We start from the raw sequence: 144,179 nt of genomic DNA on the forward strand, positions 1-144,179 counted from the left end.
GCCAGTCTAGAATAGACCTGTAACTGGCTTATTAGCTAAAAATTACAAACTTTGAGCTAAAGAATGCCCTTAAATGGTGTGATGAATTAGAAACAAAGTACTTTCTTTTACATGTTACACTGAACACAAAGAAAAATACCAATTTCCTTTTATGCCACTTGCCACATTCTCTTACTTAACACTTAATTATCCCAGCAATGTTTATTAATTGAGGGAATTATACCCTTTCACTTACGTCTATGTCCCATTTTTTCATTCAGTTCAGAGCATGTAATTTTTCTTTTCCATTTGGATAAAAAAGCATGTGAAGGATCAGAGTTAGAAGGACCAATTTAATTTGATATATTCATGCATCCATATCCAAACTTTAGTATACTCCAATGGGACAAAATTTGATATGAAATCAATAGTGAAATTACCATCTCCTCTTTCCAATACAGTTCCAACTTTTGTTGCCAATTAGGCCTGGTTTTCTTGCCTCTGCTTCTCATTCAAGTCTGACACTGTCTGTTGGAGCTGGAGGCTCTCAGCTCTCTGTTCCCACATGCAGGTCTGGAGCATCTTCTGCCTTGAGCAGGCTCAGAAGTTGCTGAAGTAAGAAACAACCTCCCATCCCTCTTCCCAGATTTCTTAAAAGAGCATTGACTCTTTTTTTTGAGTCATTGACTAGCTGATGAGATAATTGACTCATTGACAAAGAAATGGCGTTTATCACGTTTTTTAACATGTAAACCGAGAGGAAATGGTACATTTTGATAAGATATGATTCTGACAGTTTACTTTAATATGTTCTAAAAAGAAATACTTCCATCTGCTCATAATATAGCCCACGACAGACATAACACATTATAAAACATGAAGACAGAAATTTGAAGTAAAATGTACATAGAAGAACCCAGATCTAAGTAATTATTCAAGAATGATGGGCAGTTAAAAACACATCATACAGTTATTTCAATAAAGCAGTGCAAGTAATGCAATTATTTTAATAGTATATTCAAATGAGTCATTTATTCAAGCTGCTTACACTGAACAAGGCCATCAATGACAGAAAAGTGTAGAAGTTCACTTAAGCTTTCACTTATCTTTGCATCTGAATCAAGATGACTATATTATCCCTTGTTTTGTTGTTTGTTTTTATTGAAAGATGTTTCAACTGTTTTATGAAAGGCAAAAACTGTCAAAAAAATAGTTATTACATTTGTGAAATATTTAATTCTCAAGCAATTAATTGCAGCAGTGTTACTGCTTTGTGGTATCTCAGGAAAATTATACATGGAAGGAAGGAATATGAAAAAGAGAAAGACGAAGACTTTGAAATGAAGAGGTTAATATAATATTTGAAACTTACTCATCACTAAAAGGGAAAATAAATCTGAATAACATCAAACTAAAAGCAGGTTTTTTGAATCAATTACCTGTTCATATTCTCACCTTTCTCTACAGCTATAGTAAGTCTCCTTAAATCCTGACACATATTGCATTATTTGCATTATTTGCAGAATATTCATGAAATATATCCTTGAAGTTTTTACCACACAATCTTTAAATGTAAATAAAAAAAACCAGACTCCTTGAAAGTGTTTGAAATTTGCCACTACAAAGCCCACATAGTAATTGTTCACATAAGCTACATCTTACTTTGATGAACCACCAACAATGGGAGCTATTTTACATACATTCTCTCAAACACAGTGCCTGTGATTCCATCCTTCACTATTTATATTTAATGGTAACTCTGCTCTACCACTGACAAATGAGAAAGTTGACAAGGAAAAGGGCTGGAAGAGCAATGGTGGAATCTTGGATTCTGCTGGCAGGATTTTGAACCGCAAATGATGTTTGTCTTTTGTCCTGTACTTAGACCCCTCTGAGCTTACAGGATTTTAGCACACTAACCTAATACATATTTTGTCACAGTTTTCTGTTAGACAAAATTTGCACTGAACATGGTGTAAATGTACCTGACCAATCCGGTTAGTGTTTTGTTTGTGGCTCTGGAGACTGATTTTAATGGTCTACTGTGGTTTTGTCCTATTTAACCTTCCTTATCTTTCTTTAGCCTTCTGGTGGTGACATTATTTTTGATGTTGCTAGAGTTCTTTTCCCACTGTTACCCAAGTAATGTGTATTATTTCACAACTTAAATGAATTAATTCAAAGATATAAGGGGAGTTCTATCGGTCTTCACTAAGCCTCTAGTATCTTGTGGGATCTTTTGGGAGCAATACATTACTTTTCACTGACTGAGATCTTATTTTTCTCTGCTCACTCTCTATGGGAACTGAAATAACAGTCAACTGTGCTGTGTTTTCTGCTCTAATTAGATTGCAATTTACATTTTATTATTTTTTCTCCAAGATCTATAAAGACAAAAAATCAATGCTGTGGTTATTGTTATGACTCTCATGGCAATAAAGCATGCTTCCTGTTGGCTGTAGAGTCAGCCTCATAGCAATATTCTTCACTAGTCTGTTGGGTTGCCTTCCTGCTAGTGCATATAGATTACAATAAAAATGACTGTCCCTTTTTTCAGAAAAGCTTTATGCCTTGAAGCTTAAGTTTAAATAGTTAGTATATTCACTTTATTTCTGGCTTTTCTGACTTTCTATTTATCCAAGGAGTGTTATTGTGGCTGAGAAAGAAAGATCAGGTTGTAAATAATAGTTCATCACTAAAGAACTACATTTAAGGACATAGATAAAGCATTCAGATTCCCAAATGAATGAATAAAATTAATAAATACTATGAATATTCTAAGAAATAGAGATGCCATAAACACCATACTTGTGTTTTAAGATCTGTTGGAAATTTTTCTTCAAGGAAAGAAAAGCAATACGTTGCATACTGCTTTTTGCTCCTTTTTAATAGCTTTTTGCTGATGGTGTTCAATATCCCAATTGTCACCAGCACCTTGAGGCCTGACACAGTCAGCTCAAACACCCACACACCCATTCTGCTCTCTTATACCTCTTTTCTGGTACCAAGTGCCATCATCTCATCCAGCATTCCATTCCTCTTATGAGCTGTAGTTGAGACTTTTGATTTCAGTTCTGGAGGAAACCTGAGTAACGTGACTGAATTGCACAGATACACCAAACAGGGAAAAGAAGAAATGTAATTCTAGGCCAAGAGTTCTGGGTAGATTCCAGCTAAAGAGCAATCATTCATCTGATATAACTCTTCCCTAAGAGCTCACTTGAATTAATGCTCCAATAGGTGATTAAATTCTTTTGCTGCTTCCTTCTACAAAAAACATCCTCTACTCAGCAGAGAGCATTACAAAACCAAGAACATCAGAGCTTTTTCTTACAAAACTCAACGTAGTCCCAAATACAAATAGATCTGTGTTTACATGTCATACCAGGGCTTACAAATTGGGTAAGCTGTGACACTACAGCAGTACAGGACATGTGATGTGTTTTTAATAGGGCTTTAAAATAAAGCTTGTATCAGCCAAGAAAGACAATAAAGCTGAATATCCACTGTTATTCCAATTAAACATTCTTCATTTATCAGCACCGCACTTAATTGTGCCTTTAAATCAAGGCACAATTAAGTACATATTTCATGTGTGGGGTTAAAAAAAAAAAATCACTTTTATGGGAAAGTCAGCAGAAAGAAAATTTACAATTTTGGGGTACTTTTTACTGTTTACTGCTAAAAATAAGAAATGGTTTTAACCAGGAAAACCTTTAGGAGTTGTTTTTACTCTGTGTAAATGGAAAAGTTGTAAAATTTCTAAAATAAAATAACTCACAAAACTGCTGTTTAGGCAAAAATTGCATTAAATTTGGCAGTTACACACAGGTCAATCTGCTGTCTTAAAACATTCATTCCTATATTCAGTATCCATGTAAGAGTGGACAAGTTTTAGAGTAGCAGAAAAATTAAACTCATTGCTTACAAGTTTCACTGATCTGATAAGAATATCAGGCTAAAATGAAGGCTAGTATTGACATTTGTTTAAAAAATAGCAAAATCCTTTCATTTATAAATTTTGCATAAAGAAAACTGTGTCAACACATTCAATTCCTTGTCACCCTCATGAACTGTGTGTCTTTTTGACCTGGCTGGGAAACAATTACCAAGTTTGGAAATTCTTTTTGGTCTCAGTGGATGTGAAGAATACATTTGAAGTCAAACAGGTACCATGGATTTGACATTTCTTCATTATTTAAAGCCTGCAACACACAAATTTACCATCAGATTATCACTTTAGAACTTGCTGACCATCTCGTCCTTATACATGTTCCTTTGGTGATTTGGCTGCTGTATATTTTCAGTAATGCCTTCAGTGACATAATTCATCTGCAAATGAGATGCCCTTTTCAATTACATTTCTGGGAAAAAGTGTTTCTAGACAGCTTTTTGACAGTAATTGGGGAGGAGTAGAAAGAATAAATCCTTGAAAAAGTCAAAGTTTTTTTAAGGAGGGTTTTTGGTTTATTTTTCTTCCTGCTGGTTCATTTAATTTTGATTTGCTAGGTTAATACTCTTCCCTCTATACTGTGTTCCTTCAGTAACAACTCCTTGAGTGATTTTGTAATTAACTACCACACTGCTTATAGCTATATAGGTAAAATTTACTGTGATTAAATCCAAATTAATTATTTCCACAAAAATACTAGTGAGTGGAATTTGCTTGGGGGTAAAAAAAAATCCCTCACATTCCTTCAGCTTTCTCAAATAGAAAACTCTTAACCCCTCCCAGAGAAAGGGTTTTACAAAGGCAGACCAAAATACAAAGAATTAAACTAACGGAAATCCTCGTGGGTTAATCAGAATTTTGAGTGATGTATGACACGTTAATTCTGATTAATTTGGCAACTCTAGAAAATGAGCCAAGGGAGATTTCAAAGTCTCTGAAACACCTCGTCCACAAATGCACAGTGGTCACGATGGACACCCCTCTCAAATTGTGTAACGGTCAGATGGCAGAAAAAACATAAGTACCCAACTTCAGCCAGAGAGAAGCAGCAGGGATTCTAATTCCTTTTCTCCTGGGGCAGGGACCACACCACTCATCCCCAGGGTAATGCACCTTTCTGCTTTGGTAGTGTGGTAGAGGAGGTAGAGAGCAGTCATGGGTTACTTTTGCATTTATATCACATATTGCAAAGATATTTCTGACTTCTAAGGAAAGAATTAATCTGAATCACTGGCTATCACAATTTCACAGTGGATGTTTCAACTGCCAGAAGCTGCCATCGGCAAAACTGCAAAAAAAATCCGTGACCAGGAAGCGGATTGTGGTGTCCAGCCTGGGTTCCGGCTGGAAGGCAACCACCATGGTGTACTTCAAAGATTTGCAAAGAACAGCCTTGCAATATATTGGTTTTGCAAAAGGAGTCAAAGGAATTCCTTTGTAATTTGTGCTTGGTAAGAAGCACTTTTGCCACGAGCTTTCCGAGTGCCTGCATAGGTAAGCGCAGAGCGTTAATTTTGCAATAAGGGTTGTTACAATACAATCTGGGTTTCACATTCTTAAGGCAAGTGTTAGAGGATTTAAAAGTAGAAGTAGACCAGCTGAACTTTCTAAATAAATGGATGATGTAAAAGCAATTATTGCTTTTTACAGGTACTGCCCAGTGTAACACACACTTTTTTTTTCATTTTATAGTGTAGATGTTTATGTTTACAATGGCACTTTTCTCTGGGGAAGTGACAGTTATGACAACTGAGGACAATATCTAGAATGCACTTCACAATTACTGTGCTACAATGGTGAAAAAAAGAAAAATCAATGAAACCAATAATATTTAAACAAGCTTTATCCTGTAGATTGATCATACTGCTTTAACTGCAGTGCCTCAGCCCAAAAATAGCTTTCCCTGTGTATCCAAGCTTTCTTCTTTGAATCTACAGTCAAGACTCCAGTATTCCAGCATCAAAACAAAACAAGTGACGGTGGTACTGTTTATACCACTGACAGGAATAATCCTGTTCGCTGAAAGCTGCTGTCCTTAATCTATTATTGATGTAGTTGGTAAAAGAGTTTGTTGGAAATCCCATTTGGCTGATTTGAAAACATTATTCTGAGAGTAAATATTTTCAATATACTACCAGAGCAATTGACAAAATATGAATAAATATAAACCAGAGTCACAAAGTTCTTTCCTTCCTGTGAAGCTTTACTAGTGTGGATATAACTGGAAGGAATACAGGGAAGTATTTCCCTGAAAGGATAAGGTGGGTCCATACTTGCCATTCATTTCTTATTTAAAGAAGTATGTTGATTATTATGCAAGAAGTGTTCTTTCTACTAGCTAGGACAATTTTTATGCAAAGCAAAAAAACCAAACCAAATCAAAAAATTATCTTATGCAGGTTAGGAAGCCATATTCTGCAAACAGAAAGAATACAGCTCAACAAAATCAGTCTTAAGGTCACAACAAGTCAGGTTTGTTCTGTATTACGTCCTTACTGAAGGATTTGATCCATGACATTTTCAGAACGACGACTGAAAAAGACGTCAGAAATGTAAGGCACAGGGAAGTGCTGAAAAGATTGCATGCTAACTGCACATATAAATACACTTCTTTGCTGTTTAGCAAAATAATAGACATTTTCTAGTCAGTGTTCCAGCAAGAGGCATGGTGAATAATTAGGAAACCTTTTGCCCTCTTGAGCCTTGAGTTAAACTCAGTGTTGTCGTCAAATAAAACAAGTTCAGCATATTTTTTGTGGATCCAAGGGAAAGTCATTCATATCATACAGAATGAAAGTGTGTGGCATCTGTTCAAGAGTGGAATGGATTACAGCACAGGCTAGGAAACTCAGAGTGGGAAATTTGCTTGTCTAAAAACAGATTTTCAGAGAGATGTAAAACAGAGTGAAGTATGCGGACATGTAAATATGTCATATTTCTGAAGCCTGTTTCAGAGAGCATTTTGGATCTTCCAATACTTTGGATTCTCCAGTTTACAAGTTTCCAAAACCTCAAAACTGAGTTGTGAGAAAGGGTAAAAAGCTCCTGACATGAAGAGGTGGGAGCAAAATACGGAATCTAATGTAACAATGGGGTAAAAAAAAATTTTACGTGGATAAAAAAAGTGTTATTAGCTGCCCTTACCACAATTGTTTCTCATTCTCTGAAATCCAGTTTCTACATCAATTAATTAAGTCAGAAACAGAAAAATATAATTTTACTAAGTACCTATTTTACTAATTCTTCAGAAGTAAATTATACTAGTATTTTATGTAGGAAGAAAAGGAAAAAGGGAGCAATAAAATTATAGAATGAAACAGAGTTTCAAGTTTTGTGATGTCTTCTGGGGCTCAAACACATGACAAATTTTGAATGGCATTACTTTGTGTACAAGTACACAAAAGCAGATGAGAAGTGACACACGTGAACCTGATTTGTCCTACAATAAGAGACAATGACAAAAAACAGTTGGTGACAGTGCAATACTACTACTGTGAAACATTATTAATGTTAATTTTTTGCTACTTCTGAAAGAGTCCTTTTCTGCAGTCACATCCTATTCATGGTCATTTTGCCTGTCCCAATTCACTTGCTGCTGATAACCTCTGAAAGCAGGAAGCCATCCAAGACTTCACAGACTTCTCTCTCATCCTCTCCTCAGTCATCTGTGGAGAGGTCTTTCCGTCTACTCCAAGCTATGGACACATATGGTATTGATAATATGAATGGACCATGGCTGTAGAAGTGGCATAATTAACTTCTCTGTTTTCTTCACTGCGTTTCCTGAAAAATTCTAAAATTCATTCTACCTTGTTTGACTCCTGAGTATTGAGTCAGGGCTTCATAAATCGACTAAACTCACAGTAAAAATACTAGCACTGAGTTGAAGGCCAACAAATTCTTAGCTGATCCACTAATACCTCTCTCAACCAGCTCTCATGAGACAAATCCAGCCAGCAAACAATCAAACATTTCCCTGAATACACAGCAAGATTTTATCTAAAGTATGCTAAATACATCATCATTACAAATTGAATCTTTGTCCTCTTGATCAGCCATAAGTAATTTTAAAAAGACTTGATTTTAGCTAAGGATTTGAAGCACTTCTCCCTCCTTTACACATTCATGTTTAAACTTGAAAATTAATACAAAAATAAATATTAATGTTTTTGTATTGCTCTGCATTTTCCCACAAGTGAAGGATAAGTGAGATAATGCAACACAACAAGAGGTTTTATCTGATTTCTCTAATGGTGAAAATAATGGTTTCAAGAGAGGAAAGGTATTTCCAAGAAAACTGTGGCACAGAAAAATGCAGACTACCTGTAAGTCTTCCAGCATGTGATATAATCATTGATTTCTCCTTTCCAAGTAAAAATATTTTAAATCATGTTAGCTCAGGATTTTATCTGGTTAAATAAAATTAGTTTTTAGTAATTATAATTAATTTTTAATTATAATATAGAAATGAAAGATTGAAGCGTGAGATGAAAACGCTGAAGCTGAGGAAAGAACAGCGATTCCTTTGTCTCTCCAGTTTTACATATCTGAAGTCCATCCTTTGAACATTTCACAGACAACTCATTTTTTAAATGCTCAGTACTTTAAATCATGTGGAAGCTGTATTTGTTACCTTTCTTACCTTCGTTTTTGTCACAGTATATGATTCTCATATCATGCTCCTTTATATGCTGCTGTTGCTAGAAAAGTGACTAAATACGTCAGATACCAGTTCCACAGTAGTTTTGTAAGTTAAAGTTACAGCCACACACAGAGCATTATTTGACATCTTCTTATTTGACATGGGGTTGTTAGCAGGTGTGTCAGCTATGCTGAAGCTGAAATCAGACTTGGGATATTTATTCACCTTATGTTAAAAAGAAATCATTTTTATCTCATGGTCATTTATTTTATATTGGAGGAGCATTTAGTCCTGATGTTAAGGTACCTGTCTTTTAAGATGGGAAAAAATGTACCAACTGAAAGGGAGTTTAGAAAACTTGATTCAGAATGCTTTGGGAGATTAGGAAATTTCATTTAGAATATTGTCAATGGCTTCATTTTCAGAAGCAGGAAGCCCTTTAGTGGGGCTCAATATTTCAGAGTATTCTTAGGAAAGGATTTCACATGTTGTGGGCAAACATTGAAGATCTATTGATACAATTATATATGTGCATAAATGTATGTGTGTATATTTACACCAAAAACATAAATTAGCAACACAAGATCTCCAAATTTATTGAGGGCAATATAAACCTCTCTTCCTCAGGAGACTGAAATGGTTTCTATTCAGTCATAAGTGTCTGATAGAAGGTAGAAACCCACTTATCAGCCTTATAAATGGAGCCAGTTATTAGTCAAGCAGTTTCAAAGCAGTTCAAAGGCACTAATTTCATTCTCCCCACCACTACATCCAAAGCTCTTATTCCAGCACTCCAGGATCACAGCCACTTCCACCCACCTCTCAACTCTTATCCACTTCACACCCCCCTCCTCCACATCAAATCAAGGAACAGCATCGTGCTCCACTACCCTGCTAACCCACGGGTACCATGGCAAGCACTTCAATACAGTCTCAGGGAGAAGGACCACAACGTGTCTGAGGAAAAGCAGCCCATAAACCCCTCAGATAATTACTGATAGCGAGTGGGGTCCTTCATATGCAGTGGGAAGTAACACTAGAAATAAACTACCTACAGAACAGACTATTCAGGAGACAATACAACAGATTGATTCAACTCCCAAGTAAGAATATTTTGACAAGTAACCTGAAATTAATCCCTCAGTTTGCCAGAAGTCAGTCCACAGCGGCAAAAATTACTAGGTTTTGGGGGTTTTTCAGCTGAATTAATTCAGAAACAGTTATTCTCAGGAGGCTAAGGTGGGATGGAAAGTAAGCTTAAAATCTGAATACCCTGAAAAATAACTGCTTACAAAATAGGAAGAGATTAATAATAATTTTTTAAATCTATCATATCAATAAAATAAAATCCCGAATCAAGTTAAAAATCCAAATCTAAGGTTTCCCATGGATATATCCCAGCCTGGTGAAATTAGAACATCTCCAAAGAGACAGAGAGAGAAAAAAACAGCAGGATCTGGGCCCTAGAAACCTGCTTTATGTCAGTTCTGTGGAGGAAAAAATAAAGTTGTGACATACTGCTTTTTATCAGCGATATCATCTTCTTTTCTGCACAATTAATCTATAAATACTTAACATGAGTCATCACCCTGTTTAGAGCCTAGTCTTGCTTAACTTCCATTCATACAGAGTCCACTTAGAGAAGGATGAGCCTTCAAAGCACATCCCTTCTTCCCACAGCAAAAAGGCTTGGGAAGGGGCATTAAAGTTTGAGAGTATTAGACAATATTAGTTATGTTCTGTATTACAAAGCAAAGAAAAGCTGATAGGTGGCCAATTTGTCATGTATTAGAGTTTTGGTTACTTAGATAAATTGTAAATGGCACAGAGTAGGATATTATGGTGAGACTTTTTAATATTCTGTGACTAGATGAAGGAGTTATTTTGACCCTTAAGCAACACAAATATGGGAAAAGAATCATGCTGTATCAATCTATATGAATTTGACACAGTGGCAGAAAACCTAAACACTGGTTAGCAAGCAGAAGTCAAACTTTAATGTCATTTATTCTAGACTATGAAAAACTGCTTGATTTCTTTGCTTCTCCTATATTGAATATCTCATAAAACTGGATCAATGACAACAAATCAAACTTCTGAGGAGCAGATATCCCACACATAGTCAAGGTATTTTTTCTACCCATGTAATTGATGTTATTATTAGATGAATAAAAATCACAATCAAAAAAATGGAGAGGTAATGACTACATCCTGTCACAGTAATTCTAATGGAGGAACTTAATACTTGTGTATTTTTTATAAATGACTTCAGCTGTCACTCAGCATTATCTGCTTTGAAAACATATTCTGCATTTCACACCTGTTCTAGTAGATTATTAGCACTAGAACACCTTTGTGTAATCATTTAAAACTCTGCATGGCAATTCAATCTCTGATAAAACTACACTTTTGTCACACAAATAAGTCAAGAAATCAAAAATTTGAGATAAATCCATGACTCTTGCAAAATATTCTTCTATTCAGTCTAAGGAGAAGCCAGGGTTGATTGCCAAAGACATAGGACAGGTACAGTAGCAGACCTTATGAAGGTGTCTGTTTTCCCAGCCACAGTTCTCACAGTGAAACAAAATTGCATGTAATAAACCCTATAACATCTTGGAAAAAAATGTGTAAAACACAGTATTCTTTACCTTTTCAGTGGGAAAAAGTTTAAAATTTGTAATAGTTTACTTTTTGCAGCTTCAGTCATCAAGAAAATTGACTTGAAAGAAGGTATGCACAACGAAGTTGGGTTTGTCACTGCAAGCTCTCCAGAAATCTTGATTAAGGGATGTTCAAAGCATTATTATAGTAAACTAGCCAAATATGAGTCCTATTCTGAACTCAAAAGTGTTGAAGCCCCATATAGTCATGTACTCCAACTCTGAACTGTTCAAACCAAGCTTGGTCTTAGAACTCCTCACTCATACAAGATTCTCCTTTCTCCACTGTAATTAGTTTTATTACAGCATATGGCTGTTCATATATGGACCAATGGAAATAGAGATTCAGCATACGATTGGCAAGTACTTAGCAAAACCATGAAAAACATTTTTTACAATTTTTTTAACATACTTTGCTCAATTAAGTTGTTTTTTGGTTTGGTTTTTTTCCCTGAATGTGAACCCATACCTTGACCTTATTCATTATATGGCACTTACAGAAAGAGTCATACTTGGTAAGTTAGTGCAGAGAAGAAATATGAAAGGTCACATGGACTGTGAGGTTGCCAGTCTAGAAAGCAAAAATAGCCAGAGTATATTAGTTAGTTAGACCTTCATCCAGCAGTGTCTGCCTGTTCTAAAAGACCATAATGGATGTTGGAGTAAAAAAATACTTATTCTGCACAATTTATTAATTACAGCGTAGTGCAAACCAATAACCCTTTCAAGGCTCTTGCCAGCTACTGAATAGTACACAGCTTACATAACCCTGTAATTCTGTTACTAGGTAGAAAAATCACACATAAATAGGTTGTTGAAATTCATAATTACTTATTTGTGAACCAGATAAGGGACCTAGACAAGGTTCTACATTCAACTGTGGCAGTTGTCCTAGCCTGCAAAATGGGTACTTTCGTCTCTTCTTAAAGTTTTGAGGGTTTGAGCATTAGTGGCACAAAGAAGAGTGATTTAAAATTCCATTTAAATTTTAAAATGCAGAGAAATTCAGGAACAAAATAAAAGTAGAAATTACTTATACTGTTAGATATTATTATTCTCATAAAGATAAAAATGTAGACTGCTTGGCTTTTTTTTGTTGTTGTTTAAATTTAGACCTTTCATGTCATTTATCTATTGGATGGATTATTTCTTTAAAGTGCCACTTGACCATTTATGAAGATTATAAAATGATATCTTTGGTTTTAACCACTAGACTCCTCTTTCTAGATGAGTTTATTTTTCTATCAAATAAATCAAAACCCTCTTGCTATACTTAAGCACATCAATATAAATGGCTGTAGTCTGGTACTAAAATATTTGTCCTTCTCTCCAGTTTGCTTTAGGGTAACAGACTGAGGTAATAGCTTTTGAGTAAAAGGTCTAGACTAATACAATTTGGGTAGATTAAAAAACAAGTCCCATAAATCAGTTTTCCAGTGGTGTTTATTTTTGTCATTGTTCCTGATTCTTGTCATGCAAACATTAGTCTTGTAGGATGTGTCAGCCTTTGTTAAAGCCTTTATTTCTTTCACATAAGAGAAAGAAACCTGTCATTGCATTGGAAGCTAATGGGCTCTTAAAAAAAAAAAAAAAACAAACAAAAAACCTTCTTAGTTTGCCATGCAATTTTCTAAAATTCAGACCAACAAGGGCCCAAATACCCCCCCATAAGCCTGTATTGCACTATCATCTTAAATATATATAATTATATTCTCAGTTAATTCATAGGTTTTGCAGTACTGTTTAAAAGAGCTCAGATTAAACTACAATAAGTGGTGAGAAGGACACTTGAAGATGACACAGAAAGTAGCTATCCCATAGATCAGGGACTAAGAAGGGAAGGGAAAAGGCTGGGTTTCACTGAGTTCTGTGTGGCAGCAGAAAAAGATCTCAAGAGCCACCTTGCTGGTGACTGATAGTGCTGCAAATGGCAGCAGCAGCCAGAGATTGTAGTCAGTCTAAAATCTCCCCTCAGCTTAGCAGAAACAGAGGCAAGACCCACCTCTCAAGGACCAAATGTAGGCAAAACAGGGGGTGGGACCATTGCTTTTTCATTTCCACAAGTCTGCTTCCGAGTGAGAACAGCCGGATGAACTCTTCTAGAACACGAATTCTTCCGACATCTTAGGACAGAAGTAGCATTTACAGTCAAAGTACAAGCTCCCTAAGTGTGTTGGGCTTAAAATAGAACCATGGAGAAGCTTGGTTCTGTAAATCTGATTGTTCTTAGACCAATACCTTGTGCAGTGTCAGCTGTTCTGACTGGGTAGCTTTTGCAATGGTTCAAATGCATGGTATTCTGCCAGGGAAATGTGTGCCCTCAAGAAAGGAGACCAATGATCCTCTATAAATGTGCATATTTGGGGTATGCATAAAAAAACCCTCACCATGAAAAATGCAAAAGACGTAAAAAATATATATTTCCTGTCCTTTCTATCTCACAGTATTTATTTCTTTCTTCTGAAAGTCTTATGTCTGTAATACAAAAATACCATACAAGATTAGTTGATTCAAGTCAAGTTGCCTGGAAAGGCTGTGTCAGAAATAGGAAAACAATGTCAAGTTTCTGATTCCAGTTAACTGAATAGACTTCTAGATTACTATATGTTCAGGTGTCTAGTATGTTAGACTACCTTATTCAACATCTAGATAAGCACATCTTATCCTGAGGAATTAATATTTGATCACATGTGTGAGGAACAGATAAGTTCAAAGTTACATTTCTCAGCAAAATGAGTTCTTAACTATTGTGTTTACTGTTCCCTCTAAATATTTGCATAAATCATTAGGAAGGCACTTTATAAATTACTTTAGAACATTAAACTTGAGGCCAACATCCAAAAGGAATAATAGAACAGTAAATGGCCTGCAGGGCTGAGCACTCCCCTTCTGCATTTGGCTGTGGAGGAATTGTTTGTAACACCTCTGATTTAAGTTTGGTTTACTGTCCTTGTAAGGTTTTTGTGTCAAAATATTGATGTTATTCTAAAATACAGTCACCCCGAGGGTGTCCCTGAGGGTGCATAATGAACAAAATTAAAAGGTCAATAATGACTTCCCAGCAACACCATCGCCCTGATTCTCCAGGGCTGTTAATCTTCTATGTCTGCCTTAATTTGTGCCAAGACAATACAAAATGTTGCAATGGGCATCACTGAATAGAAAATACTCGCTGGCTTATGGACCATGAGCTCTTTGCCCAGGTCAATTAAAGAGTCTTCACATGCAAGTACCCAAAATGAAAGCCCTATTGCCTCTGATGAAGCAATGACAGAGTGGTCACAATATTTTAATTTCCTTTCCATCAGTGTCTAATTTCACCATTTAGCCTTGAAAAGTGGTAGCTGACCAGCTATCTGATTGCCATGTATAACTTGGACTGTCACACCTAGGAAGCCCCAAAGAACATAAGGCCACTAATTTTGAAAGCTCAAAGGCTCCCTCCATAATGAAAAAGCAAACACAAGAGTAATTTTACCGGCTGCCATTCTTGTGGGATTACCTTATGCCTGCATTACTCTGTTTAGACTGACAATGCAACTTGTGATTAGACAGTGAATTTACTTTTTGAACAGGATGAGCACCAAAACGGCAGAAAATGCCATCGACTGCAGTTTTAAATTCCAAAAAATCTGGCACGCTTCACTGCCTATGAGCATCTCTGATAGTTAAGTTTTCACATTGCATACTGGTCTAGAATTCATAGGAAGAACGGGAGAGAAATCATCATAAGAAGCCCTAGCTGTTGTTCAGTTTGCTACTGCTTTACTTTTGGTGAGGCAACGTGTTTAGATGATTCTCAGTATTAACTTTTTCTCTCTGCTTCCCTCTCCTGACCCCACTCTTATAAAGGTATTGTCTACTGTGCAGACTATGAAACACAGTGTAGTGGAAATTTGTTTGGGTAAGAGGTTCAATGTCTTCCAAGTGAAACAAGCATAGCAGAAAGCAATCATAGCATACAAAAGACCTTATTGCAGCAATTATAGAACAGTAAGTCTCTCTAGATGTAATTTAGGTGATTTATTATGCAGTATTGGTAGTCACTGGAGAAGACAGTCATGTAAATAGAATTATTTTACCGTGTTAAAATGCTAAATAACTGTGTGTTCTTGTTCTTCACATTTTCATATCCGCTGGCATGGCAGGGTCTGATGACCCCATACTGTCTTGAGACTGATAAAGGGTGTCCTTCATTGTCCTCTGGTTTAGGCCCAGAAACCTTGCTTCAGTTTCCGTAGACAAACAAGCTAGGAAGTCAGTAATCATTCCCTCCAGGTCTCAACCCACTAATATTGAATTACAACATAGGCTGAAATGAGAAGCTATATCAAGGTCAGATGGAAAAACGATTTTCTCAATTATATGAAAAAAAAAAAGAGGTAACTAGGAAGTTAGCTGATGGAAATGTCTTCCCAGGTGGGCAACTAATCAGGCTGACCTCTTCTGTATCTCTATAAATAATAGTCTCCAATTAGTACACACAGGAGGTTTGTTTCTTTTTTGCACCATCAGATTTTCAACATTCTTTTGAAGAACATGAGTACTGCAACTTCAAACAGAATTTCAGTATCACTCTTACCTATGGCAAAGAGAGATGAAAATCCTTCCCTTCTCACCAATCTCCCCTGTAAACAGCCAAGGACTCCCTTAAACCTCATTCCATAGCTTTTTCTTGAAAGCTCATTTTTGTTTATCCACCCTGACATCTATGTTTCTTACACAATACACCATCTTAGAGAAAATAAAAGGACTGAATTGGAGTTTTAGTATTGACCACCCACACCTAACAAACTGATCAAATAATTTCTCCTATCAGGGACAGTAGTTTAGGTAATTACTGATAATAAGGACAGAAGTTGAGAGCTCTTAATCTCCAGTAATTTCTCTTCAGCACCTTAATATGCTCTTGACAGTCATGTCTTGCAAAAGTCAACGTGTTAATAAGTCAGGGAGGAACAAAGGAAATGCTCTATCATGAAGTGTCAAAAGAAAGCTTTCCTACTTAAACCTCTGCTTAGGTGATTTTTATTTTTTTTTTAATAGTTTCTGGCCAAAACAGAGTTTAATGGGTTTCTACAAAGAGAACTGAGAGCTGGATTGCACTGGACAGAAAAACTGTGCTAATAAAGAGAGGAACTCACATGGGTGAAGAAAACAGCTTGGATAGTTTATTTATTTCCGTGTAGAACAGGGTGAAAAATGACTACCATATTTTAACAGCAACCATATTTGCTTGCTACCTTTTCTTGAGACAACACAACAGCATATAAACGTGGAGAGACCAATGGTAAAAGCGACTCTTGAATACTTTCAGTGACGATGGTCTACCTTATTAAGAACAATCTCAACATTCCTTAGCCTGTTAAATAATCCAGAAAATTATAAACGATGAAAAAGCAACATCGACTATTTTTTGTATGTATTTGTGTTATTCTATATTCTTATGACAAAACTAAAATAGCAAGACGGTTTCAGTGTTCCTGCCACTGAAAGTTCACATGGCTCTCCCAAACCCATCACCTCTCTTAACATCTTCTAAATAAAGAAGCGTGGCTTATCTCCATTTCATAACCTGTCACATGTCGGTGTCAAAGTTTCAAGAATTTAAACCCTAATTTGAGTTCAGGGTGGAATTGCTCAATGTTTAAGCAGACCTCACTAGTTAAGTATTATGAACCAGAGGAACCAGCAGGGAAATGTATTTCATGCACAGTGCCTGAAGTGTACAGGTTACAATGAGTGAAGCGTGACTGCAACCTGAGAAGTATTCTTCTTCACTCTCTCTTTTTCTAGGAGCGCTTGTTCTAAGAACACTTCTTTTTTGAAACTTTCTAACCAGTTGTATTAATTCTACTGCTGCAGGTAATTGTCCAGATCTGCTATTTGTCCACTTCTTCAGTTCCATGGACTGTCTGTGCTGTGTGTAATATCTACGATGGTCATTTCCATGGCATCTTACCTGCTGCTTTTCAATCACTTGGTCGTGCAGCTGCTGTACTGAGATCAACAGAGCATTCTTCACTAAGTTTCTGAATACACAGATACCTAGTGTCATGTTTGAACCTGTCAACTTTTTAGTGTCTCCAAGTTCTTTAGATGGTTGATGGTACAAAAAATAGGGCCTGGAGGGGACTCATCCCTTGACACTTAACAAGTTATGTGATTCATGCGAAAATAAGTAGCAATGATACCAAATTAATCTCATTTACAAATGAAAAATTATCAAGTCCAATATTTCAGTATTCTGACAATGTCATTGTTCTGGTAGACTCAGTTTTCTGACTGAACCATGGTGAAACAGCTTTTCTATATTTTTTGCCTGATATTTCATTTTTTATTCTCCAAACAGTCTAAATGTCTGATTACTTTTCCATCAGATATGAAAGAATGGAAGAACTGCCTAAACTTGAGCACTCATGGGTGCTTATGTCATTATCAGCAGTCAAAGGAAAGGCAGTTTTTATGGAACTTCTTCCTCTGTGGTAGGAGGGCCAAAAGATATCCCTGCTAGGCAACACCTCTTTCTCAGTTAACACAGTTGCAAATTGTACATCAGTAAGTACAGGTTGATCATAAGAAAAAAATAATTTTCACAGGAGGATCTACAGTTGGGGGAAACCCTGTTTTGAGCAGAAAAATTGTCTTCATGAACATTAATTTCAAAATTTCTTTGATTCTGTGTAATTGCAGGTGAGCCACAGATCCAACATTCCCAAACCTTGGCTCAGATGGCTATAATGAAGCTGTATTTCTCTAGAGTAACCCCAACTTATGTATTTAATCTACCTATTTGTACCTCAGTTTTTCTGAGTGTAAATTGGAATCAATGTATTGCCCAAGAGAAGCTGTCAGGATGACACAGCTAAAGAGTGTGAAGTGCTTTGATGGTTTGAGAATTTTTTCCAAAAGGAATTTTAAATCTTGCCCACGTATGTCACAGCACTGCTATCATCATTACACTTAAATAGCTTGGGGGGGAAAAAAACCCAAAAAGGTATTTGAAGGTGGCAAACATCCTCTCCTTACAGGCCATCAGTAATAGAGGAAAACACAATTTCTTGTCTGAGGCTGGCAAATATCTCAGCATGCAGACACAACCTGCCAAATTCCTGAGGCATGCAATGCACATACAAACATGTCCTAACACATTATTTCATTAAACACATTTCTTAAAAGAAGACGAAATAAGTCACCCTCCCCCAAAAAATAAACCAACTTACAAATGGACAATGCCATTTGTTTTGAATTACCCTTTATTCATACTTATTGCAGTCTGTTTGCTAATTTACAGGCCTATAAAGATGACAAAACAGGTTTTATCTGCTCAGGACTGTTCAAAACCAGAGAGCAAATATAGCCCTGAACTCTGAAGAGGCATAAGCAAAGCAGCTACTCTGCTGGAAGCCTGACTGAGGGGGAATTGCAATAAATCATGTATTATGTTTACAAGGAGGATGTCTTGCAATCGCAAGGTCAGCATGGGACAGGTAAGAGCACAGAATGACCAAAATGTACAGTCTGAGATATTTTCATACCATATCCAGCAAGTTGGGCTTGCCATAGAACAGATACAGTTTACAATAAGTGACAGACAACTAAAAGAGGCTTGCTGCAGTGACAGCCTTCACTAGTAAAATAAAGTAGGCAAACTGCTACATTCTTTACTATCTATAGCATCACTATTATTTGCATCAAGTAATTCTTTTGTCCTTGACACTACACATAGTAAGCTTGTCTGGGCAGGGAACATGTGTTTATGTACATGTGGATAAACACACTCTGAATGACCTCACCTCAGCAGCCAGGCTAATGTTTTTATAAAACTAAGAACAAAATAATTTGCATGCATCCAGATGGCAATGTCATGTAAGCAATTCTCCAGAGCAGAGACTAAGCTCCACAGGGTACCAGATACACAGTTGTGCATTATGAGAGTGCTGATGTTATTCTGTGCTGTGTTAGGAAACAATTTTGTCTAGAGGCATCACATGTCCTTTGAGCAACAAAGGTTTGGAGACACATCCTTGAAACATGCCATGTTTCATACTTCTGATCACCATCTCTGCAGTTTCATTATTTCTTATTGGTCTTAAGAGAGGATAAGTTCTGATATTGCAGTAGCATCTCACCCATGATGAGTTGCTGAAACATCTGCTCTAAAATGCCTACATCTTTTGAATCTCCAGTTAGACAGAATACCTGCCTGAAAAGCTGCTAGTGCCTCAGAAGTGATGAGCAAAGAAACACACTATCTTTCATGAAGCAAAAAACCCTAGACAGTAACTGATAGGTCAATGGATGGTTTCTGAACAAAATATCAAGATTCTTGCTAAAAGTAGCCAGTATTATTCTAGCTGTCCAAAATACATTTTTAGTATATCATGGCCACATCCCTGTTCTCAAGCAGACAAGGACAGACCACAGTCAGAACTGAATGTACTGTGCCTCTTAGTCACTTTTCTCTTCTTACTTGCCCACACAAAGTCAAACAAAACTGAACACATAATGTGCAATATGCTCTTGCTCCATGTTATTGAGTATAGAAATATAGCAAACTTTTTTTTTTAAAAAAAAGGTGTTAAAAATAATGAGTAAGACATCCCACTACTGAGAATCACGGAGTTGTTTACATTGGAAAAGACCTTGAAGAGCATCAGGTCCAACCATTAAACCAACATTGCCAAGTCCACCACTAAACTATGTCTCTAAGTACCACATTTACATGTTTTCTAAATACTTCAAGGGTTGGTGACCCAGCCACTTCCCTGAGCAGCCTGTTCCAGTACTTGGTCACTCTTCCGGTGAAGAAATTTTTCCTAATATCCAATCTAAACCTTCCCTAGTGCACCTTGAGGCTATTTTCTCTCATCCTATCACTTGCAACTTGGGAGAGGAGACCAACCCCTGACTTACCACAATCCCCTTTCAGGTCTCCCCTCAGCCCCCTTGTCTCCAGGCAAAACGCCCTCCAGGCTCCCTCAGCCACTCCTCACCAGACTTGTGTTCCAGACCCTTCACCAGCTTAATTTCCCCTCTCTGGAGTTGCTCCAGCACCTCAATGTCTTTCTTCAAGTGAGGGGCTCAGGACTGAACACAGTGCTCAAGGTGCAGCCTCACCAGTGCCGAGTACAGGAGGACAATCACTGCCCTGGTCCTGCTGGCCACACAATTCCTTATACAAACCAGGATGTCATTGGCCTTCTTGGTCACCTGGGCACACTGCTGGCTCATGCTTGACAACCACACCCCAACACCCTTTTCCCCTGAGCAGCCTTCCAACCACTCTGACTCAAGCCTGTACCACTACATGAGGCTGTTGTGACCCAGGTGCAGGACCCAGTCCTTGGCCTTCTTGACTCTCATAAAATTGGCCTCTGCCCATTGATCCAGCCTGTCCAGATCCATCTCCAGAGCCTTCTTCCCTTGCAGCAGATCCACACTCCTACCCAGCTTGATATCTGCCATCTGACTGAGAGTGCACTCAATCCCCTCATCCAAATCTTTGATAAAGACAATAGACAGGACTGGCCGCAGTACTGAGCCCTGGGGAACACCACTGGTGACCATCCACCAGTTGGATGCAACTGCATTCACCACCACTCTCTGGGCCCAGCCATTCAGCCAGGTTTGTTCCCATGAACTGTGCACCCAATCCAAGCCACAAACAGCCAGTTTGTCCAGGAAAACACCATGGAAAACAGTGTGAAAAGCTTTACTAAAGCCCAGGTAAACAACACCCCCAGTTTTTCCCCCACCCACTGAGCAGGTCACCTTGTCATAGAAGGAGATCAGGTTGGGCAAGCAGGACCTGCCTTTCCTAAAGCCAGGCTGGCTGGGCCTGATCCCCTGGTTGTCCTGCACAGGCTACATGACGGCACTCAAGTTGATCTGCTCCATAACCTTTCCTGACACCAAGGTCAGGTTGACAGTCTGAATTCCCCAGATTCGCCTTCCAACCCTTTTTGTAGATGGGCATCACATTTGCTAACTTCTGTGACCTCCCTGGTTCGCCAGAACTGCTGGCAAATGGTAGAAAATGGCTCAGGGAGCTCCTCTGCCAGTGGCCTCAGTACCCTCAGGTGGATCCCATCTGGTCCCATAGATTTGTGTGTGTCTAAGTGGTGTAGGGCACTGACAATTTCCCCTGGATAGTGAGGGCTTCATTCTGCTCCTCACCCCTGTCTTCCAGCTCAGTGGGCTCAGTACCCAAAATCAAAGGCTCTTACTATTAAAGACTTAAGCAAAGAAGACATTATGCACAGGAATAACTCAGACACATCTATGTTCTATTGTGTCATGGGCACAGTTTACCCCAGAGTGGATGCAATCAACATAAAAAAAAAGTGGAGGTAATGTCTGGGTGATGTTACATAGACACATTTAATTGTCTTGTGGAACCTATTTTTTACTTGTCACCTGTTAAGCACGTAAATGAGGGTGTATGAAGGATGCTATTATTTACCCGCTAAGAATACTAATATTCCAGTTGCTAGCATTTTTAAGTCACAGTCTTTCTTCTTTCTTTTTCCTCTTGAGTCTTAATGCAGAATACCTCTTACGAATTAATCTGAGGAATTGTTTTCAGGGGTATTTATTGTTATTCCTGATTCTTCTTATTCATCATCTCTCACTGGTGATCCTCTTTTCAAGTAAAAAAAGTACACAGATCTGAATTAGTATACCCTTCTTTTAAATAGAAGAATGTAATTCAGATAGCAGCCACACAAGAACAAATAAGGAATACTTAGCTCTTTTAAACCCAACCTTTCCCATAATACAAGTCAACTTTAGCAGATTAGACCTTCATTATGATCAGTTTTACATCAAAGACAACCCTAAGAAGTGAACTTTGTGAAGCAGCAGGGGTGAAATCTGAGCATTCAACCACTGGTAACTGGTTTGGCAAGTGCAGGGAAGTTAAAAAATACAACTACAGAAACCAGAATGTTCCTTTTAAAGGAATTTCTTACATCAATACCTCTGCAGAATGACACAAAGTATTAGGAATAGGTTGCTTGGGAGGCACTTCATTACAAAGCCGGGTCCAACATTCATAAAGACCATGTAGGTCCCCTCAGAGGATATATTTTGCATCTGGAACACAGGCCAAGATGCTAAGAGGACTGAACCATTGTAAATTCTGTCCAAAGCTGTTTGCTGTGCCATTATATATTCTATCAATATGCATGCAATTTCTTGCATCTAAGCAATAAAATTAATCATTAAAAACGTGATAGAAATAGGTTCTACTCATAATCAGAACAGGTTTTGTGTTAGTAGCAGAAAGAAATGGACTTGCAGCACAATCAATGCGAGAAGCCTTGCTCCTGCAGTTTTTGCTGCCCTCGGCATTTAAAGTGGTACAACACCATCTAGTCATGACTTGCAGTTTGAGACACATGCAGAAGTCATCACCATGATATTAAATGAATACAATTCATTAAAAAAGAGGGGGAGGGAGAAATGAAGTGAGGAAGCAGCTGTGCTAAGATGATAAGCCCAATAGTGCCACCTGCTGAGAACAAGTTCCAGGCACTTGTGGCTCCGGGGCCAGTGGCTCGTTCAGGCAGAACATCTCATTTTACACTGCTCATGGTCGGATCTTTTCACAGCCCTGCTTTGTATAACACACCGCAAGAAGGCTCACTGCCCTTGGCCGGGTTTCCTTCTCTTTTAGAGACGAATGAACACGACCGAGGACAGCATCTGTGTGGCAGTTGTCTAGAAATCAGACTCAGCTTAGGTGCAAATGAGCTGTGGATTTAGAAGGTGCATATTACCCATCTGACTCTTCCTCAGGTTACAACAGTGGGTTTAAATGTTCAAATTATTCCACATTTATTCTTAATGTAGTCTCTTTCCTCATCTTAATCAGACTTTTGTCGTCTTGTATTAGTAAATGCTAGCAGCTCATGCAATAGGAGCTCTTTTCCTTTGTTACAACTAAAAGACAGGTTATTTCAGAGAGAGATACAACCGTAGTGTGTATGAAGGTAAGGAAATGAAGCAGATAAAACATACTTTCCACTGTCAAGTTCATTAAATTGAAGAAACTACAAATCTTCTGTAAGTGAATGTTTGTATTTTCACATCAAAGATCTCAATCTACATCAACAGTGTTCAGCTCCTACACCAGTTAACACAACCCTCTTATTAAACCTCAAAACAGAATTCTTACAATCAAGGTCATGTGCTGACAAAGCACAAATACTGAGATGGTTATCTAAATCCTCTTTGGGACTGGATTTATTTCACCATAGTGCCATGGCCACTCAGAAAGAAGAGAGAATGTTTTCAGACACCTGAAAGGAATCCACGCATCAGAAATCTTGCACCTCGAGGAGACATGGACTACTGTTTGTCAGAGCAAGCCTGCTGTCCCTCTACGCGTATACTCAGCGTTATCATTCACATACAAGTCCTGGAACAGAGGGAAAATTCAGGAAACTGAGATACATGAGTTTGCCCTTTCTTCTCTGCAAGATCTTCTCATAGTAGAGCAAAATGAAGGGAAAGCCCACAAACCACACATTATAGTCCAAAGTAATGGAACCATCAAGACAGACAAGGCTACAGACAGGGTGACCTCTTTCACAGCCTGTAAACTGTCTTTTAGTGTGGAAGTGAAGACTACATGAATAACCTGTTAGTAAGTGTAATTTAGGGAATGTTCTGAAGAGGAAAATCAAGTGCAGCTCTAAGAGTTTGCAGTGCACAGCCTCCAGAGGTACAGCAAGGAAGGACATCTTGACCCACAGGTTTTAAAGTGAAACTGGCACACTCAGTCAACCACCAAGGTCTGTGATGCAATAGACACCAGCAGAAAGCACCCAGTTTCCATGGCACTGAATCCAGTAAATCAGATCTAAGGATTCCCCTTGAAGTCTTTGTAGGTACTTGGGAAAAAAAAGGGAAAAAAAAAAAAAAGAAGAAACAGGGGGAGAGAAAAAAATCTGATCAGTTAGAGTTCAGGTTACTGGGTTTACTTTGTCACTCACATTTCATTACAAAAGGTATTAATTGGACTCCATGCAAGAAATCTGCCATGATTTTAAATAATCACCAAAGATTAAATAGCTACAGGTGCTTTGATCCACCTTATTTGTTTTTATCTGAATTTTATGTTCTAATTCTTATGATCTCTGAATAAATGAAAACAGAACACTACATCAAGCTTTCTAATAAAGGCATTGCTGTGTAGTTGAGGGTTTTTTTTTTTTCTTTCAAATGTTGTCTTCCAAAAAAATCCAAAACTGCTTTATTCTCTTGCTCACCATGACACTTTTAAATTGACATACCTTACTGCACCATTCAGAGTAGAAGCAGTTCTTTCCCATAAATGTTCAGGTTCTTAAGTGACAGTGATGTGCATTTATGATGCTTGAGAGTTCCTGTGTGACTTACCTACAGGAGGGTGCACTAGACCTGGCCATCTCTTCACTTGCTAACAATTTCCTGAGGGCAGGGGGTGAAGAAAGTATTCTCTTTTTTTTTTCCTATCGTGAAGAATGAATTACAGTCTGAATAGCAAATGCTGACAGTGTGTTATCTATTTATAAAAACTCACAAGCAGACTACCATTGAGCATCACAGTATTATCCTAGTCTTCCTTCCATATTTTACCTTTGTGTAACTGTGACATGAACTTTCAAGGTACACATAGGGACACAAGGTACGTGAAAGCTTTCATGTGTGACATGCAGAACTATTTTTATAAGTATTTTGAATTTTATTATCTCTAATACGCCATATAAGACGTCCTGTTCTACAAGCAAAGCCTTCCAAAGGAGAAAAAGACCCTGTCTTGCCATGGGTCTTTTGATTTCTTTCACCTTATGCTAGTAAATGCAATGCTATTTTGCAGAAAGATGAATCTATTTGTCAGGTGTCTCTACCTAATTTTCCCAGACATGTTTCAATCTGTACTGATTCTACCTTGATGACTATTCTGTCAAAATATAATTTTCCCTTTATTTCATATGATGAGGAAATTTTCTTGTAGTTATAACCAGGATGACACTGTCAATTGATTTGAATTTTGCTCATGTAAATGTGAATGTACGAGTAAAAATGGAATATATGCACTGAAGTGACCAGCTAGGTAGGTAACCACTAATTTCAGTGGTTATAACTTCTGTAAGATATTATCTTAAATAACAAACCAACCTATGCATTCATTTTCATACCAGAGCAAACTAGTGAATTCTATACCACATAAATTGTGAAGTAGAGAGGTAAAGGTAGAACCCTTTTTCCCTGAGATTTAATACATATAAATGGTTTGAAATGTGATAAAGTTACCTGACACACATGCTAAAAAAGATTTAAACTCAAATTCTAACTTATGCTTGAAGTCAGTGCTCTTTTTCTTCAGGCTGTTTAGGCTCCTTCTGTAAGCCAGCTGCATATCTAAGACAGTGGAATTGTGGCCTCATCAGTTTACCTAAACTTATTTTTTTGTTCACTTTATAAGACCTTCAGACTTGCATAGGACTATTCAGCCAGAAATGAAGGAGAGGAAAAAGGGAATCATATCCAAAACAATGAAGATGGACAGAATAATCTTGAATAGATATTATAAAATAATAACTCCTTAATCATCTCTTTTATTAATGACTTTCTTTTTCCTTATACTTCTAAAGGCAACAATATGAATTTGTTTGAGTTCAAATTCATTTAAACTTCAAGCTTCATTAGCTGCCAAAACAATGTCAGAGAGAATGTTTTAAATCTCTTGGTTTTGGAAAGAGGTTTCTGCAGATGGGAATTTATGTGAAATTTTACAAAGAAAAGCCTCACTCATTTTTCAAGATAACTTTTTTTCTGCCTCTGGATGGTGCTGGCAGAAGGAATAAAAAGCTTCTTCTCTCTGTGGAATTTTAGCTCTCTGTCTTGGTGAGGCATGTGAGCAGCCTGATGAGCAGAGTCATGGAAGCATCTGTATAGTCAAGGGATGCCAGGGCTATTAACATAACAGCATTACAACGAAATGCAGATGAATGTTCCAATGCAGAACAGCAGCACCAATGCTACAAAGAGCCAGAAGGACTGTGCAGAGGTGGGCATCCAGACTGGCACTCAGCATCAGCTTCCTTGGCCTTTCACAGCATGTGCTGCAGCCTGGTAGTATTATTGCTACTCTACAAACAGAGCCAAGCCATAGAACCCAGGTAATTTGACAGAGGTATCAAACCTCTGACTACAACTCAAAGGCTGATCTGTCTAATTAAATTCGAGACAATTTGACAAAATTCTGTGACTACTTTTCAGAAAGGTGTCCCTATCACTTATCAGGGGACAGTTTGTTTCACCTTCACATTCTTGGCCCAATACAATTATAAAATAAATTGTTCAAAAAAGATTATTTTGGGGTTTCATTATTATCCCAAATCAGGCCAAGATGATATGAATCATGGCTAACCCACTTGCAAAAGGAGTCTTTCTAAATATCCACCTATAACACTTTCCACTGATCTGTTTCTAAACAGAGAGTACTTTCACAGGCAACAACAAAACATTGTAATACTAAATAATAATGGATGAAGGGACCAAAACTGTCAAAGTCTCTTGAAAACAACAGTAAGTCAAGCTTTTTCTTGAAATATTTGTAAAGCCAGATACCCTTTCAAAATAAAAAAACAAAATCCATATCCAACCCAAAAATCCTTACAAGAGGAAAACTCATTCAAGTTTTATTTCATATCTTATTCTCAAAGCTTAAAAGCACCTACATACTAAATATCCATGGATCAGCAAAGTCACCCTGTGCAAAGAAAAATGAACAGACGTATAGTCTATAAGATTAGATAGTAAAAATACCCATTCTGTTTGGTAATAAGAAATGTGAGGTTTGCTTGTAGAACTTTAATAGAAAACAGGATTCTATCTAAAAGCTGTTTGACCTGTCCTTGGGATTTTAACTGAAACATTTATCCTTGTTATAAAATTCTATATGAATCCTAATAAATTTTGTCTAAGGCCGCAAGCACTAACCTTAATGCTGTGTTTGTTCCATCACAATGAATGTTGCAAGACTCCATCATATTAAAATTTCCTGAATAATATTAGACTAGAATGTAGGTTTTGAAACCATGCATAATAAATGAAATTAATATTTGATTAGAAAACACAATGTTCTCAGAAGAACAGATTAAGAAGGATGTGAGCCTACACACTGTGTGTAGGAAATCAGCGTGAGCCAGAGCAGTGAACAGTGTTATCAGATGTGGAGATTGAATGGGCCAGGATGAGAACACCACGATACGTAGGCATGAAAAAGTGCTTCTACTTGTGCACTCACACTAAGGGGACAGAACAGCAATAACCCACCTCCTAGTTTATATGTCTTTCAAGATGAAGATCTTCTGAGGAACCTGGTCAGGAGCATGCACCCTCTATCAGTTTGACATACATTCAACGCACAGTGCTGCCCACCGCTCATCCCGGTCAGTCAACACACTTCTGCTACAACACAATTAACCATCATCACTGCTCCCACAGCTTCTACAGCTGTGTCATCTATTCTTTTGACAGGCCTGTAATTTGCCCAAACCTGTAACCTGTTCAGCAGAAGTCCTTGCTCAGCACCTTTGAAGTACAACTGCTTTGGCATCATGTAAAGGAGACATTTATGCTACATTGTACCCAACCAGATGATTATGGAACTCCTGCAAACACTAGAAAGGAACTAGAAACAGTATAAAATCCCAACTACAAACAGTGACACCTATGCAGGCAGGTACACCATGTCCAAATGTTACCATTACAAAGTGAATTGTCCTTCACATAACTGGAAGTGAAAAAAAGCTCAATATATCAGGACATCTGATACAGTACAAGGTTTCATCTTGCAAACCATTGTTTACTCTCCATTTGGGATTTCTACATCCACCCCACCCCCCCCTTTTTTTTTCTGAGTTTTCTCATTCTTGGGCTCATCATAGACCATCAGTTTCCCAATCTTCCTTGGAGGGATTTTTTTTTTCTAAATCATTGTAAAAATCTAGGGTTTTTTACCTCCCTCCTCCCTCCTTGGTTGGTAATAGACATATTTAATTGTTTGCAATAGCTCTTTTCAAGATTGTAACTTTGATCTTGTTGGGCTGCTAAAATAAACAGCATTGTCAGACTGCTATTCAGACTGGTTTTTACTGTGTGCCTGCAAGAAGTCTACTGAAGTACAACAGTGATTACCTAAAATGCACAAGATTTTTCCTGATTTGCTTTCAGTTCTCTTGACCTCATTTTGCTGGGTGCCAACAGAAATTCTTGATGGTAATAGCAGTAGATGAGAGATTGCAAGAATTCTCTATGGAACAAATCAGGGCAGCTTGAAATCAGATACACAGGACTCCCAGAGAACTGATTAATGGTCTTGACCCTTAACCAGGGGGTATTAGAGCCAGATGAAACAGAGAAAACCACCTTGATTACTCCACTCAGGTTCTAGTCACAGCAGAAACAGCATGAAGCTCTCTCTATATGGCAACTCTGCCACTGTATTATAGACTTTATAACAGTTACTTGTAAACATGTGCTCCAAAAACATGGCAATGCAAACACCCAGGTTCCACTACAACTATTTCAAGTATCAACAGCTGCCTTGTACTGTGAGCTTCCTAGGAATTACTGCACATAGTGACTTTAGTATATAAGAAAAAATACACTGAACTCCTTAAGGTATCCTTCTAAATCATGTGCAGTTTCATTCCAAGTTTTAATGTCAACTGAGCCAGCATAATTTACTTATTTTCAGTAGTTTCATGGTATACCTCTACAATTTCCCAATTCACCAAACAAAAAATTAACCAAAGAGTTCTTCAACTTTCCTAATCTACAGGTATAATTCTGAATGATTATTCATTTGGCTCATTCTGAATAAATGTTTAGCAAGGCGTAAGTAAGAAAAAGATGGACTAATTAGATGGACTAATTTAAAACATGGAACTTCTATTTTTCTGTCACTATGGGGAATGTTGCACATGCACCATTTCCTTTCTGTATTAACTACTAACGCCATTTTTTTTTAACATTCCCCCCCTAGTTGATTTTATAATTAAGGGTCACCAGTTTCACTTTGAGGCTTAGATATTGTATCTTCCTTGTACACAATAGAGATTTCAGACTGAGAACAAACAGAATTAATAATTCCACATGTGTGTCTCCAACACATGCCACAGTTGTCACTGAAGATTATACGTGTTTACATACATGTTGAATAAGTATGTGTGTGCCTAAATCTAGAAATTTATAAAAAATTGAGGGTGGTATACTCTATATTCTAAGTAGTGGTAACAAAGAAAATCTTGTTCTTGTGTTCCATCAAGTCACTGGGGATAATGAGTTTGTTTATTTAGCTAAATGTACTCAATATAGTCCTCTTTGTCATAATGTTATTCCTCTTTAAGCCTCTACTTGTTGTTTAAATCAATTCCAAACTACAGCAAGAGGAAAAAGTTACTTTGCTTTCATGGAAAATTTGTCCACAGTTTACTCTGAGTTGGAGAGCTTTATATCTTTTTTTGGAAACTCTTTTTTTTTTTCTCTTTTCCTTCTTCTTCATTCCACATATTTAAAAACAAAAGCAATTTTTTATTAAAAAGAAAGCAGAAGGGTTTTGTTAAATTCATTATATAACTTTGAGAAGACATGGCACCAACATTTATTTAGGGATTGTAAGACTGATAGTTAGGAGAAACAAGTAAATAAGTAAAATATTCATAAAAGAAACAGCAATTCAAATAATGTCATTAAGAATTTTTTAAGTCCTTTTATAGTCCTAGGGCATCAAATCAGCCCCTAAAATGCACTGAAAGCAAATCACTGAAATTAATGAAAGGACTCCAGAGAGTTTGGCTGATTCAGACAGATATTGCAAAGACCAGAACCAGAACTCTTTAGCTCTAATTCTCCTTATTGTTCTGAGGAAGAAATAGGTCATGCTGGAAAGCTGTAGTCACAAGGTTCTACTAGGAGCTGTAAAAGATGAATATAATAAGGGTTTCTGTCCCACATCTCCAACATGAAGAAGTTGCTTTAGAGAATACGTGAAAATTAATTATCATATTGAGCTTCTATCCCTGCAGCCATGGCAACATTTCAGAAAAATGCAGATTTTTACTTAACCAATAAAATGAACATACAACTTGTAGCTCTCAATGTTACTAAACCAAAAACAAACAAAGGCATTTTTTATTTCAGTACAACTATGCTCTTGTATTTTCCAGGCAAATCTTAGTAGAAGCCCATTCAATTTTAGAAGAAACTTTAATTTCAAGGCCTAATGAACGTGATGAAGTGTCAGGCAATAACATGCATCAAAGCCTGAATGTGTCATTCTTCCCTTTCAACACATAAAAAGATGTTTGCTCCTCAACTATTAGACACGTGAACCCCTATGGGCTACACAAAACAGTTATTGCAACTGTAGCCATTTATTCTATTAAAGAATTTCTGAAATGTTGGAAAGACTTTTCTCAAAGTTAACAGTGTGATGAAAGACCACATATTGGGAGAGTAGAATCGGATTTGGAATGCTGGAGTTGAAAAAACATAGGCTTAGGAAAAAATATTTAATCTTCAAAACATTCTCTGCTCAGTATTGAAAGCAGAAATGGAGTCTTTGATGTAGAAATAAGTATTTACAATTAAAATAAAAGGCTATTATTATCTTACTTTCTTTAATTCAATCCTTTTGACTGAACATTCTGAAAGAAAAATAACAACATATATCTGAACTACTGGTGAAAGGCATGATTATCCACTTTAATTTTGCTTTAGCTACTGCTTAATGTTCGTTAATTATTTTCATGTTTAAAAGGCTTTTTCTCCCCTATAACACTAAAATTTAATTCCCAGATAAACTGTAGCTCCCAAAAAGAAAACCTGGCACGTGAATTTTGTTTATCTGACTGTCAGTCTCCTGCTATTACAAGTCTGTGGGAGAAAATCTCAGCTGGTATACACTGATAAAATTCAACTGATCCTATGGAAGCTGGGCAACTTGCACTGAAGGTCCAATATTTGATTACGAGACTTCACAAACCTCTGTTCTGTTGGGAGATACAGAGTTCAGTTCAGAAGAGAGTATTGACTTCTTCTAGATACCTTGCTCTAAGCTGTGTATCGATCATCTAATTAGTCATTTAGATTACTTCAAAATAAATCCTGCTTTAAGAGTCTTTTCCCTAACCTGGTAGCAGTCTCAACCTCCCACAAAGATTCTCACTCAAAGTGAGGCAGTGCTCAGAAATACCTCAGAAAAAAATACATTGACAAAGGTCTGCTCCATTCCCTCGCAACAAACACATTTTACTCGCACTAATCAAGCCCCAGGGTTATTACCAGAGCTCCAGGGTGTACTTTCTAACTATTCTGACATACTAATAACTAGTGATATTTGTAATCTGAGCTCGTTAAAAAAATCTCCTGGATTCAACTGATCACTAAGTTGACCTATGTCAGCACATGAAAACATCGGTAACAGCACTTGGACACCATTCAGCCAGGATTACCTTCTCTATCTATTATAGTGCTTCCCTAAGTTCTTATGCAGGATCTCTATTTCTAAGTGTCCTTTTGTGGAATTCAGATATTTATGTAGTGACATCATACACTTAACAGTTTCCCCCTGAAAACTCCTGAGGACTTCGAAATACTCTGAACCATTTCCACCAAATAATTGCAGCAGGCTGAAATATACTGAGAGTTCTCTTATGCCTTTGCTCTCACTTTGCTTGCCCATATCCAGTGACAATGTCTAGGCTCTAACAATGCAGGCATTCTTGTTTCAATTCTTAAATAAATACTAGCAAATAACCACCTGTGCAACAGTGCTGACCCTTTGCTGAATTAAAATAAAAATTACAGAGCAAAGATAGCATTTGCAACTTTCCTAACTCATGCTTTATTACTTTGCTATTATTTTCCGCCATCTCATTCAATTGGAGATTTCCTGTAACATGTATTTCACTAAAAACATCTTAATTCACCCATTGGATTGTAACCTATAATCAGAATACATCAAGTGTATGATATCTAATAACAACACAGACACCCTTGTGCGCTTGCTCTCCCTCCATTAGGGACCAAGCAAAGAGTTTTCTGATTGTTGGGGGAATTGCAGGGTATGTTTGCAGTTCCAAATTCATCTATACAAAGTACAAACCCGCTTAATTTTGTTTAGTAGTTAAAATCCTTCTATAACCCTATAATTCAGGCTGGAACTATGGCTTCCCTGTACTAACAGCTTTCAGTATTGTCTACATGTCCTTATCCTGAGAAGGAGCACTGGCTATCTGGTGGTCACAGTTACAGTTCACATTTTTCTGAGACACTTCTCTTAATTTTCTTCGTAAGTTTAGGACGTGGAAATGGAGAAAACAATTATCCAATGTTCAGAACTTTGCATGTTCACTTATATCTATGTATTCTGTGGAACCTTGGAAAGTATCTCACCCACTTTAGGCAGTACAAGTAAATTTCCATCCCTAAAAACATTCCTTCATGTATGCTTTTTTTAGACACTGATATTGTGAGATAGCTTTTGAAAAATCTGTATTGTTCTGTGGGCTCTAGTTTGCTTTTTCTAAACTCAGTTCTTTCATACAAAGCCATCTGGGAGTGCCTGAATACGTGCATGCATGTGTAGATAGTGACACCTAGAAGAGAAATGCAATCAGTCTGCAAGGTGAATAAACATACAGCTGGAAGGAGCTCCCCCAGAAACACAGGTGTACACACTTTTGCTTCAAGATCAGAAACTCATCCTGATATTTACGGAAAAGTAAGACTGAGATTGCAAAAGCAGAAGGGGAAAAGAATACCTATTTTTAAAAGAGTAAAGAAGTACCTGAGGATCACAGACCACCGAGCCTTATCTGATACTTAGGAAGATCCTGGAAGAGTTGCAACATTCTGAGCATAGTGATATGTAAATAAAATAATCCCCTCCATGAGGGAAACAAAACAAAATCCTAGAGCAAATGAATTTCCTGCTAGCTGACCTAATGAACAAGGTTAAGCAATAGATGTGCCACACCTCAGCTTTGGTGAGGTATTTGACACGGACATTACAATAAACTAGAAATATTTGCAGAATGGCCAGCAAAACAATCTCAAAAACTAATAGTTTATAACTTGATATCAGACTAGGAGACTTTAAGTGAGGTCTTTCAGAGATCTGCCCTGTAATTATTTTTTTAACTGTTCAAGCCACAAGGTCTATAAATTATTTGAGTAATAAAATAAACACACACCAAAAAAAAAAAATCACACACTGCACTGTACTGGGATAATTTAAAAGGATTTTGAAGATGATAAAAATTTGAAATAACCCTGGACAATCAGAGAAACAGTTTAAAATCAGTAAGACAAATTCAGTTGGAATCAGAGCAAAGCACTACCCATAGGAAGGGGAAATAAAGAGCATAAATAAAAGAAGGGAAGTAAACCATCAGATTATGCCAGGAAAAATCTGGTTGTTAATTTTAAACCTGAATAAGGGTCAACCACTTGGGGCACTTATTCTGAAATGTTCTAACAGGAGTATTGTAAATCTGAGGTAGAGCAAATTGCTCTGCTTCTCCTCGCCCTGGTGAGAGCTCAGCAAAAACAGTGACTGTGGTTTGGCCTGTCTGCTTAAGGCAGACAAAAGCAAACTACCAAATCCTGAGGAGAACATTAAAAGTCATAAAGGTTTAAAAATGTGAACTAAAAGGAAAGGCTGCAGGAATTCAGTAGGGTTAGTCTAGAGAAGAGTAATCTTCCAAGTAACGTGACAACAGTTCTCTAATATGAAAGCTGATAAAAGTGCTGTAGCTATAAATTGTTCTCTACTCTCCCAGATTTCAGAAATTCTGGGAAAAAATTTCTTATTCACAGTGTTTCCGTGTTTATCATTAGTGTCCAGGGAAGTTCTGTCACTGCTTAGACAATGAAGGACAAAACATCTCTCATGAACTCCATCTCACTGAAAGGAGATGAGCTACATAGAAATGTCTCTTGTTAATGCTACACTTCTAAGATTTGTATGCCTTCTTTCACTAAAAGACACAAAACAAAATACTGAAAAATATTGTACAATACTGGCATTTGCAGTTTCACAGTCAACATGTCAAGCCATTGTTTCTCCATCTTAAAAGAACTGAAAGCCCAAATGTTCCATGAGAAGTTTAAATTGCATTGATCATCACCTGTCCTGCACAGTGTATTCTTTTGCACATTCAAGCTGTGAGCACTACACACATTCACGCAGTTTTACAGTGAGAATGATAGATAATAATAACTCTTCCTAGATTTATGTATGTGCCAGTTCTGAATAGAAAATTTCACCATAAGTAGCTTATTTGCTTGCTTTTTTAAACTTATTTTTGTCTTTGAAAGAGTTTGAGTAACAGCTAAGCCACTTTCTGCTATTCAAAACAAATATTTTAAATCTGTCTGGTGTTTTGTAGATGAATCTTGCAAACAAGATATAAAGTATTCACAGCAGACGTATTCTTTTTTAAATCCCAATTCACAATGTCCATTGCTATCATGTCTGAAACTCATGGAATTTAGTGCTGATGCTGCTTCTCCCCCTATTTAATTACTTGTATTATCAGGAAAACAACACTGCTTTTACTGTTGATTTTTCATGGAAATGTCAATACTGTATAATTTCTTTCTAATGATATTTGGGGGGAACAGTGCAATTTTCTTAATTAGTAAATGTGATTAATAATGGTATGTTATTCCAGCCATTATGTCTGCAATTTAGCCTTGGCAGTGCTTGTAGTGTACTACAAACACATTCCCAAAAATTAGTACTGCTAAGGAATCTTACTGTCTCTGCAGGTAATTGCTTAAGATATGCAAATAAGCATACAGTCATATATATCTGCCTTCTCCTGACTGCGTGCTGAAACACTTTCATCACCCTCCACTGCCAATCATCCTCCAGTTATTCCCCTCATCAACTTCTTGAGCCCAGTTTTTTTCAATTAGGAGCCTCTTACTCAACTTTCGGGAGAAAGAAAGTCAAGAGAACACATAAAACCCAAAGAAACACCCCTGTAAACACTCCTCTCCCCCAAACAACAAATCTATTTCTCATGTCTTCATCTGGTGTTGGTGGCACAGCCAGAAGGCTACAAGATACATTAAGATACACTGATTACACAAATTCAGTCTCTCTGAATACAGAGGTAAGGAAAAGGAAGAAACAGAGAAAAAGCTTTTACCCAAGATAGCCAAAAACCTACTAAATATTTAACCTGCAACCTGATGCAAAAAGCTGAAGCTCAAGTTCTTGTTTTAAGACAGCTTTCAGTGGTGTCCATGGATTTGACTACTTTCAGTAGTCATTACAGTTGTGAAACTCTAGATAAACTTCTTTCACATTTTTAAACAGACTTTAAAATACTGAAATTAATTTGATATATCAAAACAAAAATCATAGTTTTAGTCCATTATATTCTTCATGGAAAAAATAAATAGGTTTCCTAATAACATTTACCTGAAGACCTTGAAAGCTGTTACACAGTCAAAAGGACAACTCTTTGCAGTGATAATGCAGAAGAGAAGAAGCAGTGGCAACAAATCATGAAAAAAGGACAAGAACTTTAGCCTGGCTCCTAGATGAATTACTGCCTGGAGACTTGTTTGCAAGGATTTATTTTTTTTCCACTTTATTTCAGTCTGCGAGGTCTTTTACCTTGCCCTAAAGTTTCCTATGCATTCCCATCAAAGGGGAAAGAAAATGAAGAGACATGCTAAATTTGCATCAACCAATGGAGACACCAATGAACCGGTGGGGCAATTTAGCCCTCATCATCCCACTCACCTGAGGTGCAGGGGCATCACAGCTGCTATCCTCCAGCTGAGACTGAGTCAGCCAAAAGGTCTGAAGTATTTCTTAGTATTCCTCTCCTTTGTAGGCAAACACATTCCTGTTCTTGCAAAAGCAACCTCTTCTCTACACATCACTGGATGAGTAGGAGGAGCAGTTACCGTTTTGGCAACACATCCCCGTATCTTCTCAAAAAGATGGTGGTGGGCTAGATAGGACCTAGACACTAGATAGGACCTAGACACTAGATAGGACCTAGACACTCTCACTTGATTAGGCTGAGTTACAGCATTGCATCTGTGTGCTATATTTGACATACATCAAAAGTATTCATCGGTTGAGCATTTTTGTTGATAACCATATTCAAGACCCTTAATTTCACTTAGAAGCTCTAATGAAAAACAGATCACATTTGAAAAGCTGGTCTGTAGTATGCTCCCAATGAAGACTGTACTTGAAATAGACCCTGAGATCCAAATCCATGAACTGCAGAGTGCCGTCTGCCAAAATGGTCAACCCTGGCTGTTACATTTCTTGGAAGAACATATCATCATCATGGTTCATAAATGGCTACTGTTACTACAAAACAGGTCAATTTTTCTCTTGTTCTCTGGCTTTAATTTTAAAGACATAACACCACGAGCAAGCCAAAGAAAAAAATGTTATTAAAATATTTATGTTACAGAGGGTACTATTTACTTGTCTCCTAAGTAGAAGGGTGACGAGAAAGTGAATTAACTGACATTTCAGTACTCAGACCATTTGCAGTGACAGTGACACACTAGCTAAGGAGGATTTTATGCCTGTTTCAATTTTAGTGTGATCTGAAACATCTTAAATTGGCTGTGTCTGCCAAACCCTGAGAAAGGTTTAATTGTGAATCTCCAGACAAAACCAGAATGCAACCTACTTGACTCCATATCTGTCAAAACTAATTAAACATTTATGATGAGTCATAAACCCTTGTTAAATCCTGGCAGACTATTGCAGCAGGGGGTCCCCTATCTTATGAAGAAAGGCTCTATTCCTTTGTATGCCTATATATATATAATATATATATAATATATAATATATAATATATAATATATAATATATAATATATTATATATTATATATTATATATTATATATATATATTATATATATATATATATAATTATGAAACTGACCCAACTACAAGGGAATGCCACAGTCACTCAAATATCCCCTATTATACCAAGAACAAATGAGAAAGAAGTTGATTTGGCAGCTTGGTTCAGTAAAATACTTTTTTAAAGGATGTTGCAACTAGCCAAAGTGCAGTTGTCCTGTCTACACAATCCCAGTTCAGGATGCTTGTCCTAGTGACTAAATCTCTTGAATATTTGAATAAATACTATCAGACATAAAAATGTTTTCTAGAAGAAAGCTTACAAGAAGATCTCTAACAGTTGAGAATAGTCATCACTGGTGAATTATGCAAGTTGGACAAAACCCAGTAGCAGGTTCATGCACTTCGGGGGAAAAAAAAAGAAAAGAAATTAAAATGGAACAGCTCTGGCAAGGTCTTTCTTTCCCCTTTCCTCCTTCTTTAACTTTGGCCCATCAGAAGTTTCCTGACTCCAGCATTATGAGTTATAGACGATCATCAAGTTGAGCACCAAAAATGATGAGCTGGGCTTAACAATTTGCACGGTGTCAGAGCTGAGTTAATATATACTCACATGGTTCAGGGTTTACTAGTTTGGCTCAGTACTATGCTCACTGACTTCAAGTCTCTGAGTACAAGAGGAATACTTTCACATTTGCTTGCAGCAGGAATATGCAAAGCAAAAGATTTCACTGATATCGATGTGAATAAGACTATTTAGACTGTATTCCCTTTTTAGATTCTGTACACTAGTCTCAAAAGGAAAGAAATTAGATATGCTGAACCTCTGAGAGAGTAGTTTTTTCAAAGCACTTCCTTTTACATCAGTTTTAATGAGGTTTTAATTAGACTTCCTCAGGCAGCACATACCTTTTCACAAACTGGATGTACTGTTTTGTGTAGCCTTAAATAAACCCTCTGAGCAAAGTAAACGTTTGGTACCTAACATTTTGTATTAAAGTATTAATGTTTGGATTGAACTTGTTTCATCATGTCTTTATTGCTCTGGTGGAGCTTCACTGGATTGCAGCCCGTCATGTAGCAAACACTCTTTCCACTTATGTCTCTAGCCCACCTCCAATTACCTCATTCTAACAGGTTGTGGAAACCCTGTGTTCATGGCAAGGCACCATTACAGTTTTCCCAAGATTCCAACTCCCTCTACACGGCCGATCAGAAACTTCAAAACAGTACTTAAGATCTCCATTGGCTGTGTGCTGTTGTTCTGAATAAGTTCGAATTTTTCTCTGGTAGGATAAGAGGACTAGGCAATGTAAGGGGAAGAAGATCATCTAAATCCCCATGTAGGGAATGAATTGAAGCTGAGGATTATGTTCTTTAGAGTGAAAACAACCAAGTTATAGATTAGGTTATGGAAACAGCTTGACATGCATTTACTTATTTTTACCTCAGAGGAGCTGTTGTGGTGACCATCAAACCTTAGAGCTTCATTTTTACATCTCAAAGCTCTACTTTCTACATCTTGAAGTGTGTCTAGACTATCCTCTGGAACTTGCACATTCTATCCTTTTGGATGGAGTTATTCAAGTGAGTTCAGCCCTGGCTGTTCCCAACTCGAGTGTTAAATGAAGGATACCACTGCAATAGTCTAATCTGTACTCCCAGCAGAAAGTGTTTTGAGATTCAACTACGCAATTCACTGTCAGCATTGCTGACTGCTCAATTATGAACATGATTGACAGCTTAGAACAAAATAGAGGCTGCAGAAAGAATCATAAAATATTTTCAGGAAACACAAGAAAAGCTACACGGGGAGTTCAGGATTTAGTGAAGTCAACCAGAGGTCTATAACTTTTGTTGTGAGCACGTGAGTAATATGTTATAAAAAGAATGGATGTGTTTGAAACTTACTTCCTATTCATGCATCTTATTTTAAAATGGTTTGATATTTGAGAATAACTTTGAGGCACACTCATGACACTGGTTTTCTCAGACTGGATTATTTCTAAAAGTCAAATCTAGCCATTCTTTATTCAAAAATTTGAGAGTTTTTCCTTTCAAAAACATCGCTATTTTGAGCCCTTGTACTGCATGTTACTGAAAGAATGTTTACTGGTAAGCAACAATTCGTAACAGATGCATTTTACAAGATCATTTTCATTGTAATTCTTTTGGAAAAAAAAATTACAGATCTATTAATCTTCTGGTCAGCTTTTTTTCTTAATGAGTAATATTTTACAAGCTCTCCTAATACATCAGGTATGTCTGACTGCCAGCAGCTTGCAATCCAATACCTAGACTTGCCCTTGTGAGTCATATATTCAAGGACAGCTCAGTTCGGGCTGTTCACTCACAGATGTTAAGGTAAGATGAGCTGTGTTCCATTAATGGGATTCCCAATAAACAGCCACCTAATTGCCAGTCAGAAAACCTCAGTGGGTAAGTCAAAAGTATAGAGTCAAATTAATGCTTGCAGCCATAAAATCTGCAGAAAGAACATGAGTTTACAATAACGTGGTGCTGAAAACCCAGCACTACCATGAAACAAACCTGCTCTCTTCAATGCAACACCAGTGCCTGTCACTGTGCTTGCACTTTTTGTTTTGAACACCACTACATTTTCTCTGATAGTATAAAATATTCATACTCTTTTTCCACTGACTTGTTTTCTTTCTCTGTTTCTCATATAGGTCTAACTCCTCTGCCAATTAAGTCAATGAGAATTTTACAGTTGACCTACATGGAAGAAATACTAGCATAAGGCTTATTGAGTTACAATTTCCACACAGGTAACACTAGAGAGGTGGGGTTTTTTCACTTCACATGTTAGAGAGGTTTTAAGGAATATCTGTAAATGAATAAAGTAACTAAACACAAGTCAGATATCAAAACCCTCAACAAGATTAATTTAGTGACATCGAAGCTAGTATTCAGAGCAATACAGTTTCATAAACAATAATAGACTTATCCAGAAAATTAATGGTATCTGAAAACATACTAAAGGATTTTATACCTATTACAGCGATGAAAGATGATGACTTAAAAACAACTTTAAATGGTTTCATTTAAAACTTTTAAAATCAAAGTCCTTTGTCCATCAGGAGTTTCTAAAGCCTTTACTCAAGTTCATGAGGCATTCAAAAACCCCAAGGATCCCTCTTGCATTAAACTGTATTTTGCCTGGTGCTGGTGGGACTGCTACAAGATAGAAAGTTTGTGAGGATATCAGTTTGAAGTATTACAAATGACTTTTTAACTGCATATCAGCACCATTTTATTGATAATGAGGGATTTTCTGACTATTTACCACTGATATTTTGAGAAGCTGTCCTGTAATCCAAAGTGATCTCCTACTCTACAGCATTCATTTTTAAGCTAGGATCCAGAGGGAAAAAAGTAGGCGTTTGGTACAGGATGACATTTTGATGTATTTTGAAAAGTTTTTAAAGGATTTACCATCCAAAGTAGCAGGATAGATTAAAAAATACATAAGGACATTTTCATCAGAGATTGGCTGCTCTCAAAAATTCAGATGATTTTATATAAAGCACAAGAGTTCAGACCCTCCTCTGAAAGTGTTTCATGGAATTCAGGTCTTTGAGATGCATCAAGGTCTTTTGAGTCTTCCCATTCTTTATACATCCTCTTGTATCAGCCATTTAACCAGTTGTAAGATGAAGATAAAGGCAGACTTGCATGGATTTCCAGGAGTTTTGGATCAGGGAGGCACTAACAGAGCATCCTTTCAGCACTCAGATCAAAACTGGTAAGAACCAGGAACTTTATGAGACCCTAAGGGGACTGGAAGTGGAGGCACAGAACTTTTCTTTGACTTCAAGAGAGTTCTGTTATGGTTACCTATAAAACCAGAACAAATACAGTTTTCCTTAAATTGTTTTGCTTTTTTTAACTGAATTGTTTATCCAAGGTTTTCTTCTCTACTTTTTCTACCATAACTTTTTTACAATAACTACTCTGGCACAGTTGCCAAAGGAATGTGTCAAGAACACTTTGATGGGGCACTGAAGTGACTACAACTTACTAGTAAACATTAGAATGTAACAAAAAGGAAAAAAAAAAGGCAGGCAGGAGGTAGGAATCAAGAAGGGGGAGGTGTCAACGTCTCTGAAAGAAGCAGAGCAGCAGAAGATCATGGACCTGTAAAATGGAGCAACAAGAAGAATGAAGTAGAAATAGTGAACCAGCACACAGGCTTTGTGCTACAATTGTGCTACAACAAACAAACTGTTTGTTGTCCCAGAAAACATGATCCACTGATTGCTGTTATGGCCTTATGATTACTATCAGTGACTAACTCTCATAATACGTGTCTAAATACATTGACAAGGACTGTCAGAACTTTCTGTGCCTCAACATGAGTTCAAAATTCATTTTTTTTACATCTATATTGAATAATAATTTTTCAAATATGTTCAACATACATATAAAGTTATGTGGAATATCTGAGACTTCTCAGTTGGCCTTTTCCTTGTGAATTTTGGAGCCTAGCTCTTGACATGCAAGTAAGATTATTTTTTTTTTAAACATGGTATAATGTAATAATGTGCATACTACTTTAGGAAGCGGAAGAACACAAGAAAACCGATAAACAAGATGTTGATTTCACACCACAAATTCACTGCCTGAAAGGAAGGATCCCCATAAAACAGGATAATAATACTGGTCTGCTTGCCTTCCTGAGAAAGGACATCACTCAGTTGCTGGTATAAATTCATTGAGTAGACATGTATCTATTGCAATATTTATTCATTTTCATGCTGTCAATAGCAACAAATTGTTTCCTTGCATTCTTTGGTTAGAAACGGGCTGGTTTTTTTCTCTTATATACCTCCCAACACCCCAGACACTTTGTCAGCCACATCTGTAGCTGTGAACTCCTAGCAACAGCATTTTATTAGGTATGAAACAACAGCAGTCACTGTAAAATATCAAGTTTAAAGAAGAAACTCCAGTTGTCTAGGCTTATGAAGCCTTCAACAAATCCTCTAGTATCCCATTAAATATTTTTTTAAACAAAACAAAACCGAACACTGGAAACAACCACAGCAAAACAACAAAACCACTAACAAAACACCCCTCTATAGCTCTACGACATACATATTAAGAATTTTAATACTGCAAAAATGAAACATGGGCAAGAATTTCCAGAATTTCCAGTTGGTTTCTGTAAAATATTTTTCAGCTTTTTTTCAGTAGAACTTCTGCTTGTATTTACACATAATGAATTCCAGCAGCTGTGCTGTAATGTATGATTAAAAGTAAAAAAAAAAAAAAAAACAAAAAGGTGTATGACAAAAGCTTTAAGGAAAGATGAGCTCTAGGAATGACAACATAAAAGAAATTAATGAAAATAAATGGGCAGATCTATTGATTGAACCAACAAATTAGTCAGCTATGGTCCTCCAGAGGGTCTGGTGACAAGGAAAAAAATAAAATTCCAGATACCGAAAGATTAGAAGAAATTGAGCAAACTCCACACAAATTCAGAGGAAGATATTCTAAAATTTTAGTACAAACACGACTTCCAAAGATCCCTTAAAACACCAAATTCTTCTATGATTCTACAGTTCTTCCATTCTCAGTTAAAAGCAGCTTCCTTTCTTTCATGTCATGAAGCAGTTTTTTAACCAAGTTTTGTGCTTTGTAGAACGAGCACAGGAGAGTCTTTATCCTCTATTTACTGCTTCTATTCAACTAAAATTACAGTGTCATATGTCCACATTTTATATTCTCTGTTGTACTCTTCAGTTTGTTGAAAATTAAATTACCATGGAAAACACCCAAAAAATATTAACATAAACATTCCATCTGAACTACTTGAGAAATCATTAACTTTGTTTAGATATTCTGTAGCTTGTTCTCCTGTAGTGAAAAGATGCATATTGAGATTACTTTATTAAAAAAAAAATCAAAACAGAATAATTTCATTGTGAAAATCAGGCAAAATTGCATTCTTGGTAGCCATTTACAACATTCCCTATTATATGAAAACTTTCTTATATTACATTATTGAGCATTATTTCAGTATGTGTTATATATTCCCAGTTTTTGAAACTTTATAGACTGTAAAAAAGCACATCAAATCAACCAGAACATAGCTGTTTGCCACTCCACTCTCTAGCACAACAATTCTATTTTGGACATTTTTATTTTGACATTTCTAAGTCTTCAGACAGTTTTCCCTCTGCGGTATCTGAAATTGTATTTAGTGCTGTATGGAGAAAGGTGTTAGTGATGAGATTTAAATTTACATTTTCAGAGTCTGATATAGTTTATTTCATCAAATAGAAACAGTTCCATTAAGGGAAACACAAGCTGCCCTGATAATGTGTGCTTCAGCTGTGACTGTGAAGGTGAGAAGGCAGATTTATCGTCCTTTGCATTCAAAGCTTGATCCCATTGGAATCATTGGAAAACATTCACATTTTTGTACACAACCTCAATACTGAACTAATACGTGATTTGTGTTTAGTGATTCATGGAGATACAAACACGTTGGACAATTTTTCCTTTAGATTCATTCTGCATCAGACTCAAACTTTGGACGTGGTTAACAAATTGGGGCACTGAACAATAACCTCTTTAGCAATCACCGTGGGTTTTGCTGTTCAAAAATCAGCTAGCATCTTTCCAGCATTGCAGCACTGTTACCCTGACAATTATGAGACTCTAAGATAAACCAGAACAAAAAAAAATGTGTCTTACCTACTGGTCTGCCTCCATCAGATAAATATTACTGGAGAAGAGGGTTCCTTTCCTTCTCTTTGGAGACAACAGGGCAGCTTCGTTCCCGAGAGTCTTCCTATCTCTTGTCCAGCCACAAGTAGCACAACTAAATCCTCTTCATCAGATAGAGAATTCTTAAAACAGAGCAATTCAGCATTCTCCCAAGTGTTTCCTACTGCCAGTTTCATCCTGTCAATGTGTAAATTATCTGCTCTGTTCAGCCTGAGAGGAATCAAGACATGGAGTAAGATTTTGTCAGGCCTTTTTCTCAGGCCTGGTTTTGGGTAGGGCTCAGGAAACAGAAGGCTTTTGGCAGAGGAAAACTGATAGGGAAATTTCCTCCTGCAAAACTGCAAAATTAAGCCCTTAGCCTGTGAGTCTTCACTGCAGAGCAATGCTGAACAAAGTGTGGTGGGACAACTCCATCCTGCATCCTCCTCCTCCTCCACGGCTGCAGCCACCAGCCCCTCCAGCCACCGCAGCAGAGCCGCAGGATCCCATCCCGAGCCCTCACAGGTCACAAGATTGGTCAGGTTGGAACAGACCTCAGTGGGTCATCTGGTCCAACCTCCCTGCTCAAGCAGGGGCATCCTGGAGGACATGACACAGGACTGCATCCAGACAGCTCTGGAATATCCAGCGAGGGAGACTCCTCTCACAGTGACCAGGACAGGCCGGGGTGCGGCTCCTCCATCCAGCTGCCCTCAGACACACCAGGGCCACGGAGCAGGAGCAGAGTAAAGGGGGAATCCACTAGAACTGGTGACATAAAGCAAAGCCAGGTAGTGAATCCTGATCAGTTCAGATGAGTTCAAATCGATCAAGTGAATTTTACCCCACACAAAGAGAGAAGTGTTTGATCGACACTTTATCTCGAGTTTCCTCTTGGGGTGGCCGCCCTCAGCCAGCCCCGCTCCGTGGCTGCAGGTCTGCCCCACAACCACTGTGTGTTATCGCCCAACACCTCATTGCTCCCCATCATTGCTCAGAGACTCGTCTCTGGGGGATGTTTATCCCTAAGTAGCTCTGAGGAACCTCAGACTGCCTCACCCACATCACACCAAGGCACCAGTGGATGCTCCCTTGTGTGTGCTGTACCAGGATTGCCCAGTGCCGACCCTGTGTGACGTGGCTAGGGTGTGGAGCACAGGCCTGGAGTTAAACTCTCAGGAAAAGTCAATTTAAGCTTCAGCAGAAGTAGTATTATCTTGTCATATTTTTTTTATTGGTATACAGTAGCACAAAAACATTATGAAATACCATTTGATTAGGTCACGTGGTTTAGAGGATGACTAAGAAAGAATTCCTACAAAGGAATAAAATAATTCCTCCACTTTGCTGTACAGATGGCTCCAAGACAACGTAAGAGTTGTTGGAGCTTCTCAAGATCCTTAAATTTCTTAATCTCTGTCAGACATAGCTTGGTAGGATTTACACACAGAAAGCTCTTGTACCCATACTCTGCTGAGGCCAGAGGCAGGACATCTGTACTTCCCAGGCTGGGCTGAGGGGGATGTCGTGGATGGCACTGTTCCTGCAGTGCTGGGGGATTATTCTGACAACAGTTACAGGCTCCTCCTGCAGTTTTCAAGAAGGGAACTCAATTCGTGACCATGTTGTACTTCCCTGTGCATAGTTAATTACTGCATGACCCTGGAGATTTTTAAACCATTTCAGATCCTCCCTGAATCCCCAGCCAGTATTCCAAGAGTCAATGTGTTCCCAGCTACACCACTGTGCAATTTACAAGGATCCAGCTATCAGCTTAAAACCCCACATTTTTCCATTGTCTCTCACAGTAAAAACAAGTTCATTAATGTCTTCAATCTTTATTACAGCTGATTACAAAGATGTCACCATTCTACAGAAACAAAGTTATCAGCAAAAAAAAAATCTGAAAAACTATTATCTGTCTAGCCTTTGAGAACTTCATCTGATATTGAAACAGGTAAAGCAACATAATTCAGTCTCAAGTAGAGCACTCTGTTCCATTAAAATTTCATTGATTTGCTGCTGATAGAAAATGAACCACTAAAGACATTGATAAAAAAGCTTTATAAAGGGATATGGCAAGTGATCATCAATTACTGAAGTGTAACTTGAAATGAACTTTAGCACTGAGGGCAGGTGCAGACACAGGATTACAAACACAGTATTAGCCAGCAGGTAGGTTTCTCCTTGGTTGTTGTGGGTTTGGTTCATTATTAATAAGTCTGGGGGAGGAAGAGAGAGAAAAAAAAGCGCCCTGATGCCTCTTAATTTATCACCTTTATCTGTGTCCCAAAGTTAAAGCATTCAAGCCTTTTCAAACCACCTTGACTGTCTCCTTGGCAGACAGGGTATTTTTAGCCCACTGGATTTGAACTGCTTCTGAGAACAGATGGGTTAGCACTTCATGACTATATGTGTGGTGCTGTAGAACAGAATGAATAAAAAATGACCCGGTTGTGAAATCCTTATTCCCCACTTTCTTCTCATTGACTTCAACAAATTGTGTACATGTCTATTCACCAATAGGAAAACAATGTCTGCCAGCTCCATAATGCCTCTTTTTTCCTTTTGCAAACTGATTCTTATCCAGGGTGGGGAGGGGGACGTACTTTTTTTTCTTTTCATGATAATATTTCAAAGTTTTCACACTCTCTCTTGACTCCAAGTCTCCTTGAATAATCAGTGGTCTTTGGCAGAGGAGCTGATATCACACTGACCTGGAACTCTGGATGAAGTCTATGTTTCTAGTCCAGCCTGAGGTGAACAACTGAAGCCCAAGCTACTCATTTTTGCCGCACAGCAGTGACTGTCCTGTGGGATGTTTCACTTTTACACATAACTGGTTCATTGCAAATGTTTCCATTTTGTATTTGCACACGTAGTCAGAACTTTGCATTCTTAATCAGAAACCTTAATCCAGGATGAGATTTCTATTGTGAATAGTCACAATGAGTACTTAGAAAATTAGATCCTTTTTTTTGCAGAAGTTCATGACTAGACTTAGTCTTTTACATAACCATTGATAGAATTAGTCTTTTTTAGAGAAACTGGAACAGCAGGTTTAATTTCCACTATGTTACTTATTATTCCATTTAAATTAATTATTTTTCAGTGCTCACACTTTTTAGTAATGTATAAATGTAAATCATAGTGTAAGAATCCAAGCATGTAACACCAAATATTCAAAACTGTAAATGACATACATCAGGTTTTTTTATTGAACTCGTTTTCCTAGCTTGATTTTTTTTCTGGAGAAAATTATCTGGGGTCTTATTTAAACCTTCATGAATTTATTTCAGTCATCAAATCAGATATTTAATGGGCTTGACATTTTGAATAACCGCTCCCTGGGTATTTCTATTTTCCCTTAAAAGAAAACTAGCACTAAGGGAGAGAATGGATACCTAATGAAATGTCAGAAACATTGAATACCTGTATTGAATTTTGATCCTAATGTAACACATTTTCTTTTAGGGATGAATGAAAAATAGAATTTTTTCTGTGCTAGATTTTTGCTTACTTTTCATATTTTCTGCAATTAAAAATGCCTTTAGATACTTTTAAATGTTGTTTTTACTCTAAAAAATTGAAACTGTTCCATGGAGCTCTTCATTTTGAAAACAACATTTCTCCATTAAAAAGTATCAATGGGAAATTTTAGAATAGCTCAATTTCTTTCTGTGGAAAGTGAAAAATGATTCTGACAGGCAATCCTAATAAAAGATTTTCATATTTATCAACTAAGGACTGCCACCTGAACTCCAGTGAATGTTGTGGGGGCTCAGCATTGGAATTCAGTGAACATTTTCATCCCACAGAACAGTTCGTTCACACACATGTATCTACTGTTTTCTTATTAAAAAATGGAGATAGGTTCCAGTGTAGCACATAGATCTCTGAAACTCAAAATCAATGAACCAGCATGCTGTGATACAGCACAGAACAGGTAACAAAATGTTATCTAGAAGTCAGACTTTCACTGTTAGAATTTTTTTTTCTAGGATTCCTTGAGAGAAAATGTTAACAGTAAAAATTTTGAGAATCAAGAGCAGATATAAGTGCAACAGGCTGGCTGTCTTACTAATAGATCACTGTACAGCTCTCAGAAATGACTTGTAGTCCACTATCAAGCTTAAATTCCTAAATGAGAAGACATTTTCTTGTTTTCAGTATTGATATTTCCTACAGGAGAGCAGTATAACCAGGGATAGCTTTATTCTTCATTGACTTTTTAATTACTATAAAAGTCACATTGAGAAGTTCATTATGCTTTATGTGGTAAGCAGTGTTTAGCATTTGTGTATCCTGACATGCATTATATATTTAAAAATTTTCTGCCATAAATATCCGACAGTAATACATATTAACACTTGTATAAGGCAACTATGTCTGATTTTCCTTTCAGGTAATCTATGTTCTATCAATTTGGGGAATCAGAGGTGCATTAAGATTGGCCATGTCTTCACGTGCACTGACCATCAATGACAACAATCATACAATTAGAAGGATTAACTTCTAGCAAACAAGAATTTGCAACCACTCCTTGCTCTACACACCTATGCACAAAATATGTCCTTATCATGTGCTTGATCTGCATAGTTCTGTATCATTCCTGGGGCACTGTAATATTACTCATTGAACTCCCTTTGTGCCCTTTACATACCCAGTAGAAACACCTTCCTGTTGCTGTTGTGTAAAGAAAACAGTAACCACAGGTCTCAGCATAGGTCCTCTGAATGCTAAGCAGGAAAAACAGTGAATCTCAGGAAATACTTCATTCAAGCTTTGTCTGTAAAATTACATGGAATTGTAAAATTACATGGAATAAAATAGTCCTGCCTCCTCTCTCTTTTCTCTCCATGGTTTTGAGCATATGACCTTCTCCCACACACAGTTTTCGTTAAAACTGAGAACAGGGGAGAAAAGGCAGCTAAACTTTAAAGGAACCATTAACATGCTAAGTGTTTTCTTTGCACATAGATCAAAACAACGTGATTAGGATCAAACTCAATGTCCAGTCTCTTTTGATGTTATTTCTCCTCCATAGGAAAAGTCACTTCTTGATATATAATAAAGATACCATAAAATGTTACCTTCATTTAAAACTATGGAAGAAATTCCAAGAGCGAAAAAACCTAACTCATTGAGGGCTCCAGCCTAGAAGAAAATTTGCATTAGCTATGGGCCATCATGTAAATATACTAGCTACAGGACTAATCACTAGCAGTAAACAAATATTTGAAGAGAAGGCTTCATACAGCACTTGCATGGCAAGAAATTAGCTATAAAAATCAATTATGCATCATTATCACCAGACAGTATGCATCCAGGAGATTCATCTCAGGAAACACAAACCAAGCACCTGGTCAAGTGCAAACACCTCATTTTGCAATTTATAGCCCAGCCAGGGACACATTATTCACAGAGGTCACTTACCTCATCCTCTTGGGAAGGGAAAAAGGAATCTTAAAGCAAAGGCATAATGACACAGCAAAGAAAGTCAGTCCTTGAAAATCACTGAAAAATAAACTCTAAGCTGTGAATAATGCAAACAAATTTATTCATATAAAGGAAGAGAAAAGCTTCTCCTACTGTGAACTGCCACATTCTGCTCAAGATGAGGTTTCTATTGTGGCTTTATGTAAAGGGAAGAATTTAGGCTGCAGCGAAGAGTGGAGTAACTCCATTAGTGCTCTATATTCACGCTTGTGGTGACCAAGGGAAGACTGAGCAGAAGTGGATCCCTAGTTCATACAAAATTAAATTCTTTTACTGTAGTCAGTTTATTGATCCTGCCTCACTTCAGCGATGGAATAGGTTTTATTAATTTGATTCAAAGTGATTGAAACCTAGTGGAAGTTCTCACTCTGAATCAGGTCTTTGGGAAGAGTTTCTACTCAGTAAGCCTGAAACTAAATCTTTGTTATAAAAAAAAAAATTATGTTTTTTTTTTCTTGAGGCAGATGCTATCTCCTTTTGCTTAGTACTTGTTCGGGACAATAGGGTTGTAGTACTTCAAATAATAATCCAGGACAACTATTATAAAACTAATATATAAATACTCATACTACATCATTATTCCATTAATAATGAGGTAATAGACTGGCATCTATGTTCTTTGAGTAGCCTTGAAAATCTCCATGATTGCTGTCCATTTCTTTGCTTGGTTTTTGTTCTTTTTTAGAGAAGAGACCAGTATTAAATTGGAGATGTCTATGTACAATAACAGATTAAAACAAAATGCAAAAGAACAGATGGATCTGTGGATCCAGAAAGAAGCAAGAATGCTTTTGCAAAGATACCTTCAAACAAGCTTGGGACCTTGTGTGTCATTGGTGTGAAACAGATATGAGAAAACTGCAATTCATTTAAGCTTTCCTTCTTGCTGAAGCATTTTTCCTTATGAAACACAATTACCACGGTAGGTCTCTCAGTGTATTCCCAATGGTCTCATCAACAAGAAATAGTGACAGGAAATCTTACAATGAAAATCCATAACATGCGCCTCTTATGACTCAACAACAGGTACCACTAGAAAGGAGGTTAAAAAACAAGTTTGGAAGGTCATCGTGTGATGAAATATAGGTAAGAATTGCAGACAAGGAAATGGCAGCATTATGAACATATTTTTACCCAATGATGAACAGCTTCAGACAGCACTACACATAGAGGCAGAGTGAAGCAGACGCAGCATTCAAGGCTACAGTACAGACCAGCCCAACTATTAAGATTCAAGAGTGTAAAATCTAGCTCCAAGGTAGATTGTTAGGTCAAAGATGAAATCTTGCAGAGAGAAAAGGAGGTAGCAGCACCCAGTCTTCCTCTCAGAGTAGCAAAAAAAAAAAAAAATCCAAAATGCTTTCAAAGCAATGGGATAAGCACCTTTCCCCCTCTCTTATTTTCTTAACTTTCCGTATTTACTCCTTCCCTGCTTTTCCTTCTATTCTTCCTCTTAACTGGCTTACCTTTTCATAGTCCACTTATTTTCTGGAAGGCAGCAAGAAGCATCTGTTAGCTTAGAAAAGATCTCCATGCTTGTACTTCACTCAAGTATATTGGAAACAGCTGCACATTTATACCAAGGAAAACTTTTGTTTTTCTTAATTTCTGCTACCTACAATCTCTTTTTGTTTCCCTCAAAATTTACCTTCAGTTAAGTGCACTGTATTTCATTGCTGCTGCTGCTCCTGGGTATATATTGTTGAGTTTTTCTTTACTGTAACTCTATGAATTGACTGGCTATGTTTCATTAATTTTGCAGGGCTGTGGAGAAAAAAAAAAGGCAATTTCTTTACTTTAGAATACTGCCATTTATTAGCATAATAAAACTCTCAAGAAATTGCAGTTTTCTAAGTAATATCATGTGCAGGGGAACTTACAAGGGCTTTATTTTAAAGCTAGGTAAAACTTAGAATAAGAAATTGATGTAATTCAGATAGAAAAATTTAGAAAATTAGAATTTAGGGAATGTGCTCTGAAGTGACAATGATGATGCTGTTCTAATGTTAATCACATCACAAGAGGCCAAATAAGCTAGAGTTGGTTTGTTTGTTTAGGGGTCTTTTTTAAGTTCATAAAGGCAAAACACCAGTCTGCAAAGATGCCTAGGTGTGTAAATACCACCTTAATTGTTCAGTACCACCTCTGGACCCTCAGTTCTACACAGCCAGCTGCTGCTTTCTGGCCTCAGGGTAAGTCTATGGATACCTTAACTTTAAAAAGCCCCTTCCCATTCTCCTTTAAAGTGGGGGTCCAGTTGTTCTGTGATGGCACATGTGCAGCTGTGAATAATTCCAGGCCAAGGTGGTTCTAGAGATGCCTTTTATAGAGGGAACAAGTGCAGAGCTGGTTTCTCAGAGGAAGCATCTCACAGGTACTGAGGTTCTTTGGAAAAATTAACCACGAAGTTACAGTAACACATATGGATTGGTCCACATTACACCTCAAAATACACATCACGTATGAAAAGCACAGAGAAACTGCCTATTAAAGGCATGGCTATGACACTATCCAATAGGTACACATCTACTTCCCTCACGTTCCACTTCACTCTTGAAACAAATCAGTTGCATGCAAAACTCCCACAATCTTGTTATTTGAAATATTGCCCTGCAAAATGAATGCCTGGAGCTGAAAAAACCCCACTTCTATATTCAGCAGTTTCTATCTGGCCATTTATGGGAACAGAGCACAGGAAGGTAATAGGAACAGTTTTGCAGCTCTCTCACTCCATTTTCTGAATTGACTGCCCTGGGAGTGCCCAGCCTACCAATGAAACAATGCAGGACTACATCTATACCAGTGAGAACAGTGCCCAGAGTGCAAGAATGGCTGAGACATAAATTTCAAGAGGATAAATTAACTACTGTGATGATATTTTATTATTTTTATAGTCCACAAGCTAAGCAAGTACTCCACAGATCTCACCTCCTGGTCTATTTACATGGGGTTAATACATATAGCAAATGGATGAGGAACACATTATGTGCATCTTTTTTAAACATTAAATAGCATGATGATAATGTAGTTAGTTGTACCTTTTCTACGTACAAATATACCAGCCCACTATCACTTATAACTCTGCTAAGGAAAATACCTGGTCCTACAGCAAAGTAAAGCTAGAAATGTCCAGTGTGTCTCTTGCACATTTAAAAGTAGAAAACATGACAAGGACAGTGAGAGAATTGCAGCAAGTCAAACTGTTTTCTTTAGAATAAACTGACCACTTACTGTACAGGAGTAAAGTTTCTTCCAAGGCTGCTGGACTGCATGAAATTGTAAATATAATGTGTATGACCTTGTTCTGTCTCTGCTGTGAGGAATTTTGTAGGCCTGAATTCAAAAGCATAATGCCAAGTTTCAAGCTACACCTACCTATCTAAGCAATCACAAACTGCAGAAGGGTGTTTTAAGACTGCTTCTCTTGTTATCAAAAGTGCACCACCAAGTAATGAGGTTGTCAACAAAACCTGACAAACCTTGCTTTGGAAAAAAGAATCTGTTTACCAACACTGGTACTTCATACAGTACTCTATGAACAGTTCCTGGCTGTGCTTCTTGCTGCATCAGACATGAAAAAATTAGGATAGGAAGTTAGCATTCAGTGCAATTGGCCACAATCCCTTGAAAATTTTCTGGGAGTAGTCCTTTTTAGTAATTTGCTGGTAATTTTTCACCTTTCACTTGCTAACAACATGAATAATGATGATAAATCAGACGCAAAACAGGAATAGTTTAGGCCTTCTATTGAGGATACTTTTTGGCCACAAGACCAGTGGCTTTGGAAGTTTGTTAAATACTTTCAATGTTTACTTTTGTAGTTATTTATTACTACAGCTATTCAGAATGAGTCCCTGTTAGTCCTGGATCAGTTATTCAAATAAAGGACTGTAGTCTGGTGGATTCTTCTGCTGTCCACATGGCTCCAGTAGTAGCTCCCCACCTGATGATGTGATGATTTCTTCCTGGAAAGATAAAACCAATTAAAATATCAAAGATCTAAGCCTTCCCTCTCTTCTAAGAATAGCAATAAAGACCATCACTCCACTGTCACTGGCAACCAATTATGAATAAACACTTGATAAAATAATTACAGATCAGAAAAGGGATCCTATCAACTAATCATTTTCTTCATGCTTTGTTTATCTTGTACTTACCCTGGTAGTAACTTGTGCTACTATCAAATAATGCAATCAGTGTATGCAAGAGGCTGAGGTTTGTACTGCTTGCAAGTTGCTACACTACTTAGGAAAACCAGCTGCAGATGCCCATAAAGGATGTTCTCATGGGTTAATTTAACAGACATATGCCAGTCTTCCTATGCTATTTCCACAATCATTCCATAGGATGAAAGAAGCTTCCCTGGGCAGACAGAGCAAGAGTTCAACATTGAGTGCTCACATACAACACAAACAACTTTCTGACTGATTACAGAAATGTGAGACATTAACCCTACTAGGATAAAGACAGTCTTTACAAATAGCACCTATTCTCATTAATTAAATATTCACATGCCAAGTGTATATTTCCAGTAACTGATTACCAATTCACTTACTGTAAAAGTAGATAACCTGGTCTTTGCACTTATTCCTACAGTAATGACTGTCCATTTTTGGTTTTGTAGAAGTTTAAGATTTATAGATGCACCAAAATGAGCCAGGATCCAGACATGGTATTGACTAAAATAGCAATCCTTCATTTGAACATATAGATCCAAGTTGTGGCTCTGTAAATGGGCCTAACATGTTCAAAAGCTATCTAGTTTCTATTAAAATTCAATGCAAATTTGGTGCCTGATTTCTTCAAAATGTGTGCAGGCTCCCAGTTGTCATTCCTTCCCAGTCACCACATCAGACTGAGAATAAGTTCAGAAAGTTATTACCTAAACTAAATGATTTTCAGAATCAAAGAACCACAGAAGCATTTAGGTTGGAAAAGACTCTAAGATCACTGAGTCCAACCTTCGACGGATCACCACCTTGTCAACTAGATAAGGTTATGAGGAAGTAAATACAAGTATTCAGCAACTATCTTCGAGATTTTATTGCTGCTTTCCACACAGTATTTAAATGAAAATAATAAAAAGAGAAGATTCACAGTGGTACTTTATTCTGTAAGGTTTGTTCTTTCAGCTAATGGTTATCACTTGTGTCTGTCAGTTGAGTTGCTTGAATGACCTGTTCTTATTTTCTTTAATCAAAATGAAGCAAAATGAATCAATAAGTACAAGCAAGTAAAAAACTTATCATACTAGTCCTGCTTATTTTGATTGAAAGTGAAAAAGACCCTCAAAGATAAGTCCATGCAACCCATGGGGTGGGGAAGTATACTCTTGACAAAAATAGTCCTGAAGAAAGCAGTACTTTCTCCAAATGATACAGCAATAGCTGTAAAAGAAAGTGTGCCCACAGCACAACCATTTACATACAGATTGCTTAGTTGGTTACCAGAAGGCTTTGGGACACTTGACAGTGTACTTCACCAGAAAGGGCAGGAAGAAAAGCTTCAAAGGAAACCATGTGACAGACAGGATAAGATGCCTCCTGAAGGGATTGCCAAAGAGACTGGTTTTAATACAGCTATAAGCTAGACAGTTAAGAGAATTGTGATGAACCAGTTTCTCTCTGATAGACTTCCTACAGGGGCAGCTATTAACTATTATCAGGGGACACCTAAGAAAGTGTTGTTTTTTTGTTTTAATGGCAGGAACTAAAAGTCATTCTGCTTCTGACAAGTGCTCTACTGCTGTCTGTAAATAGATGTGTCTCTGATTGCTTAGTATGAGCTGTGATGAAAATACAGGAACGTAGCTGGAGCAGAGCTGGTTGGAATTGGTTGTCACCATCACCCCTCTACAGGAGCAGAGAGGATACTACATGAGCCAAAGGTCCTACATCTAATACCTGACAATCTGCATTTGAGGTGTTGCATATCTGCTTTTCTTTCCCTGACAAGCCTCCGGTTTGACTCTTTCCAGTTGTACTGGGTCTGGCTGGAGTAGAGTTAACTTTCTTCACAGTAGCCTGTGCTGAATTGGGATGTTGTGTTTTTAATTTGTGGCTAAGATAGTATGGATAACACACCATGGTTCTGGCCATTGCTGATCAGTGCTTGCACAGCATCAAGGCTCTTTTTTTCCTACTTGGGCCCTGCTGGCAGAGTAGGCTGGAAATAAGGGAGAAGCTAGGAGGGGACACAGCCCTGTTGGTTGACCCAAACTGGCCAAAAGGATATTCCATACCATATAATGTCATGTTCAGCAATAAAAACTGAGGCAGAGGAATAAGAAGGGAACAGGGGATTTTGTCTTCCAAGGTGGCCATTGAGAGAAGATTTCATCAAATTAGGAGAGGATGTATTTTTTAGGCAAACGGGACACCTACTATATCCCCATGTGGAAATATAACTTGTGGACATATAACGTAATAGTCATCTGTGAGGGGACACTAAGGCAACACTAAACAGATGTTGCAAACTAGGTAAGGTAAAAAAAAGGTTTAAAAGAGGGTGAATTTAGAAGAAAAATAACCTTTGTGAGGCTAAACACTTAAAAAATAAAAGCTGTGAAGAAAAGGAGGAGCAAAAAATGTATAAAATTACTTAGAGACAAGAATGAGAAAAGGATAAAAAAGGGAAAAGGAACTAGAAAAGAGAGGATGAAGAGAAATTATAAGGGCAGCTAAGAAAAAAGCAATTAAAACTGATGAAGATGGAGAGAGATACAAGATCATGAAAACAACTTATGCTATCAGAAACAGTGCTACTGTTTAGTTACAGTCTGGCAACAGGAAACAAAAGTCAGAGGCAAAGTAATTCAAACCCATGTAAAGTCGAGTAGTAAATTACTCTTGTAAGATTGCTTTGGGTAATAAGGAGTGACCCTTAACATGTCCCTAAAAGGGAACCTCTCCATGTTCTCTTCACCCTCTTTACTGCAGGGCCCTGCTCCCTTGCTTTTGCACATTACAGCCCTCACATCAAAGGTAGACAAATGCTGAAATTTCATTGAAAGACCTTTCTATGGCATTTCCAGTGCAATTTTCCACAGGAAAAAAAACGAAAAAGCATTAGCTCTGTGAGCCCTTATTAGTCCATTTGTAGCCAAGGAGAGCATGTGTTGTGTAAGAGGAGACAAACACATGCTGAAGCATTTTAAAGAAGGAGAAAAGCCTTCTGATTCACTGCAACAAAAGACACACACTATGAACGTTACAACTAGTCTTAGTGTAGAATATTCTTTCCCCCACTATGGCCATTATTATTTTCCAATGTGGTCTCAAATTACACAGCTCCTCGTTAAATTATTAATTCGTTCCACTCAGCTATTGATCTCTAGCTAGCACAAGTGTTACCTTGTGAAAATCGATCAGATCTGTGAGTGTTGCGTGTCGGTTTGGATCTACCCCCAAGAAGCTGTAGAAATCCCCCGAAGCATCAACCAGGAAATGCTTGAACCCGCTTTGCTGGCGATAAGACAACGCGTAGCCCCAGATTTTCTCACTGACTCGCACCAGGAATGTGCCTTCAGACTTATTCATCAGCAACTCTTCTGCCTCCTGACGGCTGATAATACCTGGCAAAAAAAACCCAAACAACTATAGTTATGCAGGTAACAAGTCTGTCAGAGGCAACCAAATACAACAAATACAGAGCAGTGGTGAAATTAAAATGGTGTAACTTCTGAAGACTGAAATGTTTACATTCAGGAGTAGAAGCGAGGGAGACAATATTTATGCTCTTTCCTTCTGAAGGAGAGCTATAAGATGGAGTCTGGTGGGATAAACTTTTTAATTCTGTGATGAAGAATTTTTTTTCCATCCTTACTGCTTTTCCAAAGAAAGCGCATGAATGCAACTGGCCTCTCAGATTAAAGAATTCTGTACAAGGGATCATTTAAGCAGATGGTTTGGCATTGCAATCTGAATTTGCAATACATTGCTGGTAATTGCAAATATATTGCAGTTTTTGGGACTCTGTTACCTTACAAGTATTTTATAGGTCCTAAAGAAGGAATGCAAAGCAAGTGCCAGGAGAAAAAGTATTTCTCTGCTTTTGTACATACACACACATATCCATAGATGCACATAGATAAACTGGAGCACAAAGAAATCAAATCCTGCTCATAGACATGGGTATGTTAGATGACTTATTCACAGGCTTGTGTTTCTAGGAAACATTGTCACAGAGGAAAACAAGAAACAAAGATTGTTCTGCATTTCCTTCTGGGACCTTTCAGGCTTAATAGCAGAGTAATAGTCTCCTCCAGTTAAAAACTGTATCTGTGACCTAAAAGAGTCCCCACACAAAGAAAAGATTGAATATTGTATTTGTTGACCAGAAGTGAGTTCATCTTTATAATTCATAGTGAACACTTATGACCTACGCACCTTGCTCTACAACAAGAGAAGACAAAATTAGTTGGGGCTTCTTGCAGTATGTGTCATCCTGTGGTCACTTTCTCTGTGAGATAGTTTACCTCTCTGGACAAGTTCCATCAGGAAAAAAATTTTCTCCCTGTACCCTGGTCACCAAGTAGTTGATTTATAGGTGAATTTATTCCTTTATTGTATGACAAACTTATTTTTCAGGCTGAAAGTATCACAAATTCAGATTTTCAGAGTAAGAAAAGGAAAAGGTTTAAAAAGAATAGAGCTCTCAAGAACTTTCCCATTTTATTCTTCTATGTTGGAAAAATCTTCCTCTCTCTTTTTCTTTCTGAAGGGCACAACACTTCTTTCCTAGGGCATAAACTGAAGTTGCTAGTACTTCTGCCTGCAAACAGTATATAACAGACAAACCTTATTCTGATCACAACCCATGTAAAAGGTGTGATCAAAATTGCACCCAGCACTGACCCAGGTCTTACCATCCACCTAGAAAGCCTGGTTCCACTTTGTCTGATAGGCCTAGAGGACAGTAAGCTCATGTCTCAATTATTTGTGAAACACCAGATGCTCACTTTCATCAGGAACAGATGTGGAATTAGACCTTTCTGAACGTGAACATGGCGCAGGTTTCAATAAATAATGTACGTACGCATTCCAAAGTTACTCTCTGTGAGGCCAAACTTTCTCAAAACAATACATAGAATCATAGAATCAGTTGGGTTGGAAGCGATCTCTGAGATCATCTAGTCCAACCCTTGATACACTACTGCCGTGGTTACCAGACCATAGCACTAAGTGCCACATCCAGTCTCTTCTTAAAAACCTCCAGGGACAGTGAATCCACCACTTTCCTGGGCAGCCCATTCCAATGTCTGATTACCCTCTCTGGAAACAATTTCTTCCTAATATCTAACCTAAACCCCCCTGGCACAGCTTAAGACTGTGCCCTCTTGTCTTGCTGATAGTTGCCTGGGAGAAGAGACCAACCCCCACCTGGCTACAACCTCCTTTCAGGGAGTTGTAGAGAATGATGACGTCTCCTCTGAGTCTCCTCTTCTCCAGGTTGAACAGCCCCAGCTCCCTCAGCCTCTCCTCACAGGACTTGTGCTCAAGTCCCTTCACCAGCCTTGTTGCTCTTCTCTGGACCTGCTCCAGCATCTCAATATCCTTCCTGAACTGAGGGGCCCAGAACTGGACACAGTACTCCAGGTGAGGCCTCACCAGCACTGAGTACAGGGGAAGGATCACTTCCCTAGACCTGCTGGCCACGCTGTTCCTGATGCAGATCAGGATGCCATTGGCCTTCTTGACCACCTGGGCACACTGCTGGCTCATGTTCAGCTTCCTGTCAATCCAAACTCCCAGGTCCCTTTGTGTCTGGCTGCTCTCCAGCCACTCTGTTCCCAGCCTGTAGCACTGCAGGGGGTTGTTGTGGCCAAACTGGAGGACCCGTAATGTTTAATATTTAATGGAACTGCTTGTCATAGTAGAATCCTACACGTCCTACTAAGAGTTTCTATGGATTCCAAGTACTGAAAAGCCACATTGCTTTACTATAATAATAAACGTAGCCCAGAGATTACCAGTTTGTACAAAGAAGGGCCTACCAGAAAGACCATAGTGTGGAATGCTATAATTAAACCCACAAGGAAAATTATGCCTCTGGGAGACATAGGAAGGGACTGAGGAGTTCTGGGTCTTAAAAGCAAGCACTTTGTGATGTTAGGAAAGAGAAAAGCATCTCCTTTCATTTTTTTGTCTACTTTAAGAAAATTAATTTCTTTTACAGTTTTACTTGGTGCAATGGAGCTCAGAGGTCCCTACTGAAATGTCCTCAGTACTAAGAAGAAACACATATATATATAATTCGCTGAAGGACACTCATTTCTCTGTTCTGAAGGATACTACATCATCTTTGCACCACACATGCGAAACAGGTAGTAAACATGCAAACAGATGCATTTGTTTAGAAACAGCATGTAACTGCTCAGCCAACAGTGTCAATTGCTGCACTTTGCAAAATTAAAAATAGTTTTATTGAAAGTATTCCAAGATGATTTGTTAAAAATTCTTGAACTCTGTTCAGATAAAAAGGTAGTACCAATATGAATCCATACGACACAGCATATTATGTGAAGCCATATCACTAGATAACAATATCAGGTACCATGTGCCAAGTATTACACAAAAGTTGATTCTGAAATCACATAATCTGTTAACCCAGTCTTCACTCAAATTGGCCTAATTTAAATATACATGAAAGGTTTTATTAGTGATTATGGTGCTTACTTCCTTGACAAATCTCTGCTGGAAATGAACGGAGATGAGCCACACTAACAAGCCCAGAGCGTTCAATAACAGGAAAGGATAAACAGTCCCATCACCAGCAAATACTGTATACATTACAATAATCAATATTTATACTGTAATTCCAGATCGAAACCATACTGGTAGTTTTTGGCATAGGAACTTGGTGCTGTAACAATTATCCATTCTCTAAGCAGTGTGAGAACTGTTATGCAGCCCTGACAGATAATTTAGCCTCTATGAATACAGAGGATTTGTAAAAGAAGGGAGCTGTAAAAAAAATAGAGGTTTTATTATAGAGTGGACACTATTCTTAGGATATTTCTAGGGTTTGAATGACCATCACTATCAAGCATATAATATGAAATTCATTTAGCATTAATTAGTTTAATAGTAAACAATCTGTTTTAGTTTTACAATAGTAAACTCCTACCAGTGCAGCTAAGACACTACAGGCTTCCACATGATGTTAATCTTCTTTGCCAGACCTTATTTTTGTTCTGGGCACTTTATATCATTGAGTTGGTAAGGAATGCTACATTGCTCACAGCCAAGCTCTTTTTTTGTTTTAGTTTTCTTTTCTGCTAAAAATGGTGTAATAAATTATCAGCCCGACTCTTTCTTTCCTTTCTCTCTTCTGCTTCTGTTAACAGCCCATGAGGAACCATCTCTCCCCACCATCTCCTCCCTCTCCTTGCCTCCCAGTTACTTTATTTGTCTCTGATTCAATTCTTCAGTGGGTGATTACTACAGCAATGAAAGTCTCCCTCTACCCTTTGAAAAACATTATCCTGTTCTCAAGACAATTGGAAAAAGAGTGGCACTGTTCACTTCTGAGACAACTGTAGAGATAGACAACATCTCTGAAAACCCTACATGAACATTTGAAATTGTTTTGGGTAAAATCATGAAACTTTGGTTTCCCAGTAAGAGGTTTAGAATCACAGATGCTCTTATTTGTGTTAGTTAGAATATTAATTAGAAATATTATTTAGAAAAGAAACCAGTGATGCTTTGAAAACTAATTTTCCCCTCGCTTTCAATCTTGCTATATGTTGTCTTCTAAAACAAACCAAACCCAAAAACAAATGAACAAAACAAAACAAAAAAGAAAGAGAAAAACTGCAACATCTTCACCTGGTGTAAAGCAACACTGCATCAAACAGTAATCTTTTCACATAAATAATTCAAATAAATATCTCACAATTAATTGATCTATCATCAGTAGCATCATTTTAACTCATCATTTGGCCAAACCCCAGCGTATTTGGACAGCAGCTACTCCACTGAAACACATCTTCTACCTGTCATGCCAAAGAATTTCTCTCAGATGTACAAACTACTGTTTTCTATAACAAACCATAAAGGAGCAGTGGGGGTTTGGTTGAGAGAGGATCAAAGGTGTAAATAACTCCTCTCAAAAGCGTGGAAACCGTATCAGCTGGCTTGAGTTTTAGCCCCGTGCCCTCCAGATTCACTGCATGTATCTATAACATTACATGCATCTACCTCTCCACTTTTAACATTCTAGTTTTGCAATGCTTGTAGATATCAACATTTTGAATTCTTAGCTAAAGAATAACATTTTGTAAGACAGTTATTTCGAATCATGGGACATTCATCATCAACTGACATGTTCCCAATTAACAGCCTCATTTATAAAATACGGGGCCTATAATGAAAATTTTTAGATGATAGGCATGTCTTACCATTTTTGTTGTAATTATGTTCTTTTCACTGCCACCAATCTTCCAAAAAGGAAAAAGAACATCTTAATATTTAGGGTATATTAAGCTCACATGGGAACTGGAGGGTTCATTATAAAATTAGTGAGCACAGCTAAGAAGTCTTGATGCTGCCTTCCAATTTTACAGCAACCTCAATAGCAGAAAATGCTATTCTGAAATATTATGCAATGACAATTCAGCTTCCCAGTCTTCTTTCAGCATTATCCTCCATACATCCTTGAGTGAAACTCAGGAGGTGAAATACATAAATATTTGCTAGAAGAATGCCATAACAAGTGTGAATCCAAACTAGAAAAGCTGATGAGCTTTACCAACAAGGTAAGACTAAAATTATTTTTTCATTATTATACAGATTAAGTTACATCATATCCATTGTAATCTACCAGTGGTCTAATGTACCACATGTAATAATGTCTAAATATACAGATAATTTGGCTTTTAATGGTCAGTATATTTTAATATACAAATGTGCATTTATATGTGTCAAGAGGCTGGCTAAGATTAGAGGGACAGCAGGTACAAACACAGCCCAGAAGCCCTCATTTACCCTTCTGCAATAGGAGGTATCTGCTCAGACAATGTTTTCTCTTCTTGTATTTTTTCATTAGCTTGATCTCAAACACTCTATTGCATGAGGTTTTATTCACAGAGAAAAAGTGACACAAATACTGGTATGAATAAATGAGAGCAATGTAATGAGAGCAATCATGCCAAAAGTGTTTTCATGACCATTATGGAAAGCCTTCTATTTCATGCAAAATTGATTTGTTGAACAATTATGAATATTCACATGTAATCAGTGAAGAAGAAAGAGATTCATCCTGTTTATACAACTTAAGACATCTAAGGGGAGCATGTGATTTAGGTAACTAATCAGGATTCAAAGCAGAGGGAAGCCAATACCAGCATCTCTTTTGTTTCCAAGGGGATTAGATCAAAGCCCATATGAATACAAATATTCCTGGCAATCATTGCATGAATGACTCGCATGCTAAAGGTTATACAGACACACTACACATAGAGCAAGTGTAAACAAAAAATAAATGAGTAAACACAAGGAATTATGAAAAATTAACAGGTAACTCCTCAATAATGTAAAGGACTATATTTGCTTAATTATACAGGCAGATCTAGTCAGTAATTTGAAAGATAGTGATAAAACAGACACAAGGGTTAGAAGGATCAATTTGCTAAGCATCAGCCAATCCCCTCCATCTTTTTCAGCTGAAAAACTGAGCTAGACAGACATACTACTCTATCTCATTTGGAACAAATCATTTCCCAGTGGCAAAAGATCAAATTTCAAAAAAAAAAATCCAAATCAACTTTCTCTCTCCAGTACTTAGTTTAAGGGTCAAAAGTTGGATTACACCTCACTGTGGAAAAAAAAAAAGAAAAAAAAATCTGAAATAAATTTTGGAAAAGAACACTATAAAAGCCTGAAAATAACTTTGTATAGAACAGATTTTATGGTCTTGGGCATTCTGAATCAAAACAAAAAAGTTCTGATTTGAGGAAAGGAAAACACCTCATAGGTTTTTCTGCCTATTTCACTATAATTTTAAAAATCATGTAGTTGGAAAATCAAGCTTACTTGGGATCAAAATCTGAATAAAAGAAATCAGTTTTGAAAGAAATAACCAGAAAAGTAAACAGAAATTCAGAAGGGATTGATCCAGCTGCAGCCAGTGTGGTTTCTGAAGAGCTCAGAGCCTGTGTTAGCATGCCAGCATTAACACAAAGCACGGTCAGGACACAGCTTCTAAGAACTAATCTGTGAACCCAATGGAGGGGGGCAGAGTTTTCAGCACGCACAGAATATGAAGATAGACATGAGGAATAAACACAAGGTAAGATGGAGTCCGAAGCTGGAGAACTAAGGTTTAGAATAAATCTGACCTTTCTGAGATCACATAACAAGGTGGGGCAATAAAGACATGGAACTAATACTCGAATGCATGACACTACCAACCATCTCTGGTCTAGAAGGTGAAAAATCCAGCTCCTTCAACCACTCATAAAGATCAAAAGCATACAAGCAGGGAAGATGAAGTGATTGCTTCCCTGCAGTGCAAGAACTAGAGTACAGCTATAGTGTATACTCTCAAGGAAAAGCAGTCTCTATATCACTCAAAACAAGTTTCCTCAGGCTGACTTTTTCAATTCTCTCCCACAGGTGCAATTCTGTATGTGGACTCTTAAACAGACTGAACACACGGTTGTTCACTGGGTAGGACACCATTAATCTATAAAACTGTGGTGTCTAGACTGAATACTTTATGTTATCCTTGAGATTAACAATGTCACATATAATTTAAAGAATGCTGTTATCAGTTGTGGTGGTCTATGGAATGAGTTGTGACTAAAATAGTCAAAGGATAACATACATATTTAGGTCACACCTTGTCGTTTTTCTGGTATTTCCAGCAGAAGTAGCATGCACAATTAAATACATGCACAAATATTTTCAGCAATAGGATCTTACAGTGTACTACTCTATTAAAGAGATTTCATCCTCTCCTTCCTTTTAGTCACAATACTTTTTTGGATAGCACCACAAAACAAAGAGTGAAAGAAGAGATCAATTGCATTGTGTGAGAAAAGCTGTAGCTGAGTGGTAACAATAGCTCTACCTCTGTTATTTCAGAATAAAAGCAATAAAGGTTAAAAAAGCAAAGCAAGGGAGTAAATCAAAGACTTCTGATAATAGAAACAAAGCTGTTGAAGCTATTCACCATCTGCTGTTAAGGCAGGATAAACTCACATGGGACTAGATCTTCAAAAGATTTGTTTCCATTTAGGCATTGAAATAAATGGCCAGGCTTAAAAAAAACATAAACAAACAAAAAAAACCCCCAACAAAACAACAAAAATCCAATAAAAACCCAAACAAAAACCCAGCACAATGACTGGTGGGGTTTTTTGGTTTGGGGTTTTTTGTTTGGTTTTTTCTGGGGAGGGGGGTTGTTGTGGATTTCTTTTTATTTTTTTTCAAAACCATTTTTTCACAGCCACAAGTGTCATGACAAGAGTCCAAGAGCCCAGGGCTGCTGAATTCCTATGTAATGCTAGTAGGAATGCAAATATTTCATGCTGTGCTGTCTGATGGTAATCTAAGTCCTAGTAATATTTATAGATACTGATAATAAAGAAACTATGTTCAATAGGTCACAAAAATCAAAACCTAAAATATGAGTAAATAAAATCTTCCTATCTGCATAGAACTGCAATGGGAGGCAAAGCTGGGATGCATTTAGAAATGAACAGGTAAAATACACATTTGAAATTCATTGGCTATGTCACATATGGGCTACTTGAGTACTCAGGGTCAGTATGGGGCCATCCTCCTCTGAGCAATATAGGCCAAGTGAAGTGACACTTCTTAAGGACCCTCTGGTGAAAGCTTTCTTTGCTCCACATTCACCACCTTGTGTACAATCTCAGGACTGTACTTCTCAGGATTGTAAAACCTACCTAAGATGGAGATAAATCTGTGCTGTTGGAAGGTGAGCAGGAGTCCATCACCCATTCTTCACCATTCCTCTCCTTTGGAACCATCCTGCTACATATGACATACTCAGAATCGGGAAACAACAGATCAGTGAAACTCAGCTCCCTCCCCAGTGAACCTTGCTAAGTATAGAAAGTGTGGTCTGGGCTACACACAGAGACGTGTAGAAAACCAAGGCCCAGAGGAATATGTATTTCTGATGGCAAGAGATACCTTTAGGTAGGGGTGAGGCACACTGACAATTCATCATGCCCTAAACAAGCTCTCCTTGGGGATGCATTGACCTATCTTGAGTCTCTATACACAAGAGAAATTTATCAAGGAAAAGTATCATAGGTAAAAATATATACACCTCATTTTGTTTGAGTGTGGAGGGAGGGGTTGTGGGGTTCTTTGGTTGGTTGGTTTTGCTTTTTGTTATAATGTGAATTCAGCTGTCTGTTCTGTCAGGGTACTGCAGCTCTTAGAACAAAGAAAACTCAGATCTCAGAAGCTTTCTTAATTCCCTAAGAAGGAGATTCTTTAAAGCAATTAAAAACCTACTGAAATTCTGAAAGAAATGGGTGCCTTACTCCCCTGGGAATCTTCAAAAATCACATCTAAATGAGTAACACGGTTATAATGAGTATTTTTCTTCAGGTTTACAGAAAATCAGGTGTGCTACATCCATTGTTGCCAGTCTGGCTCAGTTAATTCCCTATGCACTCTGCAGAAAATATACCTCTTAACTGTCTCCTTTAAAGTTCATTCTACATCCAAACTATCAAATACTGTAAAACCTCTTTATACAGACTGTCAAAATATTTACACCTTATTCACCAGCAAGCAGTGCAGCACATAAAAGAAAGGCGTTGGCATTACTTGTCTGAATACACCACTGTATAATAAAGCTGTAAATTTCTGTTAATGTCTCCTCAAAGCCTAGTGTTGGTTTCTTTCTTTCCTTCCTTTCAGATCAGCCTACAGAATGCATTAGCTGGGAGGAAAACAATTTAATTTCTCTCTTCTTTTTGTACATTATTAATTGCACATATCAGAAGAAAAAAGGTAGCACAAACTACCTTTAACTTTTTACCTCATATATATTTTTTTCTTTAGATGTAGGCTGTTCTGACCTGAAATTCCTGCATTAATCCTCTGCTATTATCCTTTAATTTTTCTGAGTTTTCTCTTCTTGTCTAAACAGCTTCTGAAAAGAAGCTCATGTTAAAAAATGGAACAGTTAACCATTCCATTCCCAGTGGTTTCTTAAACTAAATTATCTGTGTGCAGTTTACTATCCATGATCAGCAAATTGACAGAAGTGATGGGTCAAGAATATTTCATTTTTTGGTGTTTTCACTATTGGATCACTGTTGTGTTTCAAAGTTGGAAGCCTCTATGTTCTAGTGAAGTCAATTGAAGATCAACAACAACAGGGGGGTTGGGTGTTTCTTTTCTGTTTGGTTGGGGTTTTTTTAAAATCAGTGAGTACTTCCAGGCCTATATAAACATTCCAGGCATTTCCTTCAAACAGCATGGAAAATAAGCATATTCATGAGGATGTCTCCAAACTTGAGAAAATATCAGTACACTGATCCAAATAGGGAACTTTTTTACAAATATTATTCCCATAGGATCTATTCACCTCCTTACAATACAGATGGGATTGAATTTTTATTTCTATTATGTATGAAGAATATAGCAAACTATCCAGACTATCAATAAACTTCTGTGATGGGTGTGTGATGTGACACATGCAAAGTAGATATTAAGACCTTCCTGTATCTTCTTCTGAGACACAAAAATTTGCCTAATCAGTAAAGCAAACAGTAATACCTCATGAGACCCTGACAGGGATAGAAATTGTACAGTGGTGTAATAAAAACAGAGTAAAGAACCTGATTTATGCTCTGCTCCTGGCTCAGCAAAGAAAAACACATCTGTTCTGGTACAATAGTCACTGGCATTGTGATTTGTGTGAAAATTGAAAAGCAAGGCAGCTTTTTTAGAAGGTTAGTGGCCAGTATTCACCATCATTTCTCCAGGCAGACAAAATGTTTGCATTCATTCAGTCTCGGTCTTGCAGGCAACAGAGGACAAAAAATGGGAAATCCTAGCTTGTGGGCATCTTTTGCAAGCAGTTCACTTGATTCTATACTCACCTTGTTACCTCTCATCTAAATTCTCAAATTTTGTTGAATTTGAAAATGAGAGAGAAAAATCTTCTAGTCTGCAAGATATAGCTAAATCAAGGAAAAAGATGAGAAAGGTGATATGTGAAAGGAGAGGAGGGGAAAAGCTCTCCTGGGATGTATTTACGTTCCCATAACTCCAGCCATTGTTAAGTTCACATTTCTCCTAAATACTTTCAGAGGGCAACATGGATGTGAACAAGCACGGAAGACTGAGCTTCTACCAAACCAATGCACAAAACACAACAAAGCCCAGAGTGAGATTTTTGTTTACTCTGGATTTCTGCAAAAAGGCAAACTAGAAGAATTAGTTAAAAGGGAGTCTTTAAAAGGAACCTTTAAAAGGAGTCTCTTAGTAGAACCTTCCTGGCTTTGTACGACCCGTTCCAAGGCAACACTGCCAGGTGACACTCCAGAGGGAACACACGGACCAAAGACAGGAATAGTGCACAGAACAGCACAACTGCTAAATAGCCTGGGCTGGGATGACATTCCTGCAGAGACAGGGTTTCAAAGAGCCTTGCTGGAGGAGAATTGGGAGGTACAGTTCTAAACACAAAAAAGCTGAGGAAAGTCTGTGAAATTGGGGGTAATTGTTTCTTGAATCAGAGGCCCCTTTAAAAAAGAATTTAAATAAATCTATAAAAGTAGAAATTATTTGCAATTCAAAATCATCAGTCACTGGACACTTTAAACACTGAAGGTATTACAATCACAACTGAGTGCCAGCTCTCTGACTTGCCATGCAAGCTGCATTCGTGACCTAAAACTCTACATGCCTGTTCACTGAGCATGTGTAAATGTTACCATTTCCCACTTTCTGCAAATGGAAGACAAGTATGAAAAACTGCAAATGTTAAAACTACAGTCAGTCTCAGAGATTGGTTTTTTGAAAAAAACATGTCTTTTCACATTTTTATCAGCTTCTATCATTTTTCCATCATGTAATTAAGTACAGAAAATACAGAGAAATTAAGAAATCAGGCCCTTGTCCACACAGACTGGACTGAGACAACCAGCTGCCAAAGAGTTTTCTAATAATAACAGTAATAAATTACTGAGCATTGTAATGTGCTCTGATTTTATATCAAAAGGAATGAATAAGACAGCAACATTAAATCCTAGTGTAGTTCCCTGTGCCACTATTGCCATAGTTGTAAATGGTTATGAAACAAAGTCACTGGATTTACTAAATGAAGAAAAAGAATGAATTTCTTAAAAAATAGGAAGCTACTGGCAAATATCATCAAGCCAAGTGACAAGCAGCAAAATGAACAAAAATATTCTGAAATCATGGAGGCTACATGATGCACAGTCTGAGTATAAAAAGACAAACAAAAGCAAGGCAGATGTATCTATATCACCACATTTTATGAGTATTCCTGCTTTTATCAGATCATCTCCAAGAACCATATAAAAAAAACCAAACCAAAATAAAACAGTAGGGGAAAACAGTGCATTCAGTTGTGAGCCAAATTATAAAAAGCATGCTATTCTTAATGCTTAAAACACAATAATTAATTTAAAAAAAAGATAAGAAATTCTCAGGTATTCTTTTCTTCTCAACATTACCATACAGCTTGCCAGTGTGTCTGGTATTAAAGCAGTATAATGTCTTCATTATAAAAACAAAGACTGTTTAAAAATATCTTCTATATATATATTTCAGTTTGTCCCATTTTTAAAAAAATTAAGATAAAGCCCAACACTTCAAATTTGGGTTTAGAAATTGGATTTACTGTCTTTATCAGAGGGTTGACATATTTTATTTGGGTATAATACCACAACCAAAAATACAGATTATGGCTTCAGGCAAACAAGATATATACCCTCATCCTATTTAGAAAAAAGTTTAAAAAAATGAGATGTACTGAATGAAAGCACATTTTAGAGCACCTGAAGAACAATTATCATGTTAGTGTTTATAAAAAGGAAAACAACTGGACTGGCTTTAGACTAGCAGATGGATTCAAATAATTTTCTATACAATTCAGATTTTCTACATGATGTGTCTCTGAATGAATACTTAAAATACTTTCCATAAAGGCAATTAATTTGCAGTTCTACATAAAAGAAACAAGCCTCACAATTACTACTGTGAAAGAGAGGGGTAAGATTTTGACCTGAGTAAGGCCTATTAGATGTTCAAAATCCACTTGTACGTGAACTGAAACCCAAATCTCTCCAAACACATCTGTGCTTAGTAAGTCTTATGCAAATGTCAAATTTCTGCGAACAGAGCTCTTGAATAGTGTAACACAAAATGCACAGCTGGGTGGGAAAGGTTTTGTAATTTTACTGGTTAACAGAGAAGTGATATCTAGATGGGTCATGTTTTGAGCATTAGGAATGTTCAGGACACTGGGAATGCATTAGGAATACAATTTCATTAATTTAGTAGTCTCACTGTAAGAGCATTTGCCCAATCAAGGGATACTGAAATGTCTACAAGTTAATTGAGTTCCATGGTAGCAAACAAAATATTACATTACAGCCCCTGACAAGCTGCTAATTTGCTAGAATTGCTAATGTTTTCTACTGGACCTTTTATATTCATACTGATTTGTAGCTATGTTATTTTAATTTCAATTTGCTTTTTATCTGAGTATATGCAAGTTAGATTTTGATTCTCCGTTGCATCCAACACTCATCAAATCTCTACTTCAACCTCCAGCAACAAGAGCTGACTTTTAGACTCTGGAGTCCCTTCTACAGCAGCCCAGAAAAGCAGCCCAAGGCTCATTTGGGTGGGGAAGGAATAGAATGTCATCATCACAGAAGGCAGTGAGCTCCAGCTTCTCTCTTCCCATGGTATGTCTCCTTGCAACTTATGACACAGTTGAGGGCTTCTGTATGCTCCCAGCATGAAACTATTAATTTCAGGAAAAAAATAGACTATTGTCATAAATTGGGTCGACAGTTCATAGCCACTTTGACACATGAGTATTGTGAATATACTGAGTAGATGCCAGCTGATAATGGCAACTATATAGTTCTACAACTGGCTCTGCAATCACCAGAGAAATTTGTGGGTATAAGATATGGAAACTTTCCAGCAGGCTTTAATGGTAACGTTCTTGACTGTGAATTAGACAGAAGAAAAACAATGGAATGCATTCTCAGGTTGGTTTTACATAAAAAAAAAAAAAAAGAAGATTTTTTATTAACAAAAATACAGCCCACAATAAAAATCTGATCAACCCCTCTCATTTTTATAATTAAATTAATAGAATGCAAAAAGTACAAAACCAGGACATGTGTACAACCACATACACATGCCCATAATGGTCTTCAAAAGCACATATATCTTACAGTTCACCTAGAACACTATAATCTCATGGGTGTTGAAGAAGCTGTCAAGATAAATTTTCCATAAACTTAAATGACAACTGCACTAGTAAGTCACAGTGTCAGCAGAGCTCTCTCAACAGAAGGAGAAAAATAAAAGTCACAGTTGACATGGAGCCTTGGAATTCAAATTTTACATTTGAGTGTTACTGCAGATAACTAGGTGTTCTTTGCTTTTCATGCTTTTCTTACAGGTGAAGGAAAATGTTTTTCCTTAAATATATTCCTTTTGTGTAAGGTTTAAGAATGCATAGATTTTTTAAGTACACTAACAGTCAAATCTCAGATTTATTTACATCCATGAGAAGCTTCCAGATGACAAAACTGAGCTCGTAAGAAATCTTCCTACATGATTTTTAATCAAGTAATCATTAGAACTTTTATTGCTAAAAGGGACACAAATTTAAATCATGGTGTATCTGAAGTATTTTCCCATATTCAGGTTAAACCAGCAATTCCAGATAGATTTCTACAAAGTATTTTCTGTACATACTTAAGAAACTATACTTCTTTATCTAGATCAAAGAAAAATAAATCTATGGATAATATTGATAACTAATTTTTCTTCTCACACATTTGGCTAAATTTGGGAACTTTAGGCTAACTTTGTTAATTACAGTGCTTTCCAGCTGCTTGCAATGTTCTTGCATATTGATTTAGTGCACTGCTCCTCAGGGGAAAAGCTTACCTTTAATCACTCAGTAAAGGGAAGCAGACACTGAAGCACTGTTGAAAGTCAAATGAGAACAACACCAGGATAGTAAAAACTTCACGTCTAATGAGTGCCAGTATAATAACCACGTGCAGCTCTGACAGTGATCCAATTCTGGACATCCTCTGGGGTTTGACACAGTTCTGTTAAGCCACTAAAAAAACAGCCACTAAATTGCCTCATTTCCTACAGCAGTGGAATTAAGGTAAGTGAGCTAGCAGCCAGGCTCAAATTCACAGCAGGATAATTCGAATTAGGTGTTTGAAGCCACTACTTAGTAACAGAAATTACTTTAATGGAGGAATCAACTTCATCTCAAGTTCTGAAAAAGTTACAAACAGAAACAATTTTTTACTTAATTTTGAATTCAGAGTCTGGAATTAAGAGTCTTTCATTTATGCTAAATGTCATGGATGAAACTATTCCAGTTTATATGATAAGAGGAACTGGACACAGACAGCTACAATGCAGAATAATTTGTTGCAACCACCATCTTAAAGCTTCTCTCCCCACCATGTAAACATGGTTAAGAGAGAAAAGAGGAGAGGAGGCTCTGTCCCATAACTGATGAACTGTTATTTTCTTGTAGCATGGTTTGAATATCTATAAATGTTTGCAGGTCACTTCAAGTACAAAAGATTCTTTTTATCAAGCATACTGGAATGAGTTTCCAACAGCCACACACACTCATGTAAGATCCATGGTGTGTTCCATTGTGAGAAGCAGTGGTAACAGCACTGGAAGAATGTTCTGTGGAATTACATATAATTTAGATCTGAGTCTTCCCTGTCATGGATTAAGAACTTATTGTTATTATATTATAGATGCTAATCTGGGATAGAGAGGTAGGGTATGAAGCAGTCAGAGCCAATGTTAATCAGTGTGCAAATCTGCACAGCTCTTTTGGACTCTTACCTCTTAAAAAGATTCATAAGTTTGTGATTTGACAGTCTCATTCACTGAAAAGAGAAGAAGAAAGAATCAACCTTTCTGAAACAGAAGAGGGAAGGAAAGGAGGCTGTCATTCCCTTAATGTTTGCAGGGTAAGGGCAAATTTCTGTTTCCCACACTCCAAATCATTCTGCTTCCATGCCAACATCACGTTGTGGAGTCATACATAGAGGTTAGCTACCTACAGAGTCACAGAAACCTCTTCCCTTTGTTTTTGTATCATCTCCTACTGTTTATCTCCTGCGGTGAAACCACTTTAAGTGTCGTGATCTGCTCCTAACTGGGTGAACTGGAGTCAAGCTAAACCAGCAACATAATTTCACACAGTCTCTTGCTTCACCCCTGCAAGACTACACACAATACCTGCTGGTACCCTGTTTGAGAGAGTTGTCTATGCTTAGCAGGAAAATAGTATTACTTCAGAGGAGCTGTCAAACGAATAACTTGTAATCTTTCCCCTCAGGGCCGGATCAATAGGACTGTGGTTTCAGTGTAGCAAGATAGAAGGACCAATAAGGCATCCATCTGCTGGGAAACCAGTGAGATTTACTGACCTTGGGTCTGCAAGTGTTTGCTGTGCCTTGAACAGAAAATATTGTAGATAAAATAATAAATATAACTTAGTCTATCATAAGCTGCAAAAAAATATATAATGAAATCTGTGAAACAGAAAGCATATTCTCGTAAGTGTACTGGCAAGGGAACAAGAGCTGGAGGCATGGTTGATAAGCAGTTAGATATGGACTAACAATAAGTAGGATATCAGCAATTCATCCAAGACTAACAAGGTTCTACACAGGACACCTGTGGTATGCCAGAGGGGGTGATCAGGAAACATCCAGATACAGCATTTAGAGATAAACAGTATGAGCTGAATGTCTCATGCTGGTAGTGACTGACATCTGAGTGTGCCTTGTGCATGGATAAACTAACCAACACACACAGCTGCCACTGAAAGGAGAAAGCGTGATCCTGCAGGTGAGGATCAGACTGTAACAGATGTAACAGGGCACCACAGCTCCAATTCAGGCTGCTGGACAGATGTACAAGGCCACCTGCGTTCACTTTGGTCACCATAAACAGTCATCATAATTTCTTCCAGTCTTACCATAAACAACCTTTGTAGATGTCAGAACTTTTTACTTGTATGTAACACTCCTTATCTTGTGTAAAAGCATCAGTTTTATGTCTTTAGATATGATTTCTTCCAAATAACTCATGCTCTTATATCACATGGGTTTTATAAATGTCTTTATTTCCAAATACTAACAGTATATCTTTCTGTTCAGAAACGCTTCTTTTTTTGTTTTATGCAATGTGATAAAGAAAGCCTGAAGGAGCTGCAGTAATAGAAAAATGAACTCACACACGGCCCAGTTCATGTAAAATCACAGGTAAATACAGTAATCTACCACGATGGCTTACTAAACAAAAATTATAATTGCTCACTGTGGCATACTGTAGTAGAAGCAGATGGAGAATAAAATCTCAAAAGTGCTTTAAATAAAGAGGGCAAGACATCTTCAGGATGTAAAACAATTTGACTTTCTATATTTGTTCAGTAAGACATTAGTAAATTTGCCTGGGAGTAAACTCTATGAAAAAGCTGCTGGATATTCTTCACAAATGCAAAGAATTGTCTGACATCAACTTGAAAGGACACCTTTTTAACTTTATTTTTAACTAGCACTGTACTGCATGGGCTCTGCACCTGACTTGTTTGTGACCATGAAACTGTTAACACATCAGAACTGTTTCCCCTTTATGGTCACACATTCTTTATTATCTCTGACTTTTAGAGTCTACAAAATCTACTCCAAAAAATTGCTGCCTTCTATCTTTAGAACATGCCTAATCTTTAGAATATAGCTTCCAGTTAAAAAGCAGTCAAGAAGGACTATGTATTGTAAAAGAATAAGAAAGCTCATTTCACATTAGCAATTAGCCTATTTACATTAATTATTCAATTGCCTCATTCTACAATTTCCCTGCTGTTCTTTTGTGCTTCCTTTCTCCTTGCAGCATGTTACAGCTCACATTACCTCACTTTGATACTTTGCTCACTTCCAAGGGGAGCCATGAGTCTAAAACATTTATTTTGTTTGCTAATAACCTGTCTGTGTAGACACTTTGGAAGTCTAATGGCATGAGAAAAACAATTCCAAAGCCTTCAAAAGAACTGACAAACTGAAACAATCATTATGACCTAAGTGGAATCACTCAGTATGTGAAGGATCATCTTGTTTCTCAGAAAACAGTAAAATACCTCTCACTTCTTAAGGAAGAAGCTGAGAGCTGAATTAAAGCTGAGGAAGCATTTGGGTTTTGTCAGGTTATGGGTCTGACTTAAGTCAGACATCCATAATCAAGTACCAGAATCCACCACAGAACCTCAACACAACTCCAAATACTGTCCTATCTTCGAAAAATACTACCAGAAAATCCAGGAGATGGTTGATAAAAATATGTTCAGGAAATACAAAAAAATGGTGTTCCATCTCACAGCAAGTAAACAGATAATCATGACAATAATACTGGCTCTAAGAGATATGTTTAAATCCATCCATAGAGAGAATATATATAAAGCTGCAAGGACAAACTGCTTCATGTATTGTGCCCCCATAAAATCTCTACATGTAGGTTATAAAAATTACTGCTTCATCATTATTTCAAAGTAAAGTAAAATTACAAAATAGTAACACAAAAATAGTATTGTTACTATTTAAAGGTGATGGTACCAAACTGGAGTGAGCCAGTCCCTCTGTCCTTCAAATGCAAAACAGACTTTCCAGCCTCACTGAGTGTTTAGCAACTCCTTTATCTAATACAGCAGAGGGCTCTCATTCATCCCACGTCACCATTGTGATATGAATATCATCATTCTGTGCCTGAATCATTCTGTGCCTGCTTTTCAGCGATGAAAAGCACAGGACTAAGCAGCTCTGGGAACTAATGTGCCCTGTTTAACCACAGAATGGGGACACCAGAGGTGACAGAAGCACATGCCTTCCCACTCAGGTCTAATGGAACTCCTCGACCCATTTTCTCATGTAGGGTTTTGTGATGAGAGCGTAACTTGGCATCCAAACTTGCCCCCAACTGTTCTTCCTGCCAAGATTGCCCTCAAAGGTAGCATTCATTCCTAACAAAGCTTTTGAGAAAACCTCACAGACTAGAATGGTGAGATTAGGGGTGATGATTGATACTAAATGACTATGGCATTACTTGTTTTACACAAAGTCAACTGAGCAACAATAACCAGCAGCTCACATTGACCTGGGTGTATCCCTGCAGCAGTCACAAGCCCCAATGTTTATAGATATTCAAACAGTTGATCACAGCTGTGTCTGCCCTCTCTCTTTGAGAAGTGGTTGGTAGAGAACAGAGAAATCTACTTTTTTGATGAAGAGAGTAAGACATAACCTCTTCTAAATCTACTGTCTTGAAAGTCTTCCTTTTTTTTTAATTCTTTCCCAGATAATGGTTCAAAATAAATTTTGATATTGTCTAACTCTTTATCTCATACTTCCCCTTCTTCATTTACTGACATAAATTAGAGACCTGGAACTGTCCTGCAAATGTGTGCAAGATAATAGGTATAATATTGTCACTCAAAATTTTTATTTTAGCTGGTCCTATCATTTGAGTCAGGAATTCTCAGATTCCATTCCAGAGGTTTCCCAGACACAGAATGTTTTAAATAGCAAGTTTTGCATATAGCTATTTTTTTCGTGCATCCTTCAAGTCCTGTAGAAGACAGTGGAAAAGTTCTCAATGAATTCAGATTTTTAACAAGATTTTGTATATTTTTTTCTGACCAAATACCCCTTCAACAACAATTCTAGTAGTGAAAAAATCCCAGACCCCTGGGCCACCTAAACACAGACTCTTGTCTGTGCACTTTCTCAAAGAGAAGTAAAAGCTAGATAATGATAAAGCAAGGAATTAGAAAATAGATCATTAATATCAAGAAGGCTGTACTTCTGCTGGATTTACAACACTTGCTTTTCATCTTCCTAACAAGCATTCATTGAACTAGAAGGTTCAAGAGCAGAAGAAAAATCATGCTTTTATGCTCAAAGCAACAAACTTTATTCAGTTACATGTTTTTCAAATCAAACCATTGCCATTTCTGTGTCCCTTAGAAAATATTACAATAAAGCTGTATTTTATAAGATGCATTTCCCACAGTTCAGCTATATGAATGTGCCTAGTACTGCCACCACTGTTAAGGACTCATAATCAGTAGACTTTCAGAAATATTAAGCCTTGACTTCTTTATTGAGAGCACTGATTTGCAGAAGCATTTTCATAATTTAGGTGTGCTAGATTGTCCTCTTCAAAACAGGTTTCTTCTTGAAATCAACATTAGCCATCTGAAATTAAACATTAATCTGTAAATATCTGCAACATGTTCCTATCAGACTGAAAACTGTCTTCCCTGGCTCCCCTGACCTCAGAGATTACTCAGCTCTTCCTTCTCTCAGCATTTTTCTGTCCATCCTTCAACCTGCTCTGATCAGCTTCTTCACAGCTCAACACTCCCTTAGCCAGTAACTGCACCATCAGTCTGACTTTCCGTGATAAAAGAGTTCTCCACAATAGGATCCATGCTACTGCAATTACACTGTAAAGGTACAACCTTTAGGGCAACTACCTCATGTTTCCAGATCTGTGATATCAGCATCTGAACTTTCCTTTCAACCCGAAGGCAAGTGGAGATCCGATAGTGCTACAGTAGATGTTTAGCAAACATGCACACAGCCACCCCAGAGAGAGGCAGTGAAAAAATTCTGTATTATACTCACTACATATTTGAGGCATCCCTGATATACTGCAGATAAAGAACATCCACAATCATAAAATATTGGTCTCAACTAAAACTGGGGAATATTTCAAGGTCAGCACCCTTTGCAAAGAGCAACACTGGTATGTTGTGAATGGAAAATAACCAAACACCAAACAAAATATGTGAGAGTGAAAAGCCTAACATCTGAAGCTGAAAATATCAAAATTATCTGAAGTAACAGCTGACAAACTAGTTGGAATGGGAAAAAAAAGTGATGAAGCAGATTTCAAACACAAGAGAAAGGTTAAAGGACAAATGAAAGAAGGACAAATGTTTCAGAGATCAGCAGCCTTTTGTTAAATAGTTATGGGAGGAAGGGGCTTCTAGTTTTGTTGCCATATGGAACTCTATTCCCAGTGTCTTATGCCTCAGTAAACTGAAAACTGCAATTTGCTAATGTCTGTGGTAAAGTTTGGCAAAACTCTTCAACCTCTAGAGAAGGATGGTAACTTTCCCTTCACTTGGCATGGGTCACACAGAGGTTTGAAAAAAAAGTTCCAGTTCAAAGCTAAACTTGGCCGAAAATGAGCATTTCTCCCTTTTCAGCCCTTTTGGGAGACAAACCTGCCATCCTAAGCACCAACTTACTTTCTGACTTTCAAAGCATATCACAAACTGAGATCTTGGCACAGAATGCTCTGAATTCAGATTAACTAACACACTTCTACAGCTTGATACATTAAGATGTTTGATTCATCTGCCATACTCATCAACTAGCAGATAAGAAATCAGAGTAAAATTATTAACTTCCTGGTTATTAAACTGAGCAGAATTTACCTTTAATTAAATTTAGAGCAATTTCTTAGTTCTCATAGTCAAAAAATCAAAGGCATAATTCTTTTCACTCAAATCTAAGGCAACTTTTAAACAGTACAAAAGAATCATCTGTTTTGCACAAAAGATATAGACACCAACTACCTTATATCCCAAGAAAGTTTCAGTGACACCTTAACTGTTTGCTCTGGTTCTTCTTTGTTTTAGCAGTTTGACTATTCAGCATCATTGCACTGTTGTCACAAAGTGAGCATAAGCTCCCTTAAAAAAAGGTTCATTACTTCCCAATCCAGATTATAAAATTTTATGATTTATGACAGGATTAAATATGGTTTTAAGTTATAAAAACCATTTAAAAATAGATAATTTAAATATTTTTTCTTTAAAAACTTTTAAAGTCATTCTAGACTTAAGAGGTAAATGATCTGGATTTTGGCAGGGATCTAGTATTCAAACATAGCAAAAAAATTAATTTACATCCATAATTCAGCTGTACATTACAGTTTGTATCTTTGACATGTCCATTTTTTTAACCAAGAAAACAGTAAACCCTATTCAAAATGAGCTAAAATCATCTGCTGGAGTTCAGATACCTGATGATAATTTCAAGAGACAAATAGAGATGGATGAAGTTGAAGTTAATATTCATTTAAGGAGTAATTTTTGGTGAATAAAGAAGGTAATGCTCTGATTTTAAAGACTTTACTACAGGTTTTACCACACTGCTTCAAATGAAACATTTTGTAGTGATTCTTCAAATGAAGACAAAAGGAAAACTTCAGGTACATTAAGCATGCCATGAAGCATACCCTATTTCACATACCATGAAAATGCCCCAGACAATGTACATTTTAAAATGGAATCCAGGTCAGTTTGATCACTGGAAGTGGAAAATATGACAAATATATAAGGATAAAGACATTTTGCATTACTACTTGGACTTCATTATTTTAGCTGAACACATTCTGTCTCAAGGTTTCAATCTCTGTATAACTAGAAAATATTATATGTGCATAGTACAATTTGAAGATAGTGAATTTGCCAATGCTTAAATTTAGCTAAAAATCTGAACAACCTGACAGTCAAAGCAGGTAAGCCAAAGTCTATTAACTCCAGAAAAAACATGTAATTCTGTCAGAAACTAGTATCCAGTTTTTTGGTATTGTGTAATAGCTCTCTTAGTGCATTGCACTTAAAAAGCCCTTAATGTGAGGCAGCATATTAAGCTCCGATTTTGTTGTCCAAAATTGGGATGTAAGAAAACACAGAAATTGTTCAAGGATGTGAAGGACCTGATTATACCTTTTATGAGAAATGCTTGAGGTTTTAAGAATCTGTCAGCACAACACTAGACAACACTGAATATTAGGCAGCAGTTCTTCCCACAGAAACATCCACCTACCCAAATGATGATTTTATTTTTGCCCCAGTGGCTCAAGCTGTCAGTCATAATTCTTAGCTTTGCAGAATGGCTTTCGTTTGTATGGCCAATATCTTATACAAGTCAGATACATTCCACTGTATTTTTTTAATACACAAAAATAATAAAAGGTCATATATAATGTCCCTAAATATAATGCAAAATAACAACACATGGAAGATCCCAAATAGGTCTATACAATAGAAATCAAAATCTTAATTCTAATAAGAAGTAAACAAATAATAGGAAAACGATTTTTGTTGGGATCAAAAGGGTTTTGGTTGCCTTCTTCTCCCTACCCCCTCCCCCCCCGTCTTCAGATTGGGGGCCAATTCAATGAAAAGAATAAGGGGTTTTTTGGGGAAAAAAAAGTTCATATGTTCATACTTCCTAATATTTTGTTCCAATGCTTTTGTTTGTTTTCCCTCAAAGTTTGTCTACATTACAAAATGTAACAGATACCACAGAACACTGCCAAACACGGACCACTGGACCTGTAAGAACCTGATGTTTGGATTCCACCACTGCACAAGAGTTAGAAGGCAGCTGCATTGTTCACTAAGGTTACAATGAACCTGACCAGAGCTACAGAAGTCAAAACAGGTATCAAAGCATCACTCAGGTGGATCCCTGCAAATAAACCCACTGAGTTTTAGGCTGGGAGTGCACCAGTGCTATGTCGGGCTCCTTGAGTGGGAGAAGAAGAAACAAGGTACTTTGCTCACTTTTAGAAATGTCATTGCATAGTCACAGCTCCTTAAGACATGAACAGCACAGTCTGAGAAACTAAAGAATAATCACGAATGCCTCAGTTCTTGCAGTGATTAACAGACTAATCCAGAAGCCACTGAAATTAGTAGGAAGACTGCACATGCATTAACTCAAGCCCAGATACCTTCCTAAGGTGTGAATTATGTTCATAACTGCTCACAGCAATTTATATGGATGTCAACTTCCCACATGCAGGGAAAACATTTACCATTTTGAAAAAAGTCCACAAATGAAATTTTAATCAGTTTGTCTCTCAGAAAGCAACCACACCAAATGCCTTCTGTGAGAAAAAAAACAACTGTGTCTGCATCATTGTTCATAAGAAATGGAAGTATGTAGCATTTACAAGCTATACATGACTGACTCCAGTGTCTTTGACTAATTAAACCAATGAAAATAGCAGCTTGATGTCTTTTAACACAGAAGGATTTGTGTATCATAAAAATCAATCTGAAACATACAAAACACTAAACTTGTTTAGAAATCTTCCTTGTCTGGTTCAGTTTAGAATGCCCACACATCTTCATCATTAGAGAGTCATGAATCAGATCAGGGTCAGCTTAGTGCTTCGAACAAAGCTATATCAGACCAAAAGCAGCAGTGAAAAGAAAAAAATTGAGATTAAACTCTAAAGCTGTTCTAGTTTCTCAGTTAAGACAGAATTCTTTTTTTTTTTAATATCTAAGAATAACGAGTATAAAGATCATTGCTAATACTTATGAAAATAAAATCTCTTACCTGTGAATTTGATATCAAAGATTTAGCTGGATGGCAAATTCTATACAGAGCAAAAGTCTCAGCGACAGGAACTCAGTCAGACTCAGAAAATTATGGGTCTGCACAGGAGGTTTTTTTCCCATTTCGCGAAAACTCTCTAAAATCACACACTCTCAATTATTTTTTGAGAAAATAAATTCAATAATTTTTGTTTACAAAAGGAAGCAAGAAATAAAAAATGCTGCCTAAGTTTACAAGGTACAAGGGATTAAACATGCATGAGTTCAAATCCTTCTTGCAAATCAGGTAAGTTAAAAACCTGAATGTCGATCATCCACGTACCATATCACTACACTATTTGCCAGTTTATTTTGGAGTCCTTCTCACCCTATCTTGGTCTCACTACTCCTGCTTGGCTTACTATTTTACAGCAACTATATTTTGGCCAAAATATTCCTCAGAAAAACTCTGGTGATATGAGTCCCAAATTAGTCTGCTTAATCAGAAAAAATAAAACAGGAAAATCATATGCTGTTAATAGGAAAGATGCAAAAATCTTGTTTTAACAGGCACTCGGTTTCACAATGTCAGTAGACTTTCTTTTTTGGGATGAGAGCTGGAAACATTTATTTCTGGAGCATATGCTCACAGCTCTGTTATACAAGACATAAAGAATGAGTGTGTTACCGTGAAACCACTGAGCAATCCTGTTGGTGTTCCTCTCAAATCCTGCACGTCGAGGGATCTGCTCTTCTCTGAACCAGCGGATGATGACATCTCGGGAGAAGGGGCGGGACGGACGCTCCCAGATGTTACTGCATTGAAAGAGAGAGAACTAGCAGTGCATGAAAATGAGAGACAATATAAATTTTAACCTTTTTTTTTTTTTTTCTACATACTTACAAAACACACAGCTTCAAAATGGCCAGTGTAACTTCTGTTCGGTATAACTCACTGAACAACTTTAACCTTTTTAAAATCTATTAAAAGTATTTTGGGCTTCTGTGGAAACACAATATTGTGGGGTTTACATTTGCAGTGGAAGTTTAGACATTTTTTTAAGCACTTAAGCTTAACTTAAACTGAAAACCAATTTATCACAAAAGATGCAATGGACATTTCAGTTAGTTTTTCCTTTCTACCTCATTTTTATTCCAAGATAAACACTGACGTGCGAATCTTATTTTTTAACTTAGAGTATACTCCTGTAATACATTGTGTCTCCAAATCACTAAGGACAAGAGAGGGAATCTTTTGTTTAAACCCTTATATTCCCTTTGCATTCTCTACTTGAAAGCCTCCCTTACTCTTTCTATGCATTACACTTCCTGTGCATTTTAGATAGTAGGAGGAAAATCAGGTAAAATATGTGGAAGATCCACCAACTACCACAAATAAGGTGTAAGGTATACCATATCAAATTCAAGCATGGTGGTATGCAGCTGAGTCCTCCTTTCAGTTTATCTTGCTGTTACTTAAATTAGTGTTTGGTTCTGTTGATATCAAATGACGAAGCCCACAGTGAACGTAATAGTTATTGCTGAATTACATGAATGCATGTGAGCAGATCTGACCAATATTCATTGTAAAATTTGAAGATACAACCATAAGCAAGGGGAAAAAGTGAGAATTCAGCTATAGACACACATTGAAAAAAGCAAAAAATAGACATCACATGTTTCTTATATCTCATTTTTCAATACATTATATAAAGAAACAAAAAATCCCTTGAATTACAGGGCTCTACAGTCCATTCTTGTTTCTTAACTCATTTCTTTCTAATTCAGTTAAGTTTTGAACAGCTTGTCACGTCCATAATTTTTCCTGCCCTAGGCTAAATCTCAAAATTACTGTGTCGGTCTCTGTACAGTTTCTGTGGTCCAGCTTGTTCAACAGGGGCAGGAAGAAAGAACTACAACCACAGAAGTAAAAATAAAAACCCCACAGGAGGCAAAAGGATAAAAGTGAACAGGCAGGCCAAAGAGTTTCATTAGGAGGAGAATACTCAGTAAAGTAAAAAAGTCAGTAGGAAAAAAAAATCAAATGGTTTTCTATATAGCTATATGGAAATAAGAGAGAGAGAGAGATCTCAAGTAAAAATAAAAGAATACTATTTTAAAAGAAATGGCAAGGCAAGGTAAAAAACTACAGGAGCAACACTTCATGTTGAAAAACTTAGAGATGTAACACTGAACCTACATTCTCTTGAGGAAAAAAACCCTTGTCTCATAGATAAATAATATTGAGTGAGTTGGATAATGACTGGAATACTTTTCAGCTTTTTTTCAGGTCCTTTTTGAAAAGGGTCATATCTAGAACCACCAAATTCTATAGTAAATAACTTAATGGTAGAGCTCAGAACTTCAGATCAAAGTTATGGACTGTCTTTTCTCAAAAATTGCCACTTTTACTGGTGTTTTTACTACTTCAGTTTGAAGGAGAGTTTAAGCAGTTTGGGAAAATAATGAGAGATTTCCTTTGACAAATTGATTTGGTGGTAACTTTAAAGATCCTACTCCCTCAGAGTGAAATTCTGATTCCTCCTCAAACTGGGAGTTTTGGTTGCTGTAATGGGAGAGTTTCTATGTCTCAAAACAGTAGAGTAAAGAATTTATCAAAGCAGAACATATTTCCAAACAATGGAATATCTGTGGTGATACACTGACTGGGAAGGAAAAAGAATGTAATAGGACTCTCTCCTTTCTGAGCTTGGATATTTGTTGTTTCTTTAGAATTTAATGTTGCCATCCTGTCAGTGCTCACATTGCCTTTATCACCACACAAAGCCAAATTAATGGTATAAGCAATAACCAGTAAAAGAGTAGAGTGATTAGTCAGCTTCCTAGCTGTCATCTACCATTTTGGATTCTTTTTCTCTTCTGCAATTTCTGGTGCTCCCTAAATAGTCTTATGAAAGATTAATAAATAACAAAGACAATGCATTTGACCAGAAAACAAACAAACAAAAAAAAAAAAACCCCACCAAACTAAAACCTCCTGAAACTTTGGACAGTTCTGTGTAAAACAGAGCTATTAAGCAGCAGGCAATTTTAGGCTTGAGGCTTAAGACTTGCCTAAGAATTTGTCCATTGGACTTCTCTGTGCCACAACCTTACATACTGATCTAATACTGACGTTTCAAGGACTCATCTCTCTGCGTGGATTCTAAGAAATCTGTCTGAAAAACAAATGGCATTTAGTTCACATTAAACCTGAGTTTGTTTGTCTTTAAACATTCTTTTTCTGGTCATAGTGAAACAGCAAGACTGAGAATTCCCAGCGACTGAAGATGTTGAGGTGGTGGGAACTGGAGAGGGAGCCATTCAACAGAAAACTGCTTCAAAGTCACTCCTGTACAAACCAACCTGGACGCTGCAGAGAGAGACAGCAAAGGACTTGCACTATTGTTGTTCAGTTTTATCTCCTGGTCCTTGTTCAGGCTCGTCCCCTGGAACAAGTTACTCAGGCCAGCCACTCTTCCCTTCTGGATGGCGCGCAGGGATTGCCGTCGATATTCATCCCGCGCCCTGCGCGCTTTATGGCTTCTCTCCTCGTCTGCGGCCTTGGAGCGGCGCACTGGGTGGGATGAACGGGAAGGTTGGGGAGGAGAGACTTTAGAAATACAAACAGTCGTTTACTCCTTTCCTTACAGTACAACTTACTACCTTTATTCCTGTGTGACCTCATTTTAAGGATGTATAAATTACAACGCATTACCAAAGGCTGGATGACATTCCTCGTGCTTCAAATGCAGCTCCACCACTAAAAGAAGCCTGCTAGACTCAAGATATCAATGATTTGATCACTACTGGCAATAACTGAGCCTCTAACATACTGTGATTACATCTGACCTTGTTTTGGCTGTAATAAGAGAAATTCTGCTTCAGGACATCTTTTCCACTGGCAGTGCATCAAGTTCTATGTTTCAAGAAAGGATTTTAATTGCTGCTTAAAGTTAAGTTTAACAGAATTCTTTGCCTCTATGAACATAACTAGAATTGAAGGAGCTACTCCCAAAAACTACAATTCTTAAAACTAACATGTAGTTTGCATTTTTTGTCAGTGTTGTTTTCTTTCTGAAAAGCATATGCTATCTTTGTCACAGTACTTGTAGTCACAGAAGTTCCAACATGAAAATTTCAGTCTAAAAATGGTTTCAGTAACAATGGATAAATCAGTAACCACTGGAAAGGGCATGCTGATGCTATGGACAGGGTTGTCTCACAATTGAGTCTCTAAAATTGTATATAAAGAACCAGAATCTCTACTGGAAGATTTATTACACACTTAACAATGGCATTGACCAGGGAGTTACCAATTTCTGTAACCTGAAATGAGACTGCTGCTCTGGCCACTGCAGGTCAGGCATCTTTTACTAAAGTTTCTTCATTTTAAAACTAATGTACTAACAATCCTGTCTTTGAAATGGTATAACTTAAATGCATCAAGAATTGTACTGCAAATATTCATCATGTATCAGCATTTTTCTGGTGCCTCAAGCCCCATTTAGATGATTTTTTGAGTCACAAATAACTGCAGGTAGGCAAATTTTTCCAGTGCAAAACAAACCCTTAACATCCAGTGAAGCAAATATTAAAGAAGCTAGCTTTTGCCTCCAGTAGCAGTTAGCAATCCTGCCACGACTATCCTGGCTTAGATCATACCCAGTTCATAAAGTGCACACACTATTTCTTACTCCACTGTGACTGTACCTGTGACTAGGAATGCATGACACAACACCACACAGTTGCATTTCATTAGGTTGTTTGCATCCCTCTGATTTACAAATTGATTTGTTCAAATTATGAGAAAGTTTAATGGAATCAAGCAATAAAAACACTCAAAGCCAAATGAAATTAAATAAAACATTGTGGGCAAATGAGGGAAAGAGAAATGACCTTTAAGCTTAGATTTATATAATATCATAAGTAGAAAGATATACAGAATTGAAAGCTCATCAAGATAGCATAGTAAATGAGTCATAGATGCTTCATACGTATGAAACTGTCAGGATTTCAGTTTCACTTTACATACCCTGTAGTTTTAGATAAACAAAGTAACAAACAAATGTACAGCACAGAAAACATGAGTAATAGACTTCACTATTTATCTCACAGGTCATTATTTTTAAGGGTAGATAATGTCACTTAAATATGCCATTTCAATGACTCAAGTATATTAGTTACAACATTTTTTTGATTTATCCTTTTTAAAGCCACTCAGTAATGGTCACTTTAAACATGAACTTTGTATTTGCAGCACAAGGAGAGACTGCAAGGAAGATGAGTGCAATGCAACTTGGCAAGACATTTAGAAACCGGTTATTGCCACAATCACAATACACAGAATGAGGGCAGACTGCCTGGAGATTTCTGGGATTCTTTTCTACTGTTGTACAGGCTGCCTGGCAATGAAAAAAGCAAGTTACCTTCATGCCCCACTTTCCTCAGCAATAAACACTCCTTTCAACAAACATTCCTGCTCAGTTTTTGCTCGTTAATAAATCTGTACCATCAGAAGCTGGTGACCAGGCTACATTTTCCCAAACTGTAGAGCTTCTTATCACAAAAATATGGGGAGAGGTAGCATAGTTTGCAACTGTTAAATATCAACATTTCAACTTTCAGAAAACCTTTTGAATGTATGCATTTGCATTTATCAACATACCCATACACGTGCATATGTGTTTGTGTATATGTGTCTGTATATATGTCAGGATAGGGAAGGTTGTATGTAGATTTTTAGATTTATATCTATATATGTATATAGTCATGTCTTTCACATTAAGAAGAGTTTTTGTTGAAATTTCCCCAGTGAGGTACTGAAGAATTCTATCATTGACCATCGGGATGCACAGGGTCTCTCAATCCATTTTTTTTCTCATTATTGGAGTCCTGACTTTCTCCCTCTCCCATTCCTTACAGTTATTCCCCAAAACATCCCTCTCTTTCCCCTATCTTTCGAAGTTGTTCAGTACAGTTTCTACTGTGGACCTGCTTTTCTATGTTATCCCAAGTTACTTCTAAAAGTCTGACTTGTCAAAGGACTTTGCAGGTAAATAATCGAAGTCACTGGCACAAATAACTGGTTTTGGTGACTGGAAATAGTATCGTGGATAAAGCCATTGCAGTCAGGAACCTACAAAAAGGTTTGTCACTACATTCCAGACAAAGCAATGTGTGCCACATGAACCATCCTCCCATACTGACACTTCCCACAAATTAATCTATCTTGAGAATGTCACTCAAAGTCTGAAGGTAAATCAGGATCTATTTCTGTAGCAGATTTTTCTTACAATAGAATTTTTTGAATATTCATATTTCTCTCTTTGGCTCTGAATCATCTCACTAGGAATAAGAACTTTATGTCTGGATCAAGTCTAGCACAAATATTTTAAGACAGAAAAAGACAAAAATCTGCATTACTTGTATTTTCAGAGACATCATAGCCTTTCTCACAATAAGAAAGCAAAAGTAGTCAGGACTTCTAGGAATCCCTTAAATAAGTAGAGGTTATTGTTCTTGACCAGCTGTCCTTTTACAGTAAATGTATTTCCGGCATGACCCCTGTGCAAAACACTAAATTCAATAGTCACTATTTTCACTAGGGAGATTAGATATGTGAAAAAAATCTTACACTCTCTGAATCATCACCACAGGTCCATATATCTAGCATTAAGAATTACATCAATAATAATTTACTTATACCTAATCTTCTTTTTATATTACAGAATAATGTAAGGACTGACAAAGGGAAACGAGGAATTTGTTAAGCTCACAGGAAATCTACAGTCCAGCCAGGCCCTGTAAGACCAGCTCCAATGACAGTGTTCTCTTCCAGTGCTGGTGATACCAATAACAACAGGTAACTTTTCCTTCAGCACTTGCAAAATGAAGCACACTTCTGCCTGATGGAACTGTAGCTTCTGTAGAAGTTCCTGAGCTGCTCATGTGGGTTAGGTGTCGATATGACTGTAGCCTCAGTAGAGCAGGCCAAAAATGGGTTACCAAACCCTCCTGGAAAGCTAACAGATATATCCAAGACAGTTATTATTACTGGAAATGAATAGTTTAAAGCCAGCTTGGACACGTCTATATGATCTGCAGTGTGAATATACTCTCAACAACAGAGAACAAACCACAAATGGTGTGTGCAACAGCTCTTACAATCCTAGAGGTGTCGATTGCCTCATTTTCCCTGAAGAGTTTGTGGAAATCCATTATTCCTCTATGCTAATCTAAGCTGTCTTTTGAGAGAAAACTCAAGTTTGCCTTCTAAATTTTCACTTTGGATTGGTAAATCCCTATTAGCAGCCCTGGTAAAGTTCTAATACCAAATCTTTGATAAAGATGAGGATTAATTCATGGTGCACTGCAGCTAAACTTGATCACATAATTTGTGAAAGACTAGGAACTCTCTATTTTCTGTAATCTATTTTGTGCTTTTGAAGAGCTATGAGTTACAGTCAGAGACATGTGAAAGCTGAAAACAACATGTGCTATGATTATACATCCTAATTTTTAAATTATTTTGTTTTGGCTTTACACCCTTGTTAACAATTCTTGGAAGCTTGTTTATGAGCAATTCAAAATGACTACTTAATAGATAAAATCCAATCTTCAGATTTTCTGAGTGCACAGACAAATCACACAGTGTTTTTTTGCCTTTCCTAATTGGAAAATAACTTCCCACAAATACTCTGCAATATGGTTCCAGTTCAGCAATCTTTTATCTGAAAGCATTTGAATAACCCCATTCCTATTCAACAACGCACTCTGAGACCTATTGAAGTTCAGAGGGTACATACTTTATGTTAAGCACTTGCTTAGCTAATGTATAGCTAAACTGGGGACTACTCACTTCAAAATTCAGCATTTTGTCAAATGCTCCTGCCAGTAAACTCACTCACTTAAATTTCTGTGGAAGATAAAGACCAAATGAATTCCTTTAAAAGCCAGACAAAAAATAAATTCATAGACACATTTGTAGAAGAACATAAAAATATAAAAATATAAAAATATAAAAGAAGCTATAATGAGTCAGCCTGGTATTCTACTTCCAACAGAGACCAAAAGTGGGTGCTTGGGGAAAGTCATAAGAATACATCAACTCACTCATCTATGTTTACATTTTTACTGGAATAATTTTTGTCTGCAGATGAGTAAAGCTGGTCAGATGGTATCTGAGCACTTCACTGCTTGGTGCAGTTTGCAGGGGTTTGTAACTGTACTAACAGAATGCTTTTTGCAACATCCAATCGGATGAATATTCATGCTACAGCTTTTTTCTATTATGTTTTGCAATTCCTTTTCTGCTTTCACAGAGAGAGGTCACATTTAAACACCCCAGAAACCTAAAAAATGGAACAGCCCACAGAAAGGTCCAAAACTAATAAGAATATGCACCCTCCTCTATCAAAGCTTAGCCTTAGTTCTCACTTCTCAGTCTCAAAGAATAAGAGCTTTGAACAGTGGACAGTCTGAATCAGTCTTTTTCATTATTCTCATTTGCCAGCCAATATACTTGTTCCACTTATTAACTCACAACTGCCCTCTAAAATAACCCAATATATGTCTATTATATGAAATCAAAGTGTATGATTGCTCTTGCAACATCATATTTCCCCTTTAGTACTGATTTCTTAAGTTATTCTACATTTTTCAGTTACCCTACTAAAAAGCACTAAAATTATGTATTTCAATTAACACAGCAGTTCTATGGGCCTTTATTGTTATCTGGCAAACAGCAGAAGCAAACTGAACCAAACAACAGAAACTAATATTAGCAACACTTTGCTTATTGCCTTGGCAATAAACAGCTGAGGGATAATGTGATGAGGAGAGATGAATCCTCATCACATTCTAAATTCCATCTACTAAATAAGTTAGTGGTGTCATCAATATCATTGCTGCATTTGCTCTTCACAATAGCTGCTCAAGCACTACCGCTCCTCTGCAGTACTGACTCCCAGCACTGTTGAATACAAAGGGCTGACTTCAAGGAGGTAAGATCCAAAGGAGCCTGGCCCTGTTCCTAATGAGCAATATGGTTTCCACTGCAAGAAGGTAGAGGCAGAAGATGTAAATATTACATCTGCTTGTAATTCTCTTATGCATTCATGCATTTATTTATTGCTTAAAAGGATGACTGTTGGATAGCTTTGCCTAACTTCAATAAGTTGTTTCTTGGTGTTCCATAGGTACTTCTGGACAAAATGGAAGAATTACCACAAAAAGAAAAAAAACCCCACCCTCTGGAACTCAAATAAAAACTGAGAAATCTGGTGAACCTGAGGTACTAATTAATTCCATAGCAATTTCCAATGCTTCCATTTCCAGATATTTGCTACTGCCTGTCTGCTGGACATTTTAAACCAGCCAGGAACTGGTGTGAGATAAGGCACTAAACACTGCATCTTCATATCTTCAGTTGTCACACCAATTTGCTAATGGAGAACAGTTCTAAGCCCTCAAACCAACTGGGACAAATTGAGACACTGAGATAAGCATAAGAGGATAAACAAGGATGTGATACACTCTAGTCATTAGTCTGCAGTTAGTTTAATGCTAAATCAATTACTGATAACAGCATAAACTCTGGCAGCACAGCATTTATGGCAGGCTGCAAAGCTCAGCTGTGGTGCCACCACAGAAGGTGCTGAGCTGTTGCTCCCCACGGCAGCACTACTATTGTTGACCAGGCTCCACAGCTTGAAATCATGGGAGATGCCCTTGGTCACCTTTAGGACGAGCAGACAGGTCTGCAGGTATCAAGGCACACAGGCTGAAGGTGATACAATTCCTTCAGAGCACACAGAATGTCTCAAAGCTTACACATAAAAGGAGCACTGGTGCCAGGCTATACCCACCAGGTGGTGCAGTCACAAGTGTTTTGACAGATCAAAAATGCCAAAATCTTACATAGCTTATTCCTTTTTCTCTCTGTCTCCTCCCATAATTCCTCTATTGCATTACTGATGTCTGTCCCTATACAAAGAACATTCCTTGAGAAAACGGAAGCAACAGTTTAAATCCTCAGTTACCTCTTTAATGCAATAGTAAGGAAAGATACCTGGTTTCAGTAGTCTTTACACTATTTTGTTTTATTGCAAATTTCAATATAAAGATAAACTGGACTTACATTTTTTTTTAACAACATGGTTGCAAATGTGGGGTTTTTTTCCTTATGTACCATCAAAGAAATGTCAAAGTACATAGCACTACTCTCTATGCTGGGTTGCCGGGTGATGCTAATTTCCCACAAAACTAAAGGGCTACTTTTCCCCCAACTCATTCTGCTCTTAAATACCTAAAACACAGAAAGTTACAGTTTTTCTTTCCATATAAATATATACACCCAGATTTAGATAATTCTTTGGGAAATAATTATCTTCTCTTTATTGACAGCGTAATATACAGAGTTTTATTGATCCCAAAAAAAGCATAGCCTGTTATGAGCTTGGAAAATGGCACCACTGTATCTTATATAGATTTAATTCATGTTGTGCAGAATGATTCACTATCAGATCAATTCCAGGTAATAGCACTTCAATAATTAGTCCTTAGGAACTAATGAAGTGATGAATAAAACCATAAAATAAACTCATTGTATATTTGGAAATTTCTTTTTTACCCCTGTCAGGAAATAAGTAACACTACAGCAATATTTTTTTTCTACTCCATGAGGTATTTCTTGCACAACATATCAGCTCCCTAAAACTCCATTTTTATTATTAGTTGATTAACTTTTGTGCTACATATAATTACTACAATAAACCCACAGGAGCTAATATTTTCCAGTCATTACACTTCCTTTTTCTGCAGAGTAATCAAATCAGTATAGATGTGAGAAATGGAAAATATTCTCCCCCCCAAAAAAAATGTACAATTCTTCTTGCAAACAAATTTCCTACTTCCAAAGTCAACTGTACAATAGACAGATAGACAGACACTTCATTAAATATTTAAGCTATTAAATATAATTTTTTCATTATGTGGACCTTTACTTATTTACAGTATGAATGTATTCGTATAGAGTAATATAGTTGTTCTGCTCCTTGTAAGGTTTTAAAAATCACTAAAAAATTATAATGGACATAATTGTGATTAATTTAAAGAATTTCAGGATGTCTAAAAAGGAACAGTACCTCCATAAAGTGAGATCACCATCATCATAAGAATTATTTTTTTTTTTTAGATCAACAATCTAAGTATTATTTGCTGTAACCTTTTGGAACGAAGTGAGTTTCAGTACTGATATCATAGCTTCATCTAGTTACCATGTGGAAGCAATTAAAATATAGATTAAGACAGATTTTACCTCTTCAGAAATAGCTACAGACAAGCTGTCAAAATAACTGTGTCCTGAATTATTATTACTAAGCCAAAACTGTTAATTAAGTACTTTGGAAAAAAATTAATGATCTCAGTTATCGTACAAGAAAAATTTTCTGTAAGGCATTGAAATCGGTTCAAAAAGAAATATGAAACTTCTGTTTATAAGGTTAAGCTGGTAATTTCTGCCAAAATAATACAGCTTTTTGTATTGCTCTAGGTAGAAGAGATTTTTGGCAACACCTTATCCATCCTACAAGTCTCCTTTTGTTTGCTTTCAGAAACACATTAATCCCGTGAAGGTAATTTACTCACACTGTTCTTCCCACTCCTGGTCATCGTCGCTGTGCTGACTATGCTGCTGAGCTTGCTTGAGACTCAGATACAACTCCTTTGCTCGGATTTCTTCCTGCTTCCTGATTTGTTCTTCACCCTTTTGTCTTTCCTCTTCTTCTCTTTTCTAGGCAAAATGAAGTAAGCCACAAGTGACTAAAGAGGAAGAATGTGCCAAAAGCTGGGACACTGCTTCAGTTGCTTCCTGTGACAGAGGAGCTACATTACCCTTGGACAAATCCCTGTTCCTTCTAACTTTGGCTTTCTCACCTATCACAACAGGCATAATTGGAATTCCCTACACCTTCGAAACCTCTGAGGAGGGTATGTTTTGAGATGCACAGCTATCATAGGAGTGAGGAACATGTAAGTATCTAAAATCTGAAAAGTATATGGAAAATATTTTATCATGTGACTCCAAAGGCTGTATTATCCTACAGTCCATAAGCAGAGCTTGTTTTAAGTCCACATGTAACTCCCATTGAAGATACTGCTGTATTCAAGCACTGCACACATCATCTCCAGAACCTGTAGAATTCAGTAACTGTTGCATTAGAACCAGCAATAGTTGAGCACAGAAAAAACAAAACCAAAAAGAAAATAAAACCCCATGATTACTTTAAACTGGAAAAGAAATTTCCAAATCCACCAAGATGTTCCACCAATCAGCTGAGCTGATATATTTGAACAAATGTTTCTTAGCTAAAGACTTTGTACTGGTAATTTTTTTTTTTCTTAAGACATGGTATGATGCAAATTCTGAAAATTATGATCAAATGGGATTCTTCCTGCTTTCAAAGGGAAATTAGACATGTTTACCTTCCATTGTATAATATTAGTACACTGTGAATCTTGTGAGTGGGCATATTTCTAAGTTTGAAAACAAACTTTCATCACAGCAGGACCCACAGCATGACCAAAACAATCCATGATCTATTTTAAGTACTACAAATATGAGTCGAGAGATTTAAAAACTGAGGCCAAAATCTGACTTCTCTAAACTTAGTCTGTGGGTTAAAGAGATGCAAAATGGAGTTTTCATGATGTTGTTCATAATCCTGCAAAAAGTAACTTGCATTTTTCTTTTTCCATGTACGATCTTCTGTTCAGTCTTTGAAGATGCTACTTATCTGAAAGGTCACACTATATATAAACTTTTGGTATAATTCTACATCATTTTAGGATGAAAGGGCTGAACTATCCAAAAGCTATATCAATTCTGTAAAAGTATGTATTAATTAACACTTCCCTACAGCAAATATCTTTTATTTGATAATACATTGAAAAAATCCTCATTCTAAGGTTGTCTGTCCCATCTTAACAACTGCTAGGGTAGAAACAACAAAGGCAACCCAAATATAGTACTATGAATGTTCAAACAATGTTGTTTGGACAGGCTGAGGAAGTTGGGGCTGCTCAGCTGGAGAAGAGAAGGTTGCATGGAGACCTCACAGCAAATTTCCAGTGCCTGAAGGGGGGCTACAGGGAAACTGGAGAGGGACTCTTGCTTAGGAACTGTAGTGATAGGACAAGGAGTCATGGTACAAACTGAAAGAGGGGAAATTTAGGCTGGATATTAGTTAGAAATTCTTTACTATGAGGGTGGTTAGATACTGGAACAGGTTGCCCAGGGAACTTATGGATGCTCCATCTCTTGCAGTGTTCAAGGCCAGGCTGGACAAGGCTTTGAGCAACCTGGTCTAGTGGAAGTTGTCCCTGCTCATGGCAGGGGTGGTTGGGAATAGATGACCTTTAAAGTCTCTTCCAATCCTTAACATTCTATGATTCTATGAACAATACATTAGGTTGCTCTTATTTCTGAGATAGAAAATCCTAGTATTGTTCTTCCGTCGAATTTAATGTTGATATCTTTGATTATTTCTAACATCGTCCTCCCACGGTTATCTCCAGAGTCCTAAAAGCATGAATTGAATGGACAGGTCATTATTTTTGAAAAGTCAATTATTTTAAATAACACTGATTTCAAACCCAGCAGCTTCCTTAGGAAAAAAAAAAAAAAAGAATCTTTTCTAATATCCCTATAGAATTAGTGATTCCATATTTCAGTTGCTAATAAATAGTTCTGTTCCCTTCTTGGAAAAAGTATGATTTCAGTTATTCTTTATTCTTATGAGGAAAATATTTATTTACTTAGCTTCACTACCTAAAACAATTCAATACATCTAGGCTATCTTTGCAGGAAGATGGACAGACACAAGGGTAATCCTGGGTTATATAATGTTTTATATTCAACCTCTCAAACCATGGAGTAAAATTTAATATAGAGGAAGGAGAAAAAAAGAAAAATCAATCTCACAGCAGTTTCCCTGAATCACACAGAGTTTTTCTCACAAGTTGGTGTTTGGTTTTTAATATAGCTGTAATTGAAGCATTTCTAGTAAAAAGATGAAGTGTATAAGAAAAACAAACAAACAAAATACACAATCTAAAAAAATGAAAAAACCACCACGAAAAACTAGAAGTCAGGTAGAGTTTGAACTGTTAATGGAAAGCAGAATGCCTACTAAGAAAATCCTACCCCCACTCTTTTTTTTGTGTGTGCTGAAAAGAGGAAGGTTTAAGTCAAAGAAGAGACAACAACAAAAACTTAACACTGGCACTTGATTCTGAATTCACCAGAACTTTATCATACAATTTTCCTTTCTAAAGAAAGACAAGTTTTGATTTCTATTTTTTTAATTAGTGCATGGATGCATGTACAAGCACATTGTACAACTCCTTAAAAGTGTGAGAAGAAACAACCCTTGCTAGTGTGACACAGGAAAGAACAGTGATCCTTTTGTCAAATAGGATTAAACAGTGTATGTATTTACAATGAACAACAACTGGACTTCTCACATTTGCTCCACTGGAAGAATACAGCAACCAGTTTATTTGCTTCTCCCCATGAACTCAATCCTGCACACCAGAGCTGAGAGTGAAGAGCTGTAATAACCTACAAACATCACCTTCTGTCCAACAGTTAAGAGAGATTGTACTCTGTGCCGTGTCCCTTTCAGCTCTTTCAGAATAATTAGGAAGCTGGCAATTCAGTACAGTGGCTAAATTGCTAAGAAATACCAACCTGAAGAAACAAATCACACTGACAATTCAACAGGCAGCAGTAATCCTCTCAGGTATTAACTCCACTGGAGAATTTGAACATGTTAAAGGTCTTATCTATCCTCTGGCAGTTGAGAATTTACCACAAACTTATAACTGTCTATGTGTGATTACTATGGACAGCTCTAAATAATATTTAATATTAGCCATGGTTAGGTTCTAATGTTTCAGTCCAAGGCAGATGAGAGGAGATTAGGTCAGCATTTAGTTTTTGCTGCAGAAAGATTTAAAATATACACTGAGGAAAAGCCAAAACAAAGCAGTGGATTTCTTTACAATGGAAAACTGGGCTCCTGGCTGCCACGGGTCCTGGGGTCTCTCTGGGGAGTCTCACAGGGTGCAGGGCAGCAGAATGACCAGTATTATGCTCAAGGCAAAACTCATAAGGTGTCTTCATTGCAACAAAAAGGATGCCTGGGATTCCCTCAATGCTTCAGGCTGGCAAAAAGTATCTTTGGCAGCCCTGAAAGTTACAGCTGCAGTGAATCTCCTGAGCCCACTCAGCAATCACCTCTGCCCTAGGGAAGACATGCAGGCTACCTGCCACAGAGCTGAGAGCCCTTAGGACTCCCTCCTCTGAAGATAATCTGGGAATCCCAGAGTGCCCAGCTGTAGGACAGCCCACTCTCAGCAAGGCCGACACAGCTGGCTGAGTTCAGAGATCAGATTTCCCTGTAAACACACCTGATAGTTTTCAACAGAGCTGTGAGTAATGGCAGAAATATGTCCAACTCCTTCCTAGCCTCTTTCTGAGAAAATTGTCTCACTTGCACCAGAAAAGAAAGTGTTTGCAGAGGTATTATTTTCTTCTCTGCTACCAATGTCTCAGAAAGGAACACAGGCTTTGCAACACTTCACTGTGCATGTATTTGCATAAAAGCAAATGTACTAAATGCAGTCGTGATTTATGCAGAAGAAGCTATGTTTCAGCCATGGATATGTCCCAGGACATGCATGTCTCATACAGGGAAGTAACAACATACTCTGGTTCACAAAGACCCTTTTTTTGGTGAGCTAGAAAACAAAGATAAGGGCTGTTCCTAGCTGGGAGAGATCTGACATCTACTACACACACTGGAGCAAACTCTGCTTGAGTAACTTGCTATAATTCCAGTGAACATCTACTGAAAGTTTATTTCTGGATCTTAGGGACTCCTCACAGCTTGAGTTCCCAATGTGCAAACTATCCTCCTTAGTGGCTCAGATTTTTCCCATTCACCCATGGAAAATACCAAAGCTCTGCTAGTTTTTACTAGCAATCCAGAATAAAGACAGTGGCTTCAGCAGCGCAGTCATTACAGATGTCACAGGGAAGAGATTTTTCTTTAAAATTAATATCATAGTTTCTCACAAGTAGGATAGAAAAACCTGAAGACCCAATTCCCATCTGTAACTAACAGCTGCCTCATTTCCAACATTGTTCAAGAGATAACTGCATATTAAAATTAGGATTTCTGAACTGCGGTCTCATAAAAGAAAACAAAATTAGGTATTACTCAATTATTGTAATTGCCATTAAAATTACCCAACTAAGGCATTTTCAGAATGAACTGGGTGCCAAATCCCAGCAAGAAGCTGTTGTCACATTCCTAGATTCTAAATATGCTGTCTTTGGGAAAGAGTTCAATGTTTTCTTGGCACAGCAAAGCACAGAGCTGAACTCACAGCTTATTTGCTCTTAAAGATAACAGTCCCACTCAAGCACTTCACTTTTATTGGAGACAGATTTTTTTCAGTTTAGGACAGAATGCTCACTGCTACATCAGAAAGAGTCCACAGTACTGCAAGTGGTGGTGACATTTCACTGTATCCATAAATTCTACACCTGGTAATTGTCTGAAGAATCAGGTCCACAGCACTTTGGGGCACAGTAAAGCACTCAGACATGTTGAAAGCTCATCCAAGTCAATAGGACTGAAGTGTGTTCTTTTTATTAAGCATAAGTTTAATTAGAAATTTCCTGAAGTGAAGCACTAATTATTCTGTTCTTCTCTAAAGGTTGATTCTCAACCTGTCTTCTTTGAAGAGACATATTTCGTCTCCCAAGGAATTTTTAAGAAGCAATCTAGCTCTGCTGTCAACTATGCTTATATTATTAAATTTGGCAGGTATCTGATGTTGTCATAAGGACAGTACTTTACAATTAATATTCTCTTGCTTTATGCAGACCACATGAAGAGTGAGCTGAGAAACCATCTCTCTTTTAATTCTAAATGTAGCTGAAGGATACCACTCGTCCCTGGCTGGCTGACACTCACACTTTTAATTTTCCTTAGCTCTGCACATTGTTCAAGACTCTTAATGACAGCTACTGATAACAGCAGAAAATCATGCCTATGATCTCATAGCCTTTGTGAATTAGCAAAAAGATTAATGATAGTAATTGGCTTTCTTATTTGTCCTTTGCAATAAGTGCATAAAAGAATAGCTGTCCTTAAACTGCAAAAATAGAGAAGTCAACATTTATATTCTAGCATCATAAATTAAAGGCATTTCTGCTTAAGAAACACCAAGGAAAGCAATAATTTTCTAATAGTGTTGGAAAAGGAAATAGGGATCATCATTCACTTTGATATGTGAGATAGCATTTATCTAGTGCAGACAGCCCTAACGTCCCATGATAGGTCAAGAGGAATAAAAGCATTTTAAAAAGGAGTGTTTGTGATACAATATGGTTAGAAATTAAACAGTCAGCAGAAAGGACAGAGTTTCAATTTCCCAACTCAAAATGCCTCAACAGGATGAAGCATTAGCAGAGACTGAACTTTTCATACCCCAATATGGAGACCTCTTTAAACATGATCAGGTCATCATCACAGAAGGATGATTACCAAGATGTTAAATATTTTAAACCTGTTAAAGTGGGCTTGCTAACTGATTTGTATCTCATTCTGCAGCCATTTCTTCATTATTTCAATTACTTAAGTCATACATGAGTAGATTCATTAATTCATCTTTTTCCCAGAACCCTAGTTCTATTCCATTTCTGTAGCTGGATGTGGATGCCAGAAACATAACTTTCTTTTCTTGTCTGGTACCTATCCACTCATTCAGCCTGTAAATATTTCATGTAGCTCTTCCACTGCACGAGAGTAGTTATAAAAAGAGTAAAATGGGAAGGAGAAGGAAAGCCAAGTGAGATAAAATGAGCCAGTGGACGGAAAAGTTAACAAGCCCCCCACGTGAGCCTGTGAGATTCACCTGTCTTTGAAATGCCTTTACTATCCTGAAGTAGTTCTACAGCACAATGTCCAAGATCTGCTCTTTAAAGACCAAGTAAGAGATAAGTTGCTTTTCGGAGTAGCAAAAGAGTAGTGTTAAAGTACAAGGAATCAATCCTGCATTTGAATCTCTGCTGCTGAAATCCCATGTCAGTCCAAGTCTCTCCTAACAGATCTCAAATTATAGACCTAATTGAAGATCAGGGATGAAAGTGGAATTAGCCTATGTTGTTGTATTAATAAAGGAAATGCCAGGAACATGCTCAATAAAGCAGCATTTAAAAAAGCAACCACTGCATCAAATCTTGTTTCCAAACTAATTTTTTAAGCCACAGAGTTCATTTCTGCTGAGTCTTGTTTTAAAAATTTTGGTCTGCTTACTTAAATTTTTTGCAAATAATATCTACAAATGCTGAATTTAAGTGAAACCAGAGGGGAAGAAAAGGTTTCTGTTTCTTTGATCAGATAAATATATTGGCAACTTTATGAACAGACCTAAAGAAATGCTGTCCAATGTTTAGTGTTTGAAATTCAAAGTAGAAACTGAACCATATTCTCAATCCAGTCACAGCAGTACTCCTTGCTCCTACCAGGCACATAGCTGGATGGAGGACACCTGCTCATGTCCTGAGAAACAGTGGGAACACAGAACACTGACATTACCTTTCCATTCATATGAAAATGAGTAGATTTTGGTACCATTACTGTTAATTGTATCAACGACTGAACAACGAGTTTCCCTTAATAGAAAAAAAAAGTATGAATACTGACCACTAAAAGTCTCAGAAGTTTCTCACTCTGCTTTTTAAAAAAGTCTCTTTGAAACAGAATAGTACCAGTGAGCTTGTGGACATTTACCCCACCGAGTGCCCCGTAAATCAACAACAGATATATAAGTGAACACTGTATCAGTCTTTGTTCAAGAGGGCTTTGCTTTCCAGAGAGAAAAGGAAAGAGTGTTTAATTAGTTTCTCTGCTCATTATCCATATATTAATAAAGCACTTGAAAGGTATAGTTCCATTACTCATTGACATCGAATTTCAAAGGCCTCGTTCCCTCCTGCAAATTCAAATTAATTGTGCAAAGGTAAATCAGCAACTCTGTGCAGAGGAGGCTGCAGGAATGGCCCTGGCTTTGTGCTCCACAGCCACCCTCAGATCCCAGGCCCACAGTTTACAGTGACAAGTACCTTGTTGACTCTAGTTTGTAATCAAACCACATAAATTTAACACTGAGTTTTTCAGCATTCCTCCCATCCCAGAGGGGCAAGGGGGAAGTCTATCCACCCCTTCCACACCTTTAATCACTGTGTCAGGAAAGGAGAGATACAGCAGGCTGTCAGCAGGGGAGAGGCATATAGATGGAAGTTACTGGATGCAGATCTCCTAGGAGACATATTTAGCTACAGACTTTCTCCATGGAAACCCAGCCTCACCAATCGTGTGCAGTCCCAGCCTGCACATCCCCAACTCAGAGGACTGTGATAATTTCTCTGCACGCTGAACTAATTGTATTTTTTTTTCCTCATTTTTAGACAAGGTTTCATCTTTATCCAGTAATATGAAAAGAGTGCCTCTTTAGTTTTTAAATTGTTATTTTCAACAAAAAAAAGTGAAAAAATATTCTTTCAGAAAAAACTTTAAAACACTGTAACAGTTCATGGAAAGTTCATTATGAAGTCAATAAAAATCAGACAAATGAACTTCTCCTGGCAAAGCCAACTGAATCTTTCCTATATGTTGAATAGGAGGAGGATCCATCCCTTACTAGTTTGAAGAAAGTAGTGTCACAATTTTCAAGTTCAATACATGAACAACTCATCCAAAATACACAGAATATGTTCAGCCAAACTAATTCAAAGTGAGGTATTTCACCACAGGACATTTTTTCCCCCAGTATGATTCACCCAGCACAGCCAACTGAACAATTCTGTTAACGCGTGAGCTGAATGACCAGTTTGATTGTTCTGGCACTTCTGAATGAGTTTGTAATTTTTTCTTATCACTCACCCAGTTGTTCTAGTGAGTACCATGTACCTGTTTGTACATTCCAGAATGAAAAATTACAACTGTGGATTTTAAAGCTTATTAACAAACATGCACTGAAGGTGACTAGAACTTTGAGTCTATATTAAAACACTGTTAAAAGAACCAAATTACTCTATGCAAACCTTTAATTCCTCCTGAATTTTTTCTTCCTCCAATTTGGCTGCTTTCCGATCCTCTGTTTCTATTTTCCATTTTTCTGCCACTATTCGGGCTTTTTCTTGAGCCATAGCATCCCGGAATTTCTTTGTAATTTCAGCTTCCTTTTGTCTCCTTCAGAAAAGATGTGAAAATAAACAAAAATTAAGCCACTAATATTTATTTTTTTTTAAATTGAAGATCAATCCTTACTTACTAGTTGCAAAAAATAATTAGCATAAGACTTCATGGAATTATGCAAGGAAAGAAAATATATTTAACAGGAGACCTACCACAAATCAGATTTGAGGAAACTATCCAGAAAGCAGACAATTTACAATTTTTGATAGATGACTAATTAAAATAAAACATTCTAAATTAGACAAGTACTTCTTGGATGTCTTTGAGCCATACCTTATTTTTTTCTGTCCCTGGTTGCAAAAATAGATTTTTCTGTCACTTTTTTCCAGCAAAGCACAATCAGGAATTTATTGTTTTTCAAATATCAATGCAAATTTCTGACAAATTCTTATGCTAGATCGTTTATTAGTACTGACAATGTAAAAGGAATGCAGAGATCAGGTTGAGGCCTTTAATCCTTGCTTAAATAGGCAATTACTATAAGCAAAGAAGAGTCTCATAAAAAAAGGGATAATATAGAATAATCTGATATTTAACTGTCAATTTTCAGTGCTGCACTAAAGGAAGTGTATGAGACAGGTGGCCTACTTCTTAACAATATCAAGCATCAAAACATTTTTGAATCTCTCCCAAACCTGGGAAAGGCCCTGCTGGAAACAGCAGCACGGCACTTAGTATAATCAGTTTCTGAACTGCCAGAATAAGAATTAATGCAAGCAAAATGCAAATAAAACCAGTTTTGAAAAGGATTTTATGTACCAAATCCCCATTGTGGGCTCAGATTTGTAATACAACAAACATATTAAATTTAATCATCTCAGAATTGTTTTGTTTTTCTTTATTTACAAATTTGTCAATGGTTTAGCAAAATTCCCCAAAAGGAAAACATTTGCTCCATCTTTTTTTTTTTTTTGTAAAAGAGGGTTTTTGGTTTTCAATATTCAAGAGAAACAAAATTACGTTTTTTACATGCTGAAAAATTGCCAAAGCAAGTCAAAGCCAATGTTCACAAAACATACGTACCAGTTCCACCCACCGTTACCTGCAACCTTTCTACAAGGTCACGTCTCCCGTTATGCCAAGCGGACCCTGAATTCAGTTTCATAAATCCTCACCATAGTTCTTCCGCCTCCCTCTGTGCCTGCTGCCTGGCTCTCTCTGCTATGAGCTCCTCGGATATCTGCTCGTAGGGCTTGTCACCTGGGCCTTCTCCCATCACCCACACCCAGACCTCGCCATCCTTCCCACGCAGCCACTGCACGTGTTTGCCGTTACCTGAAATAGCCACCGAGAACAACCCAAAATATAAAGACTGGTTCAAATTCTCACACAGATGTAGGTGAAAAGATGGCAAATCAACTGTTTAGAAACAACAGAGCTTGCGATTTACAAGTCAGAATAAAACGTTACTTAGAGGTTGGAAGAAATCTTCTGATTTGACCAATCTACCACGCTGGGGTTTGTATGCTGTAGATCACACGATCTTTAAACACTCACTGTCCCACAAAAATAAAAGTTGTTAATTCTGGCATACATTTCCCAGCATTTCGGTGTAATGATCCCTACTTAATTGTCATCTTTTCTTTCTTCACTCAGCAAGGGATGAATGAAGAGCATGGAAAAAGAGATGGGGCAAAAACAAGAACCAGTGACATAATGTGCAATCCTTTATGCACAGAAAATGTTGAGTGTTGAGCATAGAGAGACTTCACCAGAACACCTTCAAAAAAATCCAGGAATTTCCTGATGCCACTGTGTGAAGGAAGAGTTTCAGGGAGCCTGAATACTCAGAGCACACCACTCAACACTGCAAAGCCTATTCTGTTCACGTAGGCAATCGAAAGGGATTAAGTTTCTGGTTCAGCTTTCAAGAAACACACCATGCAAAAATCTACAGTTACTGTGTTGACAGAGTGATGCTGAGAACATCAAAAAAGCCTGACAGCTCTTTACAAAACAGACTACACTTGGTGAATCTTCATGTCCAAGAACAAACTACAGGACTGCAAAGGGCACTAGATTAGATCCTATCTGAATACATTCATATACAGTCATATACACTACCTGACTCAGCATAGTTTGGTCTTTTCCTTCTGCTTTTATGCATATAACTCTCAAATATGAAAAGCATTTTAGAGGTTCATAACAAGGAATTTGTAGAAACATCTCTTACACATCCATTTTTATGTTTTATTTCTTGCAAATTTGTTGACACTGTCCTTCAACAAAAAAAGAGGATTACACCACAAAGACTGCTGCCATGATGGACAATGGATTTATTTTAAACAATGCAGACTACAAGGCCATAAATACTCAGCAGTTCATATCACTCCCTGTATGTTACAGTCCTCTAGATTTCACCCTCTCACCCAAATATTGAGGTTAGAAAACTGTGGCATCTTGCCTCATTTGAAAATGTGAAGAAATGGACAGGGCACCATTTTTCCAAGTAGTTTTTCCCTGGTGTTCCCATAAGAGTTAAAAGAAACCTGGTCCTATTTAAATGGCCAGGCTCTGCTGCTGCTTTTTCCACATCTTTCTCTACAATCACCAGCTTAGCTACTCTCATCCTCGACTTCTCTTATTCTGTAATAGGACAGTATCTATTTAACTGGATTAAGTTTCCCAAAGCACAATCAATAAAGTGTTTCTGACATCCCAGACTGCAGACAGACAAGTGCAGGAGGAAGGGAAGTGGGGCTGTTGACAGCAGGCAGTGCCCCCGCCAGCCCACACTCACAAGTGTTGACAATAGGAACTGAAGGCAGGGAACGTATCCAATCTCACAATGAAAGCTAATATTCTATATCAAATTGGAAAATGTAATTTATACGAATTCCCAGCGTTGGCCTAACAGTACCGACTTCAAGGGGGGCTGGAAATTTAAGCTAATAATGTTTTCCTTCAACAACTCTCAAAAGCATTTGCTCTTTCCCAGTCTATCAGATTATGTCTCAGGTTATAAATGTGAATGTGTTCTATTGCCGTTCTTATTCTGTACATTTCTGTGTTCCTGTCAACCCGACATTTATGTTGCATTTTTTGGATACAGCATTTGAATACCATCTGCTGAGACCTGACTGGTCATATCAGTATTTGCCTGAAAGGTTTTCACCTACTGCATTTCATGGTAAAGCATCTTAAGAAGTATGGAATGATTTCCCAAGAGTACCAGTCCCACATAACCAATGACAGCTTTTGTTTTAAAAGTGTTCCATGTCTTCTTTCCTATAAGGAATCTGAATATGCTAGTTGCTCTCCTTTATACGGTACTTCAAAAAAAAAATTGGAAAAAACATGCCTCATGGTAATTCATCTGTACCATAACTGGTAGATACCAAATACTTTTAGTGTTTTCACACAACTTCACTACTTCTGTTCATTTATGACCTTTTCAGATGGAAAGAGAATAAATTAAAAACAAACAAACAAACAAAAATACCAAGCCCCAAACCCACCTTTTCAGGTAAGCAGAAAAATTTTATCTTTACTTCTTTCCAGGTTTCCTGTGCCAAAGAGTTATTAATGTGTTTCTCAGAGACAAAACTTACCCGCTGCAACCCAGCCCCATAAAACAAACAGCTGATTTGTAGACGTCTCGAGAAACTGTTCTCTTTCTTCTTTTAAAACAATGGATCTCTCTTCTAAAGTTATAGACAGTAGATGTATAAACTCTTTTGAAACTACCAGGATAACATATTGTTGGTTCAGCACACCCCAGCACAGTACACTGCTGTGTACACACCCACAGTTCAAGCTGAAAGATCACAGCAGCATCAATCAATCTGGACATTTTAAGCTTTAGCATTAAACAGACAGATCTCCATATATACAATTTTAAAACAGTTCAACTTGAGCACAAATGCCTTTATTCAGGGTTTCCTCTAGAAGAAAAGGCCTTTTCACATCCAACCACCTATTTTACTTTAAGAAATGAGTCCCATGTAAAGCTTCCCTTAGACCTATGCTCCCATAAAGCTGGAGATGGGCTTTACTGTACATTTTGATCATAAAACTTTATGGTTTAGTTTCTTAGCACATAATAACATAAAAAATGAGCGAGCAGAAAAAGAAATAAGCGCCTCAGGGAGAAAATCTGGCAATGTGAAAACAGAATTTCTGCCACACAAAAAGTCTTTGCAGCCTCCAGAATCACATTCACAGGGAGAGTGTCAGCTCTGCCAGGCTAATGATACTGGTCTTGCACTTTTAAATTCCAGAATCAATGGCAAGATTTGATATGAAAGTACAGAAAATTATTTTCCCTAATACCTCTAGGAAACTAGTGTTGTCTGCTTTGCAAGCAGAGAATTACCACTATTGAGGGTCAATTCAAACAAAATAATTTCTGCTTTAAAATGCCTCTCAAGTATTAATTTTTTCTGCAAGATAAGATGTTTTGTTAATACACTTTATTTCCAAGTGAAACAGAAAAACAAAATAAAGATTCAACTAAATATAACAGGAAGAGACAGGTCCTGACAAAAAAAAATTCAAATCTCAGTGAGAAAGAGGCAAGAGAACCTCATGTTTCGTTTTTAGAAGCAGGCTTCTGAGCCCAGTCAAAAACACTAATACAGAGTCAGGAAATATAAATTAAATCTCTTGAGCCTCAGTCTTGTGCCTTGACCACAAAAGTACTTTTTTCTTCCTGGAGAGACTATAACATGTGGCAAATAATTACCACTAGGAAGTAGTGGACATCAAAATTAGTCTGGATTGGAGAGTAAAAATGGAAGTGTTTTAGAAACAAACATTTCTTCATCAGGAAAATTTACTGAATAATTTACCAGGTCTTCTCCATCCCTAATCTTCAGATCAATGATTATCAGCTTTAATATTCCATCATTTTTAAACAACTCTGTAGCACCATGAGAAGACAGCATTAACTCTTGCAGTTCTTTTAACCTTTTTGGTGCATCCATGAATTAGTATCTCACATGGAGTTCCTCTAAATCTACATCTATACTGTTTTGAGACGAGTAAATTGGTTTCTGGATAATATTCCTTACTCCAAAGAGATGCCAGATCAGACAAATGCAAAATCAGGTCTCTTAAATTTGCAGTGCAAGGGGATCACAGTGAAAACTTTCTAGGAGACCTAAAACATGAACCAACAGCAACTCAAGAGTGCACATATAAACACACACAACCAAAAATAAGACCAAATCGTGTTTTCTATTCTGTAATAGCAATGAAAGTGTAAAACAATGCCCTGGAGAGCCATAGGAAACTCAAGCTCTCACCCACAAGAATTACGAGCTTCTACCAGCAGCACCACTGATCTCACACCCACCCAGAGTGCTGGAGTGTTACCATGGGCTGTGCTGCAGGACACCACAGGCTGCTCCTGGCCTTTGTGTCACCCTGGTGTCAGCAGGGTATCGATACTACCACGGCTGAACTCTGCCAGGGAATATGGACACTGCCTAGTGGGAGAGAGAGGAGGACAGCAGCTGATGGCACAGGGATGGGGAATCCTGGTTGCATGCAGTGATCAGGCTGCATCGGCCTTCACTTCCAATCAGCTCCACGCTGGGACTAGGGCTTTAAACAAATAGTTACACAAAGGAGAACTGAACCTCATACTGTCTCAGCTAATTGGAACAGAGGAGTTGAACCTCTGGTTGAGGAGTTTTATGGGTGATGGTTTTCAATGTGTTTTCTGTGGTTTTGAGTTATATCTGCCTTCATTTTCTCACGGTTTCAATTAAAAGTGCTTTAAAAATAATGATAATTAGAGCAAACGATATACTACTGGAGTCAGCTTCCTTCCTCCAAGCTTGTTCGCCATTGCTTTAACAGTTACAGCATCCCCAACAATTCCCATTTGTGATCCATAAACAGTGTTTACAAGGGAACTACTCCAAGGACCATTAGAGGCCTGATCTGGTGTCAAGATTGCCAACTGTGCTGTCACTCAGCCACAATCTGCCTGCTTAGTCCAGCAAAGATAGAGAGCGCCAAGTGCCCTACTGCCTTTCTGTCACAGGGAATACTACAGAAAATTAGATCACTTATTTATAGTCTCAGAAACACGGGACAGCATTCAAAGTCTGCTAAAATTTTTTCAAAAGAGTTTACTATTTCCATGAACAAACTTATTTCTCTGAGGTTGGGCTTCCCACCATAGTTCTTGTGCTTGGCAGCTACAGATCTCTGCAGCAACAATTGACTTTCCTTCCTCTCCTACTGGAAAGCTTTCTAGTCATACAAATATCGTTTGACTTGCTTTAGAAAACAGAGAGTCTTGTTTTGTCTTTTCTCTCTCTGTGGTAGAAAAACCACTCCTGAAATTTATTATACAATTGAAATAGGCTGTATGAGCGTTCACTGCTGACATCAAGCTGATCAGTCTGATCCACTTTTGCCATGGAGAGCTAAACCATAGCTTGTGGAGTTTAGTGTATTGTAGGGCTGGGGTTTTTTGTCCTGCTGTTCAGATATCTGCTATACTTTGGTCTGAGCACAATGTCTTTTACATAAGATTTCTTGGTTTTCCAAGCAAATTATTTTTATGGTTTCATTAAAATATAAGCTTGAATTCTGATAGTTACAGGGTAGATGAGGTTCCATTCAGAGTTTCATTAGCTCCAGGACACATGTTAAAAGCACACTGATTAGGATGAAAATGTGAATGAGAGTTTTAGGTTGTTCTCAGTTCCTTGAGCTTAGCCAATACAAGGATTTAATTATATTTCATTTTTATACAAACACACAAATAGATGTACATTATCTCACTTCTTTCTAAGGAGAAAACCTAGGAAATTTCTGTGAATATTTTTGAGAGACTGTTCAAAGGACAGAATGCACTTCTCAAAATCTTAACAGCGGTAAATCCATTAAAATATATAGACAATAATTAGATGGTAATGAGGAAAGTAATAAAAATAGCATCATCCCACAATAAACTGAAGATCTGCTATAATTAATTTGTACTCTGCCCCTGCTAATAGTCATAGGAGCATGAACCCCTCTCTTCCAAAAATACATTCAAAAAACCCTTTCTTTTCAATTCTTAAACCAACAAGAACATGGGCAAAAATTCTGCCCCCTAACATTCCAGTTTACACACCCTCGAATTTCAACACTGTGTTATGTGCCTTTCTATTTAGGGGAGGATTTGCAAAGGGAGAAAGAAATTCAGCTGATTACATTAATATATCAACAAGGGTTGCAGGATTTCAGCATTGCTGAAAAATCAGCCCTCATGGCTCCCCAGCTGCTTCCTGATCATATAACAAACTCAATCTTCTGTTTATGGAATTACAGCCTGTTACCATGGAAATAATTATGCTGCAATATACCCCTGCAGGATCAAATAAAGGAAGAGTGATTGAAGAGAGCAAATACTAAGGGAGGAAGCAGTTACTCAAATGAGACTCTGGTAATTAAGAAATGTAGCAAGGATAACTGTACACAACACTCAAAGGTAAGTGGGTTTGCATTATCACATGGTATGTATATACGCAACATATACTTATAGATTTGCACATTTTAAACCAAAAAGAAGAAGAAAAAAATAAACAAAACACAGAAATTAAGTATCATTTATGTGGTCTCTACCTAGTATGTTCCAGATAATTTCACGGCTACCTAGCCAAGGCATGCTGTTACACATAACAATTTTGTAATTTGCCTGCTTTCAACTGGGAGACAACGTTCAAAACTCTTTCTTAAAGATATTGATCTAACTCCTGGTATAATCTAGAGGTAGCCTGTTGTCTATCCTTTTTAATGGCAGATCTTTTCACTGTGGACAGTATAAAAATCTAGGTAAACATCAGAGTAAAATTGAAGGTTTTCAAATCATTCACATCAGTATGACTCATTTGATATTTTTTCTCTTCATTAAAAAAATAAGGCAAGAACATAGCCCCATAATTTCTGATTCCTAATCCAAATTGACTCTTGTAAAGAGTAAAAGCTATATACAGGGCTTGGTTCCTCACAGAGACCTTTCACAAAGCCTCCAGAGTTTCCTTTTGCTGGAGAATAAGATAAAACCAAGTCTGCATGGTTGCTTCAGGGTGTGTTGGAAAGTCAAAGTGGAAGGATAAAGGCTTTGTGTCAGAGAATAAATAGAGAACTATGGATCGCTTTCTGCACCAGGCTCTCCTACTTAATGCAGCATGGCAGGTTTGCACTGACTCCTTTTATCAGGCACACAGGAACACAAAAGCAGGGAGAACTACACCACTATAGTGAGGCTTTTTAGCATCATAGCAAACAAGTGGACTCAAAGGTTATTGAACTGCCATCAGTGTCTGGCTAAATCCACTGCTGACTTGAATATATTGAGTTTTTCCATATCTTTCAAATCCTGCTCTCAAAAGCTGGTGCCATTGTCCTTGAATGTTTTAGTCATTTTTGTTGATAACTGGCACAATTAGCAGGAAAATATTGAATTTGCTTGGGTGAATCCCATTCTCCCCTTGGCCACAGCCCTGCTCTCTTTCCATATCAAGTATTTATGAGTTTGCAGACAGTGACAAACCCATATCATTACCAGAGCACTAGTAGGTACAAGAAAGTCCATCTAACACCACTGTGTCCACACATGTGGAGGGACACGATGCAAAGAAACACAGGAATGCTCTCCATGCCAGTGGCTCCATTAACCCAGTAGCCTCTCTCAAAAAGTGGCAGATGCCAGATGTTGCAGATACCAGGAGCACTGAGGATTGTGTGAATGCAAGAGAAGGCCCAAGTAGCCAGCGAGATTCTGCTGACACTTTTCTGCAAAAGTGAGAAGTCAGCTGCAGGGCAAGATATGAGACTAAAAAGCACAGACTTACTACTAATCATAGGAGGGCAGAGAATTCCCTCTGGATTTGTTCCATCTGGTAAAAATCTAGGTCATACGGCAGTTAGAGGTGTCTTGCTGGCCCCAGGTCCGGAGAAGTGAACAGAGAGTTTAGAAACTGCTGTCTGACTGCACCTCATCCTCATCCACATTGAGCACAAGCTCTGAGCAGCTGACCTCTGGCCCCAAGGTGTACAGTACTAACAAAGCTGCAGCTCATCTCAAGCTGCTATATATGTCATGAATGTTACATTTAAACTTGTCAATGAGTTCAAATCAGTTGGGCTCAGTCCCCTAATAAAAATTATTCTAAGATTCTTGCTTATGTTCTCCTGTTACTGTTCCATCTGTATCAGAATTGGAAACAAAAGACAGGGTTCTACAGAACTGAAGACCACATATGGACAGAAGTTTCAGAAATATTCAAGTCTGATGTCTCTGGTTAGACCCATATCCAATGATAAAGAGAAAGAGACAATGGACAATGACAGGAGCATGTCTCCATAGGATTACCAGGGTATGTAGAGGCCTTAGCATAAATGAGGAATACATTTCTGAGTTCAAAACCAGAAAAAACTCTCAGTGCATGTACATCTACTGAAACACATACCCACTCACTGGCCTTCTCATCTGACACTGATGTATCCTCCAACCATCCACTTGGGATATTTGAAATACTTGCTTCCAAATAGCACCATCTATTCTCTAACGATTTTCTAACACAAATGCCATTTATACAAATAAATTATTTTCTAGCCATGCTGTGATAAGCCTACCTTATTTTCTCGCAGCTACTCTTGTTAAGGACAGGTAAATAAGAGTGTTTACAAATAGCTCCCAACTGAACACCACGAGCTGCAGTTCACAATGAATAAATGTCAGAACAAGGAGCAGCAGATCAGCATTATCTCCCCTCCCACATGGCTGTCCTTCAGCTACCTAATGCTCAACAGTTTTTGAGATCTCGTTTTGGGAATGCTGACAGTTCTGGATACTACCTCAGCATCAAAATCCAAATAGGCAGGGTCCTTTGCTTACTCCCAACTCAGCTGTAGTGGTTAAAGGGCTCCTGCCTAATCACAAATATGTTTCCTTGCAAATTGCAAAGCTGCCTGTCAGTCACTTCTCACTAAACCCCAAAAGGATCTTGAAATTTTGAGGAGATTTCTCTCAGTGATTTTAGCAGAGTAAGAACAATCAAACTGTTTCATTACAATGAAGATCTGTTCCTGAACCATCTTCCCAGGAGCAATTTGTAAGTGAACTGAAGATGGACCTCCAAGAATTCAACTCACTTGTGGCAATATTCCAGTATCAGCCATCAGTCATTATTTAATTAGAGCCACAAAATATTTCTTTTACCTTGAATAATCTCACTAAATGCTGCAAATTTGAAAGGACCCACATGATGCCCAAATTCTACTAATAATTTTAGGCAAGATACAAATAACAAAAACATGGGAACAATTTATTCAATACCTTCTAATGGAAATACTTCATTCTGAAGTGTTATCTATATACTGCTCCCTTTTAGACATAAATCTGTGTTTTTAAAATGGGAAAGAAATTAAAACTCTTTAATAATCTGAACACATATCATTCACCCCAAAAGTGAAATAATTTCTTTAACATTGACTCATTCCGATACTAATTTCAGTTTTAACCTTTCCTCAAGACACAGGGAACTAAATAATCCAAATGGAAAGACAGGAACAATTTACCATTCACTGCAGGTGACTAATATAATTTTCTTTAGAAATTAAGACTAGCTACACAAACTAGTACACTATTTGGCTTGATAAACACTCTCAACAACTTATATCTTATTATGGTTTGGACGTGCTTTTGTTTTCTAAACTGCAAATTTAATAGTACTGAATAGGACACTTATGGACAACCTGTGCTCAGTGGCACTTCTGTAAAAATCTATGCAGATTTTGAGCTTTTGCTAGATAGTTTCCAAACATTTAAACAATTATCATGCTAATGAGTGTTCTTTAAACCTGTTGATGATTTTAGCTCTAGCACAAGGCCATTCTGACCTGCATATGCTACTCTTTTTGTCCCAGCTCTGCACTTAGAGTTTCCATAAGACAGTATACCTAAACCTTGCACAAGAACACTTCATCCTCAAGTCACTGTAGGAAATCAAGACTGGATTCACAGTCACTGCTCTGTTTTGGAAAATCCACCCCTTTCTCTATGCTGCTGGATGCACACATACCATTGAAGCTAAGCTAAGCTAACCTAAGCTCTTGAATTGATGGACAACTGTAGCAATTGGGGTATAGAACTCCAGATCAAGCAGAAAGCATTTTAAACTACAGAAGTGCTCATTGTCATTAACTTCTTTTGTTCAATATCACTATATCCCATCCCAAAGAAGTGGGATATGCAGCTATTCAAACTGTAACAAAAACCAGAAGGATTTGAAAGGTAGTCCTATAAAGACAATTCCAATTAAATTACTATAAAATTATTTTATACAAATGCAATGTGATATTCACAAGCAACATACACATTTTCCTGTCAATTATACATTCTTAGAAACTCAGAACAACATTAGAGATATCAAAGTCTCACATCTGTATTCTGCTCTATGTCAGCCTGCCAAGATTTCTATAAAGCCAGACTAACTCTTGGCTTCAACAAAATGGCGTGCATATAAAACCTGTGTCATGCAGTAGAGTCAAAACCAACACTTGCAGATGAAACAGGTCAAATCCCACCAGTTTCAAAGGAATAAAGAACACGTAATTGTGGTAGCTTCACATTTTTTGGTAGCCACTAATTTAAAACAGGAATAAAACCACTCTATGTCCTACACTCTGTAGCAGGGGAAGAATGTTTGGAAATTCATTTATACGTCAATGGCAACTGAAAATTAAGCAGCTTCAAGGTCTAAAAAAAGTTGATGTCAAATTTCTTCAAGAAAAAAAAACACCATATTTTAAGATAAGAAAAGATTATTGTGATCTACTCTGACCTTTTGAGTCATATAGGCAAGAATATTGCACAGTAATTCTTATCTTTTACCCATATTTTGTGGTCAGGTTTTCTTTAGCTTTTCTTTTTTAAACAAGAAATTGGTTCCACTGTGAGACTATTTACCAGCACATTATGGAACTGCACAGTAGAAATCAATTACAAGTATCTGTACAGTCAATGACCAGCACGCCTGAAAGAAGTTGTATTTTCTAACTCTGGTCCACATCAGTTCATGAAAGTAAAAGATATTTTCAGCAGAACCAAGTGTCTGAATTGCAAATCTGATTCCAGCAGTTCTTCAGTACAGCTCTGAAGGAAGCAGAAAGTTTCTAAGTGTGGGCAAAAGTCAGACCTAAGCAATACCTTAAATTGTCAATTTAAGATGGTAAAACAGAAAGTGGCTATTGTGAAATTTAACTCAATGTGTATTTGTGAATACCTTTGTCAGAGCAAATATAATCTATAGGTTACTCTGCAGCTCTTCTTTCTCTTACTCTTTATAAATCAGAAAATTAATTACCCAGAAAATGGTCTCCTGTAGTAGGAAGCTGAACAGGTCTAATGTATAATTTATATATGGAAATTTAGGTGTCAACACTGTGACAAATCCTCATGTAAATATTTTTGCAGTTAAATTTTTCTGTATCTGTCTTCCACAAAGAATGAGCATAACAGATTATCTCAATGATAAGACGTTATTTTGGTATGTGGGGCAGAACTGCATTTTTAATTTTTTCTCAGCTACAAATCAATTGACAGGAACAAGGTTTTTGTGCCGTATGAGAGAAGCTATTTTGATGCCATCCCTCTTCGGAGAGTACCGTTCACAGTGAGAGCACTAACATGAAGAAAATAGAAATTAAACAGAATGAGGTTTTCCGACATCCACCTTGCCATCTGTGAGGGGACATTTTAAACTCTTGTTATGGCCGATTAGGGTGTTCTGAACATTCCCTCCTTTTTTTGAGACTGCCATTGTAACTTAGTCTAGTCATTTCATAAAGGCCTGTGCTTCAAGGGAGCCTTGGAAAATAGTTTTGCTTTGTAACACACTTCTAATAATAGTCTTTGAATTGATAACTATCTAATGGGCACTTCGTAAGGTTCAGAAGCTCTAAATATTTCAGGTCTGGCAATTGAATCCAATAATCTCTCTGTATTGGGGTGCTTTCTACCATGGGCACATTAAAATAAGCAACACTTTAAACACCGACTGCAGTCCCATAACCGTTAAAGCACTTTCTCAAAATCAGCTACCAAAAGTTATTGAAATTTTTGAATATTCAAGCTTTAATAGATTTAAAGATAGGATAAGATCTTTGGCATTTTACAGGGAAAGGAGTGTTTGACATATCTCTGACATTTCCTTGTTGAGTGAGGAATCACTGCAGTTACATTTCAAAGCTGAAAATGTTTTCTATCTTACACCAGCCTAACAACATCATCCTGTGACTGGGGAAAGAGTTGGAAGTCACTTACTCAGAGAAAAGAGCAAGGAGCTAAGAAATTCTGTTTATTTCAAACCACTTGGACCCAAGACTAGTCAGTTGAAAATGACATTTGGAGAGGCCTTTTTTGATATTTCTTCCATTATTTTGCTTATTTGCTTTTGAAGTCAGCACACACATTCAGCATTCATAACAGCCTGTGGAAGGAGCTCCATATTTTAACTACGTATTGCATGAAAATGCATTTCTGGTTTCTTCTTCTTAGGTTTTGGTTGTTTACTTTTTTTGCAGCCTTGCCACACTATTTTCCTACTCCCTAGATGTAATCTCTTGGAGACTGTTCATTAGTACAGTTGGAGATTTAGTCTCATATGGCATGGCTGTTTTGACATTATGTCTTATTCACAAACAGCCCTTCCTGACAAGCTGAAATTCATAAATTTATCTCCTACTCCAGCTACTTGGAAACATTTTCTGCCAACTCAAGAAACCTCAACAGCACAGGCTTTTGCCTGACTGACGGTGAGGAGGGGGATGGCAGGTGAAGAAAAAACTCACAGGAGTGGTGGCGAAACTTGGTCCTAGTACATCTGTTACTGAGAGAACAGCAGTAGTGACTCCTTCCTGACTGAAACATTCACTTCAAAACGATTCCCCTTACTCCAGCATTAAATCACTCCCCAAAGAAAGAACCAGCCTTGAGATACAAGGAGCAGGAACACAGTGCTTTTGCTGTCCTGGACTGTCTTTTTGCCTATGGGGACAGTTGGCACTCCTCCCTGTAGTCTCCCTTCATAGCCAGTTGCATGCCCACCATCCCCAACCCCTGAGTATAGAAGGAGGTCACAAATCTTACTCTGGTTGCGCCTCGCTGTCTTTCTCAGCACAGCCTCCTCCAGTCGGGCTTTTTCTTCCCTCTCCTTCCAGCGCCTCAGCTGCTCTTCTCTCATTTTGTAAAACAAGATCTGCTTTTGCTCTTCGTTCAGCTCTGCCAGGAGCTCAGGGTCAATATACATGTCACGCAAAATTTGCTGCAGCATGGTGACTCCAAAAAAAAAAAAAAAAAAAAGGAAAAAAAATGAAAAAGAAAGAAATCTGCTTCCAATTATCCTTCCTACAGTGACAAAATCCCACTGATGGCACTCCAGAAAGCAACCTGCAACAAAGGAGCTCTCCCACACCTGCCTGCCCAGGAGAGGTTTGATTCTTGCTCTGGCCCTCTTTGTGCAGACATGTTCTGCTCCTTGTCTTTACAGGGACAGAGTTCTCTGCTTATCTCATCCTCCAAAGGTGGGAACAAGTGTCAAGGGAATGTAAGGAGGAGAAACAGCCAAGGATAATGAAAAAATATAAAATGCAAAGTCCAGGAGGAAAAAGAAAAAGTCACTTCAGTGGTCTTGACTGCAAGCCATTAAAAATTAGGGATTCTTGATTGAACCCTTGAGCAGAAGGAAATTCAATGGAGAGAAAGTCTCAGACTTTCAGGTCAAGCAGTTCCCTTCAGCAGCAATACACTCCCAAGGGTGTAAGTGTTGCCCAAGGGTTTATAGTGATGTCATGGCTACAGGTATCACCTACACTAACAATATCTATGTCACTTTGGGAACTGATCTCTTCTGATAAGAGAGGAGAAACGAGTTTGTGTATTATTTCCCAGTCTAGGCTGTTAACTAGTCTCAACAGAGTAAGTCATATTAGAGGTCCTATTTACCTGGTGTTGACAAATACTGTCATGCAGCAAACTGATTAAAATGCCTCTAAAATTAAAAGCAGATGTAACAAAAGCCACATGAATCTTATCACTTTATAAATAAATTAATATTAATTAAACAAGACTAAGTTCTCAGCATTTCATGCAGACTCTGCAAGCCCTGATGTTAATTCATTTTCCACTTGGTGGCTGGAGAAAGTTACAATGGTGCTCTCCCAGGAGATTATGGCTTTTCACTATGTGACAATTTTATTAAAATCGGTAAAACAATATTATTTCAGCATCAGGGCCAACAGCCAATTAATTATATAAAAAACAAAGTAAAAGCAAACCCTCTGGATTTGGGAGCCAGTTTTCACTGGGTGAAAACTCCTCCAGGGAAGGGTGGCACTTTGTGGGAAGGGGGTCACTTTCTGAGATGAACTAAGACCTGGCCACTCAGAGTCATAAAAAAACACAGATCATTTGCAGGTTGAGCCACATCCTTCTGTTTGGTGTTTACACAAGAAGGAAGAGCAAAAGCAGGTCTGCATTTCCTCATGAGAAACCTGCTTTATAGATAGGGAACTGTCAAAGACTTACATGACTTCCACGACCTCATATTCAAGAACTTAACTGCTAATCCACCTACTCATGTATCATTCTTTTGATATATGCAAAATACTAATGTACTAATTTAGGCTGAAACAAGACTGATATAAACCAAAATTCCAGAGAAGACACTGTATCACCTAGAAGCATGATTGTGGCACTGTATTCACCTAGAAACCAAAGATTAAGCTTGAATGATGCCTTCAGATAAAGCAGAATCTCAGAACCCATGTTTGGGCATTAAAGAGTTCAAGTCCACATGCTACTCTGCAATTCAGGATCTCTCTTATGTACAGATTTTATCTCCTAAAACAAAATACCTTTTTTATTATTATTTTTTAAGAAACAGGGTTTGGCAAAAAAAATCCTAGGCTAAGGAAGATTTTGTTACTGCTTCTTTATTTCACTCGGTCAGGTACAGAAAAGTGAGACCCTGAGGGAGTTGGCTTTGTTTCTCTGCTTTTATTCAATTATATTAGTGCTGTGGCTCCACATTTTGGCACTAATTGAAAAAGACTCACCTTTGCAAAGGCTTCAGGGCAAGCAGTTTTGCTGGTTTACTCATTCGCCATCATTCTTATTTTATTTTGCTTGACTTCCAGACCAGAAATCAAATCCTGATCAGAAACTATCACAGTGCAAAAAACAAACTCTTCATCATGGATTATGTGAATTTAAGCATGACAAGTAGAACCATTTCTGAACTGCATTCAGCTGCAGAAGTAGCTCCGGATGGAGATACAAGACAGCACACAAACAAATTTTCAGGAAGCTACTGATAATTTTCAATGAGCAACCACCCAAAAAAACAGCAAGAGCAAGGAGATGAACAACCCATTGCCTGAAGATTATTCATCAAAAATATTTGAAGATGGTAACCAAATGATCAAGTGGAATTAATCTGTGAGGGAATTATTTTGTTTTCTTAGAGGTGGAAGTGTTATCTAATCACAGCAGTGAATCTGATCGACTTCCCCTGATGTAGCTTTTCTCTGGGTTGCAGTAATCTCAAAATAAAAAACTGGAAATACAAAGGAGAAGCAAGGAAGATAAAAGAACACCCTATCTGCCATAAGCCAAGATCCAATAGAAGCAGAAAGATACATCTTAAATTTTGCCCTTAATTTCCTGCCCAAGATAAAAAGACTCTGCTACATACCACTTGGTCTTTGGACTCCCACACGGGTGACAGTTTCTCTATCTTTGCTATCACTGGTAGATAAATTTGTTTTAAGACTTGCATTGCTTTATGGGGTGGAAAATCCAGGAGAATCAGGGCAAAGAATCAAGGTTTTTTCACCAGTCCCTTCTTTTCCCTTACTAATTAATAGTTGATTTGATCTGATAACAATCTGAGAATAGAGTGCATGGCAGGAGAGAGCTGGTTGCCTCCCTGCAGATCCCAAAGGTACAGAGAACCTCAGTCATGGGAGTAAATACCAGGCATGCTTGAGAAATCATCCAATGTTCCACTTATTAGAAAACAGTAATGATGGATGGAACTCTGAGAAATCTATGCTTTGCATATTTTGGGCCAAATTAGGCCCAGTCTGTTGGCTTCATCAGGAGCTGAAGCTCCCTCATCAGGAGCTGGCAGCACACTACCATTCTATGCCGAGCACCTTGTAGGATATGAGAGAATTTAACAGTGGGTCCAACTTCCATATACCCTCACCAGGCCAGAAGCACTAAGAAGCAATAAATAATTCAGACAATTAAGTTTAATCACTAACCACTATTCCAGTACCTCAAATTTCTTCTGCATCTGACAAATCTTTTCAGAATTACATTTCTCCCCTCTGAAGAAATACTTTTGAAGCACTAGTAGAAAACAATTAAAGGACCTCTCTGATACAGTGAGAATGACCCCAAACATGCATTGCAAGGAATAAAAAAACCTGACTACAAAAAATATAGTCATCTGCCCTCTTGTCATTACCATCACGAAGAAGATGGACTGCAGGAAAATTCTCCCCCTCATTCTTTTTCCAGCCCAGTTTATTTTCAAGCCTCTCCACTTGCTTTCCTGCCCACTGTGATGAAGCTTCTTGAGAAGCCAGTTTCCTCAACTGGTAGTCCAAATGTAAGAACTATCCTGATTAGCTGTGATCCTTTATCTGGAATGAAATAATATTTGTGTAAAACCATTGTATTTCTACACTGCTTGTCTTCCTTCCTGTGCAGACATCATTTTAGATGTTACTGCCCTCTTCACATCCTTCCTTTAGTTTTTTTTTAACAGTAGCATTTTCACAGCCCACTCCCATAACACACAGGGGTGTCACAGGCATCTGTGCAGCTTTGCTTCCTGCTCACCCTCTTCACTAACAGTAAGCTAGAGAGAGATGTCTGACAATCAAAAATTCAGAGAAAACACCGTAGTTAAAGTCAAAAAATGAGAGGTCACAGATTTCCTTCCATAACCAAGAACAGATTTTATAACTCTGAACTTATATTTTCAAAGGGAGAGGAAGAAAACAATTTTTCTCTGCTTTGGAGACATGGTTCTGTTACAGGGATAAAGCTGCTTCTCTCTTCTGTATCCCAGTGAATCTGTTGTCTGTACATGAAATGTTCCCAGTGGTAACCTATTGCCAATTCAAAACTGGATTTTTAACCTAGTAGACACTGATTCTCATTATAGTTCATCTTTTCAAAAATATTTCAAATATATAGTCTGAATTACTGTGAAGAAATTATCATCCTGATTTCTCAGAAAATTAAACAACTCTATGAGGTCTAAAACCGGCAACCTTGAAGAAACACCAAACCTTCTATAAAAACTCTTGCTATTTCTAGGATTAGCTCATATTTTGTAATGAATGAGCTTTGCAGCTCCAGCCAACAGTCAGAAAGCTAAGGGACAGGAGATAACTCAGGCAAAACATAAAATAAAACTTTCGATTGCAAAATAAAAATTTCTCTCTTTCCTTCCTTTCCCAGGTCTAATTAATATTTGGATTAATTAATGACTCAGAAGAGCAGGGGAAATTTGAAGTAATGGTACCCGCTTCCTGATTATGGCCATCCATCATCTTTCCAGCCTTCCTGGGAAGTATTTTGAATATTTTAAAAGGATAATGAAGTCTCCAGTGCATTTCCACCTTGGTTATTCCTCGTTCACCAGTCCAAGCTAAGTTAAAATCATTACAGAAAGACATTACATCTCGAAAGCCTGTACACAAAATAAAAATTACTATTAATGCAGTTCTTTGTTTGCAAGCATTACATTACTGGCACACAACTTGATGATCTAACTATTAGCACTCTCTGCAAGGAGCTCAGAGCTGTTTAAAATTTAAGTTTGGTGTTTCCTTTAATCTTAAATGGCATCTTCTGGGACTAGACACACTCTGTCCCATCTCTGGTGTACCATCTTTCTGGTTAAGCACTCCTCAGCACTGCCACTAGAATTCATCTGCTGGGGATGAATTCTGCTGGGGGAGGGAGAGGAAAAGGCACAGAAAAACATTTTAATTTCATTTTCTAAGAAAAGAGAAAGAGCTTCATTGGCTAAGGCCTCCAAATCTCTTCATCCATTTTGCTCTGAGCACGTGCAGCCTCCATCCCCTGCACGGAATAGCTGCCAATGCTGATTAATGCTGAGCCAGCAGAACAGCATTTTCATTTGGATTTTACGACACGATCATATAACTCACTTTAGCCATGTCATTTACATGAAAATATTTTGCTATAACCTACACATTACGGGGAAAGAAAGGGGTGTAATACAACTCTATCCTTAAAGAAAGGGATATAATTAATAGAAAAACCAGTAAACAAAAAATGTGGCAATCATGATTTCCAGACTGTGAACTACACGGCCTTAATCAAATTTTTGTGGTTTGTATCTTTGTATTTTTCATTTTTTATGAGGAAGGAGTGTGCAACATTTTAATTGTTCAAGTCCTGCTGTATCAGTACCAAAAAGAGAACAGTAGAACTTGGAACCAAAAGGTGCAGGAGGAAGATGATCATGTAAAAGGGGAAAGGTAAAATGAACATTCATTTGACACCTTCCAAACCCTACAAATCTGTCACTGGAAAAGCAAATATGTTAGGGCATTCCCCACAACCAGTCTTGTCTCTGATTCACAAGTTCCCATCGATTAAAAGCTAGAAAAAACAAAACCAATCGAGAACCAACCCTTCCCCACCCTCCTCTATCACAGATATCTGGGTGTAACAAAACCTGCCTGTTTTCACTCCATTTCCATAGTCAAGGCTGTGGCTCCCTCTAAGGGCTAAAATGAATTTCTCAACAGCACAATCTGCAGCTGAATCAGAATGATTGTTTCCCTGAAGCTGCTATTCCATTACAAAGCACCACATAAAGCAAGAATGAGGGTATGTTCTTCCAGACCTTCCTTTTCTATACAAGGCCAGTATTAGTAAATCAGGCTACGACATGTTTTGGAGCATGGGCAGGCTTTGCATATTCATCATCTTCTTTGTACTGGTTCCAGACTGCTATTTCTACAAGACACTCTCATAAGTAAAAAAAAAAAAAAAAAAAAGAGAGAAGAAAACAATGGAAATAAGTATAGCAAAGTAGGAATTAAATAGATTGATTAAAAACTCAATTAAGAGAAATGCAGTAGAAGAGCTGTCAGTCGTAGAGCTGTAGGTGAAGTGATGCTAACTCGGGATTTTAATGGTGTAATGATAATTTACAGTGGCAGGGGTCTTAACAGGTGTCTGATTTTTTGGTTGTTTTTATTTTATTGAAATCTGTTACTCCTCAGTCCCACATGGAAATTAGACAATCCTAAATATAGATAGCACTGACAGTAGGGAAAGAAAAAGGGATGGGAACTACCCCAGAAAAGGTAGTGTTTGGAGTCCATGGCTGCAGAGAATGGAGCCATCCTTCATTACTACATTCTCTCAAGGTTAATTCTGTACTCTGAAACACCACTTGCCCTTCAGAAGTCACATCAGTGCTTATTTTTGCCTGGCAGTGTGGCAATCCTACCCAGCAAGATTACTTTAGGTCTATCCCTTCGTGTTCCACGCTACAGCTGTCGTACACACAATTGCACTGGAGCCTGTGATGCCTTCATGGTTCAGCAAAATTTATCAGAGATTTGGGGAGCTGGGGGGAAAGGGCAGTTCTCCAATTTTTCTTCAAGTTGACAGTAGATATTTGAAGTTCTGACCAGCATTACAAAGGTCCAAGGTTAATACAGGTTTGTTAACTGTGAGTCTGGACTTGTTTCAATACCTCTATAGTACAGACATGGATGTAACCCAAATTAGAACAGTACATACTTGATGTTCATTGCTATTAATATACTCACAATAGCACAATACATCAAAGAGCTGGCAAGTCCCATCATAGTTTTTCAAATGGAGAATGAAACATCCACTATTAAAATAACTCAAAGTGAAAGCTAGTAAAGTAAACCAAACAGAAAAAAGCCCAGATTCCTTAAGAGAATTCACCTGAGAAAACATGATACATAGGCTTGCAAGTAACAACTAGTGTTCCATAAGCTAGGCACTGTAGAGACATTATCTTGAAGGAAAGGGGCAGAAAAAGAAGGCAAACAACTCACATACTCTGCAGTTAACTAAAACAGAGTTCTCACTACTTCACCATCCTCTCACTAGGATTGTGCTGTCTAATCCTATTGGTGTTCATCTCTTTTACAAAGCAGTAATCAAGTTCTTCAGGTTGGACCCTCAGCTACAAATGGGGTGTACTCGGTTGGCAGGCAGCAGGCTCTACTTAGGAAGCAATTACAGCTCACTAAATGTCTGCAGGGATCTAGCCTTAACACAGATTAAAAGGCCCGCTGGCAACAGCCTCCAAGGAATTCCTTAGTGCAAAAAGATATGCAGAATGCACTGCCTCTTGCTCTCCTATTCACACTGCCTTGCTCATGTCAGCTCCTGTAGTTGTACTGCAGTCTCAGACACAGCGTGTGCTCACACTGCAGCTCAGCCCTGTGCAGTGGAAGTGCAAAACACATCAGTCCATCTGTTTCTCAGCAGAAGTCACCATAACTGAGGGAGGTCACCCATGGCAGAATTGGTTGCCTTTAGTGACAGGCTCTTCTTAAGGTTCTACACATCTTTCTTTTCTTATTGATTTACTTCTATCCAATCTTTGTAATGAGCTGCTAACCTAGGATGAAACTCCAAGCACAAAGAGCTGTCTAAAGAATACTGGTATAGTCTGCTCTTCTTTCCCTGTCCCCCCAGCACACACCTTTCCAAGCCCCAGCTCTCTGCATATTGACAGGATACATATCTTCAAGCAGCAATTCAGTATTCTGCTTTATAGGAATTATTCTCTTTGTGTATCTGCAAAGCCCAAGACACCTTTGAATTCTATTACCTAATTGCTACATGAAATTATTCCAGCATTTGGTATGTTTTCAGTGAAATTCATTACAATAAGCTACCCAAGAGATATCATGCACTGAATTATGCAAGTTTCTTCTCTCAGATACATATTAACTTATGAAAATGCTCAGTTAATTCACTTTTTTTTACCTAACCATAAGTGCATCAAAATGTATCATGTGAAAGCTAATTTTCTTTAATATACTCCCTGGTATAATTTAGCTGCATGATACATAATGCAGCAGTCATATCATATCAACTTCACATCATATTAGACACTGCATTATGGCAGCTAAATTGATTACTTGTGTAATTGAAGGCCACTGATATGAAAATTTTTAATCATTTAAGTGACTCATCAGCTTTATATACAAAACGTCTTGCTTTAGTGGCATCATGCAAGTGACTTACTTTCAGGGAATAGCATTTTTGTCCATATAAGTAACTTTTTTTTTTGGTCATCTTTGTTGGCAATACAATCCTACAGAATTACAGAAGGCAGGGCATAACCTGAATGCTGACTTCAAAGGATTTCTTTTGACTATCAGACTCTTGTCTGCAAGACCTGGTAAACAATCCAGCTAGACAAAAGTAGTTTTGTTTCTGGTGAGGTTTTGGGTGGGTTTGTTTTGTTCTGGTTTTATGCTGTTTTTTTTTTTAATTTTAAAATTTCACTCACCGTAACAATTGAAATTTTCTTTGTTTTCAAGGGTCAAATAGAAAAATCCACAAAACTTTTATTCTTGAGTTTTCAGCTTCACTTGCTGCTCATCTCCTAAGGTGGGAAAAACTCTGCTGCAAACAAGTGTTGAACTTTCTGCTGCAGATCATATTCAACACTTTCCACATCTCAATGCTGAGGTCCTGTTCAAAAGTTTAAAAAGCAGTACCTAAAGGATATTGAAAATCCTTCCCTTTCACTTAGAGCCTTTTTAAGACCTTCTCCACTCCTGTCACATATTGTGGGACAAAGAACAGCTCAGGACATTGCTGAAACTTATCTGATTATTTTTTTTTTAAACTCTAATCACCTTCAGTCTCAAATCACAAAACCTGGATTAAGCCCACTGGCTCATTTTCACAACACAAGCCTCTGCAGCTTTGGCAGTCACTTCTGTGCTCCATTCACCTGACAGAAAATACCCTCTTCAAAGTTATTTGCAAGATCATGACAGATCCAAGTTTCACAATAGGGATGTGCCCCTATCAATCCCTCATGGCAGATTTACGAAGTAAGAGCAGCTCTGCTTCATTCTCTCTTCCCTTATCATACTCTCAGCCATGAGAGTCACCTCCTCATTCTTCTCCAACAGCATCATGCACTGCAATTCTTCACACTTATTTTCTCCCTGCTTCTAAGTTTCTGCATGTTACACTTCTACTGCTGCTTCCTGCACTAAGCCTCTACCCACTGTCAGCAGCTCCTGACTGAGAAAGATGATCAGCTTAAGTAAATTCATCCCTGCTCCACTCACTGCAACCACGGACTGTAGTGTCCTTGTGGCATCCCACCTTTCCCCTTTCCCAACAGGGAGATGAGCCCTCTACGTTCCCCATGACCCAAATATGCAGAGGTAACACACTTTGTTATATGAAATACATTATAGAATATGGCCACAAAATGACCAAAGTACTCAGAGGTGATTGAGGAGTTTCTTTCTCCAGAAACTCTTGCTTTGGTGAAGCAAAGTAGTTCCTGGAAAGAGATTTATAGCCTACGTTGGGCAAATATTCTAGCCATTCCTGAGTAACAATGGATACAAGCAGGTTATGGCTACTGCTCCAGTTTTTCTTTCCTTTAGGTAAGTCATCTTAAGCCACTTACATGCCCTTAGGAGGATATTCTGAGATTTCAAAAAATATGTATTATTTCTAATTGCCAAACAAGATTAGTTTCAAATGCTCATCTTAGAATTCCTTAAGTACCTCTTTATTTTACTATGGGGCAGTGAGTCCAGGGGGTAGACAGTGTACCACTACTACTTTTTCATATTTTTCTACTCTCTCACTGCTATTCATATGGATCATCAGCAGTTGGGATCTCTTCCACTCCCTCCAAAGCACTGAAAGACAGAAACTGCTGTCAGCTGCCCTCAGAAATCTCAAGCAGGACTCAGGTAGCTGCTACACTTCCGTTCCCAAAGTATGCTCCAGTCATGGGCACAGTCATGCCTGTAATGTTTAGAGTCTCCAGCTGAAAGCCACTCACAGGTGGCTGCAGCTGCCTGTAGGTCCTATAGGTCCATTTCTACCACAGCTGGAATAACCAGAGCTCCTTGAAGTTTGTTAGCACATCATTCAGCTCCTGTGATATTTTCAGGATTGTGATGTCTCAGACCAAGGCGTACATACCATACTCCACACTAGTAGCTGCCTTCCTAATAGGTCCTGTCTTTTCTTCCACAGACCACTTGCCCTGAGTGTACAACCAAACAGCTCAGAGGTCTCCTCCACTCACATCCCATGCATACAGAAGCCTTAAGGAACTGCTCATTGTTTTTTTTCTTCAGCTTTCTTTCAGTCCTCTCCTCACAACCCCGATATCCAGGCAGGCAGGCACACAGTCCCATGACCACCATCTGCACAGTCTGTGGCCCAGCTCTCTTGGTTGCTCACAAAGCTGGCTCTGGCTGATGCTGCCCTTGAGTGTGCTGCTACCTCCCTGCTAAACCTGTTAGGTAGAAGAGAACATTTATTCCTCATGACAGCAAGCAAGCAGATCAGCTCATGAAAGTAAAGGTGAGACATCGGGGAATTCAGTAATTCCTAAACTCTTGTAGTCAACATAACAAACTGCATTGTGGCTCAAAGTCTGAAATACGGAGACCTGGTCCCTCTGATTTGATGGGTAAAATGTGATTAATTTGCTGGGGGGGGGAGTTTCAATTCACTCATCCAGTAGGTTACATCTTAGGGATACAAGCAGTTCCTTTGATTAAATTATACTGATAATTATTAGTCTCTCAGTAAGATGAGTCAAACGCTAACATGAGGTAGGTTAGTGAGAAGCTTTTAATTTTTCACTACTGGCACCACAAACAGTTCTTTGCAAACTAAATTAACCACAAATTCTGAGTCCTAGGGTGCTCCAATGAACCACATGAAGTCACTCCATTTTCTCCTATGAAATTCAGGAAGATCACAGATCTGTTTAGTCAGCCTTAAGAGCAAATGCTACATGGATAACTGGGGGAAGTTGTAATGGCTTGTGATGATTGGGATGATTCAATAGTCCCTTCTGGCTTATTTACTATGAATCTATAAACTCACCCAAGAGTGAGACAGACTGCTCCTGGGTGGAGCTGTCATCAAGCAGTACAAAGAAGTTAGCACTCAAACAGGATAAGTGCCAGAAGGCATTGGAGTGATGCAGGATTTGTACAGCTAATTTTATTTTTAGTCTTTAATCATTTAAAGTAATAATCATCATAGCCGTAATTCTTATAAAAACAAAAACAAGAGTGCTTTCTTTAAAATTATTTGGATTTTCTTGCATATTTGTCCCTGACAGAGTCTCCTTTGTTGACCCAGTTGTTAGAGAAAATATAGACTGAAGTAAGTATTTAACTTTACGCTGTATAGTCAACTCTAGTAAAATTTATGGGATTAGCTAGACTGTGTAATATTAAAGAGCTTTGTAAGTTACTGAAGAAATGGGATCAGACACTGTATCCTCCCTGAAGAAAGCCCAGTAACTACCACGAACATAACATTGTGTGATATGTAGCGGAATAGGGAAATACAGGCTAAATTCTTATCCCAGATATAGCTCTTTGGAAGCCACAGGGACCATACAACCAGCTCAGCCAGTTTCCCAAGGACTCCCCATTCCATAAGTGGTGTTGCTCCATACAGTCTATACACAGCTCACAAAACCAAGCAAACTTATAGGCTGAAGGACAAGCTACAAAGTATCAGCAGAACACTATAGAACAGGTGGTTTATTTAGAGAAAATATGCATATCCAGGTCCCCTGGTGCCTAGAAAAAGTAGGTAGAGCACTGTAACAACCTTGAGGCTTCTCTAGGCTACACAGGAGTTTGAACTGCCCCAATGTCACTCCAGGCCCTTCCCACAGACCCCAAGGCTATACAAACAGTCAGGCTCAGCTAAACACAAAACTAGGTCCTTGAGACAGTCATTTATTGCATTTTCTCCCTTTCTATTTCAGTCTCTTTTCCTATGATTCTACAGAAATACTCAGAGACTATATTTCTTTAGCTGTTGTTGTACCATTACAAAAATGATGCACTAAAATTACTTATTTTCTAGAAATAAAATCCATTGTAGAGCAAGACATGTAATACTTGCAGTCTCTAGAAGTGATACTACAGACATTTAGTATGTAGAACAGGGACTAAATGCCTATTCAGAAAAAAACCAAGCTGCAGGAAGATGCAGATGGTTGATACATGAAGTCATTTTAGGGTCAGAGCTGAATTGGAAAAGAAGGAGAAAAGAAGAGCTAACAGTGTTACAAACTAAAAATAAAATAGACTACACTCTGTTTTATAAAGCAATAACCCAAATTTTAACCACAAAAATGCCACTGCACTCTAGATCTACTATCAGAAACTATTCTACTAGAGGGATCCCTTTGTGGCGTAAGGACTGCAGGTGCTGAACAGGTGGAAATTCTGAAATTACAGACAAGATTCAGATTTCCGTGATGTTTGCCTCCCAAACATTCATTAACTTCCAGACTTACTATGGTCTATTCTTCATTATGAACAAATTATCTTTTTTTAATTCAACAGCAGGTTGAATGCAAAGGTGATTCTCCATTACTGGTTGTATCCAATCTCCATTGTATCCTGCAGGTGTTATATTTTAACAAAAAAAGTTTGTAATTTTTTCTAAACATTCAATAAGCAAAACCATAAATAAGGATATGTTTCTGTATTTACACACTTCTTATAACACAAGTACTGCAAAAAATTATATATTCAACTCCACTCAAGAAGAAAAAACACTAATCTCATAACTTTTTATGTCTAATGATATGTTCTCATCACCAAAGCAGAATGAGTTGAAAATCCACAACAGCAGTAAGGAAGTTCCTCTGATCTCCATTATAAAATGAAAAAGAACAGCAGGATTTATAGAACAATAGGTAGTTAAAAAGTGATGTAGAAGTTATTGAATATTTCACTAATGTTACTTATTACAGTGTTGTTTGAATTCTGAAGTCAAATACACAAGTTCTCTGAGTCTGACAGAAATAAAGTACAAATAACTGAATCTAATGCCTGTTTCTATGCCTTTTCACTGAGTAATAAATGTACTAATTGCAGAAAGCAGAATCTACCTTTCCTTTTGTGCTCTACATGTTGCCACACATGGATGGAAATAGTGATTATCAGAATGGCTTTAACAAAAAAAAGGTCTGTGAAAGCCTAAGTATTTCAGAGACCTATCAATAAACATTTCATTAAGAAAGGTTTGTTGGGGCTAGGTCTGTCTATGAAAGTGAGACATTCTCATTGCACTAGCCCTAATATTAAAATCTTTGATGCACCTGGATGAATACTCATTTGAAACCTATTCTCAGCACACAGTAGGCAGAACAGAGGTGTGTGCATTTGTCCATTCCCAAACCAGCTTTACCAGCCTGATATGTACCCAGAATGTTCTAACTGAAATCCCAAGGTTTCAGCTCCAGAGATGACACCCCAGTAAAGCTCTGGTTGTGGAAACATAAAAATGAAGATTAAATCTTCCCAATGCAGAAGAAAATGAACTGTCAAAACCACAAAAAGCTTTTCTGAAACCAAGTCGGTAGTGTGTAGTCAGCTGCTACTGTGACACATGCTATAGGGCAAATTATCTTTTTACTGAACCAGACATGAAGAATGAAAAAATCTATAGCTAATTTAAAATCTGCCTGGTACACACAATACCCAAAATATTTTCCAAATACATAGTGGCAGAACAGTTCTCCTAAATAAGGGATTTGCTCAGTTGCCCTTCAGATCATCACTGATACTCCTCTAACCATTGCTTAGTCTCTAAAAAGGAATTAAAAAATTCATTAATTTTCTCTCAGAAAGTTACTCACCAAGGTCCTGAGGGAAAAAGGATTTAAAAGTAAGTTACACAAAAGGACATGACATTTCCCAGCCTCAACAGAGCTAGGGAACTTACAGAAAAGTTAATACCCCTTCTCCTCTCTTTTTTTTTTTCCTTTCTTTTTTATATGAATAAACTCTCACAGTGAACCTCTGACAACCTAGAATTTCATACTTGCCTTTTGGTCACAAGGATCCACAGTTCTTGCCCCCCTGAGCAGAGCTCAGGAACATGCACATTAACACTGTATAGGCTTTACTACCTTAATGCAACTCACAGATTTCTAATTCGCTACAAGTCAGTTTATTCACTGCCTAAATACTAAGGCCTCAATATTCCAGGGAGAGATGCAAATATTAACCCTGTTTTAACCCCTTTAATGAAAAACTACAAAGAAATAAATCTTACCACACAGCAGTTCAGATGCAGCTCCATAGGTGCAAGTTTGTGCAATGGCCTTTCAAGCAGCCCAAGTTTGTACTGGCAGCGCCTGTACAAACCCACCAGATTTCCAAATAAACACACACAATAGCAACAGGTTATCACAGTAAAGATGTGTTTCATCCACTATGACAGAAATACAACATGGACAGATTAGAAGTGAAAATCGAGCATATTAATGACCTTCTGGAGCAAAACCACAGCAACCATTTGCCCAACACCACTCCTTAAAATGTTACAGAAGTGAAGGATAATAAATCCAAATCCAGTACAGATGGAACAGAGTTACTCTTTAGCACTCAGTGATTTGGTCATCATCCTGAAACTAATGGTGCTTATGCCTTAGAGTTAGTCTTAATTTCTTCCATGACATTATTACAATACCAAACAAGGCTAGGAATAGTGTTTTGGCTACTCTGAGAAACATTAGCATGTGGGTTTCTTAAAAGTACTCACATAAAGTAAGAAACCAGGAGCATTGTAGCATTGCCACCAACTAGAATCTTCATGTTCAAGCTTCCTGACTAAAGTTAAATTCTGCAAAGATCACAAACTCTTACATCTATTCCTATTAGTCGTTTCTTTGCCTTCCAGAAGCATCTCTTAGAAATGAGGACTGAAATGACTGGTATTTTTCATCTGCCTTTTCTTAAAGAGGGTATATTTTTTCTGGTTCCTAAAAATCACAGATTTCAATTCCTTCAGGTCTCTGTCCATCATAGAAACCTCCAAATAAGCTTCTTTAAAATGCAAGTCAAGGGAAAGGCAGGATATGCTGGTGGTTTTTTCCTCAGTTGAAGATACTCACACCAACTGACAGGCATCTGATGTTTTCCATTTTCATTTTCTATTTTTATTATGCACTAAAAAGTATAAAAATCTGTGGGTGTATGTGTATTTTTATTGCACCGGCACCATACAAAAGAGAAAGCTAAAAGTGGTACATAAAAATTGCAGCAATGGAGAATGAAGGCAGACAAAACTATTAAAAAACAAACAGGCTCAAAGGATCTAGGTACTTCATGGATGTATAGGAAAGGACAACCCTAATGTACCTGAAGTACTACTGACCATATTATAAGTGTTGCTGCTTTTAATTAATTAGGAATACCAAGCTAAGCCAGTCTGAAAGTGAAATAAGAGTGTTCTGATGAACCACTGCCTCAGTTTCATAGAGCTATGACTTTTTAGTGGGTAGACAAGCTTTTGGTGGCCAAATTCTCATAATATTGGAGGTATATTAATTTAAAAAATTGTTGAAAAGAAGTACCTGTGACAGCAGCAATTCATACACTCATCGAACAAATCTTTTTTCACCATTAGGAAATGTTGTACTCAATTTGAGAATATGACCATTAGGTACATCCCAATAAAACCCTGATCAAACTGCCAGAACTCCAGACATGGCCCCTAGATATGCAGAAATTCTGTCTCTAGCATGTGCGTAGGGACCAGAGTGCTCCAGGTCCATAATGGCAATTTGTCCTGGATTTGGTGATATCTGTAGCCTACTCAGGCCTGGAGTTGCAAGAGAATTGTAAAATATCAAGAAATCCAAGATGAACAGCATGCTCATATCACATCCAACGTGCACAGGGACATGTACAGTAAATCCAGTGCACAACAGCGGTGTGTGCTTCTTTTCAGGAAATGTTGGACAGAACTCTGGTAGCTGTGATTACTTGTTTTTACATAGAAGAATAAATAAGTATTTTCATAATAAATCAGAAGTGTACCTCTAAACTCAATAATGCTATTTGCTAAAATGGATTCCCCATCAAAGTACTTCAGAGTAATCTGAATTTCAGAGAGTAATAAATCTTTGATGTCCTCTACAGAGCTTGAGTAGCACTGCAGCATGCTGGGAGAACTGCAGCCCCATCTTTCACAGCACTATGATGTTGTTGTGCACTACTCTCTGTGTGCTGATGTGTCCCCATGAAAAGAACAGGGCTCACTGTGCACCTTAATGCCGCATTGTAGATCAGCTTATTTCCAATTCTTTCCCCCAAGCAGTTTACTGAAGCATGACCACAGGCTCTCACTTCTCCTCTCCGATACGCTCACCCCCTGCTCCAACTCCTCCACTTTCCCTTCTGTTCTGTTAGGTTTATTTTCATCACAGTTACAAAAGTTTCATGCTGAGCAAGTAAAATGATGATAGCTCCTTTTCTAAAAATCTTTTGATTTTCCCAAAATAACTGCATCTGCTAGACCTATGAACCAGATAAAATACCCTTTCACTAGCATTGAAGGGCAGAGAAGAGAAACTACCACATATGAAAGCAGTGCACATTCCCCAGCGTAGAGAGTCCTTTCCAATAAGTCTTTTTCTGGTATTTTACTGCTCAGATCAACACAGGTACCCACTGTTCACTTTTTTTTCCCTGAAAAGAGGACAGTTTATTTGAAGCCAAAATCAAATAAATCACATTTCCACCTTGTAAAAAATTAAAGCAGTAAATTAACCCTCAGATAAGAGATCCATCACATTGCAGAATATTAGATTTACTTAACTTAGAGCAATCCATCAACTAAGAGGGGAAGAAAGACTCCTCCATTTATTCTAGATAATTTTTTTTGCTGAAAAGAAGTTTTTTTTCATTGGCATCTGCAGAGAAAATAGTTTCTCCATGTCTCTCAGTCCTGAGAAGAGGTGCCTAGAAGAGGTGGCATAAACATACCTCAGGTGCCCCAGGTGGAGGCCTTGATGACTAAGCTTTACTTCAGAAGCTTTAGAGGCACACAGTCAGTCTCAGACCCAAGCACATTGTCTCTCAGCAGTGCTGACTAGCTGATGCTTCACCAGAGCAGAGCTTAGGCCACTCTCACCCAAGAAACACTGCTGACTCCTCTCACTGCCTCCACCACTGACCCTCCACCAGGTCACTGACAAGATATCCTCTGATTTTTCAGTGTGGTTGTAAACTTTCCCAGTGCAAAACTCACTGTGCATTTGTACAGCACCCAACATAATCAGCACCTGATGCTGGTAACAACCTTTTGCAGTGCCTCTTACAACAGATTTGCAGGATTATATTCAAATGGAAAGGATGTATTAGCTCGACAGTGCTGTTCTATAAATGTAGACTCCCAGATTGTCTTATTTTTCCATAATCTTTGAAACTGATTAGTCTGCATATAAAATCACAGTTCATTTGGCACAGAATTTCCATACCTGGCTGTTTGTCAGTGCTTTGTGCAGTGTTATGAACCTCTGTTTCCTCATTAGTATTCACTGCAGCAAGATGATGAATGACACTGAAGATGTGTTTATCTGATGTGATTTCTTACTTGTCTTCACCCATTTACTATATACCTCATTTTGTTTCCTTTGTTGTCTTCAATCTTTTATCAAGGAAAGCTGTTAATTTTTTTTTATTATTACCATTTTCCCATTTCTTTGAAAATCCAGTGTTCCTTTGAAAAAATTCCTGTGGACTTCAAAACACACTAGAACTGGCCTCTATGGAGGCTGAATGCTTCTAGCATGCCTAATACTGCATTAACACCATCTACTCATCCCCTCTGTTTTTTGTCTGTTTTGGGGTTTCACAGTTTACAGTGACTGCCAATAAAATGTTAGCATTTACTCCTCTTGCTTGCATTTCAGAAATATCCCAACCTTTGCCCATGCTGACAGCATGTGGCAATCCTGCCTAAGCCTGTCTGCACTCCGACCTCGATAAACAGCAGTACCTTTGATACCCAAAAGCAGACAAGAACCAGTTCATCCTGCCAATCTCTGAACTGGCAGGAACGTCACACCATTTTGTGACACGCAGCTTATTCATGAATGATCTCAGCAGTCAAGCATACAGACTATATTTCTGTAGAAATACAGCATCTGTAGAACACATTTTTTTCTGAATGAGACAATGAAAACACATAAGGCAATACACACATAAGAAATTTCCCCAGTACAAGATGTAAAAGAGCAAGGACTTTTATTTTCTAATTCATACGCAACTTGGCAAGCCATGTCATTACAACTGAAGAGAAAAAAAAACAACAGATAGAATTCAGCTCATCTTCCCTCTCCATAAGCTCAGCCAAAGGGACCAGCTTTTTAATTATCTAGCAAGAGAGTCAGTAAAACATCCCCACCTCCTTAACAGGATTCTCAGGCTCCAAACTCATTATCAGATTGCTTTTTAAGAGTCAGCAATTTAAACTCCCTCCAGCATTATAATCACCACAGTGATTAGAATTCCACGATGAAGTGAAGTTTTAGGATGCTACAGACTTGCAGCCACTGCCACTACCCCAAACACTGCAATACACAGCCCCCAACAAGCAGCACCACACCGGGAAGCTCAATCTGCTTACTGGAACAGTCTTTAAATAGTATTAACTGGCAGACAGCGTTTCCTCTAACTCATACTGCAGCAACACTAGGGGGTTGTAATGCATCCTGAATAGAACACAGCACGTGCTTCCTAAGCTGTCCTATAACTGGCTCTTATTTATTAGAGGTTCAGCTCTCCCAGAAAGTGGTCTGAGAAAGGCAATAGAAAAAAAAAAACCCTGTATGTTTTTTTAAACCATCACTTGAAAAACAGTATTTTTTTATAACAATTACAAAAAAAAAAAATTGTGAGTATGTAAGAAAACATTCTACTTCATCAGAAATAGTAAGCCAGAAATGGCAGCTTCAGGTTCTGTTGTCTTTACAGGAAACAAAAAGAATACTGTCGTATGCTTCAGCCATGCAAACTTGAAAGGTGAGTGTGAAGCAGAATAAGAGAAGCTTTCTCAAGCATGGATAAAATTTGGCCAGATTTTAGAGTAGCTTCTAGGAGTCAGACACTTTTAAATCTGGCTGTACCTAGATGCCAGTGAGAAATCTGGTCTCCCTTAAAATTCTGTCCCTTACTAGATTCAATAATCACTCTTCTGAATGACAGTAGAGGGAAATTCAATATGAACTATTTTGAAGATCTGAAAGATTCTCTCCCAGCACGATAATTACTGTGTTTCCATTTCTGTTAATGACATCTAAGAACTGGAAACAAAAGCAGTGGTGGAGGATTAAGTAATTATGGAGTATTAGATGCATTTGAAGAGCAGGGTCACAGAAACAGGCAGAAGGAGGAAAGAGAGTGAGCATGCTGTGGGCTGCTCATCAACTTGAAAGCTATAAAATATCCCCCCTTATTCACAGCTTGGTAGCTGTAAAGGACACAGGCTCACAGTACAGATCAGGTATTCTTTATTGTCCCCATTCTGGAGAGCTACAGCTTTTATGGGTAAGTCAAGCTCTTGTTAACTATAGATAGATGTGATCTCTGCTTTGTGATTAATTTTCTCTCATCCAGAAATTTCCAATGTATGTGACAGAAATAGAAAACTAATTTAGGATCATTTAAATATTCAAGTGTAGTTCTGTGATAAATGCAGTGCTATAGGTGACCTAAAATTCTTGTGTGTCCTATTTCAAACAATACTTGACTCAAAAAAAAAAAAAATTAAGAGAATGTCAAATTATGAGAATGGTAATGAAAAGTGAACTTAAAGTACTGGAAAATTATGAGTTCTTATGAAATCTAAGTACTTGAAAGAGAACTAAAATTCATCATTCTCTACTGGTAGTACAATGTACATCAAAGCAAACCTATGTGTCTCTTACATATATTGAAGTTTGCCAAGCACTACTGAAGAGACTGGAGCTGGATTTAAGCGGTCCAGGTTTTGAAAATGCTTCTTTATGACTCAGGTCTCAGCCTAGGTAAAGCTGGAGCATAAGCACTAAGCTACAGTGTTTCCACATGAAAGGAACACCTTTCACACTGGATTTAAAATATGCCTTCGAGAATTTAATTGCCATTTTTCTCCAGATCATTCAAAGGTATTGGTTAACTGGATCATAGGGTTCAGCCCTCCACCTTCATCCATATGATGGCAATTTACATCACAATTGGACCTCATGACATCAGCAGAACTAATCTTAGATTATTTCACCTTTAAACACATTGAGTATTACTGTCTCGAAAAGCAGTATGACGACTGAGCTGCCATTTAGTGTGATTACCTTCTTAGTCAATTAAATGATTATTCAAGTGAAGTTAAACATTTCAGTAGTTTTGGGACATTGAGAAAAAAAAGCAGGTGAAAATTTAATTTAAAAGCACTGTAAACACTCAAAGAGATGGACACAAAATATAAGTGAACTAAACAAGTATTAGATAGGTATTGCTTCTGGCTAAACCACCTCTATTTGTAGAGTCATTTCTGTAGAACTGACTTTCTATTGCAATTCAGGTGGATAACTGAACTTGGGTGGATTATTTCTTCTATTCCTACATCATTTATATGTACCTGTCCTATTTTCTGAATGTTCTGTTCAGAAGGTTTATTCTTTTGAAATATTTGCTGGTCGTGGCTCAAAGTTTTTATTCCCACTTTTGTTCGTGCTCTTTACAGCATCCTTTTGCTCACACAGTGCTGTTTCTGCTGCCCAAGTAGAAAACTTTGGACAGTACAATAATAAATGACAAACAGAAACCCATACATTTCTAAGTACAGGTTTATCAAACTTATATTTTAAAAAGAAATACTCATTCATTCAAAACCATGTAACAATGCCGGTAATTTTTAGATGTTTTTAAGAAGCTGTTATGTTTTTAAGAAGCCGTTATGTTTTTAAGAAGCCTTACAACTGAGAACACCAAAGCCAGCCTAGACAATATTATAAATTCCTTGTGTGTGCAGTTCTCAGCATTCCTTAGCATCTCACCATTTGCTTCAAGAACATTATAACCTTAATACATCAACACCATAGGGAAATCCCAGAGCTGCTGCTTTAAATTCAGGGGTTTTTTTTTCTTTTAGATTTTCAAAGCGTTGTGTCAGATGCACTTAAACAAATTGCAGTCAACAAAGCCTGTTGCTGTCCAGTACCTAATGAAAATTCAACCACTCTTGTTCTGTAGAACTTGAATCTAGACTGCACCAAAGTCAATAAAGCCATCCTGACCTGTGCAGGCTGAAGGAGACCTGAGACACAGGGTCCCAAACACCAGTTTTGAGCAAACTCCTCAAAGGCTCTAAGCAACATTTCCATGGTGCTCTGCTAAACACAGCTCTTTCACTTGAGGAAGGTTGTTGAAGGCCCATACTGAGCAGCACTTCACTATCTGTGGTTTCATCTTTGCTTCTCTGTTGTTAGCAATTTGTTTGCATTACAAGGCCACCAACAAGCTGAAAAAAAAACCCAACCCATCTCTTCTTGTTCTCTGACAATCCAAGTAATTTTTAATATTCATTCACCTAAAACTATGGTTCTTGTGCTTTGGGATCCCCTCCACCTTCATTGAAAAAAGGTAAATTAAGGTAGTAAAATACAGTGCTGCTTGGAAAGAGATGAATTATCTTTCACTATTCTAATATAAAAACCCAATTTTGGGGGAGACCTTTTTTTCTAATGAAGATACAATTTAAAATAAAATCTATAGAGAAAAAGTACTTTATTCAGAACTCAGTCCAGCAAAAGTACAGTGACAGTATATTCTTATTTATAAACTGGTATGGGGACTTTCCTATGGTCCTATGGTAGTTCAGAGTGTAAAACTGTCCTATTCAGTCTAAATTACTTGGGAATAAAAGCAGTTCAGTTTTACTGAAAGACCTGTAGAAACTCCTTCAAAAACACCAATGCAGGAAAGAAAAAGTAGATACCCATTTAAGAGAAATTAGCCTATGTTACAAATTAGAGAATATTTTAAGACAGTAAGAAATATCAGAAACAAGTATTTGGAATCAGCACTGCTCAACACAGTTGTTGAAATATCTATCACCCCGAAACTATTTCATCAAAAGCATTTTATCGTTCTTTATGCAAGAGAAGTAGAACAATAGGAAGAAATTCAGTCACAAAGTACTTTGACTAAAATGCATTAGCTCACCTCAGCAAAAAGAATCTTATGACTTGTTCACAGACAGTTCCTCCCTCCCTTTATTAAACATTTCCTTTTTGTCTTTCTCTAAAGCCTCTTCGATTCATTTTGACAATTATTTTGGTATTTTAAAAAATTACACAGATAATTTGTAATGCTTGCAAGCATTTCTTCCAGGTAAATAAAAGGGAGAGAACCTGCAAAGAATTTTGAACTTGATACTAAGATTATCAACTAGGTACTCTCAAAAAAGCTTGTATAACACTACGTAAACATAAACTTGTGTATGAAAACCTTATTGCAATATTCAGCCTAGGAAAAAAGCTACTCATGTTATCTTGCATATCCTGGAACTATTATAGACACGAACTCTCTAAAATGCTTTATAACAATGTGTGCTAACTGCTTTATTGAATCTCTTTCAGTAATACAACCAGGGTTTTCCTGAGATGTCAATCTGTGTAAACCTGCTCCCTTTCAAACATGCTGTGTGATATAATCACCCTCTCACATTGGCAGCACACAACAGTTACTGGGACGTCCCAGAAGCAAGTCCTTGCAGAACACTGGTTGCATTCCAGTCCTCCCTGCCTGCCCCCCTCTTCAATGCCCGGGCAATGCAACGCATTTGTGCAGCAGAGCTCAAACCTATTCATGCAACACAGGCAACACCCGGTCAACATAATTAAGTTAAAACAAACCAACAAAAAACTACCCAGCAAAAAATCATTGTTAAAATGATTTTTCAAAATTGTTAGGACACCTGCACACAGTTAAAATCTGATCCTTCTTGCTCTGCTGGAAACAAGCATAAAAGTAACCCTTTATAGCCACTGATAAAGCGATGTACCAATAAGCAGATTTTGCTGAGCAACTCACATTTAGAGCAGAGCATGTTACTTTTATTAAGCACTGACAGACCTTACAAGGCCATAACTTTTAAAATCTATGTCAGACTTGAGAATGATCCTTTTTTTCAGTACAAAGTATCTTATACTGCATAAAAATAGCCAAACACACCCACTAACCAGGAAAAAAATATTTCTAGCCCATCCATTATGCAACACTGTCTTCCAAGAATCTTCTTCACATCTCTCTCAGGTTATAAAATGGGTCAAATGCACACCAGGATTGACACTATAATACTCAATACTAAAAAAAGCTTCAGACAGTGTCACAAAAAAATTTACTTCGACAGAATTTATGCGAATTCCCACTACTGTCCACTTTATTCTGGAAACCTTTGAGATTAGTAAGGAACCCCACTCCACAGGTCATGTCATACTCTTGTCTTTCTCAACACTGCAGAGACAAGACCCTCCTCTCTCAATGTTTTTTTTCCAGATCTTAGGTGGAGTCATACAAGCAATTAGCAAGGACAAGATAGGTACATGTGGAAGACAATTTGCAGACAAAAGATCTGTCCTTTCGAGAACTACAAAAACATATTGTTTTTTCTTTTTTTTGGTGTTGCATCAGAGAAGCAAAGGAAACAAGAATACCCTCTCAAGTCCAACAACATATCATTGTACTATTGCCTCCTAAAACTACACCTACCTCAAACAAAATTTGTCACACACAAGCAGAACAGACTAATGCTCAGGCCTATGAGTTTACTTGCACAGAAAACAAACATTAATTAAACCCTAGAAGTTCAGGAATTTTTGTCCAGACGGTGGGACCTTTGTGCTGTGCCTGTTTAGGTGCAGTTCAGGCACAAAAGGCCAATAGTTGCATTTGCTTTGTTATTTGCCATCTCTCCATGAAACTCTCACGCTACTGGGCTCCCTGGTGGAGCCTCCTTGCTCCTACAGCCATTCCACATGGCTGAGATTCCCAGTGCAGCCAACCCGAGACTGCATGCTGATGCTCTCTTTACATGCTCTGGTTTTGGTTGTGCACTGCTACACTCTAGTAAGACCCATACACCAACCAAACCATCTACAGCCAACCAGGGGACTTTGCAACAAGTCCCTGTGGAGAACTGGATTACATGCACTGCCATGGCCAGGGATGAGACTTTTCTGCTTCACTGCAGAGGCAGCAGCCAGCTGGGAGTCAGGGATGGAACATGTTCCCAGCCATCCAACTCACCATTCTGTGGTCTGCCTCCAACACCCATCAACATCTTTTCTTTTGACAACACACACTGGGGTCTGGACACCACAGCTTTCTTGTCACTGTCTATAGTCTCCAACATCCACCCATGCTCCCAACAGACTGGTTAGCAGGGATAGCTGAGGACTCAGCTGATACTTTGATATCAGCACAAAGGCTTCTTTTTCACAGCTGTTGTTTTGCTTTGCTGAAAAACCCCTTGTAGGGGTTGTCAGCCAAAGGAAATTAGTGTTTTCTCTGCTATGGTGTCTAATTGGTTTTTCCTCCACTGACAGCTCTTCAAGCTAAATTTAGGGAGTCAGGGAAATTAAGCTGAATGCTATTTGGCTGAGACTATGGCCCACTTCCCATACACGCATAATAACCATAGGGAAGGGTTCCTTTAATTCACTTTGTGCTGCAAAACTACAGAGAGTAAGCAGATAGCAAGCCCACCACATAAGCAACATACTTTAGATGTATATTAACTGTGTGATCAAAGCTATCTTTAGAGACCAACATCACTCATAACAAATGCAGAAAACTAGATCTCCAGTGAGCAAGCAAGACAGAGAGATTTCATTCATTTCCATAAATGAAGTCAATTTATTCCCATCTGTCCCAATTTATCCTATCAATTATCTGCTCATACATAGCTTTGACAGCACTGACAATTTACCCCTATATTTCACAATATATGATGAACCCAACACCTCCCGGAACTAAACAACTATGAAAGAAGTTGAACTCTGATTTAAACCAGCAAGTTTCACGATCACTTTTTTTATAACAAAATCTACCCAAAACTATGATTCAAACACAAATTGTTGCTGATGAAGAAAGAAATATTTAAGTCCATTACTAATTGCTTTTCAGCATAGTACATTTGTGGCTATTTCTGTAAGTCTACCTTCCAGATCCGAAAGCTGGCATTTCCTTACCTTGCATAAGGAATTGGAGCAGCTGGGAGCTCAGGCTTAGCACTAGCCTATGAAATTGGTGTATGTCAGACCTACTCCCTAAGCATTAAGTCACAGTTAAATTACCAGGCATGTAAAAAAGGTGCATACTTGTACACAAGTTTACAATATTTTGATTCCATTACACTGAAGTGAATTTTATTCTTATTCTCCTTCCCTTACAAAAAGGAGTAAATTTAACAGAATACAATTAAGTAGCTTTTCATGCTATAGGTCATCCCTTGGGCACATATGTTCTCCCTGACTGCACTCGGCTGGGTTTCTTCTGATTTATCTCACTGACCTGTTTTAGGTTATACTAGGATAATCATATTTTTCCACTTATCTGTTTTCAGTCAGGATTCTGTAGCCATTTTTCTTGTTGACTCCACAGGGTGTAGCACCAGCCACAGGCCAATAGGATCTGCTGTCTACCTATAGCTTTCCTCATGCACACTCCTTCCTGTATTCCCTCCTTGGTGGAATTCAATTATCCAAGAATAAAGCCAAAAATTACAAAAATATAGAATTGTTTCCCTCCTGCCAAACAATCTTCATTTCAAAATGAATTGCCATTTTTTTTCCACCATGACAATATATCAATCCGGATCATCACAAGGAATATCAGTACGCACATCTCTATTATTTTTCTGCAAATTTCTTCTGTCCATCTGTTTCTTACTGTTAACAAAGAAAAAAGTCTTTGTTTATGCACTTATAGCTTCATACTTCAGTTACTGCACTCTGAAACTCTAAGCTTCAACTGTGTAATTCCCACTCAAATAATGCAATATTTTTGCATCTCCTTTAACTGATTCCATTTTCAATTTCTTTATTCACTTATGTTTTGTTCAAGTTAGAACTATGTACAGGTTCTCAGAGGGCATATGTTACCAACCGAAACCCCTTTCTGCATCAGCACACTCTCTTCTTTTTAAATCTCTCTTTTAAATACTTTCTGTTTGCAACCCCTTTGCATCACCTTTCTATCAAATGGTTGGTGTTCAGGCATTAAAAATCCAACACTCCTCACCCAGCCATGGTAACCAGATGATGACCCACTTATGTTCTATGTTCATTTTCTTTTTCTGCTTTACTGCTAGGTGATTCCTTTACCTCATTTTTTGAAGAAAAAAAAAGTAGTGCCATGCATGACACCACGTCAAAGAGAGTATTTGTGACTGTCTTGACTGATTTATGACAATTAAGAGAATTTTAGATGTGGATTATAGGAATTTTTTTTAAATCCTTGTGATTAATAAAGAGCATTAATGTAAGTGTTAGCCAGCTGGGCTTAAATTCCTGTCTGCATCATCCTTTCAACCTGCAGCGCAGGCTAAACAGTAACAATCTCCTTCAAAACCTGATGCCTTCTCTTGTTCTTTAAGTAGCAAAATGTTCAAAGGCCCATCCCACAGGATCACAGGCATTGAGCAATGGTCTAAGGAGTTCAGGATGGGCCAGAGCAGTCCAGAAAGGCTGTGAATGCAATGAGCAAAGATTGGCTTTTGTGGACAACACAGCGGGCTTTCCTCTGTTGTCCAGATCTTGGCAGCATGTATTTTTAAATCATGCTTAGAAACTGTTATACATTTGCCCATTGAGAATAATTACAAATAGTCTAGACCAGGAGAAAAGAATATTGGGGAAAATATGGCCCTTTTCAGATTCTGAGTGCGGGCAGCAGGAGATATTTCAGTTCCCAGATAATGACAATCTATACTCATCGCCCATTCCTACTCCTTTCCTCTTTGAAGAGAGTCACTGAAGGATGCAGAGGTAAGAAAGATATAAAAGCTATATAAGCCCACATGGCCATAAACTACAGGGCTGCACAAGTTGAATGAATTGTTGTTATTACAAACAACAGCTTTGATTTCAACCTCCACACCGCCATACACACTGGATCAAACCTTACACTCAGAGTTCAGTGAACTTAAACCAAGGAAAATCCAGTGAACATTCACTGGGAGAAGCACAAGTTAAAATGCTGTCTCTCAAGCTTTCAAAAAATGTTCAAAAATTCCCCCTTTTCTAATTTTAATAATGCAAACTTGTCCACAAAGTAGAATTATTTTTTTGCCTACAGATGTTTTCCATCTAGTAACTTCCATGCAGAAAAAATTTAAAAACCTCAGCCAAAGGAAGCCTTGAAATTTATTATTATTGTGAATTCTTTATGCCTACAGAACAGACATGAGTAATCTAAAACTCTGTAGAGAGAAACAAGAGGGAAGGGAAAAAAAAAAGCCAGGTCAGGAGTTGCTTATAATTATATCCCTTCCATCCTCGGGATATTAGTTTTAAATTCTCTTCCCAGCTCCTTTTTAATTTTGTGATTTTTCTCCTACATCTCATCACCCTTGAGTGCAGTGACAAAGACACAAAACATATCTTTTAACATGGCCATAAGTGGCTTTTCATGGAGACATAGATAATAGCTTATCTGATTTATAGGACAATTTTCTTGCCATGGGTTTGAAAGTCTGAAGAGATGGAGGATCTATTCCTCCAATACTTTACTTCATGCACCAAGATAAGATAGTTCTATTGGAAAGAATATAAGTCAGCCCTGCCCCAAAACACTTGCATGGCTTTCTAGAGATGAAATACAGTAAATTCACCATAAAGAAATTTTTTTAAAAGATAAATAAATAAATCTTTCCTCAAATTGTATTACACGTTTCTCCTCCCTTCCCTGGTAACAAAGTCAAAAGCAGTAGCTTTTGCTTCCCATGGTGACAGCAAAATGCTATAATCCTACAGCTGCACCATTCACAGCCAGCAGGAACGTGTTTGATCTTACAGGTTTTAGGTGCTCTTAACACACAATACACTTACCAGCCCTTCTAGATCCTTCCATCCTCAATTTACACCTCTATGAAATAAATATCATATTCCCAGACAAGGAGACCTGGAACCTTATTTTGACTACAGTATTCTAATTCTTCTACTCAGCATGCAGGTACATTTGTTACCATAGGTTTGTATGGGAGATGTCACGAACCAGGAATTATTTTTGTTATTTCAGGGAATAGCATTAAAAAAATACTGTGACAAAATACAGGCTTACAGTTACATTATTCTGCAGGAAGCCACGCTAATAAGAATGCAGGTCAACCTTTCTTTTTGTTTTGCGTGTAATTACATTGCTAGATAGAGCCAAAAGGTATTTTCCAATATTATGACTTGAATTTTTGGTTTCTTCAGGACACATACCTTTGAGCTACTCTTGACCTGCAGAACTGTAGCAGTTTATCAGTATGGACTGATCCCTCAGCTGTTACACAGGATATGTTTAATAGAGTCTTGTGTTTCCTGCCCTGGAGATACAGTACATTTACAGAAAAGCAGAGTCAAGAGAAGGCCAGATGACTATTTCAATAAGAGAAAACAAGAATGAGTTATTTTCTCTCTCAATCCAG

At 37.6% G+C, this 144,179-nt stretch overlaps 1 protein-coding gene and 1 long non-coding RNA gene across 4 annotated transcripts; one reads left to right on the forward strand and one right to left on the reverse strand.

Annotated features, from left to right (window-relative positions):
- The first annotated feature begins 5,312 nt into the window (after window positions 1-5,312).
- On the forward strand, window positions 5,313-38,995 carry LOC113950077. The gene is made up of 3 exons (XR_003528660.1): window positions 5,313-5,425; window positions 18,531-18,726; window positions 38,947-38,995. It is a non-coding gene; the product is annotated as an uncharacterized LOC113950077 (long non-coding RNA).
- Window positions 38,996-52,266: 13,271 nt separating this feature from the next.
- On the reverse strand, window positions 52,267-119,920 carry SH2D4B (SH2 domain containing 4B). 3 transcript variants are annotated; one of them, XM_027649503.1, is made up of 9 exons: window positions 119,916-119,920; window positions 115,497-115,685; window positions 102,514-102,673; window positions 101,245-101,392; window positions 92,712-92,856; window positions 84,429-84,639; window positions 81,751-81,878; window positions 56,747-56,967; window positions 52,267-53,359 (listed from the first exon to the last, which is right to left on the reverse strand). In XM_027649503.1, exons 2-9 carry the CDS (start codon window positions 115,678-115,680, stop codon window positions 53,267-53,269), a joined length of 1,290 nt encoding a protein of 429 aa, XP_027505304.1. In that variant the 5' UTR covers window positions 115,681-115,685; window positions 119,916-119,920; the 3' UTR covers window positions 52,267-53,266. The 3 variants fall into 3 exon arrangements, with proteins under 3 accessions (XP_027505304.1, XP_027505306.1, XP_027505305.1); XM_027649505.1 differs by lacking the exons at window positions 115,497-115,685; window positions 119,916-119,920 and adding an exon at window positions 108,554-108,633; XM_027649504.1 differs by lacking the exons at window positions 56,747-56,967; window positions 119,916-119,920 and having other exon boundaries at window positions 115,497-116,222.
- Between the last annotated feature and the right edge of the window lie 24,259 nt (window positions 119,921-144,179).

The sequence above is a fragment of the Corapipo altera genome, unplaced genomic scaffold (genome assembly GCF_003945725.1).
Source record: "Corapipo altera isolate COAL_440 unplaced genomic scaffold, ASM394572v1 53, whole genome shotgun sequence".
Classification (NCBI taxonomy): domain Eukaryota; kingdom Metazoa; phylum Chordata; class Aves; order Passeriformes; family Pipridae; genus Corapipo; species Corapipo altera.

Excerpts from the sequence above, each read along its gene's own strand:
- SH2D4B (XM_027649503.1), bottom strand. The coding sequence starts at position 115,680 with ATGCTGCAGCAAATTTTGCGTGACATGTATATTGACCCTGAGCTCCTG. Across the intron at positions 81,879-84,428 it reads TCTCTCTCTGCAGCGTCCAG|TAACATCTGGGAGCGTCCGT; the intron begins GTTGGTTTGTAC and ends CTTTCAATGCAG. Across the intron at positions 56,968-81,750 it reads GATTGCTCAGTGGTTTCACG|GTATTATCAGCCGTCAGGAG; the intron begins GTAACACACTCA and ends TTTTTTTGCCAG.